Source organism: Cupressus sempervirens, chromosome 4 (genome assembly GCF_028749045.1).
Source record: "Cupressus sempervirens isolate cs-2001-9-10 chromosome 4, ASM2874904v1, whole genome shotgun sequence".
NCBI lineage: Eukaryota > Viridiplantae > Streptophyta > Pinopsida > Cupressales > Cupressaceae > Cupressus > Cupressus sempervirens.
Window position 1 is genome coordinate 859,910,319 of NC_143121.1, and position 144,179 is coordinate 860,054,497.

At 35.3% G+C, this 144,179-nt stretch overlaps 1 protein-coding gene across 1 annotated transcript; it reads left to right on the forward strand.

Moving 5' to 3' along the window:
- Window positions 1–6,186: 6,186 nt before the first annotated feature.
- On the forward strand, window positions 6,187–69,683 carry LOC149564137 (reactive oxygen species modulator-like protein). The gene is made up of 4 exons (XM_089827211.1): window positions 6,187–6,433; window positions 7,797–7,834; window positions 33,943–34,059; window positions 69,278–69,683. The coding sequence occupies exons 1-3, from the start codon at window positions 6,361–6,363 to the stop codon at window positions 34,054–34,056; spliced, it is 225 nt and encodes a 74-aa protein (XP_089683337.1). The 5' UTR covers window positions 6,187–6,360; the 3' UTR covers window positions 34,057–34,059; window positions 69,278–69,683.
- Window positions 69,684–144,179: the final 74,496 nt, after the last annotated feature.

Below are 144,179 nucleotides of genomic sequence, written 5' to 3' on the forward strand. Positions count from 1 at the left end.
ACCCTTGTTAATGAGCTTGTAAAGGGAAGGAGATAGAGGATCTCCTTGTCTAATACCTCTAGAAGTTTCAAAAAAACCTTCAGGAGTTCCATTAATAAGCACTAAAATTTTAGTAGTCGATATGAACTTAAAAAATGAGGTTAATCCATTGATGAGAGAAACCGAAGTCTTCTAGGATCTTACATAGGAACTGCTAATCAACCATATCATAAGGTTTTTGTATATCTAGTTTCATGAACATGCATGCTTCTTTGTTCTTGTAGGCATAATGAATTGTTTCTTGGATAGTGAGAATTCTATCAAGAATGGATCTACTTGGAACAAATCTTGTTTGCTCCTTAGATATGATTTTTGGAAGGATACCCTTTAATCTATTTGCTAAAATCTTAGAAATTTTTTTGTAAATAGTATTACATAATGCGATAGGTATGAAGTCTCTTGGAGTCTCAGGCTCCGCCTTTTTGGGAATTAGAGTGAGAAAGGAATAGTTGATTTCAGATAGTCAAGCTCCACCATTCGTTGAAGCTTCAATAGCTTTCCAGAGGTCTAGACCAATAACATCCCAACATTTATGGAAAAGGAAGGCCTGGAAACCATCTGGTCCTAGAGATTTATTAGGGTTCTATAAGAATTTGGCTTAGGCCAGAATTCACCCAAGAACTAAAGAACTCAACACAAGCACACAATAGACCAAAATAGAAAAAGTATGATCAGAATGACGATATTCATTCAATAACTGATTGAGAGTACACTAGGAGTGCCTGAATACAAAGGCCTCAGGAGAGCTTCTAGAATGCATAGAAGTCAACATGATGATATGTCATACAACCAGGCACATGTCCACTAGATATGGGTTATCCTCCATTAAGCATGGGATTAAGTGTGATGATGTGAGGATAAGCCTACAATGGTGTAGCACGCAAATCAGTGATGTAGACAACATGTGCTAAATGAGGAGTGTTGATAACTGTGTTGTCATCATGACAACTCAGTGAATGATGCATACTCCTGTGTTGTAGACACCATGTGCATAATTAGAGTTGCGTAACTCAATGATAGTACACAAACTCCTAAGTGTCTCACCTAAAATAATAATAAAATAATGCAAAATGATTAAATAATGCATTAACCTAAGTAAAACTTAAGTAAGTGTAATAAGTAAATACTTATGTACACCAACAGGTTCATATTAAAGACTATCGGCCTGACCTCTTCCAAAGTAATAGGTTTATTTAAAACCTTATTATCTTCGGTTGTGACAATTTTGGGGATGACTTTGAGCAAATTAGCTTGAGCTCCTCTGTTTGACCCCTCAAAGTTATTTAATATTTTCTGAAAATGATCCACAAAAATTTCCACAATTTCACTTGGTTTGTCAGTTGAGACGCCCAGATGATTTTTAAAACTGAAAATTTTACTCTTAGTTATGTTATAGAGTGGAATTGTGGAAAAAATTTGTATTTTGATCCCCCTCATCGAGCCATCTTTCTCTTGATTTTTGTCTCCAAAAAAATTCCTCTTTGGATAATACATCCTCTTGTTTAGCAAGTAATTCTTTTTCTAACAAATATCTATAATTATTCATACCTTTCTTAATTACTTCTAAATTCAAATCCTTTAGACTCTCTTCAATATTGTTTTTTTCTTTAAAAATGTTATTGAAGTGATCCTTATTCCATTTGAGAATTTGCTCCTTGAGCATGTTCATTTTAGAAACAAAAATAAACATCTTGGAACCCTCAAAATTACCTTGCATCCACCATTCTTTGATATTTCCCATAAAGCTGGGCTCTAGAAACCACTTTTTTCACATTTAAATGGGTTCCTAGCAGGTTTATGGGGTTCTGAAAATTCTAATCTAACTAGGTAGTGATTAGACCCAACAATCAGTAGAATGGAAGATTGGATATTCAAGTTGTTTATATCCAAATATCCTTTAATTAGAAACCTATCTAATTTTTTAGCAATATAAGCAAAATCCTTCCGTCTATTATTCCATGTGAAATTCCCATTAATGAGTGGAATGCCAATCATGTTATGGACATCACACCATTCTTTAAAATCTTTAGATGATTGGGAGATTTGTTTAATACCACCTACTTTTTCATTTAAATTAATAATAGTATTAAAATCTCCCCCTACTAAGATCAGATTATCCTTATAATCGCTCATAACTACACTAATTTCTTCCCAAACTAATTTTTTCCCCCAAATTACTTATTGGGTCGTAGACATTAATTAGAATAAACTTCAAGTTAGAATTTAAGCTCTAGACAGTGTCACTAATCCAATTATTATTTATGTTAAAAATGTTTAAGGATACCTTCCTAGGATTCCAAATGAAACCTATACCCCCTCAAGCACCTAATGACTCTTGGAGGGCGAAATTCCAAATACCCAACTTTTTACCTAATTTAATTCCTTCTAGCTTATTTAATTTTGCTTCCTGTAATAAAATGATTTCAGAATCAAATGATTTAAGGTTTTGTTTTAATAATATTTTTCTGCTAGGGGCATTTAAACCCCTAGCATTCCATGTAGTAATCTTCTTGAATCCTTAGGAAGGCACTTCTCCTTCCCGTTGTTAAGTAATTGATCTATCTTTTGTTGTTCTCTGTTGAGACCATCTTCTTCCCTGAGTTCCTTCAAAGATTTTCTTCCTCTTTTACCTTTCACTTTGTTACACTTAAGTGAGTTTAAAATTTCTTGATTCATTTGAATCCCAAGTTGTTCCAAGTTTTTTTGTGCATTTTGAGTAGCAGATAGCTTATTGCTATCTTTCCCTTTTGTATCCTCGTTTTCCAATTCTCTTAGGATTTGATTTATTAGGCTCGATTGATTACCCATTCCTGAATTTGATCCTTTTCCACTGTCCTTGCCCACAACCTTATCCGTTTGTTCTGTACATATTCCATTTCCACTTATCTGAGAATGACTCATATCTTTATCCTCATTCTCAATGTTCAATAGATCTCTTCTTAAATCTTCACATGTATAATTGTCTCCTCCTAATTTGGGTATTCTCTGGATTAATTCTTCTCTTAGAGCTTCAATAATTTTATCAGTATTCTCAAAACTGAACACTTTAACTAATTCCTTAGTTAAAAGATCAAGGCTCTCTTCTTCTGATTTTAATATGCTCATGTTCTCGAATTCTTTTTCCCATATATTATCCTTATTTAAGAAATCATGAAGTTCCTTTGAGAGAGGTATTTATGTTCTCTTTAAACCACTATTCTTCTTCTTTTGAATACTGCCTGGGGTGAATGGTGAACTAATTGGAGCTAATGGAGTTTGCCAAAATTTGAATAACCTGTTAGAAACCTCTTTGATGGGTGTTACTATTTTGTCCTCTGTTACATGCAACTGTTGTTGTTCAAATTCAGACTCTTTCACTGGGATTTTTGATTCCTCTTCACCTTCTGCATTCAATTCAAATAAAAGTGAGTTCTCTACATCTTCTAAACTGCCTTTTACAATGGTAGATGATGCCTATGTTTGCTGTATTGCTAAGATATCTTTGTCTTTGACTTCTTCAAATGTTAAACTTAAATTTTTGTCCGTATTGACTTTGTTGTAATTTATATTTTGCCCCTGATACTTAGTGTCAATGGAGGTAGACTTTTCCTTTCCCATATCTTTGTATGTCCCCTATCCATCAAAGTGCTATGACCTTGTACCCCCATTGATCTCCATACCTTTTCCTTCTACTGCCTTCTTACTCTGTCCTTTATTGCTATTTGAAGATCTTTGTTTTTCTTTGTTGTGCCTCTATTTTCCTGTTGAATTATGTTCTTGAATAAATCCTGGGCTCTTCTTATGATCAACCATGATAATTGACTTAAGCTTTGGTCTTACTACTGATGTATCCACTTTCTCTCTATTATCTAACGATTCTCAATCTTCTTATGAGAGGGTGTAGGGGTTTTCTGATCAGGAAACATTTGGCATATCCTCTTTTTCCTAATTCTTATCATAGGGAACATACTCTTGAAATCCGACATAAGTGGTAACTTCTTGAATTTGATCTTTCTATTATCATTTAATCTTATAATTTTTGATATTTTATCATCAAATGTATGCAAATTTAGATCATACGAAGCCCTGTTTGTGATTACTTTGCTTTGCATACAAGCAGGTTGATTAATCTTAGTTTTGATGAGCATTTTCACATTGTTACAGTACTAAAAGGAAGAGTCTATACCTATTAGTTCACCCATAGCAGATCCTAATGATCTAAGAATCTCTAATTGAAGCAGCTCTGGGGGCAGAGATTGTATGCTAAACCAAGTTGGTAACATAATATCTAAAACTTCTTCTCTAGAATCTAGGATCCATTCTACAAATTTAACAACGTAACCTTTGAAAAAACACTCAAAAGCAAAAAGAAAATATTTTTTAACATCTTCATCCATACAATGCAAATAAAGAATTCTGTCTTAAAAGTGAGAGATACTTACCTGCTCTTCGCAATTTTCTTCTAGCCAATTAGAAAGTTTGGGAAAATCTTTTTTTGGGCCATTCCAAAAAGCGAAGACTCTGACCTTTTGACATTCGAGCCATTTGTCTTCACATTCCTTATTGTTGATAATAATATTATCTTCCGGAATTGATGAAGCCAGAAAACCAGGATGCCTACTAGGTTTGGATGAGTCAAGAAAGTTCTCAATCATAGGTCTACGATGGGGGGAATATATGAACTAGGAGATACGCCTATGAATGTTGGATAAGAGATCCCTAGCCTATTGACATGGAACTGATCTGCCGATTCAGACATACATGTCCCTATTGGTTTATGGGATACATCGAAATAGTTAGAATGAGCGTACTTGATGAGATTAAAGGCCCTAATCTGGTTGTCCAGACTATCAGTAGTAAAAATAATCGGATGAGATCTGAGAAACCCCATCAAACCTGAAGAATTGTGAGGAGATTTAAACTTGGAACATCTAAGCTTAGGCTGATTGTTCATTTACCTACTTGATTCCTCCTGCGGCAAGATAGTAGCTTCATGGTGACTAGGATAACCCTGGTTTTCCTTCTCCTCAAATTTCTCCAAAATGGTGTATTTATTCGTTGTTTTGATCGCATATTCTGATCTCACTGTGGCAGGGAGACATTGTGGTTTGACTTGGCTCTTTGTATTTGTTCTTGGATTGCTGTTTGTCCATAGCTGTGAATTAGGTTTTTTAGTCCTATTTAAAAAAATGATCGACTGCCCTACTTTTTTCACATCTCTGTAGAAATTCGACATTTTTTATTTTTTGCATTATCATAATTAATATCTGTGTCTTCTATTACTATTAATACTTTAAACTTATTTCTTTAACAAATTTTTGAATTGATAGTTGTACAATATGTAGAATATGAAGATGAAAGTTGTATATCATTAAAATTGGTGCATTGAATTATTTTGTTGTAGAAATTACAACATTTAGGTCTCCATTGTAAGTTCTATGTAAAATCAAATGCATACAAAAAAGAATGTGATGTTAGTGTAGAAGTTGCGTCTTCTACGAAAGGGTAATGAGAGAAAAATGAACATCAAAGCACATTTTTGTTTGGAATTTGTCTGATTTATTTAAAAAAAATGATACTTGAGATAAATACCAAAATTAAAGATAAAATACAATTATCAAATTGATAAATATAGGAAGTTGCTTTCAATGATAAGTTCTATCTTTCATAATAGCTTTAAACTTGAATATTTCACATTGTCAAATAGATCATTGAACCAACAAAGACCACTTTTAAACAATTTTAAAAGGAAAAATCAAATATCACTTATATATTTTTAATTTAAGTACATGATAATAAAAACTATTAGATAACAAAAACATACACTGTAGCTCTTGCCTTACAACTCAACAACTCTCAATTAAGACTGAAGTAGAGAGCGCATTGAACCTTAGTTGTAGACAAGGCAAGAAGCCCCACCATTTCACCAAAAGGACAAGCCTAATAAAAACATAAGACTGAAGTAGAGAGCGCCTTGAACCTTAGTTGTAGGCAAGGCAAGAAGCCCCACCATTTCACCAAAAGGACAAGCCTAACAAAAACATACTTTGTTACACAATCTAATTCAGATACAAAATTTGATAATAGATTAAAAATAAATAAATTTTTAACCTGTAAAACAGTTAAAAAGTTTTAGGACTTGGACCGTTTAATCGTGAGATTTATGGGGTGATTTAATTTTTCCATACCATAGTTTAATTGGTTCTGCTTGCTTTCGGAGGAGAATAAGAAAGGATATAGATCGGAAGTTTTCTCTGGAATAAACCCTACTGCTTTAAATAGAAGGGTTTTAGGCCGTTAACGTTTTCCTTTTCTTCTCAATTTGCTTGGTCTGAAATTGCAATGGCGAGAGATAGCTGCCTGGCTAGAGTCGCAACAGGTGTAGCAGTAGGAGGTGCTGTGGGCGGCGCTATCGGTAATTAATATTTATTGATTGCACATATAATTTCAATATTGCGAGGGGGTATTTTCTGTTAATGGATAGAATTTGTATACTATTGCACTTCTTGTAGAACCCTACGACGTTTATAGAAAATCGTTTTCGAATCAAAAACTTAATTTTTAAATTTCTGTATGGAAACCGAATGTTTGATTTTGCAAATCAAACAAGCTTTTTATTTCTTGTTTAACCTGCGGCATTCTGTGGAAGGCAAACATAAACAGATTACATCTATTAACATTAAACAAATCCCTTTTCCTTGAAATACCTACGTCTTTTATCTTATTCGTGCAGTGTTTCTAGTGCCCTACTTCTCAAATGGAGAGGGTTAATAATGACTGACTTTATCTCTAAGAATGTTAGTGCTCGGGTGATGCACAGCGTGAGAGGCAAATACATCTCTATCTCTCACCGCAACCAAAGAATGGTTTCTACATTTATTTGCCGTATGTTTTGCATCACCATTTTCTTTATCTATTTTTATAGATTTGAAGCTTATGGATATTTAACTGAAACATATTCTGGGTCACATTCTTGCTCTCTTCCTGATTTCATGGCTTGACTGCAATTTACATTTTTTGAATATTTACTTTTTAACCAAAATGGCTACCATGTTATATACGACTACACATGTATCTAAATGTGACTACACATGTATCTAAATGTACTTTGTGTGTGCCTGCATATACGTATACACATATCCGTGGCAGCAGACGTATGCAGATGTTTATGTGGGTAGATATGTATGTATTTCTAATTTTCTATATTAACACGAAGTCCTCTGAATTAGAAAAGAAATGTTTTTCAATCTCTAATTTTGATCAATTTATATGTATGTTCGATGTTTATGTGTATATTTGAAGTATTTGGTATATACATGTACAACTCATATTAATTTATAATTTATATGCACGCACATATGAGCATGTAGACGTGTATATGCATGTCTGTATATGTGTTTCTGTCGGCAGAAGATATTCAAGTTTAATAACATTACATATTATTCACATACACAATCAAATTATATTATATGCTTCTATTGCCCCCATAATTTTTTCAATACTTCTCAGGATTTGGGATATGCACTTTATAACTATTTTACACGTCGTTTTTTTGTCCTATTTCTGATTTCATACAAGCAAACATAATTTATGATTTGTTTGAGCATGTATATATTAAATATATATAATATACTGTGTTTTCTTGGCTTGAATGTAATTCTTCTTTATTAGAACCCTCATATTTATGTTGTGGCTTTTGTTTGTAGATTTCCAATTAACTCAGGTTCTGTCTGTTGGAAGAAATTTAAATAACGAGGTTAATGGATTTTTGTTTACAGGTACTGTGTATGGGACATTTGAGGCATTCAAATACAAGGTGCTGTCTTTGGCTTTGTTCTATGCCTTAGTTCTACTTGATTAAGCTTATAATATTGTGACGAGCTTTGCATGTTTTTACATGCTTCATACAACCTCTTTTGTCTTTTCTAAATAGTTAAAATTGAATTAGCTTAGGAGATGAATTTCTTAGTAACATGCATTCTGTTGGAAATCTTTAAGAGACAAAGCGGATAGAGCTTGGGGTCAAGGAGCAGGGCACCCACCATCTAGCCCAAACTTGGGAATATGAGACCACAATTTATTTCCTCTAACCAAACTTCAGGAATCCTCCAAATGCTTAAAAGACTGCATTGAAGCTATAGGGCAATAATTAGGCCCTAACTATGCTGGTTTTTGTTTCAATTAGTTGAGTGTATAGTGTCAATTCTGCTTGATAAAGCTTGTAATATTAAGAAGAGTTTTGCTTTTTGGTATACCTTATATGTCTTCTTTGGTCTTTCAAAATTATTTTAAAATTGTATTAGCTTATGTGATAAATAAACTTACTTTTAGATAGAAAAATGAAACATTTTTTCAAGTAAACATTCATTTCGTGGCAAAGTTATAAGAGACGAAGTGTATGCCAGTCTATGTAAATAGGTAATCACTTATTTATTAGTCAATCATATTTCCCTTTTACATTATCACACTCAAGCTAAACTTAGCAGTTGTTTCCCCTATTTAGGTCATGTTGTCTCATAACATAGGATGAGGGTTGTTGTCATTATCTAACTTAATCCTCACTTGGGGATTGATTTTTACTTTTATAAGCATTCATTTGTACATTCTAATCAATTTAGATTTCATAATTCAGATTCATTTCAACATGAGATGTTTTTCTGGATCAATTAATTACCCAAGGCTGTGTAGTACACAATCATGGCTTTTTCTCTCCCAATATGATAAGCATTTTGGTTGCAACTGATTCTTAAGAGCTGTGGCTTCAACATCAATTCCATCATCCTCTTCATTTTGATAGCTCTAGGGACAATCCAAATGTTGAAAACAAGTTGAAGATTGTTTGGGTTTCTTAGGTTTTAATAGTTCCTTGGGAGTACCAAAAGATGACTTGCCTGCAATCCCTTTGAAATGGCTAATTAACTTATTGTTTTTGGTTCTCATTTCCAGGAAATAATGATCATACCTAGTTAGTATTAATTACATCTAATCTATTTCCCGCATAACTTTCGAGAGACAAGAATACATAAATGCATATGGCACTTAAAATGCTAGTTATGAAAAAATTTATAAGACTATTAAGAAGTAAGATATCAAAATAACAAATACCAAATTCTAAATAGTAAATACTTTAACATTGAACAATGAACAACGAAGTTTTGAATATCGGATTATTAATTAAAAATAATATTGAATACTAATTAAAATTTTAAATTGTTGAATTGACAAATGGAAAATTTCTATTATATCACTAATATCATAAAAATGATCACAATGAGTAGCATGATATTAGAACAAGTACCAAATGTCAAAATATAGTGAAGGGAGGCCTCTAATCAATCCTCTTGAGGTCGGGCCTTAAGGCAAAGTTCTCATCACTAGAACTACTAGACTCCTCATGGTCAAGATTCGCTAAAGGAACACCAACAAGCCCTACATTTGAAGCAACTGCATCCTCATTCGCATCAATCTATGATGGTTCCTTTGGCTCTACATCCCATCATGCTCTTGAGCTCTTCTTGTACGCACATGTCTTGTAGTTAGCCATACACAAAGCACTATGTACAACCACTAGCTTCTCTGCTCTCTTAGAGGTAAAGTCTGTTTGTCTCAAGAGAGGGAATGAAGTTATAAGTAGACCAATTCCTCTTAGAAGTTGAAGAATGAGAAACTTGAGATAGCAAATGAATGATTAGTGTGGTAGTTAGTGATTTCATTCCATGAGAAGTCTACCACAAAAAAGGGTCCTCATGTGCCATAGGTCTAATATTTGCCTTTGTTGCTAAGAATAGCAAATGTTGTCCATACAGTGCAAATCTTGCTAGCAATTTCAGCATCATACATCATATCAATGCACCTGAGTGTTGAGGTTGTCCATTTGTGTTGAATAAGAGGCTGTCCATCTATGTTGAATAATATGTTGTATGTGCTCATTGTAGAATGCTAAATTGAGGTCCTCTTGCATAACTTGTTAGAAAGTAAAGTCCACACACACAACTGAGGGTGGGGGGTGAATCAATTGTGACCAAATTAAACTTAGTCTAACTTATTAAATCCAACTTCAATAACCAAAATAATGAAGCATATCAAGAGATAAACCATGCACAATGACACAATGATTTGTTAACTAGGGAAACCCTTGATCAAAGGGAAAACCCCGGTGGGGATGGTATCAACAAGATAGTGTACTAATATAAATGTTCCCTGTGAAAGGATGTGACTCTTTTAGGAGCCAATTACAATGCAATCAGTATAATGGTCTTGGTTAAAGGACAAATTCCTGTTAGGAGACCTTAAACCCTTGTTAAAAGGTTTAAACTCTGTTAAAGACTGATAGGAAGACAACTGAACTTACCGTCCAAATTAATTCAATCAACAATGAAGAGTAGATCTTCAGGATAACATATCCAATATACTGAATTGACTAATACTGCAACTCAATTGCCCATACAGTTCCTTTGAAGCTCAAAACTATGCATAAACATCAACCAACTATATCTTTGCTATGCTCTGCTCCGATCAAACTCGCATCCTCTGACCACATACATTACATACGTGATTCACATTAAATCCAAGGAAAACATCTTTCCTTTATACCCTATCCAAATAACTAATTAGGTCAGCTTGTTAAGGCTTTCCCCAAATACAATTGACTACATAGAACTACATTAAGGCATACAAGCCTTCTAGAGAGTCATTACAAGTATTACAAAAATGTTTCCATGCACTACAATACAATTAACACTTTATCCAATAATGGTCAACATGTTACACTAACATAATTAACTAGCAGTGAAACATATCACACGTTTTGCTTTTGTGACCTCACTGAAATGATATCCAAGATTTGCTATCACGAGCATAGCATTGCGAACATGTCTTCAACCATGATCCAAACTCGCTTACCTTAGTTTTACCTTGCTAATAAGATATAGCCAATTTACTAGCAACTATCTTTGTAAATATTTCCTACATACTGGTCTGCTACAAGTCCTCACTAAATGAACTATAACTCATCCCATACTCAATAGAAACATAAGTAAACATAGATGTAGCATCTATACTCATTCATGAACATAATCTTAAGCTTGCATAGCTTAACCTATTTTGTGCCAACTTTGCAGACCTCATAATCCTCTGCAATCTACATAATCTTTGTTTGTCACGAACTCAAGAATATATGTTGACATCAAGGACAAAACCTGTCATGAATACAACTTATAACTAGCATATACAAGTGCCAACCAGACTTGTATTCTAGCACAACTACCCTTAGTTGGTCAAGCATAGAATCAATGCATTTATACACCTCTCCAATGGTAGGTGCATTCCCATCCCCATATTTGATGACTTGGAAAATTGGAGAGATGATAGAGACTATGAATTTTGTATCACTCCAAAATGCATCACTGTTCACTATCTCTTTCACCCTCCTCCCTTGCTTTGTCTTGGCCTCATCCCATCGATTCCACTCTTGCGTCACAACCATGAGTTTTGGTGGCTCTTGCAACTCAACCATTCTCTCCAAGAAAATGAAACAAGATGCATATTTGGTCTCAACTAGTTTCAATAACTCCTTCACGAATCTTCTGAAGGGTGCATGTAGATAAATATTTGCACATCTCTTGCTTTGTTGACCATTCATCTAATCCAAGCAATCTACCCCATATCCTCGAGTGCATTGTTTATGGCGTGCACACAACGTGGAGTCTACCAAATATGTTTGTATGCTGCATCAATAAGCTTTCATGCAGATCTGCACACTTGTGCTGCCTTTGTCACTACTTGCCCACATTTTTTGGTCCAATCTCCTTAGTAGCTGTCCAAAGGACTAGAAACTAAAAATCAACATCTTTTTGATGCCGTGAATAATCAATTGTATTGAGAAAGAGTGGGCCCTCTAAGCATGTAAATATGACATTAATGAGGGATGATGCCTAATGCCCGTCCACCCATCCATAAGTATGCTACATCGAGACTCCGCTCTCTAACATGCCCTCATCGTCTCCATCAATGCATTGATCTTGGCATAGTTGTTATCCAAGATCGTGATCCTCAATTTGTGCTCACTTGGTGGCATATTTGATGCTCCTTGCCATAGTTGGCATAATCACTGAGAAATTGGTGAGTTTCTACTAATTGCTGAGTTTTTGGGACTGGTGAGTTTTTCCTAGATTTAATTGCGAGTCGGCTAGAGAAAAAATCGCTGAGTTTTTGCAAAAAATCGGTGAGTTTTTCAAAAAAACCTCTTTTTTTTTTAAATATATTTTTTTGTTAAAAACAAAAGGCAAAAAGAGTATATATATTATGTAAAATAGAGAATTATAGTATGCTAGTAGAGCTGGGAAGAGGAAGATGTGATTGTAATGATGTATTTACTTCTAGTTTGACACAAACTATTTACTATTATGCTTCCTGCCATCAACATTTGGCATGAGAATGCGATTTTGTACCCACTATGCATATATATATATAAACTCTGCTTGTTTGTTTTGTTTTCTCTTTAATTAACTCATTAGATGCATCTTCTCATTGAACTTTGCAAAAAAATGTATTTTGAATTTAATTTTAGCGTTTTTTTAGGTTCCTGGCCGAGTTTTTATCGAATAAACTTTTAGGGAGCTTTGCGAGTTGTTGCCGAGTCTGAGTTTCCTACTATGCTCCTCGCTTTTTTACCTTCAACATCATCTTATATAGTAAGGAGATTGAGCTACATGAATTGGGATGCCATTGGCAAAGAACTTGTTAATGAAATCATCTATCTGTTTCTTGGGCTTACTTTGCATGTTGCGTTTAACCCTATTGTGATTCAGCCACAACAATATGAGTGGATGATGGACTCGAGGCTGATCCTAACAATGCAATGTATGAGTAGAAAAATGTGTCTACCCCTGAATCTGCTGTATAGTTTGAATATGTTGCCTATTAGATAAGGTAGTAGGCATTGCAAATGTAATGTCATTTGGAACACCCCAAGGCTTGTTGAATTCAATTCTATAATGCTGATTTTTAGGCAGCTTTAAATATTTACATGGTTCCACCTTTTCTTGATCAAAAGAGGAAGTATTTCAATCTTGACTCTTGAGGGCAACATGGAGAATCACAATGATTGTTCGTTTTGTCCTCAAGATTCAACATATTGCCTAATTTAGAAAATGAAACAACAAAAAATGAAATAATATTGAAATTTGAAAGAACACTGAACAAAAATAATTACAATTATAATTAGAATTTACAAATTAAAATAAAAAAGAAAAGAAAATTAGTTAAAAGCCCTATCTTGTGCCTGAAAAATCTCTTCAACAAGCTGAAATATCTTCCTCCTCTTCTTCTTGCTCCCAGTTACTCTTATTTTAATTGTAAGCATTCCTTTCACTCCAATCCCTCTTTTCTCAGCTCTTCACTATTCTTCTTCTTGCTCTAGAAAAATGGTTAGAAATGATTGTGAATCAAAATAAAGCTTGAAGGGTCTTTTTTATTCTTGGAAGGCCTTAGATGGGGCCCTACATCCACGTAGATTTTGAATGGAACCAAAAAAGAAATAAAAATAACTAAAAAATAAAATTCAAGGCAAAAAGTGTTTGTTGACTAGGGACACCTAGATGTCCTTGAAACGCTCAAGCATCCTCCTTGACATCTTGGACCACTGAGAAGTCCTTGCGGGGATCGACAATTGATAGGGGGTACAATTGAGGACTTGGGGACAACATCCCTATGTCTCAAGGACATTCTTGTTCTAGGAATACTAGGATTTTGTGGTATGTGTAGCCATGTAACACCATTCAAAACCTTAGCTTAGGCCAACAAGAGTCATTTTCGCATTTGAGGGTTCAAGTGTCCCGTCCATATAGTCTCAGCTTTAAGCATTCATACTTCTGGAAGTTTGAACTCATTGTTTCGAACCTTGATTACCAAAGTCATCCTATAGGAGGTTAAAACTATTTGTGCACGATGATGATATTGATCCTTGCTAAGAAGAAGACCAAGGCAGAACTAAATTTTTAGAAGATGCCCATTAGAATGAAATATGTGTACCAATGAAAGCTCCATATCTTTATGTTGGAGTGGGCCATGTAGAATACAATTGCCACAGAGGTTGGAAACACAAACATTAGAGCTATCAAGGCTACAACAAAGAGCCATCCTTAGGTTCCTTCTTATACAAGGAACTTCAAGTGTCCAACTTGCTCTAAATGGTAATCTTCCCACAGGCCGTTTAATCTTTGGATCTAGTTCTCACATTGGCTAACCATTACTTTGAGGCTACTCAAAACTACAGAGATACAAGGGGTGGCACATTATAGATTTGACCTCTAATGCAATCCATATAATCCTCTGTTTTCAAGACGAGATCAATAGTCGTGTGATCAATAGGGAGGTTGTTGCACGATACATGAACAACAAGGTGGCATATAAGCTGCACTTCAACGATTTCTAGCTCACACAGGGTAGGAAAGATAAAGCAAAGTTTGTAGATACCATCTCCAAGATTGAATTCTAGCCCTTTATCTAGGGCATAATCACTCTATTGAGTTGGGTCTTAGGGATGGAAGATTCCAAGCACTATTACCGTTGGATGTATTATTGCACAACTACCATCATTGGGGGGAAAGAGTTCTTTGGCTAGGCACATATCATATTAGATTGCATTCACGACCAACTAATGCAAGTAAGGAATACCCACAAGTTTTACATGAGTTCCTATGTTATATGGCTTGTGACAAGGTTGAAGACATGACTCTTTGGCTTGGAAACGCAGGGAAAGATGGGTGAACAAGTAGGAGACACCCTCCTAATCATAGTTGTCAACTTCTAGTGCATTAACGACACATTTTTCTTTGATACAATTAGCTGTTTGACTAGAGTTGTCAAATTTTGACTCTCCCAGGTGCTAGTTTGTCTAGTTTGAAACACACACATATACTAGATTAAGTGGCTTCACAAGCAAGCCCTTCCTTCTTCCCTCACACAGTAGTGACTAAATTAATTTTTTGGAGTTTTGTAGGTAGGTCCTGGAGCCACAAGCTCTTATGATGGCTAAGCACGAGCTTGGAGTGGGCTTCCCTTTTAGATTGGGGCATTCTAAGTTTCCAATCTCAGTGACCGCCGAGTATGTGACTTTGAATTGCAAAGCATAAGCTTGTAGGAGTATGGGTATAAAGAGAGCCTTATAACCCACAAAAGATGATAAAGAAGATATTTCCAAGGTTATGGGTATAAAAGAGAGCCTTATAACCCACAAAAGATGATAAAGAAGATATTTCCAAGGTTATGGGTATAAAAGAGAGCCTTATAACCCACAAAAGATGATAATGAAGATATTTCCAAGCTTCTCCTTGAACCACAAGCTTGTTATTGAGGTCTTTTGGGTGGGATCATAGGATAATTTTGACCAGAGGTGGTAGAATTATTGTAGAATGATGACATCCAAAATAGTTCATTTGGTCTTCGGATGGATGTTCCAAAAGCCTTCTTTGATGAGGGTGAGAATCTAGACCACACATTCCTTGAAGATAATATGGATCATTGTTCCCTATCCCCAATCAACTGGAATAAGTTGAAGGATTTGGACATGGAGGTCATCTCTCCAAATGTCATCGAGTGGAGTCATAGCTATGTTGACCTCCACACCCAAAAGATGTACAAAAGGTCAAGGCTAGAAGAAAAGAGCCAACAAAGAGCTATGAGAGGAAGAAAGATAAGGGAGGAAAGAAAGTTAGTTGCTTATCTAAAAGGTAAGTGGATTCCCTTGAAAAAGCTCCTTTTTAGCAAAAGTTTGATGAAAAAAATGCAGTAGTGCCAAAGGCTAGCCTCCACGATGAAGCAAGGAGTCACTTATGGGCTTCGGTGGAGCCATAGGCATCCATGACACCCTCTCAAATGGCTTTAGGAACAGGTGCTCCAAGGGAGCAGATAACAAGAGAGCAAGTCGTGACACTTTAGTGTCGGTTGGGGAAGGGTCCTCCTTACGACTTGCCCAAGTATCGGTCATAGTGGCTAATGAGAATGGGGAGATAGTGTTTGGTGATGATGTTCCCTTCATTCCTTCCCCTATTACAATCTCCGTGTAAGATGGGCTCCCATCCTTACACAAGGTAACATTCTAGACCTCATGGAACACATCCCCTTCTCAGAGACATTGACTTCTCCGTCCTTGGCCACAAGTCCCGTCTATAAAGGAGCCAATTTTTTAGAGCAAATAAGGGAGTATGAGGGAATCGCCTCCATGGAGGTTGAGGACCTAAATATGGTCTTGATTTTGGAAGATCAGTATTGCTCTCCTTTAGGAAGGAGAAGCGGAAAGGTGAAAACATGAGGAGGAGAAGAAATGAAAAGAACTACACCACTCTTACACAACTTGGGTACAAGTAGAAAACAATGCTTGAAAAAGTCGCAATAAAGGGAACGAGTGGAGGCAAGAAAGGTGCACTTCCTTGAGGAGGAGAAGAAGCAAAAGGAACAAGAAACCCTCTAGAAATCTTAAAAGGAAAGCGTGGAAAGGAAGAGACAAGAAAAATTCTTCCAAAGAAGATTGTAGAGGATGGAGAAGATCTCATGAAGAGATTGGAAGAGCTTTGTAAACAATAGGAGGAAGAAGCACAAGAGTATAAAGAGGAGCTGGCTAGGGCTCACGTGGAGGTGCATGCCACAGTGGACAACATCATTCAACCATCTTTGAGCTCAACATCCTTTCTTCACCAATCCCCTCTTCTGTAGTACATACTACCATACATCAGAGACTCTTGGGACCGTTGCTTCTTGGTCAATAAGAGTACCAATAGGGACAATAACTACCTCCGAAGAGACTTTGGAAATTAAGCTCAACACTTCAACCTGTTAGAACGGTTGGAAGCTGATTGCTGTAGGAGGTAATGGTTGAGCTCACTTCTCCCCGGAAGGAAAAGAAGGCAAAAACAATATATTCTACAAGCTGGAATGCCCTAGGGATGATCTTTATAGAGGTTGCCGTCCCACTTCGAGATTGAGTCCGAGCTGAAGTCACTCCGGTCTTCTGAGTATCCCAAACTCCCTTGGGATAATAGAGTAAATGGGAGAAACATGGCTCCCTTAATGCCGCTACCAACATCATACGATAGAGAGTGGAGGAGCATAGAACAAAACATGAGCTCCAGGGCAAAATAGCCTACTGTGAAGAATTTATTCGTGGGTGGGCCACTACTCTCCTCTCCCTTGGTCCTAGTGTGTCGGCTGTAGCTTTCATTTCTAAAGAGGACATGGTTAACTTGTAGATAATGAAGAGAAAGGCCCTTATAATAGATCAGTGGATCTTTGAGCAAGTTGAGAAGATCCAATGCTTCTTCTCCTAGTCACTAAGTTTCAATGTTCCATAGGGATGCGCTCCCTCCCCCCCACAATTAAAAATAAATCTGAGTTTTTGAGATGAGGGGCATTTCATGAACTGGGATTCCTGGAAAACGTTTTTCAGCTGTCCCCCCACTTCTGCTCCATTTCCTTGACGTTTCCAAGATGTTTCCTTTTTTTGGCAATGGGAGATGTTTAGAAGTCTGCGAGATACCCAGTAGTCCTTTGACATTGAAGAAACTTCTAGACGTCTCGCTGGACGTTCTTCGAAAAAGATAAAAATAAAATAAAATAATGAACTTCAATTCGATTATTTAAGTATATAATTTTAATCCTAAGTGCTTTACTTTTAAAGTTTAAAGATAATAAATATTAAAATATTAAAAACTAAAGCCTAAAAAAAAGTCTATAGGCTCAGTAACATTTTAATTCTTAAAAGGCGTAGCCCCAAAATGCACAACAGACCAGATGGATATATTTTCATTGCAAATGCCGCAAAACCTTAAATGCATGAGAAATTTCTCAAAGATTTCATCTCCATTGGCAGTCTAATTTGAGTTTAACCCAGTAACTGTTATTTCAAGGATAAGGCATTGAATTTTCTGATTTTTAAGGGTTTTCTATTTAACTTTTATTTTTACCTTTCCTGCAGTCTTTCAGATTCAAACTTCAGACTTCAGCGTTTTAGAGTTAACTTTCAGAGGTAACTTTATTGAGAATTTTAAAGTTTTTGAAGATAACTGTGTAACCATTTGAGCACAACTTTTCCTCTGATTGAGTGGCTGCCTTTTGTGTGTCTGCAATCATGATCTTTTGTTGGCTGCAAAGTGTGGTTGCGTGACCCAGTATTGAGCATTTAAGTCATCAATTATTGTTTTGAGGGTGAGACTAACCTAGTGATTAGCTATCACATGATGGTACAGACTCATTTCTATGAAAACATTTCTACAAGCAACAAACAAAGTTGCCATTACATGGAAAATTATACCCTGTTGACAATTTCATAGTTTGGATCAATGAAGTGCTCTTTAAAATTACCAGAGTTGCATCATTCTTTGTCTGCATGGACTGTAGTTTTGGAATGCAGGGCCTCATACTTCTGAAACTTCCATTCAATTTAGTTACAATGGGCACAACTCTGAAATAAGGATAAAATAAACAAGCCAATTTTGGCTATGGGTAGTTCTATTCAATGATCAATCTATTCACTGTTTTTTTCAGAAATTTTGTGTAACATTTATGGGCCTCAGTTGCTGTAAGTGGAAATTGTTTTCAGATCTATTTAAATTCTCGAGTCCAGTGGGACTTTGCTCCTGTTTCCCATTTGCTTCTATCAAGGTAACATCTGCCTGTGTGGTCTGAACCTAGTAATTTTATATTTGAAACATGAGGATTTAATAATTTTATGGAACACGTTCGCTTCAAAATGTGACTTTTTAATTTTTTTTTAGCTTTTGTCATGCAAATTTGATCTATGTATGCTGCTTGAAGTCTGTTAACTCTATCTAGACCTACTCCAGCCACTATGCCATATATGATATGTCCAATTATTAAGTTAATGAGAGGGTTATTTGTTTACTTTTTATTGCAGGCTGTAGCATCATTATGATTGCCACCATGAACATTGTCGATTGTAACTTTGAATCTTGATAAACATTGGATTGCGATTAATATGACTGTGAAATGAAAAAAATTAAAATTTGGAAAATTTTAGTTGCAATGTCTATATTTGATATTCATATTTTGAGATTTCTATTTTTACATTTGTCATTTGAATACTACTACTAGACTCTTGTTATTATATTATACAACTTTTATCTTTTTAAAACTAATTGTAATTACTAATTTTTAAATTGCTAATAGTAATACTTTATGTATTATCATTAGAAAAGCACCACTTCCCCACTGCTCCCGACGTTTGAAAACTTAGATTTCTAGTACCCTCATCCTCAAAACACCTCTCCCTGTCTCCCAAGGAGTCATCCCCGCCCTGTGGAGCACTATTAAATTTGTTCTTGATACCATTGGAGTAGAAAGGGAAATCCAAGTGAATGCAAGTTCTTGGGATGCAGATGTGGCCAAGTACAAGGAACAAAGTAGGGGCTGGAGCAGATAAATTGCCTAGGTAGAGATGGTTTAATTGCTGTGCACTTTGGCGACAAGGGTAAAGGTTTTGTGGATACAAGTCTTTGGAAGCTCCAGTTCAAAATAATTATCACTGAGCTTTATTAGAAGATTGTGGTGGCACACGCTCTTGTGGTGTAGAAGCAGACCCTAGGCTTTGCCGCTTTTGTATATCATACGGTGGACACCCATCTTGACAATATTGTGGGCCAAAATATTTTGGACTCTTTCTTGTTGAAGTTTGAGGAAAAGATGGAGTGCATTTAATTAATTCTTTTCAGTTTCTTAGGTGGAGGAAACAACAAAGAAGATGAAGGCTTGCACAATCAAATATAAAGATGCATTACAAGATTTTTGATTTTGGATTGAATCGGTGGACCTCCCAAAGGAGGAGTCTTTAAAGACTTGCCTTAGAAATTTTAGAACGTACAAGATGACTGCCTCATGGTGGTTGGCCCTTGAATTCTTTCATCCATTCCTTATTTGTTTTGTTTGAGTCCAAAGGTATTTTGGGACCATCTTTCCAAGTGTCACGTCTGAGCTGACCTACCACAACAAACATCTCGCCACCCGTATCTAAAACACTCCAAAGTACATGTGTGACTTTCAACTGCAAGGGTACAATACAATTGTCAATTGAAAGTGATTGGTAAAAGGTTCTCCACAGGTTCTATCTACCTATTTATAGAGCATCATTCTTACATTGAAGACAAGGAACATGTACTTGAAATAATGACATATCATCGATCCAACATTGAAGGAAACGATATGGGATCTAAGAGAAGTACAAGGTACATAAGATGACTTGCATGCCAACTTCTTCCTTTGCCTTTGGATTAAAACTTTGTAATTCTCTTCTCTTTTTCTTTCTCATTCTTCTTGGGATTTGAAATGCAGGGAATCGTTCCTTATACATGTAATTGTTTAAGCCATTGTTATGGTCCACAAAGTTGATGATTTTGAGGCACCTTAAGCAAATAATAGGCTAGTTTTATTAACTCTTGCATTTCCCTACTTATTGTTAGCTTGAATCTTTACTCCCTTTTAGATGTATATGAAGAACTAGTGATTGTTGGTATTCTGTTGATCATCAATGTAGAGAATACAACACTTAGTTTCCATGAATGTGTTTGTTTGTCAATGAGTGATATCTCTTTCATTTCATATTTTCCAAGAATGTTCTAAGTTATTTGTGTTATTATACTTAATGGATATATTGTGGAATCAATCTTGTTTCTTTAACATATAATGATTGATAATCATGTATGTTAATGGAAAATTTGTTACACTTTTCTTGGATTTAGTTTGATGATTTGTTATGGTTAAGAGGTAAATGTTATTGTTTCAGCTCTAACCTTGCATTCCCATTTTCAAACTGTCAGCCCCTTGAACAAGTAGCTACGTGTTCACTAGTCTATCCAACGTTGTGTTCATTTGATATCTAGGTGCTTGGGAGGATAAGTGATCTCACTACCTGCCCCTCTTTCAGAAGTTTGTTGGCAACACCCCGCTCATCTTTTGTCGGCCCTTGTCTACAAGCCTCGTCAACAATACCTTGGGTAAAAAAAATTAGAGAATGTCCAACCTTCAAAAGCATCCATACTCCATAGTTTCTATTCAACCACAATGCAATACAAAGCACTTATAGAGCTACAACAAACACTTCTAAAACCTGTTGGTGTAATTAAATATTCACTAATTACACTTAAGTTTACTTAAGATAATTGATTTGCATATTAGTTGTCATGTAGATACATAGGAGTTTGCACTTCATTTTAGCACATGGTGTTGGAGAAATACACTTGAGGTAGAGTTAGTTGTCATCCGACTCATCCCATACCTCTTTTTGTGTGAGATCCACCTTTAGTGCTCTTATTACATTATCATCCTGTCATTGTTGCACGTTGCACATACTATGTTGTACAATGGAGGACCACTTTTGATGGACAGGTGATTCCACTTCGTGTGATTGATAGATTCTCATGCATATCTCCTAGTTATCATGCATTGCCTATATATTCAGGCACATCTACTTTGTATTCTATTGATTTGACTTCCATTATCCTTTGATCAAATTTTGAGTCAATCATTTGATCATATCATTTTGTCTCTTATTTGTGCTATGAATTAAGCTTCTAGATCTTGGCATTTTCATTCTTTTCCTTAGGTAAATTCTTACGTGGTATTAGAGCCACAGGAGTGTCGTTGGTTGGCCATTGGAGAGCTATTTGCTTCAATTTTGGAGGGTCACAATTTAGATCAGGAGGATCAACAATTATTGGGAGTGTCTAGAGCAAGATTTGAAGTCACTATTGTGTCCAGGTGGCCGTTTTGGAGAATTGTGACTATAAATTTGGCTATATTAGGAAAAATCAAATGTTGGGCAATTTTATTTTGCAAATCAGCCCGAACTGCAATTTGATTGCTCCATCCAATTGAAGCTTTGAGTGTATTTGTCCAGAGTCTCCATCAACTAAATGCCCAATATGACCTCCATGTCATCCAAATCTACAATTAAGAAGTCACTTGTTACCGTGTTTTTCCCCATGGTAATGCTCAGTTATGGAACTAGATTTTTATAAGACAAAAGGTTTCCTCTTGCCACCTTGACTTCAAACGTTTGGTGTGCCTCCGTGTGCAAGTCCCTCAGTTCACAAGTGATGAGTTAATGAACTTGAGTGTGGCTCCATTGTTGAGCATGACCATGACTTGCCACCCCTAGAGAGTACCCTGTATACAGAATGTCGTACATGTCAGGGTACTGATAAGTGCAGTAATGGTGTCTCCTCGTCGTACCAACGTAGCAATCCTCTCCACACAATTTATGTTAACTTCCTTGGAGGCTTGCTGACCTTCAGCCTCAAGTTCCTCATGCTACTCCTCGTCGTCAGACATCACCTCAATGTAATGGATTTTTACTTTACCTAGGCATGGATGCCCTGGTTTCCTTGGCTCCTTACAGTTAAAACCTAGTTTTCTTCTCCTGAGCTCCTGACGGGTGGCTTCATCCAATGATGGCTTCTTTCGTTGGGGATTGTTGTGCCTTTCCTTTGGAGCAAGGGACAGCTTGGGATGTTAATAATTCTTGGAGGAAGAGCGGGAGGATGCTGCCATGTTATGTGTGTTCTTAATTGCTTTGGTGAGGGTGATAAGATTGAATCCTTTCACCCAACCTTTCAGAGGTTCCATTAGTCCATCCATGAATAACACAATTCAATGCCTCTCTGAGATGTATGTTACTACTATGTAAAGCCTTTGAAACTTTGCAATATAAACTGTTGACTGACCTTGTTTGCTTTAGCTGTGCTAACTCCTTGAAATTAAGTTGTGGATCTTTTCCATTGAAGCGGTCTACTCTCAATGAACTTAGCTTAAGAGTTAATTTGATCATGGTCAACTCGTACATGACTCCTTTCAAATGAAGCATGAGAAATTTAATTGCTTTGTCCTCAGTCATTCTGTTGAGTTGGAAATATGTGTTTGCCTTTAGTACCTAGACCCGTGCATATATTGTTTTCGATCCATCAAAGGATGAAAAGCTCACCTTGCTTACCTTCCGTTTGAGGTCATCATTATAATAACTATGATCGTTGTTGCTTGAATATCTCATAAATATGGATAATCTCCAAAAAATATGTCTCCTTTGAGACTCACATTCCTCTAGTCTTGCATTAGTTGCTCCTGCATTTCTTGGAAGGTGTGCTCACGCTCCCTTCGAGGTGCTTCGACTCTAGATGAAAATCTCAGCATTGATGGTCGAGTATGAATGAGGACTTACTCTCCCTGGCACCGAGTTTATCAGTGTTCCCATTATGTTCTCCATTTGTCTTTCCTTCGACTAATTTTCGTAATGTCTCTCCTCCATGGGTTGTGTGCGTTCTTATCCTCTCATCTGTGTGTTGTTGAGTTGGGCTCGACTTCTAGTGAGCTCCTTAACAGTGCCATGATAGCCTTGATAGGATCTTGTGGTTCTGCCATTATATCAACATTTTTTTGGAATAAACTTGCATTCACTTCCCACATGCTAGCAGAATTACTAGCTTTGATACCACTGCAATGAAATGACTGACTGTACCTTATTTTTGATGTGTTTTGTTTCTGTTTGAGGTCTGTATGGTAGGGGCAGCTAGTGTACTTGTCAAAACAGTGTGTGCACGACTACAATTGGCGCCTGTACTGTAGAGACTGAGGCATTACAATGCTTGGATGGGTATATGCTTAACATAGGTTGGATGTTGAGGGTGGTCTAGGCCGTATGGTGCGTAGGAGGCTGGTCGTACAATATCTCTGTGCAGATTGTACGATCTAGGGAGGCCCTATGCTCTATAAGATGCAGACAGGTTGTCGATGATGTGTTGCTCCACCAAGGTGATGATATCATACGGGGGATTGCTTTGGAGTATCGATTAATGCAAGTACTTCATATTACTAATGGAGTTGTCTTGTTATTCCACAAACACACAATCAACTGAATATGTATACACAACAATCAATATATCAAACACAGATCTGGATTATGCCACGAAGATGTATTAATGCCAGAGACGAATAAATCTCTGACAGGTATACAATGATAGTGCTTTAGATTTGCCAGATAGGAAACAAAGCAAAGCATGGTAGAAGAGGGGGAGGGAGGAATCCCACCGAAACTGTGTTAGCCAAATAGGGAAGATATTTCAGTTTCTAAATGTTGAAACGAGAACTCCAAATGGAATTCTCAATATGATAAAAAATTTAAGTTACATGAGAAGTACTTTCTATACGTTGGTTATAAATGCCCCTATAGAGTATAACTTCCAAGGGTGTACAACAAGTACCGATACGATAACACCTACACCTATGACAAAATGAAAATGGGCCTGAGATATTCGTAAATCAATTGGGACCCCAAATACAAAATATCACCATCTTATCTTATTTAATAGCGAGGACATTACATTCCCCAATATTAATCTAATACAATATTAGATTCCAATGTGACAACCTCATTAAAAATAATCCCAATGTTACAATACAATATATTAAGTAATCCCAAAAATGCTCACATCTAGATGCACGTCCATCTAGGTGCTCCTTGGTGCAAGATACATAATAATGAAATATAACATTACAAATATTTTGCCAACACTCATTCTTCATTTCATTCTCAAATGAGATTTGCAGCTGAGACAAAAGGCAGCAAATTTCATGTCTCAGCTGCAAATCTCATTTGAGTATTTTGGAGGTACATTTGATGCATGCACAGACAAATGCAGTTTTAGTGTTATATCAAGTTGCTTTCTTAGCCAAACTTGTAGAGAACTTTCACTAACCTTACTAAGAAAAACTGGATGTAATGTGCCCATTGTTATGAGATTACTTCCTTTACTATTTTAGTTTTCACTATTATGCAAGCTGCTGCAGTATGCTTGAATTTGAAACCATCTTTTGCAGTTGAATGGGATGTTTTCATAATATAACTTGTTTCTGGATCAAATTCTCCACTTTTAACCTTAAGTTGTATGGAAGGCCTTTTAAAATATCTAACTTTACCTGCAGTCTTGCAAAAGTGGAGCAGAAGAGATTATATGTATTTAGTTCCAAAGCCAATTATTTCTTTGACATGTTTCCAGTCCCCTAAAAAGACATCTACTCAAAATTCTAGATCAAGAAATGGAGCATAACCCCATACCGACAGTAGAAAAAAATAATTTGCCATAAAATTAAATGTTAGAAGCGAAGTTTTAACTAGTTGCTGCCAAAGAAATGTTCTATGATTCACCCAACAAGTGTGTTAGGGTTTTCAGCTGCATGGGTGGGAAAGGCCATTCTGAAAACTCTTTATTTGATTTCATGTTTTTTTTAACAACTAGCCATGACTCTAATGACATTTTTGTTGCAAGACTTAGCACACAAACACCTTCAAGCATTTTGCTAGTAGGGGGATAGATTCATCACTCACAATTTCTCATTCTCTAGCCTCTAATAAGCTGTTTGAAGCATGCATTGTCTTATAAGTGACCTTTGTCATAGAGTTCTAACTTACAAATGTGGGATTAATACAATTATACCCTACTTACATATTTTGGTAAAGTAAGTGATGACTTTCATATTTTTAAAAAGTTTTTGTTGCATTAGTTGTGAAGTTTTTGAGTAACCTTAAAATGTCTTCAATCATTAATCTTCAATATTTTTCCTCATTTAGCACACAAGCACCTTTTGAGATTTATTAGTCAGGGGGAATTGATAAATAATTTACTTCTTAGGATTTTCAACTTTAGTCTCTTTCTCCAATTGCAAAGTAGTTTGGAGATGTTTTAGAAATCTCTTTCTGTTAGAATTGTTTTAATACCATGTTAGAGTTTTAGGGGACTCTACAACAGCCCCAAGATCAAATGAAAGACCAAGATAACTTCCACAAGAGAATGACAAGATAATTGCATTAAGATGCAAAAATGATATTATTGACAATGGACATCAATTGTATTACAATACCATAACTGATGGACTGAATTGATTCAACTAGAATGATTTACAATGTAGATTTGCTCGCTCATATAGGCAAGACAATAAGAGACTATGATAAGGACAAGTTATCACCTACACCAGGTGGACTCACATGTCTACCAAAGGTGGATCATCCTCCATTATGCAATGAAGTATGTGCAACAGGTTGAGGATGACAATGTGATAACTGCACTAAAGGTGGATCTCACACATAAAGTGGAATGTGATAACCACTATCACCACCTAAAGTGAAATTTCTCCTACATTTGCAAATACAGGTGCAAACTCCTAGGTGTGTCATATTGAGCTACTATGCAATGCATTATCCTAAGTACGGTTAAGTGTAATTAATGAATATTTAATTGCATGAACACCCCCCCTTAAGTACAACTTAAAGGAGTACACTTAAATTCATAAAGCAAGATGGGTCTCGACTACTAGGCCATGTCCCCTCCAAAAAGAGATATGAAAACCATAGATGAACTATTGGTAGAGTAGTCTCAGAGTTACAAAAATTGGTTGAGTTTTCCAGCTTGACGAGTTTTTATGAATTTTACTAGCACCAAAAACTTGTGGAATTTTTTGGCAAGAACTCGTTAATTACTGAGTTTTTGTTAAAAATCTGGTCGTAGTTTTATAATAGTAATTGAAGGCAAAAAACGACCCAAATCAGTATTAGTTTCATTTCTCATTTCTTCACTTGTATTTTTTTGAGAGGGGAAAAGTCTTCCAAACACTTGCAAACTGATTTCAATTGATTTGAAGCAGACTTGAGGTGGGTTCGAAGCACATTTGCAACAAGTTTTGAGCTGAGTTTTTAAAGAGGATGACATCAATGATTTGAAGAGGTGGGCTATGGAGGAAGGCATGGATTTGGTTTCACGTTGGATGACATTGAGTTGAATGTGTAGTCACTGCTAGTGCTAGGAGAAGCTAGAGGTAGAGCTATATCTAGGATTGAGGACAAGCCACAAACTGCATTAGACATACTGAGCAAGAAGGCAATCATGGCCAGTGCAGACTTCTAAGATTAGACCCTCTAGTTCTACCTCTCCCTTAGTTTTTATTAAAACTGAGAAGAGGAACATGTAATTAGAATGATGCGTTTACTTTAAGTTTTACATATTTTATTTACTATTTTGCTTCCAGCCATGAGTCTTCCTCTGGAGAATGCGATTTTGTACCCACTTTGTATTTAAATATATCTAGACTAAGCTTGTTTGTTTTGTGTTCTCATTTATTGATTCTTTGGATGTATCTTCTCGTTGAATTTTGCGAAAAAATGCATTTCTAATTAAATTTAAGCAATTTTTTAAGTTGTTGAGTTTTTGCTGAAAACTAGCTGAGTTTTCACCGAATTGATTATTCAAACCTTAGCAAGTTTTTGGCTTTTGTGAGTTTTCCATGGATTGAGGTCTCAAAACCCCCAAGGATTGCATACATCATGTATATACAGGCAATTATCCCTCCATAGGAAGGAAAGGAGAAAATTGAGCCCTACATAATGGACAGTGTCTTGCAAAAATGGTAAGTGTTTGTAGATAAAACATATCTTCCAATGCCTACAAACAACAATTCTCCCCTTGGGAAGTAGATAGACCAAATATAAGTGTAGGAGTGCTGCCCTTTCTAGAGAGGAATTAGGAAGTGGAGTTCAAATAAAGTATGATGATGGTGTCTCTGAAATCTACTTACATGTTGCCATGTCCTTGGGTGATGAAGATGCCATGAAGCAATTGGGAACATTCCCAATCATAATAGGTCACATGTAAGGAATCAATGGAAATTGATTTTGAACAAGCTCCAAAGACAAGGATGAAGTGACAACATTGTTCCCAGATTTTGTTTCATCTCTTCCTATTCTTGCTTTTGGCGTTGTGCACTCTACCTTTGTGTGAGCCTTTCCTCATGGGCTTCTTGGAGGGAGCACCTCCCTATTGGGTGCCCTTAAATACTTGCATACACAAGTCATAGGGATATACGTCCATCCAGGCCATATGGGAAGACTTGCATAGTTTGTACGATGTTTCTAACATGTTGTCCTCTGTTGTTGTTGTGAATGTTGGACTCTGAGGTCTCCTTAGTTCAAATGTTGAACAACTACAGTTAAAAATGCCAATATTTTAGAAATCAAAACGAACAATTTGTGCTTGTTAGTTTGTAGGATCAAACTAAGAAGCAAGTTGAATCCTGGGTCTCCATGTGCAGCGATAGTGGTCCCCCTTTTGTTGGCATGGAAGAACTTGTCCAATCCAAACTCACTAAGGAACACACAAGGAGATTCTGCGATCTCGACCTTAAGGTGCGAGGCCTTCCACTGGTCTCTTTGGAGTCCCTAGTTACTGGCTCAACATTTATCTACAATTATCTTAGTGTCACTAGCATCATTCTAGACAGGGCTTGATTGGATACAACTTTTTTTCTCTTTGTCGTTGGTCATTTGTTTGCTCTTAGGGCTAGACAAAAGCTTTTCCTTTTGCAACAAAGGTTTTTATGGATAAGGATCTTACCAAAATACAAGTGGCCGAACTCAAACACTCTAGGGAGCTCGTGGCAAGAATGAGGCAAAATAGCGAATGAGTGGTCATTCAAAGCCTCAAGGCTTTCATCAAGGATTCCTTTCCTAGGTGGGAATCCAAACACCTTGCGATTGCATGTTGAGTTCTCTTAGAGTTAACTGTTGGAATGGGAGTGTGTCTTTTTGGTCATCTTCAGCGCTGCTTTTGGACGCCTTGGGGTCTTTCGATCTCCTTTTTCTCTCTTAAGACTCATGAGAGTCTTGTTCGTCTTGACCTAGGCATTGCATGCTTTTCACTTTTGGATGTAAGACTAGGAGTTTGGGTGGGGTTTGTGGTTTTGGTGTGTTCACTTGCCTTGTTGACAAATCATCTTTGCATCATGATTTCGATTGTTTTCTCAAATGCCTTTGTGATATTCATATAGGTCCAGTCATGCAACTCTTTTCCTATGTTACAAACACCTTCATTAGAGTGTTTTATTTCCCGCCGACATCTTCCTTCAATACTATCTACAATGGACATAATGGTGAGCTCTACACTGATCTTTTACGATATTATTTCTCAAATTTTAGTAGTTAGAGACATTCACATTCTTGGTGATTTCAATGCCAGGACCTAGGCTGTTTAGAAACCCTTTCATGATAGGGTTATGGACTTTTTATGCATTGACAACTTTGATCTAGCTTCTTTAGGGCTTCATAGACCTTCTAATAACGCCTCTAGACCCTTCTCCAGATATGGTAGACTTCTTCATTTTTGTGACTCTTTGTATCTCGTAATCTCGAATGGGTTAACTTGCTTCCTGGGTTCCCACTACTTTACTTGTAGGGTTCATGGTGGTGGGGCCAGTGTGGTTGATTATGTGTTCTCTAGCCGATCATTCCTTCATTTCCTTTGTTATTTCTCTCGCCACCCCTCCCTTCTTCATTTCTCTTGCTAGTCTCCCTCCCCTTTACGATATTCCAATTGAGGACTGAGGATCCAAACCTCTTCTCCCACCACCTTAGACTTCTTCTCGCTCTCGTCTCCCACTTCTCCTCTTTAAGTTGTTCTGCCTCCATGTTTGACTACTCTCCACCTTTCTCTTGGATGCTGCTCTTCCATCCTTCTCCCACCCCCTGTCCTTCCCCTCTAGGATGAGGAACACTTTCCCTATAAACAAATAATATGATGATGGTTGCAAACTCCCCCATCAAACTATACGTTCTGCTTTTACTTGTCAATTTGACTGGGATTTCTTACACCATCTCCTCTATTGCAAGAAGTGCCTCTTTATTTCAATGGAGTATTCTTCGTGCCTCCCTCATCCACTCCCCCAAGTATTTTTGGTTCACTCTTCTATCCCGATGCCCCCCCCCACCCCCCTGCGGTGGATTAGCCACCTAGTTTTCCACACCTTATAGTTTTATGATATTCCTTGCCAACCCTCCCCATGCAAGTCACCCTCGATTCCTAGAATCATGAACAAAGACAAAGTGACTGATGAGGTTGTAGGCTGACTTCTTCAAGCATAGTCTCCCTGTCCTGGGTTCATACTTACCAAATCTCTTCAATTAGGCGGTTTATATGGTTCCCCCCCTCTTGGTACATTACATTATCCACTTGATCCACAAAGTATGTTTGAACTTGAATCTAAACAACTACAAGACCATTATCATTGGCCACACTTTTTCCAAGATGTATGCTACTATTCTTCACTCTACTCTTTAGAGAGCAGGACTAGTGTTATCATTCATTCTAGGGGGCAAGCTGACTTTAGTCCAGATTATCAGACCATGGACCATGTCCTTGTGTTGTAGGCTTTTATTACTACTTCGTGAATTTTCACGAAGCCTTTGATTTTGTCCCAAGGTAACCCTCTTTTAAAGGCTTTGGGATATCAATATCTTTGAGATCCTTCTGACTCCTATTATGAGGTTGCACAAGAGGGTTCTTGGCCATCTTAGAACTCCTTGCGGGCTTTTCAACTTCATTAGGAGTACTATTGGGGTCAACTAGGGCTGCCACATCTGCCTTACCTTGTTTGGCATTTAGATTGATGGGTTGGAGGGCTTCTTTTAGGAGCACTCTCTTGCAGGTGATGGTTGCTTCCTCCAGTAGGTTTTCATCTCTATTTTACGCTTTGCAGATGTTCTTTTGGTTTCCTTTCCTAATAGCTCGTAGAGACAATTGGATAGCATTGCCTCTTTCAATTACTATGGGGAAAACGAAGGTTATGGTTTTTAGTGGGTTCAAAACTTCTCATCGCCACTTCTTTAAGGGCAACAAAGTGGAGATTGCATCTTCCTACACTTATTTGGGGGTCTAGATTCTAACTTGCAATAGTATGAGACCCACTCTCCAGCGACAAATCAAAAAGGGGTATGGTTTTCTGGCTCTTCTTGAGAGACAATGCTTTCGACACCTCTTCTATTTGACCACTTTCAAGATGACCCTCGTGGACACTCTTATCGGACCTATAATTCTCTATAGTTGTATTGTTTGGTGGGCTTCCCTATTGGGGTCTAGTTGGGCCTTTGTGGAGTGCGTTCAAACTCTTCTACTTTAGCGCATCATCAGGTGCAAGCAATCCATTCCTCACAGTATCATCCTTGTAGAGTTCAATTGTCACCCCTTCTGGCTTGAGGCCATCCTTGATCTGATTTGGTTTTTGCATTGCTTTCATGTTTTTGCCGACTCTTGCTAGGGGAGTCAAAGATACTGCCTTGCCTATTAGACCTTGGAGTTGATTGCCTCAATCTCCTTTGGTCAAGCTTGCGGGTGGTTCAATGAGGCCTTGACCCTTGTTGGGTCTATTGGGATTTAGATTGATCATCTACCCTCCTTTCAATACTCTATGGATGCTTCTTTCCTTAGACGTGCTAATCAAGTGCATTAGGATAAACATTTGCAGGAAAATACCTCCACACTATTTATGGCTTTCTATGCCGTCTACTTGGTTGAGATGAAGGATGGGCCCATTGTTCGTCCTTCTTACTTATCCCACCATTTTTCCCATTACCTGAGGATACCTTGGGGTTTCTTTTGGGTGAGTCGAAGGAACACTTCATTTTCATTGCCCTATCTATTATGAGCTTCGTGGGAGATTTTATTGCCTTTTTAGGGACATGTAGGACATTTCCATCTTTTTAAGATTCATAGATCAGAGGTGCCTTGTCCTTTATCTTGAGGAGGTCACTGGGGTTCAGGACAATGCTTTCAGCATCGGCCTCTTGGGCACCCACAGTCTTCTCAGCTTATCACCTCCTCCTTCACGGGGCTCCCTTTGACATGTTGTATGAAATGGTACTTGGCCCCCCTTCCAGTCATTCTACATCTGTGAGGCCTCAGAGGGACTCGTTTCAGCATGGGGCTGCTTCTTCCAGGACCTCTCAGAGGCAACATGGTGCTTCTGCCTCTCCACAACTTACCTTTTGTTCAAAAGTTCTTCTCAGCGACTTAGGTTGCTTAGGGGGGTGGGGTTTCTCTTTTGGACCCCTTTCCCCTGGTTCTGGTTTTGTCGGTCTTTTTGTTTCCTGTTGCTTCGGTGTTGGTTTTCTTTGGGTACTGTTTGGTGCCCTTGCTGTGGGTTAGACCCTTGTGTTTTGTTCGAGAGTCTCTTTGATCCCTTTTGTGGTCATTTCTTGGACATTATCTGATCTATACTTTTACAAATTTGTCCCTAATAGAAGATTTGAGTCTGCTGGTGTTGTTGGGGAGTCAAATCCTTGAGGATCCTAAAAACAAACGACTAAATTAATAACTAAGGCTTCTGACATATATAGAGAACACTTGTTACCGTGAAAAATTGCTTGACACAAGGTTGTTTTGCAGATTTTTGACGGTTTTTTTGCACGTGTTGTGGCTGTTTGGTTTGTGGCATGGTGGTTCCATTTGTGGCTTTGGGTTTTGTTTATGGTTCAGCAGTTTTACATGTGGCACAATGGTTTTGTCCTGACACCTGTGGGAGTTTTGCCCCATTATTGATAAGAGTTGGAGAAAGAATTGAAGAATTCTAGCTGGTTGTGGGAGCAGAATTATTGTACAGTTGCCGAGTGAGTATTTTGAAAAGCAGTAAGAAGATTTCTGTGATATGGCCTGGCTGAGTTCTTCGGAAGGGGAACCTGAGTGTTTTGCTTCTTCCCGCAAGTTTTTCTCACAATGACATTTCCAGGTTTGGTGTTGTTATCATGTTTGTTACATGCAAGAACTTTATATTTTACTCTAGTAACTTTACGAACACAGTTTCAAGCACTGAACTGGATTCCAATCTGTCAATTTGAAGCTCATATTTAAGCAGGAGAGTATATCATGTCTAAATTTTTAGAAAATATAAGAATCTTCTGAGGTTACAAATCAGAGTTGGGGTAAATGAAATGTCAGTAAACGAGATGGGAAATAACATTTTTCTGTAGGTTCATCAATAATTATGAGTCATGACCAAGCAATGGCAAATCTCGTGGGAACAAGCCAAATGCTGATACTAATATATCTATTAATGACTCATGTTTTAAAGCTGATTTTAAAGAGGTGGGTTATGTTCTTAACCTAATGCCACTATAACTTATGGAGACTATATGAGACTTTTTTTGATGTCACATCAATATTGACAGCATAAGTATGATCTTTTTTGCGGAGTTTACAGATGATGTTACAAAAATTGAAAATATCAATGATGTTTTTGAGAAGCTTGCCCAATGTGCAGTTTCTTGTTTTTATTTTACTGGGAGGAACCACTCACCATAGTAATCTTGCACTCTGGATGAAAAAGGAGATTAGTAGATCTCGTGGCAGTCTATTGACTTTTGAGATGAAACTGGTTTGGGAATTCTCTTCAGGTATGCATTACCTTATTAGTGCATACTGAAACACGTGGAAGTGATTCTGGTGGTTAGAAAATTTTATTACTTCTTATTTCGTTACCTAATCATCAAATACATTTTTGTTATTTAGCCTTGGTTGCCTTAGTTTTAAGATATTTTTTGATTCTTCCTTTACACGTTTTTATAAAAATTCCTCTATTCAAGGTGCAGTGACTTTTCTTTAAGACATCAGTATAATTCACTAATTGTGTGTTAATTATCGCTTAGGAATCATGTGGACTGGAGATGGAATTTGTGAACTGTCATTCAGTGTTTTACCAAATTTTACCATCAATATGTGAATCATGAAAGTTGATTTCTTTCTTTAATTAGAACCCAATTTCTTATTCCGGTTGGAAACAGAAGTTGAGTTATCATTATGTGACAAAAATTGACATTGTGGGTCATGTCAAAGGCAGTTGACGGTGTGCTATTGACATTGATCATTGAAATTTAGGATGCTGGCTTTTGCAGCTTATGGAATGATTTTTTCAGCCATCAAGCAATTGAGATAATTTTGCTGTTAAATTTAATTTAAATTGTTAACACATGCTTATTCTGTAACACCAATAATCATCCTTAAATTGTGACTGTTTGTACAGCTGCAAGCATCTTGAATCCTTCGTTTACTGCAGATTCCTGGAGCCATGAAGATTAGGTATATTGGGAAGACAACTGTTGGCTGTGCTGCAATTTTTGGCCTTTTTCTAGGATCTGGGAGTCTCTTACACTGTGGGAAATCATATTAAATGGTGAGTTCTTTCTTAAATGCTCAATCTGATGGATGCGTGGAACAGATGCTTAATACAAGAGCTTGCTAGCATTGTTGTCTAGATCAGATCAAGCCTACGAAAGTTGCATCTTTGTATAAAATAATCATAGATTTAGTAGTACCATAAATATGATACATTCTAATCAAGTGAACTGGGCAAGTCTTGGTATTGTAGAAGTGTTTTAGGAGGTCACAGAGACTCGGTTGTAGTAAAATATCTATCCAGTCTGAACTTTTTGATTATGAAAGGTTCTTATGATTTTATCCCATACTCATTCGTTTACACCAATAATACAATGCATTGTTATCGAGAGAGCCGGGCAAGTCTTGGTATTGTAGAAGTGTTTAATGAGATTCAAAAGACTTGAACAATGTCAGTGTGGTAAAACATTTTTTTAGTCTGAACTTCTTGTTTGTGAAAGGTTCTTTTCATTTTATCCCATACACTTATTATATGCAATCTTAGCCATCAGTAACTGGATTCAGTAAATTGCTCCGTGACCCAAGGATGAGTTCAGACATGTGCCTAAGACTTTAATGAAAGTTGAATTCTGTATTTGGATCTTACCCAAGACATCACTAAAAGACTTCGGATTATTCGTCCATGTTAATATTTCCTAATGGCTACAAAGGTTATATTATCTGATTTATTACTATAGAATAAATCAGATTTCCAGTTTCCCCTGTAGTTATGTAGTAATTTGAACTGTACTACTGCAGAGTTCACGTTATTCAGAGCTCTTTTCTTCCATTTGTTAATTTGCAAATGAATTATATCTTAATGTTGACTCAGCAGCCATGCAGATTAGTACTCATGAATGACGTAATGTATTTCAAAAGGTAAATTTATTTTTGTGCAATTTCAAATTTAGTTTTTTTTCAGGTTGCTTTGGCTTCAGCTAGGGAACATGGCTTTCTCCTGTTTGAGAAATGAAATGATTAAACTCTTAAGTCTATTATCAAAATTTGTAGAGCTCGTGGCACTATTTTAAACAAATAAAATATGTTTGGTCACATATAGATAGAAAAATGTGAAATCTCAATTAAATCCTTTTTGAATTATCAGATTGTATAGTGTGCAACTAAAATAAAAGTACTGAGGAGTTTTATAACCATTTATATCGTCCCGCACAATTCAGAGGTTGTCAATCTTCTTTGATCATGTTTTGAAGTCAGGTATGTAATTGAAAATGGAAATCAGAATTTTAATCAGTCTCAATATTATTAATTCACCCAAACGATATGATGCATCAAGCTTTCAATTTTTATGGGATTGCTATAATAACAATTTTCTTTCCTGAACTTAAGTCTTATATTGAATCTGGAACTGGTAGGAGTTTCAAATATTTAATTTGGTCTCAGCACTTCATTTTATGCCTTTCTAGGATATGCTGAATGCAATCCTCTCGACACTGATCTCAATAGGATCTATGACAACAATTGTCATAGTGAATTCAATTATCGACAATTCTTCATGAAGCAATTTTAAGTTATAGGATTTGGTCTAAACAATTTACAAATGCAATGTGTACACAAATTGAAAAGTTAAAACACACAATTTATATGTTCGTTTACCTATGTGGAGACTTTACATGACTTTTTAAAGAGAATCAATATTATCTGTCTGCAAGCACCGGGAACTAACTTCTTAGCAGCCTTTTGACTTGAAAACGTACAGAAGAAAATTGAATAGAGTCTTTAAGTTCTAAGATCATTTTTACTTTGTAATTATGTATCTTGATCTACTCCTGTCTCTATGTTGGCTAGTAAAAAAGGATTGTGCTTGCAGTCTTTGCAGGGTAAGGGGCAATAGTGGAGCTAAAAAATGTTAAACTTGAATGACCAACAAAGTAACAGCTGCTTGTGCAACATGTGCAAACTGTTACAGTGTGGGTTGCGGTTTCAGGCCAAAAATGAGGTGAACAACATTAGAATTTAAAAACTGCCTTTTTAATACCTCAACTATACTAACTAAGGGTCTATCACCCATCCTGTAATGTAAAAAAGGTACATTTAGCTATTTCAGACTTGGTCAGGTTAAGAGATCTGCAAATATTGGGAACTAAATTGTATATGCATGTCACCACTTTCTTATGGCATCTCATCAGATCTGCAGTATAATAGCAATTTCCATTCATCAATCGATTTTTCTTTTCATGCACAGCCTAGAGACATTGTCAGAATTTAGGTTAATATATGTGGGAGTTGACTAGTGTAATGGCCTCTCCTAAAATTAAAACATGATTAACCCATTGCCTGTCGTTTTCCCACAGGTCCTAGCATTTGACCATTTAGGGAATGGGTTTTGTTCTGAATTGATAATGAACTGAAACATAATTAACTCCATGAGAGTGAAGAAGATGGATTATCAATCTTAAGGGGGTACATTGAACATTGAAGATCATCCATTAATGAGGTTCATGGTAATGCACAGTGGCAGTCTTCTTGTTGCCTCCAAATTGTCACATAAATGTTATGTTTGTCAGTTTATGGTTGATGGGTTAATTTGTTTAGAATGGACTTTTCTAAAATTCATGATCAATTATCCAATATAAAAAATGATTCCCTGCCCAAGGTATGACTCACTGTCGAAGAAAATGACGGGATGTTATCAAAGATGCAGTAATTTGCATAATTAGTCTGCAGATAAGAAACCACCAAAGAAGAATAAATTGAATAGTGAGCCAAAGGAAGGATTGATCCATATTATGAAATTATAATTATTATTTTTACCTTCAATGATACTGGGAGAGTTCTGACTGCTGGTTGAAGATCCTATGTTCAGGAGATCGAGTGAGCTGAATAAGATGATCATTGAATATGTTTAATATTGAATTATTACATGAATTGTGGTTGAATAACCTGAGGAGGAAACTCCTTAAGGTCTGAAAACAGAGGATGAAAACCACTGTTACACTGGCGTGGGGGTGCGGGGGGACGTCGATGTAAAGTTCTGCAAATTCTAAATAATCAGATCTGAGATAATACCTTTATATGCTTGCTGTTCTGATCTTCCTTCTTGTCTGACCTTGAAATGAGATGACAATATTAATTGTCCTTCTGAAATATATATTTATCACAGCAAGTATTCGATTTGTGGCAGAGTTGCTTAAAGGAGCAGACTTGGTGTTCTATTGTGTGCTTTTTAACTACAACCACACCCTCGTCATATACCATAACCAAAGTGCATGTCCCTTAAAGGGACATGACCCTATCTAGGTCGCCTCACAATGCCTTCTCATAATCGGCGCCTAGAAGGGGATTTAGTTTAACACACAAACATAACTAATGTAGTTGATGTTAATGCTAACATATAGTCATCACCAAAGATTGCCGATCACGCCTAACCAAGGGGCAATGTATTAATAGCCTTCAAAATGGTATCATATGAAAGATGAGGATTGTGCGATCTGCACAGTCAGACCAGTATGAGGGTCAAAGTTATAGTTTTAACACTCCCTTTTAACTTGATAATCATACTGAGAGATAACATATCTAGCATCATCAATTACGATGAATAAGCATAGAATGATACTCTATATCTATTTGAATCTTCTTCTTAGCATGTGGTATTATTGAACACGTGATCCTATGTCATATTATTAAATATGTGATATGATATATCACTTATATTAGTGATAACAGTATTGCAACGAATACAATAAATAGGATAACATCCAGTGAATAATTAAATTCTTCATTTATCCAAGTTGCGACTCATAGGTATTGGCATTCCTATATCAGAACATGATCCTGAGTTAAGATCTACCAGAATATAGGATAAACTCTGGAGAATAATAAAATTCTTCCTTTATGCAAATTGTGACTTATAGGCATAACAATGTCTACATCACAATGTGATGTTGAACTCATCTAGATCTGACAGTAGATCTCTACTGTTTAGCACATTATCTAAGAGATCGTCATCTCTCATAATGTCTTTTTATACAAGTGTTCATTATCTCAGAGATCGTCACCTCTTAGATAATGAATACAAATGGTGGAGCCCATAACAGTCAATAGCCTGACAATAAAATTATTTTATTAATAATTTAAACAATACAAATGTATTACAATTCAACCATACCAAGTCTTTTCCTGAAGTGATGTATCATCACTCGATAGAGAGGCTTGGCAAAATTATCTGCTGTTTGATCTACAATGCAAATGTATTCTAATTTTACAGAATTCTTGTCTACCATATTTCTTACATAATGGTAAGGGATTTTGATATGCTTGGATCTGACATGAAAAGTTGGATTCACAGAAAGCTTGATTGAACTCTGATTATCACAATAAATAGTCGTAGGACTCATGGCTTGACCAAATAATCCCACAAGTAACTTTCTAAGCCAAATTGCTTCCCGAGAAGCCATCGCTACTACAATGTATTCGGCTTCTATGGAACTTTGTGCTACTGAAGACTGCTTTTTGCATATCCAAGATATCATTGTTGAGCCTAAATTGAAACAACATCCTAAAGTGCTTTTCCTGTTAGTAACACTTCCAGCCCAATCTGAGTCTGTGTATCCATGTAGGTCCAATGCAACTTTCTCATACTTGAGCCCAAGGTTAAGAGTGCCTTATAAGTATCTTATGATGTGTTTGACTGCAACTAGGTGAATCTCCTTTGACTCACACATAAACTGACTTAATGCATTAACAACATAGCAAATATCAGGTCTTGTATTTACCAAGTACATAAGGGACCCAATCATTTGTCTATAAAGAGTAGAATCTATGGAAGGTGATTTTGTTGCTACTTCTTTCAATTTATGTAAATTAGTCTCCATGGGAGAAGATATAGGCCTGTAGTTCCACATTCCAAATCTTTTCAAGATGTCTAATGTATACTTTTCCTTGATTAAGTATGATGCTGTCAGAATTTTGCCAAACTTCCAGTCTTAGGAAGTAATGTAGGAGTCCTAAATCTTTCATCTCAAATTCTTTGATTAGATCTTTTTTGCATTGATCTACGAGATGATCATCACTTATTATTAGTAAATTAGCAACATACAGTATCAGAATTACCATATCATCTTTATCCTTTTTATAATATAGATTTGGATCAGTTGCATTCTTGGAGAATCCTAAGCTGGTGAGATACTTATCAATTCTTGCATACCATGCCCTTGGAGACTGTTTAAGCCCATAGAGGGCTTTATTGAGCCTGCAAACAAAATTTTTAGGGTTACGAGTTTCAGATCCTTTAGGTTGCTCCAAATATACCTCTTCTGTAATCTTCCATTCAGAAATGTTGTTTTTACATCCATTTGATGTACTTTTCATCCCTTCGATGCTGCAATAGCTAGGAATGCTCTTACAAAGGTGTATCTAGCAGTAGGAGCAAAGGTTTCTTCATAATCAATCCCTTCTTTCCGAGAGAATCCTTTGGCTACGAATCTGGCTTTATATTTTCAAATGCTACCATCAGTAGCATACTTGATTTTAAATATCCACTTGGAAGAAAGAACAAATTTTCCCATTCATGTTTGCTACATAAGTAGAAAATCTATTAGGTCTTTTGCTTCCTTTGAATATTCTAGATGGTGTAGTGAAGTCTTGTGCTTCCTCTACTATCTTAATGGCCCAAAGTGGTCTTTTATTAGAATTTTGGGTTTCTTCAAGATTGAGGTTTTGAATTTCATCTTCAATTTCTTCAATGTTCTCCCTCTGAGACTCAGATTCAGTATTTCCTTCAGAACTAGGTAAGGGGGAGGGTTCTTCAGAACTTAGAGCTCTTTTGAATGCTAAATCTTCTTCAAATATTACATCCCTACTAAGTTCAATATTTTCCTGAGGAGGTATGAAAATCCTATATGCTTTAGATGTTTCACTATACCCAACAAAAATACCTTTCCTCCCGGAGGGTTTTAACTTAGTTCTCTTTTCTTTTGGAACATTTATATATATTGGACACCCAAGAATCCTAAGATGACTTATATTAGGTTTAACCTTAGTAAAGACTTCTTCAGGAGTTTTATCTCTAAGGTAGGAGTGAGGACTTATGTTTTGAATATAGACAACAATACAAGAGGCTTCTGCCCAAAGATAATATTCTAGATTTTGATTAAATATCATAACTCTTGCAACTTCTATAATTGTCCTATTCTTCCTTTCTACTATCCCGTTTTGTTGTGGGTTATAAGGAATGATATATTCCCTCTTAATTCCTATTTCTTTACAAAACTCTTTAAACAAATTTGAGGTACATTCCCCTCCATTATTAGTCCTAAGAGTTTTAATTTTATGTCCTGATAAGTTTTCACTTAAGGTTTTAAAATCTTTAAATCTCTTAAGGATTTCTTTGATTTTGTACATTTTAAGAAGTAAATACAAGTTTTTCTAGAGAAGTCATCTATAAAAAGTATATAGTACCAGAATCCTCCAAGAAAAGGAACAGACATGGGTCCACATAAATCTGAGCGAATTAATTCCAAAACATTGCTAGTTTTCCTAGTGTTATCATGAAATGGACTTTTGGTGTTCTTACCCAGAGTGCATCCTTTGCATATGCTTGAATGATCTTTATTTAATTTAGGTAAACCAGTAACCATATCCTCCATACTCGATAAGGTTTTGAAGTTTAGATGTCCTAACCTTCTGTGCCATATTTCATTTATATCAGCAACTTCATGAATTAAGGCTTGAACAGTTCGACTAGGTTTTGAATTTAATTCATACAAATACCCCTTTCTTTGACCAATCAATTTTGTTTTCTTAAATGAGGAGTTCTTAGCCCAGGACATTACTTTACCGTCTATGAATGCAACATTATGTCCATCTTCAAGTGCTGTTACTGAGATTAGATTCTTTTTTATTCCTGGTACATAGAGTACTCCTTTGAGAAGAAGAGAACTACCCGACTTTAATTCCTTTGACGAAATTGGCCAAATTATCACCAATGGTGACTTCGGCATTAATTTTTTCTGATATAGAGTATAGTGCTTCTCTGTATCCTGTAATATGTCGAGACGATCCACTATCAATCACCCATGCCTTACTTGAGACTTTATTAGATAGTGCTGAATACAATACACGATTCTCAAGATCATAGTTATCTTCTTTCCTAGTAATATTTGTACAGTTTACTTGCTGTTTAGAATTCTCAGGGCAATTAGATCTGTAGTGTCCAAACTTTTCGCATTTGAAGCATTTTATTTTGGATAGACTTTTCTTAGGTTTGTCATTCTTTTGATTACCTTTCTTCTTCTTCAAGTGCTTCTTCTTACCTTTATAGGAATTTGTGTTGAGAACATGAAGTTCTTTGTCTTCAGTTTTCAACTTTTCCCTTTTCTTAAATTTTCTGGATTCTTCCTAAAGACGATCTCCCTTAAGTCTATTGAAGTCAGGAAGATTGTCTCTATCACTTACTCCTTCTGCAAATGTTTCCCATGAATCTGGTAATCCATTTATAGCCATCAGTGTTAATTCTTTGTCATCAATTATGGTTCCTATACTTGCAAGTTCATCTCTTAGATTGGCAACCCTCAGGAAGTAAGAATTCATCGATTCTCCGTTCTTTATCTGTATATGATTTAGTTGCCTTTTTGGTGCGAGCACTCTAGTTGCACTGTTAACCTCATATGCGTTCAATAATGCATTCATCATATTGAATGCTACTTGATGTTTCGTTAGCATGGGTACTATTTCATTTTTTACTCAATGATCTAGATGGCTTTCCTGTTTCCTTTACTCCAGGTTTTATTAGGTTCAACAACAGGTTGTTTGGATGCCGAGTCAAAAAACTGCTTTACATCATTTTCTTTAAGAATCATCATGATTCTGAATTTCCAAGTATTGAAGTGTTTTTTCCCATCAAACCTGTCCTCGGGTCTGATTGTGTATGTCATTGAATATAGGAGAATGATGCTAGATATACTAAGTCTGATTGTTTAATTTGCAGAGCCTAGGTTCGACTACCAGAGCTCTGATACCATGTAAAGTTCTGCAAATTCTAAATAATCAGATCTGAGATAATACATTTATATGCTTGCCGTTCCGATCTTCCTTCTTGTCTGACCTTGAAATGAGATGACAATATTAATTGCCCTTCTGAAATATATATCTATCATAGCAAGTATTCGATTTGTGACAGAGTTGCTTAAAGGAGCAGATTTGGTGTTCTATTGTGTGCTCTTTAACTACAACCACACCCTCCTCATATACCATAATCAAAGGGCATGTCCCTTAAAGGGACATGACCCTATCTAGGTCGGCCCACAATGCCTTCTCATAATCGACGCCTAGAAGGAGATTTAGTTTAACACACAAACATAACTAATTTAGTTGATGTTAATGCTAACATAAAGTCATCACCAAAGATTGTCGATCATGCCTAACCAAGGGGCAATGCATTAATAGCCTTCAAAACAGTATTATATGAAAGATGAGGATTGTGCGATCTACACAGTCAGACTAGTACGAGGATCGAAGTTATAGTTTTAACTGTGGAGACAAGTTTCGGGTGCAAGAAAAAAAGGGCCTCAATTTGAGGATGGCGGGGGTGTGGAGGCGGGGGGAGGTTGCATAGTATACATATATGACTAAAAATGCTAATTATAAAATGATACTTCAATATAACATACCAAATGTAGTTGAATATAGAAAATTGAAATGTGATTCACGAACCATAAGTTCAAACTTGAAACTTAAAACTTCATAACCATTACCAATGACCATTGAACTTAGTAAAATTATAAATACTAAAACTTTAAACATAATAATGATAATGATAAATGAAAAATATAAACCATACATAGTACGGTGGACCATGTAAGTCAACCATTGACTATCAAATTATCAAATGACAAAGATGAAAGATTCAAAATCCATTGTTCAAGTATGAATAAAAAAAGTTCCCATGCTTAAAAAAAACAATAAAAAATAAAAGCAAAAAAGTCTTGTTTTTTTATTTTCATGCAACACGCTGGCCACACCCCTGGTGCACCCCGGGAGCACCCCGCGCACAACCCTGCATTCCCACACCCCAGACGCACCCGCATCCCCATGTCCCACCCGGGTGCTCCGACCGGTGTGGCAGCGTTTTGGCCACAGTGGGGGTACTCGGGTGTGTGAAGTACTTGCATCAGGGACGTATGCGCACCCAGTGTGTGGGTTTTTGACTCGGGTGCGTGCACCCGGGGTTACATTGATGAAAACCCTCTAATTTTTATTGTTGAATCAGCGGACAAGAACCTTTTCAAGCAGACCAGAAGACATTTCAGAGGCATCTATAAAGGTTACAAATATTCAAAGAAAAGTAAACATGATATGACAAATGGCATCAGAGTTGAATCTTGCCATCCAGTGAAAGATAAGTCAACAATCAAATGTTAACAGTTTGGGATATTAGTGAAGAGATGAATGCTGATGAAGACAAACAGAATGATACAATATAGAAATGTTGACCCAGATGCTCTACATGTTGAAGATTGTAGATGCAATAGAGATCTTGATCGCTGATTTTCTGAAATAAAAATATGACCGTTATGGTTATCTTCAGTTGAAGAAGATATTTATGATAATATTTGAAATAATATTATATGAAGAGACGTGTCATGCATCATGCATTTGGAAATACGAAATGACTGGTTTTTGGAAAATGAAGAGATATTCGGTTGTGATGTGAAGAGTCTCTCAATTCTATATATATGATTACTTTGTGTGACAGATATATCAAGTGGAAAGAATTGTACTAGAACATTTCTATTTATCAGTAAAAGAGTTATTTTTCTGGTGTGGCTGGGTTTTTCCCAGGATAAATGTCTTGCATATTTTGTTGTTCTTATTGCTGTTTATGTTTTATATTTGGGCAAAACATTAACACTACATAGTGCAGAATAAAACATTTTACAAATACAGCAAGAAATCAGAATAGTGAGGCAAGCACTTAAGGACCAACAATAGCAAGCACTGCCGATAGTAGTTTAGTAGTTTTGATTTGTGTTGTGGATAGTAGTTTTGATTTTTGTTGAGTTCAATAGAAAGAAGTAATATTAATGTGAAGTGTTGTTTAACAACTAAAACAAATGTTACAGATTTTTTGGGAAAAAAATAGATTTTTTTAGAATTTCTCATTAACTTGAAGGTACCAAATATTGAGGATAGATTTATTTAATGAAAAAATAGATGTTTCAAGAATTTTGAATTAATGGCAACCACCAACTTAAGTCCGATATTTCCAAAAGTTTATAAAAAAAGTCTAAAGTTGAGGAATAAATATTACTTTTTATGAAAAAAATAGATTTCTCCAGAATTCTACGTTAATTGCAACCACCAACTAAAGTTAGATATTTCCAAAAGTTTATAGAAAAAACTCTAAAGTTGAGGAATAAATATTATAGTTTTTAAGTTATGAAAATATTGAGAACTATTCAACCCATGACTGTTCATTGTACGAACCAATAAGAAGAGAAATAAAAGCTTTTTAATAAATTGTATTTAAACATTAAAAATTAGAAACATTATAAATGCACAGACATTTGTAAACATTCTATGATTTGATTGGTCAAAAGAAGAAAGAAAATAACATTCATGAATGCTATAGTATCCTGCCTATTGCCTATGGCAGGAACTAAAAATCAGAATAATTACACTCAGAGACCAATTGTTTAGTTGGTATGACTGATGTTTATTTGTAGAAAAGAAGTAAAGCCTGAGCCAAAGGTCACCAAGATGAGAATACATATCTAGATTTTTTTGACACCATGAAATAAAACCAAGCCTTGGAACCAATAACAGATACACCAAAGACAAAATAACTAGAGGAAAATATGTAGACCATAAACCAAAAGTAGAAGCCAAAAGTAGAAGGGTTAAGACCAAAACCACTAAAAGCTGGGAGGGACAGGTCCCTAAGTGAGAACAAAAAAAATCTGCCATACAAGCTGAAGGAGAATTCGGAGGAAAGTGATGATGACACACTGCCATTGAAGATATAACATAGCTGTGCTTGAAAATGTATCTTTGCTTGAAACAAAACTTGAAATGCAATCGGTAATCGTGATACAAATAAAGAAGATTGCTGCTACTGAGTGAGAGGGATAGTGATGGGGGTGCTGAAGATGCAGTTAATGTTGTCAATGTACAAGGTGTTACAGAAGCAAAAAGTCAACAATTGGGAGATTTCCAACTAGATAGTATTTGTATTTCAAGAAACAAGACTTATCTGCACACAATAGTCCATAGTGATGATAAAACTGGTGGGGAAATTGTAGTCTTGAGAGAAGATGATGATGCATTTGATCGTAGTTCTAGTCCACAAGAGTGTGTATGAATTTAAACAAAATCAGTTTCTAGTTAAAGCGGTTTTAATTCCTGCTACTTTGCATGTAAAAGAAACTTGTTTGACACAATCCCATTGTTACGAAAATCAATAGAACGCAAAATAATTCTATTAGATTTGATGATTATATGGAATTTGGAGGGAAGATAAAAATATGCATATCAACTACTCTAAAAATGGTGAATTAATAATATAAATAAACTAATCTAAATTAAGTCAGTAATGAAGTCAAAAAGTTTCCTAAAATAATACAACATGAGAGAGCCTAGATTAAGCTTTGTGATTTGTGTGGGAGATGAACAATCATCCGTCATTGCTGATCTACCTTGACTCATGCTTTGGCCTCGTGCTATTCTTGGTGCCCCATGTCTCCCTTGGGTGCCAATTGTTAGGAATAACAATCCTCACAATACAAGTGGTTGGGGGGATCAGGGGAGGAGTGAATTAGTTGTGTGCTATATTCACAAACTTTATACTCTTCAATCAAATCACATATGAAAGATATGACAGTGCACAACAAGATGAACAAGATATAAGCCAACACCATATGGCACAAAATTTTTGTTCTCAAGGAAAACCCTATTAAGGGAAAAACCCTGGTGGGGATGATACCCACAAGATCATGCACTAATATGAAACTGTCCTTGGTAGGAGGCCTGACCCTGTTAGGAGTCAATAGAATGCATTTAGTACATCAGTCCTAAAGGACAAAAATCCCTGTTATAAGGTTCACAACTGTGTTAGGCAGTTGATAGAAACAAAATGGCTCACTGCCTGAGCACACTGCTCGAAGGGTGAAGGTTAAATCCACCTTTAAGAGGACTCTATTGTCGAAAAGAGGAGATAAATCCACTTATGATGAACTAACTGATGACAACTCAATTACCTTCACAGTTCCAACGAAGTACTGAAGGAATGATCACAGATTCCACTCATACCTCTATTAAAGCATCTAACAACCTTTGACTCTGCTATGATATCCAACATCAAGACTCACATTCACATTCACACACATTCCTTACCATTCAACAAAGGAATTACTTTCCTTTATACAAGTTACAAACAAGCAATTAGGTCAGCCTGTTAGGACTTCCCCAATGCACAAATAATTACTCTAACCAATGCTAAGGTACACATGGTACATCTTACATGTATATTACAATTACCACAATTCATAATCAGTGCTTGCCAATCCTTAATACACATTACACCATCCAGTCGACTCCCTAAATCAATTATCTAAATTCCAGATGCCAACGACCAAGACAACATGAACCAAATGAACCATAAATCTCAAAGCATGCACTAAACCAAGTCTTCTACCATGCCTTATGCTCACATCAACAGAGATAATCATAGTCTGTCTATCTCATCTCAGAAACTTATGGACACATGTCGAGATCAATGACGAAACATGCATGTCAACACCTTTTATAGTAACAATTCCAATCAATAATCTCCAACGTCATCCAACATCAACAATCTCCCTCATCATCCCACATCAATTCTCAGTTTAGATTGGGGAAGGCTCTGTGGATTTTTTATTGGTTTTTGTGCTTATTTGGTTATGTTCTCGCTTTCTATTTTGATTTTAAACATTTGAATTGATAGTTGTTTTGCTTGACCACTTGTGTGCTTGGCTGTATTTTCATACAATTTCCAAAGGAGGTGAGTCCTCGTTCTTGAGTGTATTGTCATTGATGTCCTCGTATAAATTTTAGAGTTGAGCTGTTAACAAGCTTGAGCTGCTTGTCAGCTGCTTGCTTGGCTAGTTGAGCTACCTGTTTGTCTACGTGATCTTCTTGCCTGTCTACCTGAACAACTTTATTATGCCACATGTCTTCATAGTCCAATATATGCAAGTCTATGTGGAAGCCATTCACTTTTAGCACGGGACAAATGTTTGGAAAATAGACATGAACAGTGTTTTTTGCAGTAGAACCAAATGAAAACGGTGATAGGTAAGGCAAGGACAAGCAATGCAGAAGTGAGAAATGTTATTTTTCAGTAATGCAGGCACAAATGCAAAACATTATCTCAGAAGGGGACTGTTACACTCACATGTACAAACCCTTTTCAATAAAACAAAAGGGAGAAGGTGCAATTGCAGTTAGAACCATAGTTATAGGACTCTTTGAGTCTGTAATGGGCACCCCTGAATGTCCCAAAAAACTAAACCAAATTGCTGAAAGGAATTATGTCAAACAGTTTGCATTCAACCTCTTATTTCTCCGTTTAATGTTTTAAACCCCTTATAACTCCGAAAATCAAACGTTTATTTGTTTGTTGTGTTTTGTGCATGAAATTGTTATCATACAACATAAACAAGAAAGAAACTACAATAATATGCAAAGCGGAAATGAACTGCTGCCAATAAAATGTTATTTTCAGAATTCATAAAACCAAATACATGGCAGATTTATCAACTCACTAATTACTTCAACATTATTGACATAATACTCTAGCCCATGCTTTCGAACTTGCTGCTACAGGGCCGCATGAATAGTGCCGCATGAACAGTGCTGCTACAGTACTTTGTCCTTCAATCAGTCCACTACCTTCGTAATATCATTCCCTCAAAGCAGCATAAGCGTCGGACAAGTAGTGAAGAAGATATGAGCAAAATACCAAATTTGCCTGTAGCTGGAAATGCAACTAAACTGCCTGATAATGAAGCCGATAACAAAGAATTCCAAAGGCCAAACCCCAAGGGAATGATGTCTAGAATGTTACAAGAGAGGATAAACGTCCTCAAACGCCAAAAACGGAGCTGCAACTCACACACCAATTTCTTCTCATATTCAACCTGTCTAATGAAGCCACAAATGCTTCTTTTTATTCTATTTCCAAGGGTCTACTCAACTCATATGGACAATGTGGGATAAAAGATGTGTAATATATAAAACATATATTAAAATACCCCTTATGTCTCCCTTGGGTACACATCCCATAAAATTACAATTAAATTAGACGTTACTTTAATAAAACTTCAGGCATTATAATGTATTAGCAATCGGACTTCGAATAATGCGAGTGATAGCTCATCGGAAAGCTCTCACCGAGGAGTATCAAATCCAATCACCAAAATTGACCTGCATTGTGTCCTGCCGACCTACTAAAAATAGTAAATATGCTTGAAACTGAGTAAATCAACTTCGTTTTGGCCCAAACTGGAAATGACTAGGCCAAAACACTCCAGGATCCCATTAAACCCTTCGTTAGCCTTCGGGACCATGTAGAACAAGGCTAACGCACACACACTTGGTCAACTGCTAAAATGGGGACATTACAGTCCGCCCCCCTTGAAATTGCTTGTCCTCAAGCAATCTCAGTCCAGCCTGCTGAATAACTTGCTCACTCTCCCATGTAGAATCTTCCTCCGACAGTTCTTTCCATCTAACCAAATACTCCTTCACTATCTTGTTTCTAAGCTTCCTCTCTCTGGTGTCCAGAATAGCTTCGGGTACTAACACAAGCTTCCCCTCCTCATCCAAAGGGGGTAAATTTGCAGAAGGCACTACTCTCTGACCAATGGCTTTTTTAAGCCTAGACACATAAAACACATTGTGCACTCGATTGCCCTCTGGAAGCTCAAGCTCATAAGCGACTTTGCCCACTTTGCGAATCACCTTGTAGGGACTATAAAATCTAGGTTTCAACTTTTCAGCTCCGCTCTTCTTGAGCGATGGCTATCTATATGGTTGTAGCCTCAAGTAAACCATATCCCCTACCTCAAAGCTACGCTCTATTCGGTGCTGATCAGCATACAATTTTTGTTGATTCTGGGCCTGTTGTATATTCTCTTTGAGCACTTTCAGGATGTCCTGACTATCTTGCAATAAGTTTTTGGCTTTGGGCACTCTGCTGTCCCCCAAAACTAAATCCATGAAGCTAGGTGCTTCATAACCATAGAGTGCCATGAAAGGAGTCATCTTGATGGACATATGATAAGTGGTGTTATAACAATACTCTCTCATATGCAACCATCTGATCCAAGCCTTTTGTTGTGCAGTTACATAGTTCCTCAAATATCCTTCCACCCATTTATTCACAATCTCTGTTAGCCCATCTGTTTGCGGATGATAACTAGTGCTAGGTGTAAGATCTGTACCACACAACCTAAACAACTCTTGCCAAAAAAACTCATAAACTTACTATCCCGGTCGCTGACAATGAATCTGGGTGTAACGCCCTGCTCGGGAACCCAAGAGAATTAAACCTAAGATGTTACAATGTTTATTGAACTATTTTTTTTTGAAGTTTAAACAACATCAAGATAACATTAATGCGGAAGCAATATGAACATACACATCAAATACACATATGCAAGTATAGATACAGTTTCAATTTCTCAAGAGTCCCTTTACGTTGAGTCACATTTAATGTTTTTAAATTAATTAGTTTGAGTTCCAAGTACAATGTCTCATGATCATAAAGAAATAATAGATACATAATCGCATAAGCAAAGCATAAGTATAAACAATACAATGAAAGTACATCCAATCAATAACATCCACTGCACATGTTGCAGGGTATGTGAGAAAAGATACAATACATTAGAATACATGATAACATATATACATCATCTGAAAAGAAGTCTTTGAGATAAGAAATAAGAATGATAAAGGTACATCTTCTGCAACGAACATCCAACAGCTAGCAATGTGAAGGGAGACCCAAATGGTAAGAAGGCACTACCTCCCGACCGCGTGGTTACCTAGTTATGCTTCCACTCCCACCGTGCAGGGAAGATAATGAACGATCCACATACGGTAAAACAAACATAAAACATTCCTAGGCAAGTACCCCTAATAGCCAAAACTACTTCAAAGGTAACACATACTACTCAAGAAGATAAAATAATCCAGAAGGAAAGAACACTCAATCCAGTACTGACACCACATAACCAAACATCATACACGAACCAAGTATAAACCAAATACCAAGATCATAAGATAAAGTCAACGAAAGATAATCATCTCAAGTCAAAAGGCACATGTCAAAAGTACATCATCCATGAATCACCAATCATCATCAACGAAAGTAAATAACCATAATAAACACATCCGACAATAGATACACCACCAACAATAAGTACACCATCAAAGATACACAAAATCTACAGAGGAGACTCAGGCTACACACTAGGGAGTGTCATCACATGGCTGCTTGAGTTACCCTGGACTGATCTCTTAAGAGACCTCGGACCCTCAAGCGTTGAGTTACCCTGGACTGGTTACTCTGAACCCCGGACCCTCAACATCACACATATGGAAACTAGAAAGCCCTCTCAAGAAGACGAGGCACTCATCTCATTCCCATCCTTAGTCTATACAAGCACTAAAGGCATGGGTAGATCAAAATCTCTAACTTATCTTTTTAGTGTGTTTCCCCCCATAAATTTTAGTTACTAGATTATCACTTATTACATAACTTGCATAGGTTACCCTGGTATTGACCACTTTGGGTCCCAGACCCCTACTGCAAGCCAGTCCCAAAGTCATGTACCTAGACAACCTCTCCTAGGCACATAAAACATTGTTCTGTCCCATATCACAATACTCATAAAGATCAACTCGGTTCCTTAACAGGGAACCTGATAATAAGATGGATCAAACTAAATCCAAGTACTCATAAATGCTCCACAAAACAAATCTCATAAGTATAATCTCAATCTGAATCACAAGACACATCACGACATCCAGTCACATAAATGGTATAACATAAATCTTACAACCCCTGGTGTACTCCCTAGACTGGTCGACAACTAATCAACACCAACATCTCAAAGCATAGGAAGTACAAGTAAAACAGTCCAACTCATAGTTTAGTTTGATTTGAAAATACACAACTGGGTTAAAGGTAAAGTTTCAGTTTACGTTTCAATATACATTTCCAAGTGATAAGTCTTTGCAATTAATCCTTACCATTAACCAATTGCTATATTTAAATAATTACGCAGGGAGTAATCATTTATTTAAATTATTAAAATAATAATCATTGATATAATACTACATTATCAACTTCATTGATAACAATAATGAAGTAACTCTATATTTCTTAAACAACATTAATCATTAATTAAATTCAATTTAAACCAATTTTAATTAAATTAATTAATAATCATACGAGAAATAACTATATTACCAAAACAATAATAATCTCAACAATAACATTAATTTCGAATCAGCTCCATTAATAATCTAAATTCTATATGTAATTATAATTCTTAATAATCATTTTATAAATTAAACTACTTAATAATAGATACACCACCAACAATAAGTACACCACCAGAGATACACAAATCTACAGAGGAGACTCAGCTACATACTAGGGAGTGTCATCACATGGCTGCTTGAGTTACCCTGGACTGATCTCTTAATAGACCCCGGACCCTCAAGCGTTGAGTTACCCTGGACTGGTTACTCTGAACCCCGGACCCTCAACATCACACATGTGGAAGCTAGAAGCCCTCTCATAAAGACGAGGCACCCATCTCATTCCCATCCTTAGTCTATACAAGCACTCAAGGCATGGGTGGATCAAATATCTCTAACTTATCTTTTTAAGTGTGTTTTTCCCCCAAAAGTTTTAATTACTAGATTATCACTTATTACATAACTTGCATTAGGTTACCCTGCTACTGACCACTTTGGGTCCCGGACCCCTATGCAAGCCACTCCCAAGTCACATACCTAGACAACCTCTCCTAAGCACATAAAAACACAGTTGTGTCCCATACCACAACACCCATAAAGATCAAACTCGATTCCTTAACAGGCAACCTGAAAATAAGATGGTTCTTCCATCCGAGTACATATAAAAGCTCCACAAGGTAAATCTCATAATTATAATCTCAATTTGAATCACAAAACACATCATGACATCTAGCCACGTAAATGGTATAAAAGAAATCCCACAAGCCTCTGGTGTACATTCTATTAAGCCATCTAACCAACTCGAACCATTTACAAAACAAAACCACGAGGCAATAAACAAACACAAAGAATACAATGCCCAACCACATGTTTTCGACAATTTAATTTCAAGGTTTAGCTAAGCCATCAAACATGGTTCTTCATAAATTGATAAAACAATAATATTTTACATAAGAAACTTCTTGTTTATAAATTCATACGTGCAATTATATAAATAACTCGATTTAAAAAAATAAAATATCTAATAATTATTATTAATCATAATTATTAATTTAATAAATATAAATCAACTTAAGACTCATGTCTTAAATTTCTAATTGACTAAATATAAATAAATTATATTTTAATCGAATCCTAAATTAAAAATTCATTACTTTCTAACAATTTAAAAAAAAGTATTAATTTTATACATACATACATATATATATATATATATATATATATATATATATATATATATATATATATATAATAACTAAACTTATTTATAAATTAGATATTAATATTTTAGAATACCATTTATATATATAAAAAGAATAACTTACTTATAACTAAGTAAGTACATAAGCAAATAAATACTTTCCTAAGCTCACGTGCCCTGCCTACATGCCTAAACATTAACTCTCCCTTTCTAAACAAAAGAAACTTTATTAAAAGTTAATAATGATAAAAGTTGAATACGGGTAAAACTTTTAAAAGAAATATTCAAACTTTGAAAAGCGATTTAAAATCGCTGCCTTATCAAAGGTCGTGTGGCTGTACATTTAAAAAGTGCCCCCATCATCACAGGCAGGTACGCTGCGTTCCCTCCAGTTGCATGGGGAGAGCCGCCAAAAGGTAAGTGAGATAATTTTATTAGTTTAATTTAATTTTTTTTTAATTTTTAAAACCCTATTCAAATCAAATTCTAATTTCTTCAATCTACGAAACTAGAGTTTTCTTATTGCTTTTCTAATCCCTACGTACACAAAAGATATAGACACACACCCAGTAAATTTACAACATTAAATGTTCAAAGTTTTATCACAGAGAATTTATGATTCTACTATCCACAAGCACAAAGAAGACAAGAACGAAAGTTGCATAACTCAATTACTGATCAAAACACAAGACCCTACCTGTATCGATGCTAACCTCTAACAACTAGATGCAAATTCCTACCGCAAGCAAAACCTTTCAAGCCACGTAAAATTCTCTTCTTTCCAAAACCTTCGAGTTGCTCTCCATCAACCTGTGTGTGCCTTGAAAAATCTGTGTCTGAAAAACTCTCTCTCTAATAATGACCCCAAAACCCTCTAATATAGAATCTAATTACCCCTTAGGGTTTCTGTCACCACAACTCTAAAATAATAATTATTTAATTTAATTAATTCATTCATGCACAATTAATTTTCTTTTTTAATTAAGATATTCTTTTATTATTCCTTTCATGCACGTTAAGTGAATCATTAAATTACTTTATTTAACTATCCACTTGACTTCACTTTAAATTAATTTATTAACTTTAATCTCATGTGCACATTATTAAATTATCTTTATTCAAGTTCACATGTTTTTTTATCTTTTAATTAATCTCTTATATTTTAAACTCATTCATGCGAACTTAAATATTTTCATTGATAACTAGTGCTAGGTGTAAGATCTGTACCACACAACCTAAACAACTCTTGCCCAAAAGCACTCATAAACTTACTATCCCGGTCGCTGACAATGAATCTGGGCAGCCCATGTAACCTGAATATCTCTCTAAAGAAAAGATCTGCCACCTGTGCTGCTGTGTAAGTGGACGGAATAGCAAAGAAGTGAGTAAACTTTGTCAAGCGGTCCACCACCACATAGATGCAATCCCTTCCCTGCACTCGTAGTAAACCAGTGATGAAGTCCATCGAAATACTTTCCCATTTCCTATCAGGAATGGGCAAGGGTTGTAATAAACCTGCAGGAAATGTGTGCTCTCCCTTATTCTGTTGACAAACCACACACTCCCTGACATACCTCTGAACATCATCCTTGAGCCCTTTCCATGAAAATCGCTCTCGGATCTGCCTGTAGGTCTTGAAGACCCCCGGAGGTCCAGCTGTGGGTGCATCATGAAATGCCTTTAGTGTCGCCTCTCTCAAATGTGATGACGGAATCAAATAAACCCTGTCTTGAACTCTGATCAATCCATCTATCACCTCATAGCGATCATCCTGTATGGTACCTGAAATCAATCCAGAAGCCCAAGCATCTTCGACATACTCTGCTATAATCCGATCTCTCCAATCTCATGAAATCTCTGCCAGAGCACATAAGTGAGGTCTCCGAGATAAGGCATTAGCCACCACATTTTTCTTACCTTTGACAAACTCTATGTCAAAGTCATAAGCCTGCAATTTAGTCACCCATTTTTGTTGCCAGTCATTGAGATCATGCTGGCTCATGAAGTATTTAATACTGTTGTGATCAGTCTTGATCACAAAACGTCCACCTACCAAATATGATCGAAATTTGGCCAATGCATACATTATGGCCAACATCTCCCGGTCATAGACAGAATAACTCTTCTCAACTCCTCGGAGCTTCCTACTCTCGAATGCAATGGGATGCTTCTCCTGCATCAATACTACTCCAATCCCATCACCTGATGCATCACAATGAAGCTCAAAAGGCTTCGTGAAATCCAGTAGAGCTAGAACTGGACATGAAGACATTACCTGCTTGAAATGCTCAAAACACCTTTGTGCTGCCCCTGTCCACACGAAGGCTCCTTTCCTGGTAAGATCTGTCAAGGGTGTAGCAATCTGTGAGAATCCCTTAACAAACCTCCTATAAAAATCACATAAACCAAAGAATCCCTTAAGCTGTATAAGGTTTGTGGGAGTAGGCCACTCTACAATAGCTCTAATCTTTTCGGGATCAACTCGAATGCCATCTGCACTAATGATATGCCCAAGGTAAAGGAGCTCAGTCATGCCAAACTCACATTTAGATTCCTTGGCATACAATGACTCTCTCTCCAGAATAGATAACACCTCCTCCAGATGATGTAAGTGCTCCTCCCAGGTCTTACTGAAGACCAAGATGTCATCAAAGAAGATCAAGACAAATCTCCTCAGCTGCTACCTGAATACTTGGTTCATACAACTCTGAAATGTAGCGGGTGCATTGGTTAGACCAAATGGCATAACCATGAACTCAAAGTGGCCATAGTGACATCGAAAGGCTGTTTTCTCAATGTCCTTTGCTCTCATCCTGATTTGATGGTATCCGGATTGCAAATCAATTTTGGTGAAGAAGCATGCCCCATGCAACTCATCAATCAGCTCATCAATCCTAGGAATGGGATACCTGTTTTTAATTGTTTTCTTATTCAGTGCCCTGTAATCGATGCACATGCACATCGTCCCATCCTTCTTTACCAATACTATTGCTGAAGCAAAGGGGCTCTTACTAGGCCTGATATGCCCCATCTCCAACAAATCCTTAATCGCCTTCTCTATCTCATCCTTGTGTTTCTTAGGATGACGATAGGGAGTAATCATAACTGGTTTGGCTCCCTCCTCGAGCTCAATAACATGTTCCATCCCTCTGTCAGGAGGAACCCCATGAGGAATATCGCTAAATACTTTAGCGTGTCTATCAAGTATCTTCTGGATATCTGGTGGATGACTCTTTTCTTGTGGCTCTGGTGAAGTTGGCATAATGTAGCACTCTGCCGCCCACTCTATGTCATCATGACGAAAAAGTCTCTGCATTCTCCTCAAGGACACTACTCTGCAACCTCCATTTGAAAGTCCTTTAAGTACCACAGTTCCGCCCTCATGCTGGAATCTCATCTCCAATTTCGCTAGGTTGAGTGTGAACTCAACTAGTGAAGCCATCCATGTCATGCCGAGGATGACATCATAATCTCCCATGTCCACAACATAGAACTCATCCTCCAACTCGTAGCCATCTCCAAACCTAATGCGAAGATTAGATATCTTCCGAGTGCATAATAATTTATCACTGTTAGCCACCATGACTCTAAACCCATCATGCTCCTCTGTCTGTAACCCTCTCCTGGCTACCAACTGTGCATCTATGAAGTTATGTGTAGCCCCAATGTCAATAAGAGATATCACTTTCTGCCCCTGGATAGTACCCCTGACCTTAAATGTGATTGCCTTTTGGGCCCTTGTCAAGCGTGCCAACGATCTATCATCCTTAGGAATGCTGCTCTCCTCTATAGTGTTACCCTCATTTGAATCGGAGTGCTGATCCTCCCCCTCTGACTCTGACTCTTCTGCTGAAAAATACTCCATTTGATTTGCCTTAGCCTTGAGAGAACATTTATGAGATAAGTCCCAAGGCTCTCTACAATGGAAGCACAGCTTCTTTCGAAGTTCATTCAAGGTTTCATTGTCTAGTCCTTTTGATCCTTCTTTGGGTTTGCTATACTCTTTCTGAAACAATTTTTTGTCTTTGTCCTTGCGGTAGGAAGAATCTGTTGAATGGTTTTTTCCTTTGTATATCGAAGGGGCTAAATCTCATGCCTTTTTAGTTGCTTCAGCTAAGGTGAGTGGATCATGTCCCTTCACCCAACCTCGTAATGGATCAGCAAGACCATCACAAAATAACACCACCAATCTCCTAGGAGAGATATCAGTAACAAGTACAGACAAGCGTTGAAACTCGGCAATGTAAGCATCCACAGAACCTGACTGTTTTAACTGTGCTAGCTCCTTGAAATGTAACTCGGGATCCCTAGTCTCAAATCTCTCAATCAATGTTTCAGTGAATTCCTCATAGGATGTAATCTAATTATGCCCCAAAGTCACCATGCCATGATGCCACCATTCATGTGCAACGCCATCCAAGTGCATAGCCGCATATTTGATAGCCTCCTCCTCAGACATAGGATTTAGCTGCAAGTATGTATCTACCTCCTGCACCCAAGCTCGTGCAGTCATCTTCCTTGAAGCATCATAATAAGGTAAAGAAAGTTTTCCAACTTTATTTCTCAGCTCAAAGTTTTGATTCCTCCCTCCTGCTCTAGGCATGTGTCTCATCCTCAAGTCCATATAATCTCTGAGGGAAATATCCGCCTGAAACTCCGGGCCACTAGCCTCCCAGTCCCTCCTGAACTGATCCTGTAACTCGGTAATCTACGGTAGAAGAGGTCTCGAGCTCGCAATTTGCGTTGGGCGTGCAACGTGTCTAAAGTTATCAGCCTCATTCTGATTGTTGCCGTGTCCATTATTACCATTAATGTTATTCTCAGGACCATTGTTGTTGCCTTGGCCTCCATGGTTATTGTTTCCCCCATTGTTATTGTTTCCCTCATTGTTATTGTTTCTGTTGTTGGCATCACCTGGATTAATATTGACACCCATTTGTCTAGCCATGAGCTGCAACATCATGTCCATTCGCCTATTCTGCTCCTGCTGCATACACTGCCCTTGCTCTAATATATCTAGTAACTGTCTGAACATTACCTCCCCCTGATCTGGACCGGCATTCCCGCCTCCGCCTAATCCTCTATTCCTGTCATCTTGATCACCCATATTGTTGTCCTGATCAAAGAATAGCTCCTCTGTGTCTGTATGGCTGGATTCAATGTCCACCTGCACGGATGTACTAGACTGTTTGCTTTGCAACTCTGAAATCCTATTTTGTCTTGCTCTGGTATCACAGAAATTATAAGACCCCTGTCGCATGCTCAAACATAAATGCTTAGCCTGTGTTTTATTTATTTATTTCTGATTTTAGTGTTTTGACATTTCGTCAAACACTTTTCCCTCTATCCGGCAGTTCCAAATTCCCTATAAGACCTCCACAGGACGGTAGGACTTATAGCTCTGATACCACTGTAATGGGCATCCCTGAATGTCCCAAAAAACTAAACCAAATTGCTGAAAGGAATGATGTCAAACAGTTTGCATTCAACCTCTTATTTCTCCGTTTAATGTTTTAAACCCCTTATAACTCCAGAAATCAAACATTTATTTGTTTGTTGTGTTTTGTGCATGGAATTGGTATCATACAACATAAACAAGAAAGAAACTACAATAATATGCAAAGTGGAAATGAACTGCTGCCAATAAAATGTTATTTTCAGAATTCATAAAACCAAATACATCGCAGATTTATCAACTCACTAATTACTTCAGCATTATTGACATAATACTCCAGCCCATGCTTTTGAACTTGCTGCTACAGTGCCGTGTGAATAGTGCCGCATGAATAGTGCTGCTACAGTATTTGGTCCTTCAATCAGTCCACTACCTTCGTAATATCATTCCCTCAAAGCAGCATAAGCGTCGGACAAGTAGTGAAGAAGATATGAGCAAAATACCAAATTTGCCTGTAGCTGGAAATGCAACTAAACTGCCTGATAATGAAGCCGATAACAAAGAATTCCAAAGGCCAAACCCCAAGGGAATGACGTCTAGAATGTTACAAGAGAGGATAAACGTCCTCAAATGCCAAGAACGGAGCTGCAACTCACACACCAATTTCTTCTCATATTCAACTTGTCTAATGAAGCCACAAATGCTTCCTTTTATTCTATTTCCAAGGGTTCGTTCAACTCATATGGGCAATGTGGGATAAAAGATGTGTAATATATAAAACATATATTAAAATACCCCTTATGTCTCCCTTGGGTACCCATCTCCATAAAATAAATATTAAAGTAACACTTTAATATTTTACAATTAAATTAGACGTTACTTTAATAAAACTTCAGGCATTAAAATGTATTAGCAATCGGACTTCGAATAATGCGAGTGATAGCTCATCGGAAAGCTCTCACCAAGGAGTATCAAATCCAATCACCAAAATTGACCTGCACTGTGTCCTGCCGACTTACTAAAAATAGTATGCTTGAAACTGAGTAAATCAACTTCGTTTTGGCTCAAACTGGAAATGACTAGGCCAAAACACTCCAGGATCCCATTAAACCCTTCGTTAGCCCTCGGGACTATGTAGAACAAGGCTAACGCGCACACACTTGGTCAACTGCTAAAATGGGAACATTACAGAGTCCTAGTAGGACTTTGCCAATGTAGAGCCAAGTTAGCTCTCCCAGGTTTTTCTGGCCTAGAACCTTTACTCAGCTGAGTTAAGACCAAGTTGGGGCCGACTCATTGAGTCTTGAACTAAGGACTCGGCCATGATAGACAGTCATCTAAAGTGAAAGTAAAACATTCATTCATTCATTTTATTTGAAGTGCATTTCTTTATTTTTTGGAGAAAATTTGAAGAGATGTGTTCCATTTTTTGTTGTTGTTTCCTAAATGTTTTACATTTATATTTCCATTTTCTTTAAATTTGTTTAAAGTTTTTTTCCATTTTATGTTGATGAAAAACTTGAAAAGTAAGACGCCCTAGTATTTTATGTTCTTTATTTTAGATTTGTTTATTTTAATTTATTTAGAATGTGTACCATTTGTAGATGCTTATTTTTTAATTTATGATATATTGCAGCAGCAACATAATGTCTGAGGCTAGGAGTAGTTTATTTAAGCCTTAGTATAACCCAAATGCAGACCTTGCTAGAGTCTAAAGTGATAAGGCTTGTAAACATGCCATCCTTGGATAAAAAAAGAGAGTTATATGTTGGCATTCTAGTAAGTATAGTGGGGGAGGTATTAATTGATTGAAATATCACTTTGCACATATATTAGAGCATGATGCTAAATCATGTGAAGTAGCACCCTAAATGTTATATGTGAAAGGCAAGTTCATTTAGAGAAATTTGGAGAGAAAAAAGAATTAAAAGAGAAACATATGGAAGATACGACAAACTTTGGTCGAGAGGCCTCTTCAAATCTTCATTTTGCATTACCTCTATCTATTAGCGGTATTGCGAGTGTGTGAGCATTGGGCCTCAAATTCGTAAGAAGAAATCCACTTTAGACTTTTTTTTTTCCATGCTCGACTGTGAGTGTGCATCCATCACTTGAGAGCATGAATTGGAATAAGAAGCATGAGATTGGAAAAATGACACTTGGTGATTTTGTTTTTTAAAAATAACTCTCCATTTTATTTAAAAAGATACTTAGCTTTTTGAGCTTTTTATCCTAATTTTCTTGCATTTCAGATTCAAGAGTATGTCACATTGATTATCTTACGTTTTAAAGTTGAAAGTAAAACTTAATAGTATACTTATTTCATTTATTTAATTTGTTTTAGGTCTCCTTATTGGCTAATTGCCATAGATGATGTTACTGTTTATGGTCTAGGGTTCAAAGCCCCTAATAATGACGAGCCAAAAGGTCTAATTTTGACCCAAAAGGTGGCTGATGTCAAAATCACAATTATTGAGCAGCGTGAGGTATGGATGAGGAAGGGTTGCACCATCGTGAGTGATGGTTGGATTGATAGAAGTAGAACACTATTGAATTTCCTTGTCTCATCAAGTAATTGTATAATTTGTACTTACTACTTCGTAAACTATATTCACTATATTCAAGAATCAATTTTGATTTAGTGATTAAGTTTTTAAGTTTCGATTGTACTAAATTGCTGTATTTTTTCTCTGGTTCTATAGTGTTTTTGAAATCAATAGATGCAAGAAAAACAAAAAAGCTGAGTATCTTTGTGAGGTATTGGAGGAAGTGTTGAAGGAGGTGGGTGAGGAGAATGTGTTAAAGATAGTGTAACAAATTATGTTGTTGCGGGTAAAACTTCTTGTGGAAAGGCACCCTACTTTGTTTTGGACCCTTCGTTTTTCTCATTGCATTAATCTCATGTTGGAGGATCTTGGCAAATTTCTTTGGATAAAAACATGAGCAAAGAGTGCAATGAGTATTTGTAAAATCTTATATAATTATACCTTGGTTGTCAACCCAATGAGGAATTTCACAAATAAGAAAGAATAGGTTTGTCCAAGGGTCACCTGATTTGCAACAAATTTAATCACATTGCAATCCTTGCTTCAGTCCAAGGCCGGTGTGAAATGCATGTTTGTAAGTGAAGAGTGGGTCAAATCATCATCTGCGAAGACCAATGTAGGGATTGAGACGTTTGAGTTGGCTTCTCATGAGAGTCTCTTTTGGCAACCAGCCAAGGAGATTGTGCTGATATTCATTGTTCATTTTAGAAGTAAAACTTAAAATTTAAAGCTTAATGTTTCAACTTTCACAATGATTGTTGTTCATGGAGCCTCTTATTGTTTTCCTACGAATTGCTGATGGAGAGAAGCTTGTAGTGGGATACATTTATGAGGGCATGGACATGGTGAAAGAGCCCATTAGATCTTTTAATGTAAGGAATTAGGCTAAATATGGCCCCATATGGTATGCCATTGATCAATAATGGCACAATTTGCTTTGCAGGCCTATTCATGCAGCTGCCCACTACCTTAATTTGACATTCCAATTTTATCCAGGTTTCAAGGATGATGATGTGTCGAGTGCACTCTATGATGTGTTGGAGCAAAAATGTAGTTCGGGAGAGAAATCTGTAGGAATTTACAAGGATATTTATTCTCATAAAACTTATGCAAGAAAATTGGGCACTACAATGCTGGGTAAAAGTCTGTGATTCTAATTCTAATACCATTTTATGTTGATTTATAAATTTTCTTGTTTCAGATGCATGATGGGAGATGTTGGTACTTCGGTGCCAAATCTACAAAGGATTGTAGTTTGTATCTTGAGCCAGCCGTGTAGTGCTTTAGGATGTGAGCATAACTGGAGTGTGTTCAAGCATATATAGTCGAAAAAGTGCAATAAGATGGGAGTGAAAATGGCGAATGACCTCGTGTTTGTTCATAACAACCTTACCCTTTGTCACAACCAAATCTTGGGCATTGATACATCTCTTATCATTTTAGAGGAGGTGGATCCATAGGTAGAGTAGAACATTAAGGTTGATGATTCTATCTTTAGTGATGGAGACTTTGAATGGGTTGATCAGGTGGATCAAGAGGCAGAGCTAGTAGTGATGACAAGGAGGAGGCTAAAGCACAAGGAGACCCTTTGGAGGACCCTTAGGCTGAGAGTGAGGGATTTGAGGATGATGAAGATGAGGATGCTACTAAGGCTGAGCCTTGGACATAGTGAGAGATGGTTGCAGTATCTCTATCTTAGATGTACACATAGGAAGGTTGAGGGGTTGATTGGTCCTTGATATAGGCTACTTGGAGCCTTAGCCTTCTAGGCTCTCGCTTTTATTTTGATATATGTCTTGAACTTTTGATTCCATGGATTTCATATGCCATGAATATTTCAGCTAATGGTTCCGTCATTACCTTGGAAGATTTCAGCCAATGGTTTATAAGAGATTTGATAGGAAGAATCGTGAGACTTGTTTCAAGGAATTAGCAGAGTTGAAGCAGGAAGGAGAGGTGGAAGGCTATGTAGCAGAACTCCAGAGGTTCATAGTAATGATTTCTGACGTGTTAGAGAAAAGGCTCGTAGTTTTCTTTGTGCGAGGCCTAGGTGAAACCCTCAGAGCGTCAGTAAGAGCATTCAATCCAAGTTGTTTGCAAGAAGTCACCAAAAAGGCTTTAAGTTTGAAGATTCAGTGACCAAGGAAAGTTTGAGCTCCAAGCGAGCATTTCCTGTACTACAAAAAATTCCTTTGGAGGACATCATACCTCTTAAGTGGAATCTGGTGGAGATGTCTAAAAGCGAGTTGTGGAGGAAAAACCAATGTTTCTCATGCAGGGAATCATGACAACCAGGTCATAGGTGTTTGGGAACAGAACAAAGTCATTATAATATTATATAGATGTAGTCTCCGATGAGGATATTGAAGGTACAATGTGGGAAACTGTACATGCAAGTTTGAAGTTGCTGGAGAACAAGTAACATCTGGGATGGGTGGATTATGGTGTTTCTTTTGGTAATTTTTCTTCTGAGCCAAAATGTAAAGAATGAGTGTAAATATGAGATGAATAAGAAGTTCCGTGCTGTGTATTTTTTCTGAATTCGCTGACAGTGAAATGCGCATTCTGGAATGAAAGCTCCGGTTTTCTCAAGTGAGTAAGACGATACCCCTTGACACTAGTTTAGTTTGGTATTCTGTTGAGGCTGGTCTTTTGTCATTCATGTGCAAGAGTGGTGGAAGGGAGCAGTTGCAGCTCTGTATTGTTTTTTTATAGTTTGATACTGATTGGTTTGGCTAGATATCACTCCATGATAAGTATACAGCTCAGGTCCAAAATATTGCAAGTGCAGGTCACATAAGACACACACACAGTGCAGTTAGCGTTGCCTTCTACATTGGGTCTTAGGATTGGTGGTGTGACTATGAGATATGGCAGATGGTATTGGTTGCTGTCTTCCAAGGTTAACCTGGTAATATTGCTATCCCTGCATATTAGGGAGCTGGCTGAAGCATGATTCTGCATGATATTGTTTATGATAATCAAATATGGTTCCAATCTGAATGTTAAACATTTCTGAGTTATCTGCAGACTGGAATTGGCATGCAAGATTAACTTTGCTTCTGAGCATTCCTGATGGCTGAGCATATTGATATGAGTTTGTTTATTTGTTTAGTTTGCGAACTAATATATGCTGGTGCTATATATCAGAAAATATGATTCAGATTCCCTATCAATTCCTAAAATGTCTGAAGCTGTTCAAGGCTCAAACTATGAAGAGAAACATAACTTTCCCATCAAATTGTAAGTTGAGGGCAGAGATTCTGAGAACTAGAAGACTTTTCCCTGACATTGAATCCATAGAGGTCAATGAAATGAAAGCCAGGGATGAGTTTGAGTTAGATGTTTAGACAAGGGCTAGAAATGACATTAAAGAAGTTTAATGTACCAAGAGAAATACACACTAACAATAATGAACACCCGATCATGGTTGGTTACAAGAAAGACGGTAAACCAAGAGCTGAAATTAATATTAAGATGATGGGTTAAATGAGAGTTTTAAAAATGAAGACAAAGCACTTGGCCAAGGTGCAAAAACACAACCTTGATCTGTTTCTGCTGGTTTATGTGGCACTGATTCACAGGAACCAGGAGACCAATTTCCAGATGTTGCATTGAATATCATTGACAAATCGGTGGGGTTTAATGCAAATTGGATTTCCCTAAGACCTAGTACCTCAAAAATTGGGGACATTTACTTTGCTATGGACCTCACAATATTTGGGAAGGTCAGATGGTGATGCTCACTCCTTAAATTAAAAAGGTGTTGGGAACTTAGCATTTAGGGAATGAGATTTGATTCTATTTGATCATGATCTGAAACCTATTCAACTCCATGAGGAAAATGGATTAACAGTTTTAAAGGTGACATTGAAGAACACATAAATATAATAAGGTTCATGGTAATGGGCCTCAAGGGTCTTTTTATTGCCTCCGAATTATCACATTTTCTATCAGCTTGGGGTTGATGGGTTAATTCATTTTATGTGGACATCTCTACATGTCACAATCATTTAAATGCACTATTAAAATGGTTCCTTGCCAAAGGCATAATGGTCCATTGTCCTAGGAAACCCTGAGAGATCATCAAAGACACAGTAATTTGCAAAGGCCATCTGCAGATAAGGAAAAGCTGCCGAAGAAGAATAAAGGGACTTACGGGTGCCAAAGGAAGGATTTAATTAATATTATGAAATTATATTTTAGAGTTTGTTGCTTAGGGCATTGGGAGAGTTGTTAATGTTGGTCGAAGATCCTATATATAAGAGATCAAGTAATTTGCAAAGGCAGTCTGCAGATAAGGAGAAGCCACTGAAGAAGAATAAAGGGAACTACGGGTGCCAAAGGAATGATTATTACAAAAATATATTTTAAAGTTTGTTTCTTGGGGCATTGAGAGAGTTGTGACTGTTAGTTGAAGATCCTATATATAAGAGATCAAGTGAGGGGAAGAAGATGATCATTAAGTACATTTAATTTTGACTTATTACTCCTTGTGGAGCATGGATCATTGTTTAGAAACTCGAGGATGAAATCCCTCAAGGTCTGAAATTAGAGGATCCCCCCCCAACCATTCACGTGATTATTGGAAAATAACTAAATTTAAAACAAAGTAGACATCTCTATGTGTCATATAAAGTAGGGGTGTTAGTTTAGTAGTGTATTGAGAATTAGAGAGAGGAGTCATCTCCTTCTTTCTTTAACTGGCTGAGAAAAAATGTAAATAAATTAATAAAATTGCATTTTCATGCAACTTGAGTGTTAATTACAAGTTTATAAAATTGAATTAGTTTAACTGATATCTTCCTCAAACATATCTTCAATTGAGTCCAATTAACAAGATAAAGGAGATTAACTGATCTAGCTAACTCAAAACCGTAACCCACTTAACCATTCAATTATTTTAGTTTAACTCCCTCTAATTATTACTTAAATAATTATTAAATTAAAATTCAATATTTTAATTTATTTCAAAAGTGTGTAAATGAGATTTATTTATTTGATTCTATTATACAATTTTAATATTTTATTTTTATTTGATTATTTAAAGTTGATTAAATAATACATACCCTTAGCTTATAATTTATAATTCAATTATTGATTTATTTCCTAGTTAAACAAGAGACACAATGTGTCAAAATTCCTGTCAATAATTGCAAAAGAAGGAAAATAAAGATTTATAGATAGAAAGGAAGGATAGAAAGAGAGCTGAAAGAGAGTGATATGTTATTATAAGGAAATTAAAGGTAGAATGATAGAGAGAGTTGAAGGGAATTTAAAAAATATTAATAATTATATTATTTTAAGAAATATATAAATAACAATAGAAATTATATTATATGAATGAACTACTCATTTCTACCAATTCAATTATAAGTTGAAATATTTAATTAAAAAAAATAAATTGTTGATTACTTGATTCAAACTACCAAAATATCTAGTAAGTTTGAGAGGTAGTATTAGTTTTACAATTTGTAAAATGGTATTAAAATTTTTTTTTAGAGCAAGATTGTAAAACAGTAGTCAGTAAAACATAGTGTAAACTTAAAGAAATAGCATTTTACAATTGGCAAAAATAAACATCAATGTAAAATTGATAAATATATTTAAAATAAGAAATATAAAACATTTAATTCTATATGTGAACTTGGTAAGAAAAACTTAATTGTGATAATTAATACTGATTAGACATTCATTTTTGTTAGAAGTGGTGTGAGGTGGAAGATAAAAATATTCTTTTTTGAAAATCTAATCAACTTGTCACAAATGTGGAAAAGATAAAGTTGTAATTAATGCATTCGTTAATGCATGATAGAGGAGTTAGAAAATATTTGTATTTTTGTTGAAGAAAATTGAATTTCCTCCCTACCAAAAATAGTATGGTCCAATAGAGTGCATGAAAAATGTGATTTATAAAATAATGTAAAATAAGAATAAGATGTAAACATTTGAAGTTTCTTATAATATTTTGAATCCTATTAGTTGATTGGTCAATTGAATTAAAAAATTGAATTGAATGAAAGCAATAGTATCTTGCCTTTGGCAGTAACTAATAAAAGGGTTTTAATATACCTAGTAAAGGGGTAATGGCAACAATGACCCACATGTAACCAATGAATAGTTATTACTAATCAACATGCAATGCATTAGGTGCTGTCACACACACTTCAGACCCTAGTTACATTTTCACAAGCAAATGTGACGAGAGAACTATATAGCTGCAGCTATCGAATACTCTAAATCAATTGCAAACCATTATGGATAATACCACTATAAAGATGTATGTTTGCATGCCCTTTTTACACTTTTAAGATACATCCGTTCATTTACTGTTTAGAATTGCACCCATTGATGCTCTAGAACAACTCACAAACTTAATTATGGTTTTGTGACCAACACTTTGAATGAACAATTGAACTGACTGATTTTTATAGATTTGTTGTTGCATTATATCCAGCAGTCAAGGAGCCTTGAGATGATAAGAATATTAAGGATGTGAAGAAAGCCTTTGCACCAAATTCATAGCTGTCAATTGTTTGACATTCATGTTCAAAATTATATGATAAACCTTTGGGAAATGCTTAAATTTGTGTGGGAAGCAATGCTAATCTGCCCAGACGGGCACATGCCTCCTGCATTAATGGCTTCTCTGGCTTTGGTGTGTAATGGCATTGGAGATCCAGACAATACATTATAGATGTGAGGATAGATGGCATGAAGAGAGGGGGTCACAAAAGCCATTGACCACATTAAATGCAACATGGGTTGATTTTTTTTTTTGTTCTCAGGTTTGCATTTCCATGATTAAAGTTTAAACAATGAATTTTATGCAAAATCTGATTGGTAGCCACAAAGCTTCATTGGATTGATTTTAGGTTTTCATGTTGTTTCTTCTCCATCGTTGCAAACAAACAAAAATCTATGTGCTTTTGGAGAATTAGTAGTTTTTTTGTGAGGGAAATCCCTAAACAAAAAATAATGATGTTAGCTCTAGTCAGAAAGTGTTTTTTAAAGTGATCATGGAGTTAGGTGTAGTCAGATAGTGAGAAAGCCGAGAGTTTCAAACTTGTCTATGTTAATGGTTGGCGGTACCCCTGTGACAAGTATTTTGGGAAAGGGAAGTTTGACGGACTGATAAGAGTAAAGGGAATCAGACTGAGGCGGGTGCTACAACAGGAGAGGAAGGTTGATAGGGACATAGGGAAGCGAGGGTGGGTGGATAGAATGCCTGGCAAGGAAACTTCGATAACTTTGACATTTTGCTTAGGATTAAGACATTTTATCCTTTAGCACAAACACTTGACATCATCTAGGAATCTTGGTAATTACAACACATTATAGGCACATGAGGAATGACAGAAGATCACAAATAGGTTAATTTAAAAACTCAGGAGGTACACAAAATTTCTTAGGTCAAACTATTGGGTCAAAATAGAGTTAAACACACTACTTTTGACATTGACGGGTTGAGTCTCAACATGGGTGATATCCAAGCCATCATATCTTTAATGTGATTATTATTTGCAATTTAAAGAGTAGTAGATGATGGGGGATGACTGGGCATCGCCAACAAATACAATAAAAAGGGGATGTCTCTGTCTGTCTTTTGTACCCAAAACATCCTAGTGTCTAGGATTCACAGCTTGGGCTCATGGACCCTTGTGGAATAGTGAAATCATCTCCGTAAATGTGGATTTTAAATCTTGATACAACTTCATTATTGCAAGTTCAAGATTTTCATTGTTGAATAATGTTCCAATGTATGGAGCAATCAACAACGAGAGTATGGAAGTGGTATCAATAGGCCCATACCTTGTTAATGCATTGTTGGTTCTTTTCTATCATTGTTTAAACTTTTATGTGCCCAGCATCATATGTTGTCATGTGTGGCACAGGCATCTATTTGATGCAATACACACTTATGGTTCCCTTGAGGATACTTTGATAGTATATTAGTGAACTACTTTCATGTGGCTATAAAAGTATATTGGGCACTGAAAATACAAAACATAACAGAGAACACTAATTTTACACCAACCACTAAATGAGAGTGTGAAGCTCTTCTCGTGAAACTTCTTGATCGAAAATGAAATGTTTTGAGAATTATCCTCACCTACCATCTTATCAGTGCAGAATTCTGTATATTCTTCCTTAATTATACATTTGGATTTATTATCAGAATCTAGTAGCAAATGGACGACTCTGTTATTAGCTTTAGAGTTGGAAGGGATCATTGCAAATTAACACAGGAAGTATTATTGGCCTATAAGAACATAATACACCGAGCAGTCACTAGGGACAGTTTACATGAAAATATTCTCGAGTAAATGATGTTTTCCTTTTGTTTTATCCTCTATTATTACAAGCTTGCTTCATATACTGTTGCAACTTACCGGTCAAAAATATTTGTTAACAGAGAATCCTGCAAGCACCAAATTGAGAAAAACTGTTGCCTTATCTTAAATAGTATTATTGATTTCTATACATATTTCGTACGGTTAAAGTACACTTTTTATACCAGCAAATTGTTCTTGACCTTTGACAGATTTTTTTATAGCATAATTTTATCATGACATCTTATATTTGTATATGTTTTTTTACTGTGCAGTGATAGATGTTCGTAGCTTTGTGTGACACATAATTGAAGCTAAAGTCGGGGCATCCAATTCTTTGCCTTTTTTATTTATTTGCGTCTTAAGGATTATAAGTAAATACACAGGTGGATTTTTACTGTATGCTCACCTAAAGGGTATTTGAAGAGAGTGAAAAAGCTTTTCTTGTTGTACTGATGCAGTTTTTCTTATTTTAATGACTTGAGTTCGTCTTGTCAGTGATAGTTCTCACCTTCTGTTTATATGAAGAGAATACAGAATCGATTGATATAATAATAATCCAGTTCTCTATTTTCATGCCTGGAGTTTGGCTGGGCAGTGTTACTTACCCGAATGTTTTCTGTAAGAAAGACTTCTGTAGTTCATTGGTATTTTGAAGGATTAAGCTTCAGATCAGGAGAAGATGCATTTGCCCTTGGTTCTAGCAGTCAAACGATTCCTTTTCTTCCCATGAGGTCTTAGCTATGTGTTTCTGGTTCTCTCTGTCTCGTTTTAAATCTGAGCATGTCTATTTGAAAGGAAAAACCCATGAGATCTTAGCTATGTGTTTCTGGTTCTCTCTGTCTCGTTTTAAATCTGAGCATGTATATTGGAAAGGAAAAGGTGCAGATTATTTGATAATGTTCACACAGTATTTAGAAATTTGCTTACTAGTATTGGCTCAATTAAGGTTTTGGATCCGACAACTTGTTTGGAACCCATTATAGCCAGTAAGTACCCTAACCAGTTCCATAAATGATGAGCTAGCTAACTAATTATACTATTTTAATATTTTAAAAATTAATTATTTTAATAATAATAAATGACACCAGAACTTAAAATTTTATTATTTTAATAATAATAAATGACATGAGAACTTAACCCTTTGATATTTAGTTGTTTACTTTTTGTAGTTCTTTTTTCCCTCCAACTTGGTACTTTGCTTGATGGGACAAAGGAAGGGGTAGGATCCTAGATCTTAGACATGCAATTATGTTGTAGTTGTTGGACTGATAATTGTGAAGCTAAAAAAAAGAGTATTGGGCAAGCTTAGAGGTTGTGTAGAACATATGTGCTCTACGAAAGGCTTGCACTTTGTTTAGGGACTATTGAACTCAATTGTTAAATATATAGATTTGCCTAATTTTGCCCATTACTTATCTTCTTTGTTCAAAATTGCTTAAATGTTGTTCCTGTTTAACCTTTATGTTCCTTTCAATTGTCATTAGTTGTGAAAATCCAAAAAATGTTGCAAGTTTGGGAAGGAATTTGTTGTTTAAAAAGAAGTTTTAGTGAAGATTAGTAGACTTTTAAACTTCTTTTTGATTGTCTACTCAACAATTTGCATAGAGGACATTATTTGTTTATTAGGTCTTTTTCTCCCTTTGTTTCCTTGGAATCTAGATGGACATTGAAACTGTTGCATCTTTGTCCATGTTTTACTATATTGTCCTATTTCATCTATTCTGATTTCAAGTTTCATGTGTTTTGTGTACTTGTGTGATTTGTGTGCACTTCTTATTCCCTTCTCTTGACCTTTGTTTATTTTCTTGCTCTCAACCCTCACAACTCTTATTTCCTTCCCCATTTCTCCTTTGCTAACTTGGAAAGTTCTACTATAATTCAATTTCCAATATCCATCTCTAGGCCTCATTTCTCCATTCATTTCTTGAATTCCTTCTAGTTCACTTTTTATGAAATCATATTACACTCGTAAAATCTTCTAGACCTCCAAATTTAGTTTCCCTTTTGTTGAATTTTCTTGATTTATTTCTATGAATTTTATGCATTTGTAAAGTTTTGATGGACTTAGACTGACATCCTATAATTTGACCTTTTTTGTTTTATACTTTTTACTTCTGCTTCAATGCCCTTATCTTAATTGTTTTGCTAGATGCTTCCATGTACTCTTCTACAAAGTTTATATGGACTTGTTGACTTCATTCCCATGTCAATTCATTGTCTCTAGTATTGAGACAAAACCCTTAAGAGTAGTGTCTTGAAGGACAAAGTAATGTTGAACCAAAGCCCTAGACCACCAAGGTCTTTTCTTTGATTTTTGTACTTTCGTAGGACAATGCGCAACAATATGTTGAGTCTCGGAGCAGACCCTACAACGGAAAGAAATTCCTTAAGTCTAAAGTCTGAATCCAAGAACCGTTAGCAATCTTAAGTTTGATATTCTCAAGTAGGCCCTTCGACGCATCAACCACCACAAGGATGCGTGCATGAGTAGTATGCAAGATATCAAATGATTTAGAATCCACCATTTGGAAGTCACCAATGGCATCTCCTGTAGCTTCAAGGATCGAATCCAACCAAAGGTGAAGGGGAAGATTTGGGAGCCTAACCCAAAGAAGCATATGAGAAAAAGATTTCGATGCAGGATCGAAACTCTCGTGCTAGGGTTTGGCCAATAGAGGGGTAACGATCCTCTCCGTTGGAGTGACTACACAAAATAGACCTCTTGTCCCCTCTTGTCATCAGCAACATCAAATTTTACTATGAAAAAACCCTAGCCATAGGGTAAATCTAGACAAATTCATAAATCAACGAGTCCCAGTGCTGAGAAGTTTGAGCATGAAGAGCCTGTAGGGAAGGCTAGAAGCCATGAAATCTAAAAATAATGACCGTACTAGAGAAGTCCTCAATCGTGTGAGCAATTTCTTCGGCTATAATGTCCTCCAAAACCAACAAGATAGAATTGCTAATCAAGACGGGATTCACAACCGAGGAAAAAATCAGACGATCCATGGATGGAATCCCCAATCCATGGACATCAGCTTTGAAAGCTGCCACATCCGCAAAAGAGGCAACTTTGCCGCCAGCAACAGAAGCAGGCCTAAACCTCGAACAACCAGCAAAAGAAGTAGGTCGAGCAAACGCGAGCATAACAGCCGCAGCGTCCACCGAGGAAACAATGCGGGGAGGAGCCATGGACAGAATGCAGAGCGCAGAGCAGGAGTCTATGCGAGAATCTACACAATCAGAGTTATGCTTGCACAAGTATGGCAAAGCTTTCTTATATACAACAAAAGATGTTACAAATGATGAGAATATATAAATAAGGATAAAGATAATTGATTCGACTTTATATAGGCAACCTGTTTTAAAGTTTTAAAATGCAATAAAATATTTGACCTCATGCCTGTGCACTCATTTTATGGTGGCAATTGAAATCAAAATAAAAGCATTTTTTAGGGTAACCTTACAACATCTTGGTGCCCATTATTTAAGAGGGAAAATTTAAACAAATTAAAATGCTAATATGCATGGGTTGACCTGCTTTGAGGGGTTGCAACTTTTGAAGTGGAAAGGCATGTTCAAGGGGTATAAATAGATGTTTGTTGAGGCTCATTTTTAATATCATTCCTATTTTAAGAGTGGACCTACACCAAAAGAAGATCAAATTAATAAGTAATCATACATACTAGATAAGATAAGATAAATCTATTAATGTCCAACTAAAGACCACCAAGGGTCTAAGGGATTGAGAGCATACAACCAAAGAAGCAGTAGACAACAAGACACCAAACAGTGTTTGGGAAAGAGCAAGCGAGAAACAAAAGAAACAAAGCAACAAAGGAGCCAACAAGGAGGCAAGAACTAGGGATCCTTTATCCGTTGAAAGAAATCCAACACCGAATGAGATGGATTTGGGCAGAAAGGAACTCTGGTTTGTCGCTATGAGTTATTGGAGTGGTGTCGTTGAAGAGTAAGACTAGTAGTAGTATAAAACCTGGTGCGGGGTCTCATTGATCTAGAGTGGCCAACCATGGGGTATTGGAGGCTTTGGAGGTCCCCTTCATCCCCCACATTAGAGACAAGGGGAAGAAGAAGGTGGTGATAAGGGGCTGATCTGAGGCCTTCTGGGGGGGTCAAGCATTGTAATGTGTGGTCCTAAAAATCCATCACCTCCCTGAGATAGAGCACCAAACACCTTTGATCCGTGTACATAAAGAAAGCCGTGAGGGAACTACTCTCTGAAAAGCTAATAGAATCTCCCTCCGATCTCATAGTAGGACGGGCAACGAAAGATAAAATGGGTCTCAGTCTTAGCCTTAGACAAGGAGCACAAGCGATAGATCCGGTCCTCTTTACCCATATGATGATCAGTCTAGATTCGTAATGGATCCGTAATCGGTGGGAGCCAACTCTGAAAGATCCAAGGGAGATGCACAAGGCATGACACCAATGCCATGACAAGTAGCTAGGTTGTGTAATAATCCCATCAGTGATAACCAAGAAATGCTCAGCATAAAAGGCCATCTTAGGACGTAACCCCCTAACTGGTTACTCCACCTTGTAGTGATATACTTTCTGTAAATGTCTTTCGACATGCCCATTCAACTCTTGTTGTGATGGGAGGCGATGAGCAGGAGCATCCAATGAAATCTGGGAGGGAGGGAGGTGGTCAATATGAATCTTATTGAGCTTAACAAAGAGGTCACTTGAGCGTACCAACATTGACCTTTCGGGGAGGGATATGAGGCGACAATGACAACAAAGGAGCAATAGGCCAAGTAAACATCTCTGTGATGACCATCTTTGAAATCTGCAAAGCCACGAAGTTGGTGAAGAAACCAAACTAGATAAAAAATGACACCCAGTCTGAAAGGATGAGCCTCAAATTCTGCCATAATAATGTCATGGGGGGTGAATCTATGGCATCTAATAATGCATTGGAGAAGTAGAGCAAATTCATGAAATAAAATCAATTTTTTTTAAAAGTAGAGCTAAGGTGAATATTTGTCGAGGTATTTTTCAGATTTGAGAGAATTCATTGATGATCTTATTTTTGATTTCAGAGCAAGTTTTAAGGTACATCTTAATGACATTGTCACTAGATTTTGATGATCGTCAAGAGTAGATAGAAAAAAATTGCCATTACATTGCATTTCAAAGGTTGGTGCCTTGTACTATGCAAGAATGGGAGTTTGGAGCTTCTCACTCTATAGATGGTGTCTATTGCTAAGTTGGTACTTAGTGGAAGGATTGGTGTCTCTTGTGAGTTGGTGCATACAAAGTTTGTAAGAAGATTTGTATATAAAGTAATATTTTGTCATTTTTTCTTTCGTGAGAGTTTTCGTGTAAAATTGTATGTGCATCTTGTGTTATTGATTTCTAGATCTAACTTGTGATTATTGCTTTGTAATTGCTAAAGTTTAATAAGTGAAACCTATTTTATACAAATTCACACCCCTACCCATAGTATGTGTGCATTTCCTCAATTTGTATAAGAGAATGCTCTTCCTATGGAATAAAAACTAGTGGGTTAAATTGATGCAATTTGACCTCAATTGTACTAGCATTATGGTCACTTGCGAAGATTAATTAATTCAAAGAGTTAAAGCTAACTATGAATGCAAAACAATTAAAACAAAAAAAAAAGACTACATGAGAAATGAAATGATAAAAATAGTGATATAGTGATATCACAATTTGACTTGCTGTGGAAATTATTTCCTACTTATCATATGATAAAAATAGTTAGCGTACAAAAAATCAAAGAGCAGTTATTTAAGACCAAGTGATAGGCTTCGATAGCTCATCATCTTAGATGCCTATGCAAGTTTAGGACCACAACACTGATTCATGATGCTAGTACAATGTGTGTGCATCTTATATATACAAAAATGAAATAAGATACAAGAAAACAACACACCAATGATTTGAAAGAACCTATACTAAGACAAAGGCATAAGAAAGGAAACCTCACAACTTGCTTTAAATAAAGATATCAAAATACCACTCTTCACTTCTTCAATCTGCACACAAGAAGTGAAGAAAAGTGTTAGGTTGTTTGTTCATGAGGTTTACTAAAGTTATAGACCCCTTTAGGTGTTTACACCTGCTCAAACAACCAAGATACGATGTTATAATAAATGAAAATTTGATAAAATAGGTAATGGTTGTAGACAAACAATTAAGAATTATTGATACGTTTAAAATAAAATAAAATAAGTCCAAGAGATAAGATCGCTCTTGTTTGAAGCCATGAAGCCATAACTTGGTGGATTGAAGGCGAGAACAATGTTGAATGCAAAAGAGACGGTGGAGCCAATAAAACAAGATTACTAAAAGGGTGTGGAGCTGTTGAGAGGTTGCGAAACTAATTTGAAGGATCAAGAGAACTAAGAGAGACCAAGGAGTTTCTAATAAGTGTTGGAAGACCAAATTGAAGGTATGACAACTTAGGAAGTATCTCAATGTTGGCAACCTGCTATATGTGAAACTACATTGCTTGAAACAACGTGTGACATCCCAACAGATACCTTCAATCTACAAATCTGCAGGATGTGTACTTCACATAAACATCTTAGTGGCAAGCATGGGTCTAGAATAACATAATCCACATGGTTGAGGACTCAAACAAAAGGATTTGACAAGACAAGTGCAATGAGATGCAAGCTTAGATAGAAATTTCATTTTGGTTGATAAAATGAAGAATTACAGAAGGTGCAATTTACAATATTACACCTCCCTAAAAACTTAACTACTTGAAGGGAGATATTCTAGAATACACACGACCATGCAAGAATCATATAGTTTCTCTCTAAATTGGGAACCTCTATTTGATGGGACAAATTATGCCTTCTAGAGTATAATGATGAAGATATGTTCAAATTTACTATAATATGACATTTCAAAATATGTTGGAAGAGGCTATTCACCACATATTACTAGCCTAATGAATCAATCCAAAAAAAGAGAAAGGGAGAGAATAATGCCAAAGCCTAGAATGCAATATTATGCCATCTAGTCAAATATGAATTTGTACTAGTCATGCATTACAAATCATAAAAGGATATTTTGGACAAGTTGAAGCATATTTATGTAAGGAAATGATAAAGTAAAGACATAAAATTATAGGCTCATTGACAATGATTTCAAAGCCTCAAAATTAAATTAAATAATTACATAGTTGGATATATGCTTCATGTTGATGAGATTGCTAACATAGAAAAGAGTCTTGGTAAAACAATTGAGGAACATGGGCATTCAAAAGATACTAAGACCTTTACCATATATATTTGATGCAACATCAAAGGTCATGTAGGATGGTTGTAAGTGAGAAAGACAGTGGAAGAGGCTAATGGCTGAATGACTATGATTTCTTTTATTATATATTTGATGAAGGGCTGCTTTGATACCACTGATGAAGGGCCACGACACCCTTACCAACTCATAACCAAAGACATAACAATATGGAGATAAAGAGAAGACAAAATGCTTTACAAATCATACATTAATATTTAACATTTCTTACATATTCTCTAGGATGAGAGAACTAACTTCTTACAATATGAGAAAGTTTCCAACTTGAGAACTTACAATGAAAGAGCTTCAAACAAAGAACTTCCACACTAAGAGCTTGTACACCAATAAATTGCACACTAGGAGCTTACACACCAAGAGCTTGCACGCTAAGATCTTACACACTAAGATCTTTCACCTCAAGAGCTTGCTTTCAAATGCTCATATTCCTTGCTTATATAGATATTTAGCACCCAAGATAGTACAAACACAACCAATGTGAGATAAAAGATAGATGCAACTACTTTTTGACAAATATTGAATGCCCACCTAATTACAAACAAGCACCACCATGTAGATCAATTAGAAAATTACATTGTCTTTGTGGGCTAATGAGAAAACAAGAAGTTAGACTTAACCACAAGATAAGCTTTAACTACTTAGCTACAAAGATTAAATGCATGATGCATATTAAAATATTTTAAAGAATTTTCCGCAGACTTCTTAAATGCCACCTATGCACCTCGATAAATAAAATGAAAATTTTAATTTTTTTTCCCCCCTTTTTATGCCACCTATGCATCTTAATAAATGAAATGGCCTTTTTCTTTCTTTTTCTTTTCTTTTTTAATTTCTTCTTCCATTTTCGTCACTCTCTTTTCTTCACATTTTTTTCTTGATGCAAGATGCTCCTGCATTAGACACCTGAGGTAGGAAACATTTTGTGATTGGATTCACAAAATGAAGTATTCACCATTGATATTTTTTTATTCTTTCCTTCTAGCTGGAACAATTATCAACTGTCGATAGTATTGCTTCTCTACTATTAACTTCCTCCATGTGCAAGTCTCATTCTCCTCCAATCTTGTGTGGTTTAATGTACTTATAATAAACTATTCAACTCATACAAATATTTCTTTGCATACAACACAATATCTTCATGTAAACTATTAGCAGTATCTTTTAAATCCATTTCAAATTCAGCACCCCCTTATTCGTGAAAAAATACCTTTGTTACTTTGTTCACTTCTTTCATATCTTCAACAAGGCATGTGACTGCTTCACTTCTTTGACCTCTGACCAAGGTATTTCACTGTGCCTCTACTGCTGCAATCTTCATTAATGAATAATCTTCATCAACTTTAGGTTCACGAATCTCTTCATATCCATTCTCTTGCTCTTCTTTAGTATCACATGCATGACATTCCACTATATCTTAATTCTTTCCCACACCCAAAGAATTATCATCATCCTCCTCATGACACGATCTTCTCTTTCATAGCTTTGATTATATTTCATTCACTTTCTTCTTCAAATCTAGCATTTTGACACTTAATTTCCTCTTGCTCTCTCTAATTCTCTCAAGTTCAGGAACTCTAAGGATCCATCCAATCACAAAAGTCACTTTCTTTCATTTCTCCATACTCAATTCCTCATAAAAAAAACTTCACCCAACCTAAGTTCTTGGTGTAAACTGCCTCGCAACTGACAATATGAGGCAGGGGCATCCTGGGTTTAAGGGAGATCTTTCATCACCCAACAATATTTCTATTTCTAATTTTATGTTTTTAGTAAGAGCTATTCCAGTGTAGAGATGTTATTCGTGGAAGCTTGCTAATTTGAGTAAGTTGGTCTTATGAGCTCAAATTGTTCCAATTTCATATGCGAAATTTCATCATAGATATATCAGCTTGCTAGACAAGTTTCATTGCCATATCATTTGTATTAGTGCAGTTATTGCATATTCTCGGTATGAATTTTGGCTATCCAAACCTCAAACTTAGTGATGAAGGCCTAAAGAGCTCTAAAATGAGGTCAAACCTCTGCTAATGGATGCTTGCACAATACACTTTTCTAGAATAGAAGCTTCCATTTTCAAAAAGGGGTTATAATAGCCAATTAGGTCAACGGTTTGTTAGTTACGACCTCTACAAGTGGGTCATCCAAAAATGTAATTGGTAAATTGCCTTGGGTGTAATAAAATAACATAATATGAGGTTGGTTGATCTCAAGATTTAGGGTTTAATGTCTATAACCTTTTGGGCGATGGAAAATGTTAGAAATGTTTTAGAATAACTGGGGGGGGGGGGGGGGGGGGGGGCGCGCTTGTCCCTTTGGTGAAATGGTGGGGCTTCTTGCTTGTACAACCTACAACCAAGGTTAAGTCCCCACAGAGCCATTCTCTATTGTGGATCTTAATTGAGAATGTTTTTCCATTGACCCTTGGTGAAATAGTTGGGCTTCTTGCCTGTAGTGCTTACAACCAAGGGTTAATTTATAAAGGATTAGCACCAACTGCCCTTGCTGCCCTCGTTGTCGATGCCCTAGTCGTGGTTGTCACTATTGTTGCCCTGGCTATGGTAGTTGGTTGGCTCCCGCAACCCTTGTCGTGGCCTCTGGCTCATTTTTGCATGTCCTTCTTTGGTCAGAGATTGATAGCTGACGCTAGTCTCTGGTCTATTGCATGCTCTTTGCTCGTGATCTTGTTTGCTTGGGAGCTTTGTGCCTCTCTCCGTTGGTTGTAGGTAGTTGCTCGTTTGCAGGTTCAGGGTGTGGGAGTGCTATGCCTCCTATCACTGTTGCTGGTTCTAGGTCAGCTTCTGCTATGCCTTTTAGGGGTAGATCTGCCTCTTATGCCGATGTGGCTGCATTTGAGGCGGGTCTTCATGGTGCTCGACCAGTTCAATCTGGGCCTTCCCATCCCCGTGAAATTTCCCCTGTATGTGTTTCAAACCCTATAAGGGTACTCTTGGACTCTGAAATAGTCGATAATATTTTAGGTACGACAGATGAGCTCTTTTCTTTTGCTGCTATCTTTAGATTTCGGGGTTTCTGGCCCTCTCTTTCTAATCTTCATGCTTGGATTTCTAAGCATTGGGAGCCTATTTTAGATAGTGAGGTCCACATCTTTCTGGTGGCTAAAGGTTTTTTCATAGTAAAGTTTAATTCTGTTAAAGACAGGAAGACTATTTTGTGCAATAACAGTTTTTCATGGGAGGACAGATTTCCTCTTATGGCCAAACTATGGTATATGAATTTTGATCTGCTAACTGAATCCTTTAACAAGGTTCCTATCTGGGTCCGGATACCAAATCTCCCGATGCATCTCTAGCTGGATTCAGTTTATGAAGCTATTGGGGCTGCCATTGGTGATTTTTTATATGTGGACTCAGACATTTCGGATATCCTTCATTCGACATATGCTCGATTTCTTGTAGAGATGGATATTTCTAAGGGCCTTCTTGAGAAGGTTCGTTTGGATTCTTCGAGGGGCTCTTGGACCCTAATATTGGACTATGAAGGTATCCCTTTTTGCTTTAGAAAATATCGTATGACTGGTCACATTGTTGCTCGCTGTGCTGTTGTGAAGACTAAATCTAGGCGACCACCTTCTTGGTGGTTAGGGGCCTCTTTTGAACACTACACGGTGGTTAAGTCTAGTGATGTGCCTCTGGAATCAACGATTGTATTTGTGGATGTTTCCTTTGTTGATGATCTTTTGGTGCCGGTGTTAGAGGAGGTTCATGTTCCTTCTCCTGCCCCAATATTGGATGTTCCTCCTGGTCCTGTTGGGGGCCATGACCCTTTTCCCTATCTTGGCCCTACCCCTGTCCTTCCTCTTGGTTCTGTGGGGGGCCAGTTGGCAACAAGCTCTTCTAAGAACACTGTTGGTATTTCGAACTCCCCTGGGCTTCATTGTTCAGTTTCATCTGGGGATTAGATTGCTGAGGCAGCAAAGGTGGAGGATGGTTGGATTGCGGTAAAAAGAAAGAACACTAGACCATCTGCTCCTCCTTTAGAAATGAACCTCGGATCGTGTAGAGGTGGCTCTAAATCAAAGGGCAAATCGTGATATATCGGGCTATGTCCCCTTGCTGGATCTTTACTTTTGGTTGGTGATAGGCTTTTTGTCTCCTTGGTTACCCTTTGTTCGGGGCGTGACCAGTCCTGCTTTTGTTTGTAGTATCTTTGTATCTGAATTTATTGAAAATCTTTAGTCTTGTATAGGGTTTCAGTCACCTTTCAAAATTTGTTTATCTTAATAAATAAAAAATTGAGGAGGGGGGAGGTGAATCAGTTATTCAAAGTCTGAATGTCCAATTAAAACTTTTTCACTAAGTGTAGTGAACCCATTCAACCATTCATTCATCCAAGCTCAAAACATTCCTATTCAATAAGTTATTGTAAATCAACATGCAATCATAACACATGAAAAGTTCAATACATAACACAGTGATTTACGTGGAAACCTAATTTGGGAAAAACCACTAGTAACATGCTACTCAATTCTCAATCTTCTAAAGTGAAGCCCTGTGAAAGGCCTGCCCTGTTAAAGGCTACAACACATTGTTAAATGTGACCTGGTTAAAGGATTTAACCACCTTGTTAGAAGTGGGCCTAGTTAGAAGAATTTAGAACATTCACTTGGAATGTCACCCTGTTAAAGCATTTACATATGGCTATTAAACCAACCTAAGTCCATAGGATTTAACCCTAACTGATACAATTGCTAGAGAGTAACAATAAGGAATTTTGACCTGATTACAATTCACAACTTAACTTGCAGATCTCAGATCACTCTTCAACTCTTCACATTGCCTGGCTTTTAGTCTCTACAGCTCTGACAGCTTGCCCTCCTTTCAAGCTTTGTCTCCTTGAGTCTTCATGCTCAATGTACTAGTGCAATCATCTCTCTCTCTCTCTCTCTCTCTCTCTCTCTCTCTCTCTCTCTCTCTCTCTCTCTCTCTCTCTCTCTCTCTCTCTCTCTCTCTCTCTTTGACCACTTATAGAAGTAGTCTCTGTGCTCTGTTCTTCCTTCTCCTAGATGTCTTCTCCTTAACACCCTTCAACCACTTCGCAATTTGGCACTCCAACTACTCTTGCTTTTTGACCTGTGACTCCTTAAATAGAAGTCTGGAATTTCTTTTCCCGCTCGATTCTTTCGTCCTTTGATTTTGGTTCGAATGGATTAGGTAGGATTCATTGAATCTATCCCACATTTTGTTCCTTCTAGAAACATCTTGAAGAATCCTCTTGAATTCGCTCAAAAATGGTTTACATAGAATTTTGTGCCATTAGCTCATCATCCTTATCCTCCAACTAGTTCACAAAATTCTAGGTAACAACTCTGTCAGCTTAGATTTGGAAAATCTTCGACTTTTAAAATAATGTAACAACTCGATATTATTGAAATTTTGGTGCTCGAAAAAAACTGTGTTACTCGGCATCAACTATGTTTTACTGATTCTCAACACCTACTGTGGATTCACTCAACATCCACTAAGTTTTTCTTTTTGCTCGGCTCCTTCTATATCACTCGACACTTGAACTTGACTCGGCACTTGAACTTCACTCGGTACCTGAAGTTTACTCGACACACACTTGGTTTTGCATTTGCTCAATGCCAACTAAAAATTTGCTCGGCTTGAACTAGCTTGCTTGACACTCACTAATGAACTTAGTTCAAGCTTTGCAATCAACCTTGTTCCAACTTACACTTCTAGTGTTTCTAAGTGTGACCAACCTCTGTATCTTTGAGTATGTTATCAATACATCATTTGACCATTGTCTTAACTGATCCTTGCACTTCATTACAATATCATAACTCAACCTTTCCTTAGGTGCTCTTATTACATCTTGTTGATTAAATCCTCTTCATCAATCAACTAAGTGATAGTACTTGGATCTTATAAGCAATTATCATTCCTACAAATAGCAGGTTTGACATCAATGACAAAACAATAATTGAAAAAATTCTTTATCATCTTCAACAATAATCTTTTCAAATTTTCAACAATCTCCCTTTTTGGCATTGCTGACAAACCAAACTGATCAACCATCAGACCAAACTATTCAACCTTGTTATCAAAAATTCTAACTAGGTTAGAATAGTAGGTCAAATGCCAAAAAGAAAGTTGGATTACACAATTTCTTCTTCTCTTGATCTACTATCCCGATTTCTTTACTTTCCCCTCTTAGCTGCTGTATCCTTACACTTTGTTTTTGTACTGCTCTTGTCTTCCTTTACATTATTTCTCCCTCTGTCTATTTGATCATGTAGATTTGACCAGTTTCTTACTATTTCTCTTCTCTTCTCAAATGCTGTTTGATCAGTTTTTGCATATCTCTCCATCTTTCTCTGGATTTGATAATCTCTGTCTTCTTTGGATTTGATCAATTTGTTGACAATCTCCCTCTTTGACAAATATGCCAAAGACATATTATCTCAACATCTTATCATGCAAGTGTAGCATATTCTAAAACTTCCAATTTCTCTCTCTGTTACCTTGCTTGTGACTGATTTAGTAGCTTCTGCACTTTGATTACTTCAGGCATGAACCTTAAAGTATCCTCTACATCAATGTGTAATATTTCAACAATCAACTCATTTGATGCAATGCAGTCTTGCTTTTGCTTCAAGTAGCCTTGGCTAGGGATATTACCCCTAACTTACCCCTAAGATACTCAAAAGCATCTTTAGCTAGCGCTTTTGTGAAGATGTCAGCAATTTGTTCCTTTGAGCTAACATTTTCCATCTTCACTTGCTTATCTTCCACCAATTCTCTTACATAGTGATACTTAATTGCAATGTGCTTGGTTTTGGCATGCATTATAGGGTTCTTTGAGATGTTTATGGCACTTGTATTATCACAATAAAGTATTACAGGCTCATTTACCTCTTCTTTCATACCTTGCAACAAATGTTTGATCCATACAATACTAGTACAATTGATACCAGCTGCAACATATTCAACTTCTTCTGTGGATTGTGAGGTACAAGTTTTCTTTTTGCTGGTCTAGGTGATCAACCTTCTACCTAAGAAAAGTGCTCCTCCACTGGTGCTTTTTCTGTTATCAATATTTTCTCCCCAATCTGTATCAGTGTAGGCTCTTAGCTCAAACTTTTCACTCCTCTTGTAGTACAAACCAAAGTCATCAGTTCCTTTTAGGTACCTCGGTATTCTCTTTACTGCCATCAGATGATTTTCTCTTGGATTTGCAAAAAATATTGCCACTATTCCAACTGCTAATGCAATGTCTGGTCTACTATGTACAACATACTGCAACTTTCCAATCATTGATCTGTACATTGTTTGATTCACTTCAACTGACTCATCATTCTTGGATAACTTATGTCCAGTTACCATTAGTGTGCTGACTGGTTTTGAGTCTTCTAATCCAAATGTCTTGAGTATCTCCTTGATGTATTTGGATTGAGTTACAAATATGCCATACTTCAGTTGATAAACTTGCAATCCAACAAATAATTTGATTTCTCCAAACATTGACATTTCAAACTCATGCTTCATTTGATCAGCAAAATCTTTGCATAGAACATCTTTTCCTTCAAATATTATATCATCAACAAAGATTTTAGATATCAAAATATCTTTACCTTATTTTGCCTTGATTTACAGGTTGCTATTGTCATCTGTTTTTTCAAATCCAATCTTCACAAGATATTTGTCCAGTCTCTCATACCATGCTCTAGATGCTTGCTTCAAACCATAGAGTGCCTTATGTAGTTTGCAGTCCATATCCTTGTTATTTTCATCAACAAATCCCTCTAGTTGTTCTATGTAGACTTCCTCTTCTAGTATATCATTCAAAAAAGTAGACTTCACATCCATTTGGTAGACTTTGAAACCTTTGTATGCAACATATGCAAGTAGTGTTCTTACTCCTTCCATTCTTGTAACAGGGGCAAATGTTTCTCCATAATCCAATCATTCTTCTTGTGCATAACCTTTGCAGATTAGTTTGGCTTTGTTTCTAGTTATTTCACCATTCTCATCAAGTTTGTTCCTAAACACCCATTTTGTACCAATTACATTTTTATCAGCTAGTCTAGGAACTAGGGTCCAGGTTTTGTTCTTTTCAATCTAATTTATATCCTCTTTCATAGCTTTATATCAGTCATCATCTTGTGCATCTTTCACTATTTTAGGCTCAATCTTGCTCAGTAGACATGATTCATTCCTTAGTCTATTCCTTGTCATAGGTTTGGCATCCTTGTCACCAATGATTTGTTCTACAGGGTGATGTCTTCCACATATCTAGATAGTCTTGGTTCTATCCTTCTTTCCATGTTTGGTCTTTTAGCTTTAGTCATTTTGCTCTTCTCCATCTAGTATTTCATCATCTCTTTCATGTGTACTGACTTCAGAGTCAGAATGTGCAATTTTTTCATTCTGTAACTCGACTTTTGAATGCAACTCGACATTCACTGGTTGTGACTCGGCTGCTACTAAAATTTGTTGCTGATTTCCAACTTGATTGGCAACATCATATTCAACAGTCATTCCTTCATAGAACTATACAAAGGATCTATAATCTTCGAATTTCTTGGATTCATAAACTTGGACTTCTGCATGCTCATCAAAATTTACATTTGCACTCTGCACAATCTTGTTAGTGTTGGTATTCAAACACTTATATGCCTTACTTCTAGTGGAGTATCCAAGGAATATGCCTTCATCACTCAGCATTTACAACAAAATACTTTGAAATGCTTTACATTAGGTGAGTGACCATACCATAATTCAAAAGGTGTTGCATTTGTTCCTTTCTTGACTTGAACTCTATTCAGGGTGTAAACAACAGTACTTAAAGCTTCTCTCCAGTACTTTAGAGCAACATCTTTCTCTATCATCAATGTTCTTGCACAATCTATTACTGATCTATTCCTTCTTTCAACAATACCATTTTGCGGTGGAGTCCTTGGTGCTGATGTTTGTCTCTTTATTCCTTTATTATTGCAGAATATCTCAAATTGTTTTGATGTAAACTCAACTCATCTATCTGATCTTAGGCACTTTAGACTCTTTTCTATTTCCTTCTCAACTCTGGCCAAATAACATTTAAACATTTGAAATGCATCATATTTTTATTTCAAAAACATGGCAATCATCATCCTGGAATAATCATCTACAAATAGCATTATGTATCTGTCTCCTAGGTAGCTTTGTACTTTTATTGGTCCACATAAGTTTGTATGGACTAATTCAAGTAGTTCTTTGGAATTGTAGTTTTGCTTTTGAAACTAGATTTAATCATCTTTCCTAATTGACATTGTTTGCACATTGTGTTTTTAGGTTTCTTCAGTTTAGGCACACCTCTGACTTTCTTATTTTTCCTGATTCTAATTAAATTGTCAAAGTTAACATGACATAATCTTTTATGCCATAACCACACATTATCAAGTCTAACAACAAGACAAGTTGCATCATCCATATCTAGATAAAACAAGTTACTCCTAGTTTGTTCACCTTTTCCTATCAGATTTCCATAAGTGTCATAGATTTTGGCAGTTTTATTTCCAAATTCTACTTTGTAACCTACATTGCCTAACTGTGATACACTCAACAAATTGTATTTCAATCCTTCAACATAGTATACATTATCACATGAAATTTTCTCTATAAGTTTAATAGAACCTTTCCCTTTAATTTGGCATGAAGCATCATTTCCAAATCTAACACTATTTCCATCATATTGAGTAAAGGTAATAAACTTACTTTTGTCTCTTGTCATGTGATGTGAGCATCTACTATCTATGATCCACTTGTCAGTTTTGTTCACACAAGTCACCAGTGCTGTTGCTTCATCTTCATCTGATTCATCCTTCATGACCACATAGACTACTTCATCATCATTCTCATCAGAATCTTCTTCAATAATGTAGAATCTTTTGCCTTTGTCCTTGTAATCTCTACTATCATCTTCTCTCTTGTTTTTGTACTTGTTTCCTTCTTTGTAGTTTTTCTTCTGTGTACACCTTGTAGCGATATGACCTACTTCATTGCAATTGAAATAAATAATTGGGAGCTTACCTTTGAATTTACCTTTGCCTCTATGGAATCTTCTAGCGAATAGTGCTTCCAATTGTTCCACATCTTCCTCATCTGTGTTGCTATCACTGGATGCATGTTTTCCTTTTCTACTATTCTTCTTTGATTTCACCTCCTCAATGTCTTTCAATGTTAGCTTGGCCTTGAAAGCAGATTCAAGATTCTCAGGTCTATAGTTATCAAAGTTGGACAATTCAAATGCTGTGAGTCTTCCTACAATTCCTTCAAAGGTTAGTGTGTTTCCTTGTACACACCTTAGCTCTTGGATGGCTGAAACTCTAATAGCATAGATAGGGGAGCAAGGTTCTCAAGTATTTTCTATTGACAGTCTCTTCTTCCAATTGACCACCCAAACTTCTTATTGCACTTACTAATTTTTTCATTTTGGAACCATATTGAGCAACATTTTCACCTTCCTCCATTTTCATATCATCAAAATTTCCTCTGAAGATTTCTCTCTTTGCTCTCTAAACATTTTGATCTCCTGCATAGATATCTGTTAGGGCTTTCCACATTTTAAATGTAGTGTCACATCCTGTGATGCCATCAAATTTAGCATAACTAAGTGTAGATGCAATCTCCAACATTGCTTGATTATGCTCCTTCCTTTTATTCAGATCATTTGTAGAGAGGGGTCCAACTGGGTCTACATGCTCCACTCCAATTGAGGTTTTTGCATAATCACCTATTGATCCAAGGTGCAATTTCATTAGACTCTACCATGCAACAAAGTTGTCTTTGTTGAACTTGAGAACTTCTCTCTTGGACATCTTGATCTTCCTGCTTCTAGTACCTTGAAACTAAATCGACAGATGACTCTGATACCAATTGTTAGAAATGTTTTAGAATAACTGAGAGGGAGGGTGAATCAATTATTCAAGGTCCAAATGTCCAATTAAATTTTTTTCACTAAGTGTAGTGATCCCATTCAACCATTCATTCATCCAAGCTTAAAACATTCCTATTCAACAAGTTACTGTAAATCAAGATGCAAGCATAACACACGGAAAGTTCAACACATAACACAGTGATTTACGTAGAAACCCAATTTGGGAAAAACCACCAGTAACATGCTACTCAATTATCACTCTTCTAAAGTGATGCCCTGTGAAAGGCCTGCCCTATTAAAGGCTACAACACACTGTTAAATGTGACCTAGTTAAAGGATTTAACCACCTTGTTAGAAGTGGGCCTGGTTAGAGGACTTTGTAACATTCACTTGAATGTCGTCCTGTTAAAAGATTTATATATGGATATTAAACCAACCTAAGTCCATAGGATTTAACCCTAACTAATATAATTGCTAGAGTAACAAAGGGATTTTTATTTGATTACAATTCACAACTTAACTTCCAGATCTCAGATCACTCTTCAGCTCTTCACATTGCTTGGCTTTCAATCTCTACAACTCTGACAGCTTGCCCTCCTTTCAAGCTTTGTCTCTTTGAGTCTTTATGCTTAATGTACCAGTAGAATCATCTCTCTCTCTCTCTCTCCCTCTTTGTGACCACTTATAGAAGTAGAGTCTCTGTGCTCTATTCTTCCTTCTCCTAGATGTCTTCTCCTTGACACCCTTCAACCACTTCACAATTTGGCACTCCAGCAACTCTTGCTTCTTGGCCTATGACTCATTAAATAGAAGTTTGGAATTTTTTTTCTTGCTCGATTCTTTCCTCCTTTGATTTTGGTTCAAATGGATTAGGTAGGATTCATTGAATCTAACCCATATTTTGTTCCTTCTAGAAACATCTTGAAGAATCCTCTTGAATTTTTTCAAAAATAGTTTACATAGAATTTTGTGCCACCAGCTCATCATCCTTATCCTCCAACTAGTTCACAAAATTTTAGGTAGCAACTCTGTCAGCTCAGATTTGGTGAATCTTTGACTTTTAAAATAATGCAACAGCTCGACACTATTGAAATTCTAGTGCTCGACACATATTGTGTTACTTGGCATCAACTATATTTTACTGATGCTCAACACCTACTATGGATTCACTCGAAATCCACTAAGTTCTCCTATTTTCTTGACTCTTTCTACATCACTCGACACTTGAACTTCACTCGGCACCTAAAGTTTACTCGACACACACTTGGTTTTGCATTTTTTTGGCTCCAACTAAAAATTTTCTTAGCTTGAACTAGCTTGCTCGACACTCACTAATGAACTTAGTTCAAGCTCTGCAATCAACCTTATTCCAACTTACACTTCTAGTGTTTCTAAGTGTGGCTAACCTCTATATCTTTGAGTATGTTATCAATACATCATTTGACCATTGCCTTAATTGATCCTTGCATTTCATTACAATATCATAAATCAACCTTTCCTTATGTGCTCTTATTACATCTTGTCGATTAAATCCTCTTAATCAATCAACTAAGTGATAGTACTTGGATCTTATAAGAAATTGTCATTCCTACAAATATCAGGTTTGACATCAGTGACAAAACAATGATTGTATACATTCTTTATTAGTCAACTTCTTTCTTTGCAACAATCTCCCTCTTTGATCTTCAAAAATAATCTTTTCAATCAGATTTCCACCAAAAAATTCCTATATAAGGAAGGTTTGTAGGTTGTCTAGGGAAATTTTGGGTGACAGTCGGAGCTCTGTCTTACAGATTGTTGGGAGGAAGGTGCCCATGGGTTTTTATATTGTAATTCTAATTTCTATAATTCCACACTTGTGGAGATAATAAGAAGTTCACATTGTGTTATCTCAAATTGTTTTTATTTCTATATTGTTGCATTTTTGTTGTATTAAGGGGAGCACTGTTCATCAAGTGGTGTCAAAGCATGAGTTCATAAGTGTGTAGACATATCACTAATTGTGAGACAATTTGCACCAAGATTGCAGTTTAGGTTGAGTGTATAGATAGATCACCAATTTTGAGGTAGTTTTCATTAGGGTTTCAATGAAAGCATGAAAATGCCTCCATGAAGAGAGTGTCATGGAAGATTATGAGGTGTTACTCCTGAGGGTTTTATAGCCCTCTAGAGACAAATGCAAACATTAGAATAAAAATGCACAGATGAATAAATCTTATTGCAAGAGATGAAAGTGAGAATGAAGGAGAAGAAGAAAATGCTAAAGAAGAGGAAATTCTAAACCTAGAAGAAGAAAGACGTTTTAGGGCGATTTCCAAGATTGAAAAAAAACCTAAGTTTGAGGTTCCCACATTTTCAAGAAACCTTAATATGGGCGAATTGATCGATTGGATCAATGAATGAGAAGAATACTTTGAGTGTGAAGATATTAAAGATCTAGATAGTCATACAAATATTTGGTGGTAGAAGATTCAGTGGCAGAAGATTCAATTGGAGTGGAATAAAAGAGGAAATGATAAAATCACCTGATGGGATTGGATGATAGCTAAATTGAAGTGACAATTCATTCCTGTTGATTATGAGTTTGATCTGTTGAAGAAAATGCAAGGGTTGAAGCAAGCATGGATATCTATTTAGGAGTATAAAGAAGAGTTCTACTAAGTTCTCATTAGAATAGGCCATGTGGAAGATAACAAGGAGAAAGTTACACGTTACCTTAATGGGTTGAGGCCAACCATTTAATAGGATCTGAGTATGGTTCGAATGAACATTATTAAGGAGGGATACAAGTTTTCCCTAAGAGTAGAAGAGAAGTTAAACAAGAAGTTTAAGAGCCAAAAAAGAAGAGGAGGTCGTGGTGGAAGATCTTATGGGCCAAAATGACATTCAAATAAAGGAGGATGAGGTCAATAGTAGAAGTTAGAACTAAATGAGGAACAATTCTAATTGTTTTCATGATTAGAATAACAAAGGTTAGAGATGAATAAGAAGAGGTCAAGGATTTGGTAGAGGAGGTTTTCGTGGAATCTATTTTCTTTGTGGAGAAGAAGGGCATAGGGCATTTGAGTATCCCTAATGACAAGGAAGGAAAGATAGGATAAATGAAGCCCATGCTAGAGTTGTGCATGTTGATGAAGATGCCAAATCATCACATTTTGAATATGCTAAAAGAGGAGAAGTCTTAGTTAACAAAAGTGTCCTTCTGAGTGGTGAGAATGAACCATATCACAGGAAGAGATATTTTCACACAAGGTGCGAGTGTGAAGATAAGTGTTGTGATGTGATCATTTATAGAGAAATAACTTATAATCTGGTTTGAGAAAAGATGGTCACAGAGTTAAATCTTAAGATGTAGAAATACCCACATCCATATCATATTTATTGGGTGCAAGTTGACCACAAGGTCATGGTCAATGAACATTGCTCAATGAAGCTAAAGATTGGAAGCTACCAAGATGAGGTGCTATGTGATATCCTACCTATGGAAATATGTTATGTGTTGTTGGAAGTCCATGGCATTTTTACATGCACGTTGTACATGACGGTCATGCGAATACCTACATACTGACAAAGGATGGAGTGAAACATAAGCTAAAGCCATTAAAGGACACAAATAAAAAGGTACATAGTGATGTTAGAGTATGTTTTGTTGATGGAAAGAAGTTCCTAGAGGGTTTGAGGCATGAGCATTTGTGTTTTTCTATAATTTCAAATGATGGTAAAGAAGTAGAAGAAGCACTTGTAGGAGTTTTAGATTTGTTAGAAGAATTTCTAGATATTGTATCTGATAATGTCCCTAATGGATTACCATGAGTAAGGAAGATCAATCACCAAATGGACTTGATTCCAAGAGCTAGTCTTTTAAAGAAGGTAACACACATAATGACACTAGAAACAAGTGAAGAGTTGAACATACAAGTGCATGAGTTTTTGCAGAAGGTATTGATTCAAGAGATTTCGAGTCCATGTATTGTAATAGCAGTATAAGCACAAAATAAGAATAGATAATGGAGGATTTTTTTTATATTCTTAGGCTATCAAAAAGATCAAAATCAAGTACAAATTTCTATTATTGCAGATGGATGATAATGTGAACTATTTGAGCGGAGCTGTGTATTTAAAAAAGATAGATCTAAAGAGTGGGTAGTATCATATTTGGATCAGAGAAGAAGATGAATGGAAGAATTCCTTCAAGACAACGAAAGGATTGTATGAGTGGTTAGTCATGCCTTTGGGGTTGGCCAATGTACCGAGAACTCTCATGCAACTCATGAATGAGGTACTGAAGGAATTTTTGGGTAAGTTTTTCATTGTTTACCTAGATGATATCTTGAAATAAAGTAAGACACTGGAGGAGTATATAATGCATATTCATAAGGTGTTTGAGAATTTAAGGAAGAAAAGTTGCTAATAAGTTTGAAGAAGTGTACCTTTATGAAGGAGTTGGTGTACCTGAGATTTTTAGTTTCAATAGAAAGTGTAAAAATAAACCCTAAGAAAGTGTAAGGCTATCCTCGAATGACCTACTCCAAGGAGTGCAACAAAAGTAAAATCTTTTCATGGACTCAATAGTTTTTACAAAAAAATATAAGAGGTTTTAGCAATATTTGTGGACTTTTGACTGAAATAATGAGAGGAGATAGGAAAGAATTTAAGTGGATTGTAGGTATAGATAAGAGTTTTAATCTATTGAAACAAAAAGTTATAGAGCAACCTCTTTTAGCACTTGCATATTTTAGTAAGGTGTTTCAAGTTGACTATGATGCTAGTGGTACTACAATGTGGGCTGTTTGGAGCCAAGAAGGTAGACATGTTGTTTAGTTCAGTGAGAAATTGAATGATGCCAAAATAAAGTATTCTATTTATGATTAGGAATTTTATACTATAGTTCAGGCATTAAAGAAGTGGAGAGACTATCTTATTCCTAAGGAGCTTTTTTTGTATACTAATTATCAAGCTTTACAATGTTTAAATTGTCAAGAGAAATTTAGCCAAAGGCATTGAAGTGGGTTAAGTTTTAGTAGAGTTATACATTTTTTTTGAAACACATCAGTGGGAAGTCTAAGAGAGTTGTAAATGCTCTTAGTAGAAGAAATTTTTTGATGACACAAATGTAGATTGAGGTGGTTGGGTTCAAGGAACTCAAGAATTTGTACCTAGAGGATCTCGATTTTGGTGAGGCTTGGAAAGCTTGTACACAACCTATTACACTTAACATGACAAAGTGGTTGGATTTCATAATTTAGGATGCTATATCGTTCAATGGAAGTTGGCTATGCTTTCCAAGAAGTTATATGAGAGAGAATCTCACCAAGGAAAAACGTAGTGGAGGATTCGTTGGGCATTTGGTAGAGATAAAAACATTGCTTTGGTTGCTGAGAATTATTACTAGTCACAATTATAGAAACATATTAAGAAGTTTTTATAGAGTTGAAACATATGTTAGATGGATAAATGAGTAAATAAAATTATAGGGTTGTAACAACCATTACCTATACCAGAGAATTATTCCTACTTGAGACGTGGTAGGGCAACTTATCAAATTACCCTGGGTGTTTGATGGAAGAGCATCTTGGGTGTAAGGGCAATCTTGTATCACCCAAAAATGTTTTTGTTTATAGTGTTGCATTTTTAATAAGGGCTATTCTAGTGTAGAGTTGTTATTTGTGTTATTGCTGATTTTCATTATGAATTGACTATCCAAACTTTAGGCTCAATGATGAAAGCCTAAATGACTTTGAAACAAGATAAAGCCTCGATCAATGGATGCTTACACAATTAATCAATGCAAAAAAAAATCCCATTTCAAAAAAAGCTTATAATAACCAATCAAGTCAACATTTTGTTAGTTATGGTCTCCAAAAAAGGGCCATTTGAAAATATCATTTGTAAATTATCTTGAGCCAATTCTATGTAATATAGTATAACAAAATAAAATAATATGTGGTTGGTTGGCCTCAAGAATTAGAGCTTAGTGTCTAGATCTTTATTGGGCAGTGAAAAATGCCTATATAAGGAAGGCCCGTAGGTTGTCTAGGGTAGTTCTAGGTGATAGTCGTAACTTTTTGTTACATACTATTGTAAGGAAGGAACTCATGTTGGTTTGCATATTGTAATTCTTAATTCTGTAATTCTACACTTATGGAGGTAGCACTAGTAAATTTGGACTCAATTTTTGACAAATTTTGGTTAAAATTCTGACCCAGGTTGGTTAAAATTTTGACCAAGCAGTTCATGGTAATTTTTCTCGTCGAAATTAAAATTTTGACCAATACATTCATTGAATTTTTAAAAATTTTTGCTAGCTGTGATTTGTCATTGTTGGTCGAAATTTCCACCAATGTTTGGTCGATTTTTTTTAGAATTGGTGGAAATTTCGACCAATCTCTTGCTAGAAAACTATCAAGAATTGGTCAAAATTTCCATTAATGTTTGGTCAATTTTTTTAATAATAACTAAAAATTTTGACCAATTCTTGGTAGAAAACTATCAAGAATTGGTCGAACTTTCCACCAATGTTTGGTCAACATTGTGGTTGTAACGGCTGTGGAGAGGGAACTTCTTCATTGTCTGCTTCATCATTGATTAACTTGCACCATAGACCGATGGTCTTCAACTTTGTTGTGGGCTCCTATCCCCTATGTGAGTGCTGATGTAGAAGTTGAAGTGGAAAAAATAAGTGAAAGCGTGTTGAATAAGGTTTCTAATCTTGACTTGGTCAACATTGTTGATCTAAGGGCTATGGACTACGAAATTTTTCAATGTCTAATTAGGGGTAGCATTGCATCCTCTTTAACTGTCACATGTAGAGCCCCTAAGAGGAAATAGGTTGTTGGTTACTTCTTTTGGCCAGATTTCCATATGCATCTTTTATTTGTTGTAGGAGCCGTCTCCCATTGGTATTATCTCTATATTGGCCAGATTTCCATTGCATATTTTATGACAAAAAAAATAAAATCATCCCAGCCTGATAATGATTTTACACTTTTAAGATCAAACAAAATCCATTTCATGGGTAGATTTGTTAAATGATGCACATAAAAGCTCATCATACAAGTTGAGCTAAGGAAGGTCTAGATGATCTTTGTCATCATTATGGCTATGATGCCATTATTGATTATGAGGAGTATCATCAAAAATGCTAGCAACAACATATGAACATGGGTGTTGGCTATTAAAAGTTAAGGCCACAAGGGGCACACATTCAATAGAAATATTAAGCTTCCTTAAAAAGAAGAGAATTTTGAAAGGTTCCCTCAGCCTTAACATTGGGTTTTTAAAATGGTACCCAAAATCTTCCATAAGAGCAGTGTCACCCCCAAAGTTTAACTGCTCCCTCTATGTGAACCTCCTTTTCACCTCAATATAAAAGAGCCCACCTCTTTAGGAATAGAAATAGAAGGGATTGGAAGAAGGGGGCATTTCAAACTTCCAAGCCTTACTCTAGCAGCTGTAGCAAGAAGACCACTTACAAGCATCCTCTTGCATAGAGCAAATCTCCACCTCCATCGGGAAAATGTTGTCCTATAATTGTTTCTTAAGTTTTTGGTATTTTAGTGTTACAAGTTGTCAAGGTGCATGCTAAGGGAGTAAAAAAAAATCCTCGATCTAATTAAAAAACCATGTCATAGACATTCATTATATTCTATCACCCTTTTCCACATGATGTCTGCTCTGCAATCCTAACCTTTGGCACTATAATTAGACAACCATAAATTAAATGTACGAGTTGGAACAATGCAGGCCTAAATAAATGCTTTGCTATCTCAATTTACAACAATCTTGGTGATGCCATTATGTTTCACACATGCGATTTTTCCAATAGCTTAGTTTCCATAGCTAAAATCATATATAATAAACAATAAACAATAAAAAAAAATAGAAATAATACTTCTTATCATACAAAATATAATGATGTAACAATATTTTTAAATTGGGACATATAACCTAGATGTAAATGTATTGAGTCTTTCAATTTAAAAAAGACTTTGGAATTTATAGAAAACCATATATATGTTGTTCTCATCTGTATATGTATTTCACATAGGCATATATGATACCAATATTGTCATTAACCTTTCCAGTTACATCCCTCAGTTTAAATAGAAGCCAACTCTAACATTGGGGCCGCATGTTAAATGTTTAGGATTTACTATTGAAGAACTTTATCCCCGCAAAAATGGAGGCACTACAATTTTCTAGGCTTTATACATTACTGCAATAATCTGTGCCAGCTTGGATGTGAAATTGGTCTAGGAAACAAAATGGTAAAAGTAGCTGTCATTAGTTATGAATGAAATGAACAGACAATAAAAGGCCTATTCTATCATATATGTGTTTGTATAAGATTCCTGTCTAGAATTGAACCAAAATATACACAACTTCTTGCCAGGATATTTTGTAAAACACTTAAGTTGTTGCAGTAGTTTGCGACAACCTCTCTAAAAAAATGCTCAAGCAACAAACCAAACACTCAAGACAATAAATTGTATTCCTCTTCTCAAGCCCAAAGGCCTGGATACAATTTTATGGAAGATGCATTATTTTGTAAACCACATCAGTCTCAATTAAAGCATTTTCTGATACAATCATCAACAATGATCTGTTTTTTTTTTTATTTGATACCATTAAGTAATAATGAAAAACACTTAGCAAACTATCCCTCCTACTCCAGGTTATAGGACAAGTCATCTAGAACCAATATTAAGAAAATATTTAAGCGTCAAAGATCCCTTGAATTGTAACATTACAGAAGTAACTATGCTGTCATGACTTTTTGATGCATATAGTGAAAAGGAATGTGCATTAAGAGTTTATAATAGAATGTTAGCCACTAATACTACACCTATCATGTCCCCTTCTGTTATCTAAGACAAGGATGACACTTAGCCTATTTTACACCTCGATAGGCTTAAGTTAGTATACAAGGGATGCCATGACGGTGGAAATATTAATATAATTCATATGTTATTGATTACATTGGTTGCCTGCATTAAAATCTTCAATTTGGCATTGGTAGAACTGATAATGAAATAAAGAACTATTGGAACTCTCATTTGAGCAAGAAACTCCACCACAATTCCATCCTTCACACAACCCACCATTACAAGACACAACCCACCATCATAGAGATCAACACCTTAAAGCCCTTCAATGGACTATTAGAATGTGGTAAAATGGGGGACTATGTGGTGGAAAATACACAATGGGAAAACTCATCTCCTTGTGTAGGAAAGTTCACAAATACTAATGTGTTCAATGAGAGTAGCAATACTGTGGATTCTGTAATCACTTAACAATTTTCAAATGAAAGAAATTTTCTAAATAGAAGTGGAGACACAATAAACTACTAGACAACTGGTAATACAAATGATATAACCCGGGTTCTTCATTTTGTAGTAGATGAAAGCATTGCATACTCTTCACAATGCCAAATTGAAGATTTTAATGCAGGTAACCAATGTAATCAACTCTATAATGCACATGTTCAATGTCAAATTTAATTTCAGAAACAACATGTTGGAATTTTGATCGAATAGCTTCATTTAGTCCTGAAGCATCTGTGTCTCCAGTAGGTTGATCACTTTGAAAAGATTGAAAATGAATTGCAGTGACCTTTAAGTCAGAATCCATTTAAAGGGAGGAAGGAGGCAAATACCAGATTAAATGATGAAGACTTAAATGCATAAAAAATAGCATATGTACTATTTGTTAATTTGGATATAACACACTTCAAACATGCTAACAAGAGTGAGCACTATTTTGAGCTATGATATTTCTCAATTATGGTAGAAAAAATAAACCTTTGTTTGTTCACAAATAGATTTGATTGTCTTCTCTTCCACACAAACCTCTGGATGCATCAATGACTTTTCATTATCAGACAGCGATGACACAAAATTTTGTTAAAAAAAATCAGATTGCACACAGCTATTAAATGTTAAGAACTTTCAGTGATGCAAAAATATTTGAAGAAAGTTGAAAGCAAATTCAATATTTCAAAGAATAGAAAAGCTAATATGAAATTGGATATTATAGTAGAAAGCAAACAAAATATCCATAATATTTACCAGTATTTAAAGTTTATACAGAGCCACAACTACCATGAGTTGGTAACAAAAAATTTGGGTACAATTTTTACTAGCATTACTACTTTAGATACATACATAAGATATTTTAGGAGATTCTATGGACTTCAGAGAACAAAAAATTGAATGCTCCACTTTTGATGAAAAAAATGACTTTACATGTTGTACAAGAATTATGTGTTGGATGTTTCTACAGATGGTAAAGTAAATGTTCCATTTTAAATTTCCTTGCAGAAAAAGTTAACTAAAAAATCTTTTATTTTCTTACTATGTAGAGCAATTGATATCAAGGAATTACAGAATAGCCATCCAAGGATTGTGAACCACTTTGTTGATTTGAGCATCTCTGTATCCCCTGCTGCAGGTGGACTTGATCTCTGGCAAGTTTATTTTGACTGTATCTTTTATTTTCCAGAATACCAATATTTTTTACTTGGCCTAGCCCCATCCTATTAGATGCTTGATCCATGTCACTTTATCAGTAATAAATAAGAATAGCATGTGTATTAAAGATAAATCACTTGAGCTAGAAACTATATCCATCTTTATGAATCTAAAATATGACATAGCAAAAAGTGGAACAATTCTGATGGAGAAATATTATGAATGAGCCAACTTCACCATCAAATGCCTGAATAACAATCAAACTATACCTCAGATTCATAATATTTGCAACAAGATAGAGATCTTCCTCTTCGTTCACTATCTACATTAGCCATTTGATTAGATGTATTTTGAGGATTAATGGAATGGTTTTGAGACACTGAATGTCCTCTCGTCTACCCACGTACAACCTTAGATTGATAATTATTGACATCATTAGGTCTAATATGAGACAATTATCGCCCTCTTCTATCACTTGAGTCCACCTTTCTTTTTTCTATGAGTCTGGAGGCTTCTTCTAGTACTGTGGATCCTCTAAAAAGGGGATTAACTATCCCATTTCCAAAATCCATTTGGCCATTCAGAAACATGTATGCTAATGATGAAGATTGAGAACATTTATTTGAAGCGTCATTTCTCCTTGATCTCTTGCAAGCTCCATTTTGAGAGGAATTTGATTTTCCTTTGTTTGTTGCGACTGCACTCTTGTCTCATGACCCAATCAAGGATCTTTTATAAGTTGATTTAACGCTGCCACAACCATCACTAGTTTGAGCACATGCCAACCTAATTGAAAAGAAACAACACATATAATATCAACTTACACATAAAATTTGGTAATTCCTCGAAAAGGAGAATAACTAGAATAATAAAACAAGTATAGGTCCATTTATCTAGGGTAGTGGATCTTAAAATAAATGCTTCTGCAATCCACCACTCAATAAAGCCTAATCAGAATTTCAATAAATATCTAAATAATGGGTCTATTTCTTCTGTAAATGTAATACTTCAGGTTGGACAAGTAAGATGGAAATTTTATACCAATAGCTTTGTATCAAATTAATTTTAAACTACCCTCTAAATGTAAAATATGGAGAAAAAAAATCACAAAATAAGCATGGCTCAGTTAGATTAAATCATGATCCTGCACCACCATAACATTATGGTTTCTTAAAGAAAATATAACTAATATTGCTCACACTGATCCTGTAGTTCACTCTCTTTCTTGGAGAAAAGCTCTTAATATCAACTAGAAACTGACCAACTTCAATTGATCTGTCATTAACATAAATTTTTCACTGCTAATTCACTAGTACAAATTTTAAACTTATGGAAGTCTGATTTATGATTTTTTCTTAGTGCCATCTAAGGTCTTTTCTTAAAACGACATTAACTTGACTTACAATTGTGAAGATAAGTGCCATAGTTTTTGTAATATTGCAAAAAGTGAAATGAACTCATGCCATAGTCTCTTCGTGCAATCTTTACAAAGCAAATCACTCCATGCAATTTTTACAAACCAATTCACTGCAAAGATATTTATAGTAACATTGTGGAGCTTGAAAGCACTTCCACAATACTCTACCATACTTGTCTTGCTTTGCAACTTGCTTCTTACTCAATTGCACAAACAAGATACAACTCCCAAACTCTGGAATTACATGACTTAGATGGTCCTCAAGGCATGCATACCAAATATAAAAATTTGTATAGAACAAGATCCTAATAACACAAAAATTTGAACAAAATCCCAAAAAGATTGATTTTCCATGAATTTGCTCAAATCTGTCAAATGTGGATTGTGTTCAGCTACCCTTCTAGCTCTATTTGGACCATATAGGTTATTCTTATGCCAAACATGCTTGATAATTTTAGTTGAAACCAAATATATTGGATAGGGACTATTTTAAGTTGCTTATGGTTCCACAGTATCTTGGATTACCCTTAAACCCTTTGCATTTGCCTCATTCATGTGTTGGACCTATGATCAATTAATATCACAATATTTTGATTAGAGAAGAGAAGCTCGAATCACATTCTATGGTCTACCATCACAATGATGATTCAAATAATTTCAAAATAAAAAATGATATCATATTCAAGCCACATTATTCATCATCAAATTCATAGTATATTGGTGGTAGCATTTCTGATGATACTCCTCATAATCAATAATGACATCATAGCCATAATGATGACAAATATCATCTAGACCTTCCTCGACTCAATTTGTATGATGAGCTTCTATGTGCATTATTTAACAAATCTACCCATGAAATGGGTGCTGTTTGATCTTAAAAGTGTGAAATAATTATCAAGCTGGAATGATATTCTTTTTTGTCATAAAAGATGTAATAGAAATCTAGCCAATATAGAGATAATACCAATAGGAGATGTCCATATGGCTAGATTTCCATAGGTTGTAGGAGGAAAGATGCTTGAAATTCATTGTTGCTAACCACAACTCTGTTAAAGTGAACATCATGGGAGATGTCCCAAAACCCTCCTCCTCCTCCTCCATAGGCACCTTCTTCTGATGCTTCCGCACAAAAAATCCCTGCCAAAAAGAGAGAAAAGGTAAGAGTTCTTGCCAGAGGAAGTAAAATTAGAAGGCACATGATGGATTGATGGCTTCTCCTTTGCTTAGTTTTGGCCCTGTCTTGTAACTCAGAAGAAGAAGCAAGAATTAAAGCTTGGGTAAAACTCTAGAGTGCCAAAGATGGATCTAAATCAAGCAAACTTGAGGTAAAATTGTGCATTCTTTTTTAATTCATTTATATTACTCAAACTGTGAGCATTAGTTTTTCATGGTTGGCATAGCTTTAAGCGTATGTGTCCACTTCCATGAACATAACAATGACTACCTATTCAAATGTGCATCGATGACATAGTAGATGGAATCAAGAATAAAAGCATCATACTCTATTATGTTCTCATTGTAGATTTATTAAAATGTAATGCTTTTACGCTTGTCAACAACAAGTGAAAGGAAAATGCTTTTTAAGTATCATCAAATCATGCAATGCTTCTAGGAAAGTCTACTAGTATTCCTTAATTATTAGAAGTTCATAAGAAACAAATGAGAAATCAAAATCACAAAGGAGAAATGCAAAAATCAACTGCTTTATAGCATTTGAATCCCAATCCAATCTACACTCCCCTTCATCCCATGCCTTCCAAAAATCAATTGCTATATTGCATTTGAAATCCAATCCAATCTGCACTCCCCTTCATCCCATACCTTGACCACACAATGTTAAGTGTCTCTCAATTGTCCCAACCAATCCATGTAGGTTTCGATTCATTACAAACTCATTAAAGGCCTTAAATCAATTTTCCCTCATAATCTTGAACTAGTCATTAGATTTCTAAAATTTGAATTTCTAACTCTTATTTAATTGCTTTTACAAGCATTCTAAAAAACCAAACTTTGGACTATGACTGGTTTTGGATCCGTCTATCATATCAAATGATTTATAAGCCTATAATAATCAAATTATTCTAGTTTTCTTCTAACCTTATAAAAAATAACTAACAAATTTACTGTAAAAAATGTGTTGGTGATGATAAAAAATTGCAAACAACTTTTCAACCTTGTCAATTCATTGTGACTAAACAGTTAAAACTTAACAGGATAACTACCCAAATTTGGATCTATGATACTCCACTTTATGTGGAAAACATTTTAATGATAACCTCTAACATATCACATATTTTAAGTGTACGAAGGCAACAAGATAGATCCAGTTCAACATTGGTTTCAATTGACAACAAATATTAGGAAAATAAAAAGCAATTCAACTCTCTTGGACCATAGCTGGACTAGCAGTAGGCAGAGGAGAACATGAACATGTTTGTTTGTGATTCACCCTACATAAATAAGAACATTTTAATTAGAGAAGAAACAAAATTATTTCATAGGATATCATCTAAGAAACTATGTAATCTTAGAGAACATTGGGTAAAAGCATGCATACAAACAACTTCTAGATTGCTTGCTCAAATGCATTGTATACATCACAATATTATCAATGCAATATCATATTTTCTATTTTGATTAAGTCAAAAACAACAGACTACATCTCAGTTTCATTTTTCTTGAGTATCTACCAACATTCATGATTAAAACTCAGGTTTCCATGTATCCTTCAATTGAGCTCTACATTACTCTCATTCTAAGGTGCAATTTCCTCAATGCATGAAAAAATAAATTAAGGCATGTGTCATAGAGGTCCACTTTCAAACCTCCAATATGAAATTGTAATATATTTGTAAAGATATCAATAAACACAAATGTGACGGAAAAAAGTTCTTGGCACATTTGAGTTCTTTAAGAAGTCAGGAAAGAAGTTAAGTGTATTGTGTGTGTGCTTTTAGCTTTCCCTTTGACACAAACTCTGCAATTTAATTCATAGTAGCATTGCACCTTTGCCACTAGATATCTTCAAGAAAAAATCTTTACTCTTCTCTTCTCCCATTACAAGGAAAAATTAATAACACCAACCCTACTTAGGCTTTGCAACAATCAAATAGATAAATATATGCATCTATAATTGCAAAATTGGGACTCAATAAAAACATCCTACAATATCTTTAAACAAGGTTTAAAAGCATATATTATATGCAACATATACTAGCATTATCCCAGCCAAACACAAATGAACATATGCTTTCATTGAAGATGGCATCATTATGGAAATGAAATTCACTTATCAGTATGTACACCATGCAAAAAGCATCCGTATAGAATCAGAAGCTTAGACAATTAAGTATGAAGAACAACTGACCTAAAAACCATAGGGCAGTAATCTTTCCATCTAAACTCAATGGATTGATGAGGAGGAGTAAATTTAGATATGTCTGGAGGGAATTACATCCATATTTGAGTTTTGGGGCCAAAATCATCAAGGGAAATTTCATGGGTTGGTTCGGGTGTTAGCCTCCTTACAATATACCTGCACATGCACACAATGTCAAAAGAAAATATGCATAGATGCTTTTTTGGAGGACGTTAAACTTGCCTGTTATGTTAGCAATTACTTAAGCAAAAAGTTTCATTTTTAAAATTAATGTCCATCCTTCAATCTCACCAGATCAACAATTTAATATTAAAAACTAAATTTAAGGTTTAATCTAGGTAGCACAAGAATGTGACAAGATTTTTCCTCGATCCTTGCAAACTTCTCTCGTCCAGCCTGTAGGCAGACCTAGACACAAAATGAGCTCCTTGTGAACACCCACAACATCCAGAGCATCTTGCCCGTGGAATCACGATCATCAGTAATTGCATCACGATATGCTATGAAGGAATTCAAGTGTAGAGATTCTAAATGTTTTAGAAAAATTCAAGGAAACCCTTACACCATGCTCCAACTCTAGCTCCTTCAATTGAAAATGATTTTTGATTTTTAAGTTAAGCCCGTGTTGGTCAAAATTTTGACCAACATAGGCTTAGATTTAAGAAAAATGAAAATTTTCCTTCTACAATCCGACCAACCTAAACCTTTTTAATTGATGGTCAAAAATTTTGGTAGAAAAATGAGGTCAAATGTAGTAGTGGAACATATTTCTATATCATGGGGATAGTTTGAGAATGAAAGGAATTGTTAAAAGATAAGTGCAGTTATCTAAATTTTTATTTTGTATTGGTTAGAGCATTTCTAACCAGGCTATATCAAAAGGTGATACAAATTTGAAGTCCTAGATTCAAACATATCACATCATTTTAAAGACATTTCTCTATAATCATCAATTTAGATGTCACCTATTGTCAATTTGGATTTCCTTTATAAGAAAGTTTTCATTTTCAAACACAAATGCATAAATGACATATAAACATCTTTTTTGGTCTTTTTAGTGGTCACAATAGGGTTGAAAGGTCAAAAAACACTTTAAAAAGTCTAAAAAAAGTTTTGATACCAAATTCAGCCTAGGACTAGACAACAAATTCTTCAAAATTTGTTGAACATTTTCCCTGCATTTTGCTGAAAAAATTTGCAGCTCTGCAAGAGAATTTGACAAGGACTAAACTGCATACAAAATTGAACCAGACTTTGAGGGTTGCTAGAAAGAATTTGGTAACTTAGCATTTAAGTAATAAAGAAAACTTCATTCATGTTACCTTTTGACACATGATGCATTCTTTTATGTGCTTTGCTGAAATGATGATGTGTGATTTCCTTCAAGTATGAGGCATAAATGAACAACACAATGTAGAAGTAGAATTTGTGCTAGATAAAATGCAACATGGTGCTTCATCTTATTTGAAAGCCTTTTCAAAGAGATCTTTAGGTATTATCAAAATGAATATTTTGACCATTTTAAGGTCTATTTCTTCTCCTTTTTAAATGTAATTTGAAACTGGCAGCATAGAAGTTTGATCACTAGTTTCCAACTTGAATATTGGTCTTTCTAGTTTGTATTTTATATCATTTACTGTTTGTTTCATTTTGATAAATTTTATCTAAATCAAGGAATAAAGGTTTAGAAAGACACCTTCACACTGTGGACTGCTTGTATCAGTTTGGTTTTAGGAGCTTGCTTGAGGCCTTGCCAATATCCACGAGTATGGATCTTTAAGGGTTTCATATGGGAAACATTAAATCCTTAAATATTCTTTTGGGAAAAATGGTAATGCGGACATTTTTGATTTTGGGCTTGCTCTCCATGTAAATTCTTCTCAGGTATCAACTAGATTGATATGATACAAGTCAACTGAGTAGAACACTTATTTGACAACACAAATAATGTACGAAGGTAGAGCAACAAATAGACAAGAACAAACTCTCTAACTATTACATTCAATATACTCAAGAATAACGAGACAGTTCATTATATTTCATAATCATAATCAAAGATACTATACACCGAAATACAAATCAATTAAAAAACTCTAAACCTAAAGATCTAAAAGCACAAATATATGCAAACTTTGCACATTATATACCATTGAAGGAAATATCGAGGTCATGCAGACTTTGCACATTATATATGAAATATTTTTTGCTTACAGGGACTTCGATCTGGACTAGCATCTTCGTCACTTCGATAGTCCTAGCTCGATCTTGACTCAGAAATGAAACTATGGGGAGTACTCCTATGTGGTTAAACTAGTACAATAATGTAATGATGGGTAATGGTGCTATTGATCTCGATATGGAAGGGCCCTCAGACCATACCCAATGTGTGAATGAAGCCCTTGCATGAATACAAAGCTTTAGTAATATAATGCGACATAGCATTATAAAAGTTTTTCTTTTTTTGATATAACATAATGCAATTTTTTTGAAGTTGGTCAAAATGAAAACATAAGTTGGTCAAAATTTTGACCAAAGCAGGCATAGGATTTTTATTTTTGACCAATGCGGGAATGAAACAAAAAAGAAGAAGGAATCATAGCTTTGGTCAAAAATTTTGGTAGAAAAACAAGTGCAAATGTACTAGTGTAGTATGAAGCCCATATTTTGTTCTCTCAAATTGCTATTATTTCTATATTTTTGTTGTGTGTTTGTGGTATTAAGGGAAGCACCCTTTATCACAATCTATGTACACACTCAGAAATTCCTACTTTAATAGCACTTTAGGAAGGGCTACTATGATACCATTGATAAAGGGCCACACCATCCTTACCAACTCATAACCAAAGACATAATAATATGGAGATAAAGAGAAGACAACATTCTTTATAAGACTACTGAAACCTTGGTTTTCGACATTTAATTCGACTACTGAAACCTTTAATAACGTTCCTCTTTGGGTGAGGTTACTGAATCTTCCCCTTCATTTCTGGTAGGATTCAGTCTTGGAGGCCATAGGGGATGCTCTTGAGGATTTCATATTGGTTGATTCAATTTCTTCCAATGTCCATAGGACAACATATGCTCGCATCCTGGTGGAGATGCCATAAGACTGGCCATCTTGCTACGAGTTGCTCCTCTGACAAGGCTAGATCGAAGAATTCTCCTTCTTAGTGGTTGGGGGTTTTGGATGATCACTATACGGTTCATAAGGTTTCTACAGAGGTGGATGGCTCGGATAGCTCTTTGCATATTGATCTCTCTTTGACCGAGGATTTCATTGCTATTTCTGGTGATTTAAAGGTTGTCTCTACAATAGTTTTGAATCAGAATGTTGTTGCTAAATTGTCGCCTGCTATTGTCTCTATGATGGTTTCGAATCAGAATGTTGTTTCTGACTCGCTACCTGCTGTTGTCTCTGTTGATTCGACTACTGTCCCTTTGATGGCTCTAGATCATACTGTTGTTGTTGTCCCTTTTTTTGTTGTTGACTCTATCAATGAGGGGTTGTTGGGGGTCAGTTGGGACTGGCAAAAGTCTGCTGGAAAGGTAGAGGATGGTTGGACACTAGTCAAAGGAAAAAAAGGCAAATCCTCTGTTCCTTCTTTTGATATGTCTTTACGCTCTCAAAAGAATAGACCAAAATGTAAATCTTGATGGTCTATTACTTCTTGGGTTGTTTTCCCTCTTGTTGGGAACTTTGGTGTGTCCCTCTGTTTTACCGAGTGGTTTTCCACAGTTGTATTTTGATCCTCATTTCTATATCTTTACGCTCTCAAAAGACTGGACCAAAATGTAAATTTTGATGGTCTATTACTTCTTGGGCTGTTTGCCCTCTTGTTGGGAACTTTGGTGTGTCCCTCTATTTTGCCAGGTGGTTTTCCACGGTTGTATTTTGATCCTCATTGTTATATCTTTTTGGCCTTTTGTTAAAAGGTTTTAGGTCCTTTCAAAACCTATTTTTACTTAATCAAAACATGCTTTATAAATCATACATTAATACTTGAAATTCTTTACAAATTCTCTTAAGATTAGAGAACTCCTACTTCTTAGTATATGAGAGTGAGAGAGTTTCAAACTAAGGGCTTCCACACTGAGAGCTTGCAAACCAAAATATTACACATCATGAACTTGCATTACAAGAGCTTACACATAAAGAACTTACACACTAGGATCTTACACACTAAGCTCTTTCACCTCAAGAACTTTATTACAAATGTTTTTTTTTTGAGGACCTCTGCAAATGTAATAGTACTGCCATTTATTTTTGGTATGTATTTTTCGAATGGCAATGATCTCTTATTTAAATTGATAATAAGCCATAAAGACATGTCTTTTGAACATTAATCTGATAATTAATATAATACAAATTTAATCATAGTTATAAATAAATAAATAAATAAATAAATCTTATGTATGATGTACACACACACACACACACACACACACACACACACACACACACACACACACACACACACACACACATATATATATATAATATATCTCTTATATAATTATATATAGGTTTATTTGAAAGAAGCTACCAAACATCAAAACCTCCTCTTAGCTAGGGAGGATAAACACAATACATACATTACACCATTGACAATATTAGGAATGAATTTTTTAAAGAATATCTTTGATCAAAAGATATCCACCATTTTGATAGCACATTTGATATCATGAATAATGGTCTTCTAGAATATCAACACATGATATTCACTAAGTACTCAAAAGTTTTTAAAATCACACCTGATACCATAAGTATTGGTCTTCCACAATATCAACATTCGACAAATAAGGTTTTGATATCACATTTGATATCATGATTATTGGTCTCTTAGAATACATGATATTCAACAATTACCCAACAATGTTTGATATCACATTTGATATCATGAGTATTGGTCTCGTAGAATATCAATGATATTCACCAAATACTCTTTGAGTAATAACCTCTAAAACATCAAGTTGCACAATATTCACCAAGTACTTTGTGTAATCTCCCTCTACAACATCAATTTGCATAACAATCACCATATACTCAAAAAAATGTTTATAAGGTATGTGCACACACATTCTCATAATGCTTACCATACAAACATCCACCATGCAAAGTATAATCTATCATGATCGACATAGATATTGTAAGATATCCATCATAATAAAAAAACAAGTTATTGTAAGATCGTCACCTTTCAATAACTTTTCCAAATACAAGTGACACCATTTGGAAGTAGTCACTTCCTCATGATGTACACAGGAAGTAGGGCCATTAAAATCACATAGTCACGAGGTATATTCATGAATCATGGGCTTCTTGGCTGCTACAATTTATTGAATAATTGGAAATACATGTCAACATGGTTTAATCCCCTCTGAATCAATATGAAAGATATCACCAAAGGTTGACTAAATCATATCTTCAATTTATTCCCTCGCTTTCAAGGTTGCTTTAATAAAATATCAGGCTCCCTCTGAATCTCAATCTCCTTATTTTCCTGTAAGAAAATTCTTGGAAAGATCAAAGAAAATAATTCTTATAGTAATACAAATTACCTTTAATCACATATATGAGATTACCCATTAATCCAATCACGAAGGTCAAATGGAGATCTTAACATTTCACATAACTTTTGATATAGACTTTTTAAATCTCCATAGCACTGGTCTCATATACCAACATGATAGGATCAATGTTTCATCATATAAAGCTATATATGATTATATTACATAAATAATCAATAGTTCCTCATATAATATTATATTTTCTATCACATACATAAAATGAACAATAATCAACTGTTGTTTAATTTATTAAAAATCACATTAAATTGTAGAAACTTATATTTAAATTCATTGTCACATTAAAATAAGGAAACTTAAATGTATGAATTATATTGGGGTTAGATGCACTTCACCTGCGGTTATTAATCTTGTTTCTTTGGTAATATCTCTCTTAATAGTCCCTTACGTGAACTTTTCAGCCGATGTGGATGGTTTGTATCTATACAAATTTAATAGGGTTCAGACCTTATGTTTCTCCCATGAATAACCCTATCCAAATTTAATAGGGGTCAGACCTTATGCTTCTCCCATGAATAACACTATCCAAATTTAATAAGGGTCAGACCTTATGCTTCTTCCATGAATAACCCTATCCAATCGCAACTTAGTAAGCGGTCAAGTATAGGAAAGCATCTAACCTTTTTTTTCATGAACTCTTTGTGCCTGCAAAGAAAACATTCATGCAGATCCATGATATGTCTCTTTATTTGACTTTTCCTTTGATAATCGTGCACAGCCATCAATGGATTATGCAAGGTGGCGTCGGTTTGAGGCCTTGCCATGTAATTTGGGTTGGTCAGTTCACTACGATATCCTTTCTTAGTAATGTGGGACCCTGACATTCTTTGTATTGTCTGCAAGCGATTGAATTTCTATTCTGAATTGGCTGTCTTGTATGCACACTTTGCTAGACATTCCACACGTTGTGTTCTTTGGTAACTGTGTTATTTGCATAGGTCCCAATTCAATCCAAAATATTTTTATATTGGCAGCTTTGAGGGATGAATCCGATACTTTATCTACTTCAATAGCCCCCATGCTTGGATTTCTCTTCTACAACTTTGCCATAAAACAGGAAGAGTGTTCCGCTTCTCTTCCCACCAATTGAACTACGATAACCAAAAACTTAAGGAAAATATACGTGCAAAGCCCATGGAGCCTTAGAGAGTGATGATACACAAGAGAGTGGATTTAAGGCATTACTAAAAGGATTGATGATTATATGTGAACTCGAAGGCTCTGCCCAACCTCCATAATATATCTTGAAGAACAATGTCATTGACAACAAGAGGACACTTCTGTAGATCCCTACAATATAGCTTGCCACTGGAATCAAAACTTTCATTCTTGACACTTCAATTTAATTATTCACCAACAATCGTAGTATCCATAAATAAGCTACTAAATTGCTTTCTTTTTGACACTTTGTCATATACGTCAATGAGATGACGATTCCGCATTTTGCAGGCATATCTGAACTGATCATGGTGTTTCATCATAGCACATATCTTTTAGGCTGACGAACTGTCAAAGATTTTAGTGTTATTCTTTCTTCCATTTGCAGTCCAACTTTGATACCATGTTTTTTTAATGAGAAATATTGCAAATGTAATAGATCTGCCATTTATTTTTGGTAAGGGTTTTCTAAATGGAAATGACCTTTTATTTAAATTGAGAATAAGTCATGAAGAGACATATCCCATGAATGTTAATTCGATAGTTAATGTAATAAAATTTAAATAGATATATAAATTTCTCTCATATAATCATATATGAGATATAATTCTATTGTTATATAGATCAATTAGAAAATTAGACTCAACCACTAGATAAGGTGCAGTTACCTAGCTACAAATATTAAATGCATGATATAAATAAAATATTTCAAGGAACTTTCCACAAACTTCTAAAGTGCCACCTATGCACCTTGATAAATGAATTGGCATTTTTTTTTTCAATTTTTTTTCTTTTTATTGCCACATATGGACATTGATAAATAAAATGACCCTTTTCTTTATTTATTTTTCTTTTTTATTTATTTATTTTTCCATTTTGTCACTTTCTCTCTCCTCTACATTTTATTTTCATCAATATCAAACATTTATTTACATACCCAAACATTTGCTAACTATTTGCACCTATTCTTTTTTGATGCTTAAGGTTGTACTAGTACCCAACAATAGAGTGCATGAGGATATTTGTAGACATGACCCTAGGACTAGATTCATAAAACTTAACAAAATTCTTGATTACAAACGTGATAAAAAGATTGATCCTTGACATTCTTCCAAAAACTCCTCAATTCTTGTTAGTGAAGTATTCACTACATTTTGAAGGAGAAAAATCCTTTCTTCATCAAATAGTGTCATGATATTTATAGATTTATGGGTTTGCAAAAGATGATGAAATTTTATTTGTTTACTTCATAATAAAGTCTCATCTAAGTATTATATTAGTTTCTGTGTACTCACTCACCAAGGAAGAACACAAAGAACTGAACTCTCCTAGATTCACAAGGATGTTATAGGTTCTTTGTGTACTAGTTTGAATAGTGTCTTGTGCCTAATCTTTTTACAATGATCTTTTTTTGGGTCTAATATATGAACAAAAGGATATGGAATTTACCAAGGCTCATTCTGGATCATGTATCTATTATAGCATAGAATCATTGGAATGATCCTTTTAATTTTAGGTTTATACACTATTAGGTAGATGTATCCCCTTTCATGAAATCTATCTCATTCATATAATTCATTCTTAGCTAAAACTTGTGGATTTTGATTCTCTTAGACTTATGAAATACCTCTAAAACCTAATCTAATAAAACAAAACAAAACAACACATGAAAGTGAACTTTTCTTTAATTGTAAAATTTAAAATCATCTTTGGAGTCCTAATCCTTAAAGCTTTAAATACTAGTATATATCTAGAGTTAATAGAAACTTTGTAGTCCCCATCCTTAAGGCTTTAGACACTAGCACCTACCTAGGGACATATAATTAAGATTATCAAACCAAAAATATTTACAACTGAAATTTTCAAAACCCTATGGTATGAAAATATAATGCCTCATTTAATATTCCATGATACTTTGTGATTAAATATATTTTAAGATCCTAAATAAATAAAATTAATTCTCACACTATGGTTTGAAATAAATAAATTATCCATTTTGAACAAAGTAAGAAAACATAACAAAATTGTAAATAAACTCAGCATTCAAAAAAGTATAAGCCTACTCCAAATTGCAAAAGGAAAAAAAAGACAAATTAACAAGAGACAATTTCACCAAAAATCTATGCTTCTTTCCATTCAAAAATATTTGAAAGATCCTACAAAATATTTATGATATGATTTGTGTAATACATATTCAAAACAAAGAAAAACTGTCTACTTTACTCCAAAGACTAGAAAAAAATAAAGCTTGGAACCTAAAACTCTAAGATATGGAACTATGGATTCACTTTTATATGAAAAAGGGACCAACTATTAAAATAATTTTAGAGTAAATGAGAGGGGGAAGTGGGGGAGGGGGAGGGTGAATTAGTTATCCCTAGGTCCAGATGTTGCAAACAAACTTTTAACCACTTTTAACAACTTGAATTAATTCATTAGTCCACTCGATCTCTATATAAGCTTAACAGTAACATAAACTTGAAACTCACTATCCCAATAGTAACCTACTTGCAGATTGTAAAGCATAAGAAATAAAATACATCAAATACCATTCACACAAGTATGCCACCAGGATTTAACATGGAAACCCAATTTAGAAAAAAGTACTAGTAACATGCTACTAAATTTTCAATCTTCTAAAGTAAGATCGGTTAAGAGCTACCCCTGTTAAAGATTATGATACAAACTATTAGGTGTGACCCTATTAAAGGATTTAATCACCCTATTAGGAGTGATCTGGTTAAAGGGCTTAAAAAAATCCCATTAAAATGTCACCTTGATTAAAAGATTTACAAATGATTGTTATGTCAACCTTGATTAAAGAATTTTAATTGATACAATGCTTATATAGTAACAACAAGTTGATCTGATTCATACAAATCACTTTGAAAATATAGATCATAATGTAGCTCATCTGCTGATTAACTAACTAGCTTCCATTAATATCTCCATTACTGATTTGATTGGAAACCCTTCAAATAATCACACTTCACCTCTGCTAAACTCTTCATAGCCTTCTGCTCAAGTTCACCGATCAACATAATCAATAACTACTTCACCTTTCTAGGTTACTCTTATGCCTCCTTAAATAGGTAGATTTGATCTTTAACCACTTAAACTTCATCATTGATCTTAGGGCTAGATTAGAAACATCAAATCATTCCATCATTCCATCATTCCATTTCCTTCTTCTCCTTCTAGATACTTCTCAACACTTCTTTTTGAAAACATGCCTAGGAATACTTAAACACAATTTTATCTTGTATTAAATGCTCCACCTTATCAATACTTATTCTTCACATGCTAAATGACCATTCCAAAAATTCAACTATCTTAGCTAGGAATCTAAATGCCTTCATAAACTATCAAATGGCGACACTTAGTCAATACTGTGTTCCTCAACTTTGGTCATCATTAGACAACTTAATCAATACTAACTATTTTTCTCGACATACTCTTTCTTTTCTGATACTTGGTTGTCACTACATTTACTCAAATTCTACTGTCACTTGGTTGACACTATCACAACTCATCTTCAACTATAAGTTCCTTAATCTTCTTCTCTATTTCTCAGTTTAGCCTATACAATTGGTCTTTATTGATCATTTATACTAGGCTTCAATTAAGCTATCTTTTCCACTTAGTGTAATCATTTAAAAAACACATTATCTTGCCAACGTGCCAACTAATTAAGTGCCTATTGTAGTTCCACATAACTCAACCTTTCCACTAGGTCTTCTTGTTATCTCTTATGTTCAAATCCTCTTCATCAATCAAATGACATGACAATCTACTTAGGTAGAAATTACATCACCAATAAGGTTTGACATCAATGAAAACATAGCAATTGTTCCAATTGTAGTTTCTAACAATATCCCTCTTTGGCATTGATGGCAACACCTCAAGTTACCACGCAACCCAAAAAGTTATTCCAGTATCCACTAGATTTTATCCTTTCAACTCCCTCTATTTCGTGTAATAGCTTTGCATTAATATCCTTGGTTTCATTCTGATTCTCATCTCTATAGCTTTGATATGTAATACCTCGAGATACCAATTGGAGAAATAAATCAGGATACTAATTGTATAAACAATTGTAACATCTCCCTCTATCATATCATAACATCATCTCTCTTGTTCATATTATTCCTCTTTCATATATAACTTCTCCCTTTACTAATGCTTCCCATGGTAACTACATAAACTCTCCCTCTTGAAAACAATGCCAAAGACACCTTTACATATCTCATACATATTTATCATGTAGATAAATCCATGCCATCTCCTTGAACTCGATTCTCCCTTTGTCATCTTACTTATTATTGGTTCAACATCCTCTTCACAACTTTAGGTAGCTCCTAAAGTGTAACCTTTTGCATCAAGTTATATTCTAATCAAAACATTTGGTAGAATGCTCCATCTCTATCTTAGCTAGAGAATCACCCCTAGTCTACATCTTAGACATTCATGCGTATCAACTATCTATTCCTTTGTATTCACATACTCTAATCTCACTTCTTTGTCTTTTACCAACTCTCTCAAGTAATGATATTTGATAACAATGTGCTTGTTCTTAGTGTGCATCAAAAGATTCTTGGATATGATTATAGAACTTGTACTATCATAGAATATAACAATAGGTTCAGTGATCTCTTCTATTTCCTTAGGTAAATCTTTTGTGAAAATATCAACTATCTATTCCTTTGTATTCACATACTCTAATCTCACTTCTTTGTCTTTTACCAACTCTCTCAAGTAATGATATTTGATAACAATAAGCTTGGTCTTAGTGTGCATCACAAGATTCTTGGATATGTTTATAGAACTTGTGTTATCATAGAATATAACAATAGGTTCAGTGATCTCTTCTATTATTCCTTTCAACAATTGCTTGATCCACACTATGTTAGAACAATTAACTACTACTACTACATATTTAGAAATTTTCTATAGATTGAGAATTTAGTCCTATTTCTTGCTTCTCCATGAAACTGATATCTTTCCTATAAAGAAAGATCCACCACTTGTGCTCTTTTTGTCATCAACATTTCTAGCCCATTCTGCATCAGTATACATTGTCAGTTTAAACTTGTCATTTTTCTTGTAATACAATCCATAGTCCTCTATTCCTTTCAGGTATCCCAATATGAATTTTACAACCATCATCCAATTCTCCTTAGGATTTGTAGAGAATATAGTAAAAATCCCAACAACTAATGTAATATCTGGTCTATTGTGAACAACATATTGCATGTTTCCTATCATTGGTCTATACAAGCTTTGATTCACATCTGTGGGTATCATCACTCTTTGAAATCTTATGTCTAGTAGTCATAGGTGTAATCACTGGTCTTAATTCTTTCATTCCAAAGGTCTTCAATATCTACTTAATGTACTTGGATTGTGTAACATATATACCCCTCTTCATTTGATACACTTGCAAACCAACAAAGATTTTGATCTCTCCAAATATAGACATCTTAAACTCTTTCTTTATTTCATTAGCAAATTATTTACAAAATGAATTTTGTCCTCCAAATATGATATCATCTAGAAATATCTTAACTAATAGTATCCCTTTTCTAGATTGAGTCTTCAAGTAAAGATTACCATTATCATTTGTCCTTGCAAAACCAATCTTTACCAAATATGTGTGCAACCTTTCATACCATGCTCTAGGGTCTTGTTTCAATCCGTATAGTGCTTTGTATAGCTTACATACCATATTCATCTTTCTTGGATCAAAAAATTCTTTAGGTTGTTCAATATAGACTTCTTCCTTGAATATTCCATTTAGAAATGTAGATTTTACATCCATTTGATACACTTTGAATCCTTTGTAAGAAACATATGCAAACATAGTTCTCACTCCTTCTAACCTTGCAAATGGGGCAAATATCTTCCCATAGTCAATTCCTTCTTTTTATGCATATCCCTTATAAACTAGTCTTTATTTCTTATGACTTCACCTTTCTCATTAAACTTGTTTCTAAATACCCACTTTGTACCAATAACATTCTTGTCCTTTGGTCTAGGTACCAATTTCCAAGTCTTGTTCTTCTCTATTTTTCTCAATTTCTTCATTCATGGCTGTAATCCAATCTTAATTCTCAAGTGCATCCTTGAATGATCTAGGCTCATATTCACACAATAAGCATGTATCACTCCTCAGTCTTTTTCTAGTCATAATTCTTGAATCTTTGTTCCCAATAATTTGATCTGGTGTATGATTTCTTCTCACATACTTTCCTAAGGTAGGCTTTGGTATGCTTGCTTCTTGTTGTTTCTCTTTAGGTTCATCTTGTAGATTCACTTCTGGTAGCACTACTTATATATCAGATTCTTCTTCTAGTTGTTTAACATTTACTTCTTGATGCTCAGATCTAATTGCTTGATGCTTGACAATCTTCTAGTGTGACTCGATATTTACTGATTGTTTCTTCTTGACAACTTTCTTTTCAAGCTCATGTAGGGTACTAGGATCTCCTTCATATACATACACAAAATTCTTGTAGTCTTCAAGTTCCTTTTTGCATTCAATTTCATTTTTCTCTACATATTCATCAAATCTAATGTTTGCACTTTCTACAACTTTGTTAGTGTTAGTATTCAAACACTTATATGATTTTATTTTAATGAAGTATCCTAGAAATATGCCTTCATCACTTTTAGAATAAATTTTTCCATTTCTATTGTCTTTCAGTATATAACATTTTCTTCAAAGTACGTTGAAATACTTCACATTAGGTGCATGTCCATACCATAATTCAAAAGGTGTAAGATTTATACCTTTCTTGACTTGTACTTGGCTCAAAGTATAAACAAATGCACTTATAGTTTCTCTCCAGTATTTTTGTGAAATATTCTTCTCCATCATTAATGTCCTAACACAATCCATGATTAATCTATTCCTCCTTTAACTATATCATTCTATGGAGGAATCCTTGGTGCTGACATATATCTCTTGATTCCTCTATCATTATAGAATATGTTGAATTTGTTAGATAAAAATTCACCTCCTCTATCAGATCTCTGACACTTTAAGGTTTTACCTATTTCCATTTCAAGTCTAGCCAAATACCACTTAAACAATTGAAATACATCTAGATTTTTCTTTAAAAAACATTACAATCATCATTCTAGAGTAATCATCAACAAATAGAATAAAATACTTGTTACCACAATAGCTTTTCACTCCAATAGGTCCACAAAGGTTAGTATGAACCAACTCCAATATATCATTAGATGAATAGGTCTTTCTCTTGAAACTAGACTTTGTTATTTTACCCAATTGACATTGCTTACACATTGCATTATTAGGTTTTCTCAATCTTGGTAATCCTCTTACTCTTTTCATCTTACTAATGCTTGTAATATTATCAAGGATGACATAGTGTATAAACAAGCATGTATCATTAGATAGGTCTATGTAGAACAAGCTACTTCTTGTTTGATCTCCACTTCCAATAAGTTCTCTTGAACCATTATAGATCTTAGCTTTCTTATGTTGAAACTCAAATCTATAACCTAAACTGTTCAACTATGCAACACTCAACAAATTTTAATTCAGTCCTTCAACCCAAAAAACATTATCACATTTGATCTTATTAGTCAATCTTATTGATCCTTTACATTTCACAAGACATGGTGCATCATTACCAAAGTTAACACAACTTCCTTTATATTGTTTTACAGTTTCCAACTTATTTTTATCACTAGTCATGTGGTGTGGGAAACCACTATCAATTATCCATCTATTATCTTTAATCACATACAAAATAAGTGCAATTTTCTCATCTTCACCAGAATCATCTTTTATTGCAACATAAACATATTCTTCATCATGATTATCGAAATCACTATTAGTTTCTTATTTAGCAATGTAACAAGATTTCTTACCTTTTCCCTTGTATTCATTGTATCCTTTGCTATCTCTTCCATATCTTCTTCCTCATTACTATCTGTCTTTCTTTTCATCCTTGTCATCTCTATCAAGAGATCTTGTATTAATATGACCAACTTTATTACATGAAAAATATATTATAGGAAGTTTATTTTTGAAATTTCTTTTTCCTTTTGGTAACCTTCTAGCCATTAATGCTTCAATATCCTCAAGATCATCATCAAATGATTCACTTTTACTATCCTCATACTTTCCTTTCTTCTTCTTAGACTTATGTAGAACTAATTGAGACTTGAAAGAAGATTCAATAGTAGGGGTAGTAAAATTATCAAAATTTGACAATTCAAAAGCAATAAGTTTCCCAACAAGACTATCCAAGGTCAGATCATTACAGGGAATACATCTTGATTCTTGTATTTTAGAAGCTATAATAGTATAAATAAGGAGTAGGGTTTTTCATACCTTGTTGGATAAAATTTTATCACTATTTTTTTCTTCAACTCCTCTAATTGCATTCGTCACTTCTTTGATTCACCTAGAGTATTGTGAAATGTTTTCACCTTCTTTCATATTCATATCATCAAATTTGCCTCTCAAGCTCTTTGACTTAGCTCTTTGTACTCTAATCTCCACAATGGATCTTTTCTAGTTTATCCTATATTTTCTTTGCAGTAGTGCATTCCTTTATATTATCGAACTATGAGTAACTTAGTGTAGATGCAATCCCCAACATTGCATGATTGTGTTCTTGTTTTTCCTTTCTCTGGTAGGCTATCATGGGTGATAGTATTGATATGTAGTTATGCTTTAGGTAGTCTACTAATGAGTCTCCAATTCAAGCAATTTGTAACTTCATCAAACTTTTCCATGTAGGGAAGTTCCCCTTGTTCAACTTGGGTACCTCCTTTATAAAGATCTTGATCTTTAGCTTTAATTCCCTTCAAAATTTCCTTACAACAATGAATAACTCTGATACCAATTGTTAGAATGATTTTAGAATTTTTTTTTTTTTTTGGGGGGGGTGGTGTGTGTGAATTAGTTATCCTCAAGTCTAGATGTTCCAAATAAAATTTTAATCACAGTTAACAACTCATATTAATTCATTAGTTCACTCAGTCTCTATATGAGCTTAACAGTAACACAAAATTGCACTTCATTTTCCAAATAGTAACCTACTTGTAGAATGTAAACCAATAAGCAATAAAAAAATTAAATATCATTTACACAAGTATGACACTAGGATTTAATGTGGAAACCCAATTTGGGAAAAACTACTAGTAATATGCTACCAATTTTTCACTCTTCTAAAGTGATCTTAGTTAAGAGATAACCCTATCAAAGGTTACAATAAACACTGTTAGGTGTACCCTATTAAAGGATTTAATCACCCTATTAGGAGTGACCTAGTTAAAGGGCTTAAGAACATCCCATTAGAATGCCACCTTGATTAAAGGATTTAAAAATGTCTGTTAGGTCAACCTTGATTAAAGGATTTAAAAATGACTATTAGGTCAACATTGATTAAAGAATTTTAACTGATACAATGGTTAGAAAGTAATAACAAGTTGATCTAATATATACAACTCACTTTGTAAATATAGATCACAATGTAGCTCATCTATTGATCTACTTACTAGCATCCATTAATATATCCATTACTAATTTACTTGGAAACTCTTCAACCAATCACACTTCACCTCTTCTCAACTCTTCACAGCCTTATTAGATTTCCACAGTCCATTAGAAATATAATTTTTACTTTTGTATTTGATTGTGTTTTTTTTTTGGCATCAACGTTTCAGATCACACTTTGTAATCCATCATCAGGATGGGAGAATACTATTCCATTCTAGCATTCTCCCATCCTCATGATGGATCATAGAGTGTGATCCAAAACGTTGATGCAAAAAAATCAAACACAATCAAATCCAGAAGAAAAAATTATATATCTTCATAGCCTTCTGTTCAAGTTTTTCAATCAACAAAATCAACTACTTCACCCTTCTAGGTTACCCTTATGCTTCCTTAAATAGGTAGCTTTGATATTTTTACTCTTAAACATCACCATTGATCTCTAGGCTATGTTAGATTCATCAAATCCTTCCATCATTTCATTTCTTTCTTCTCCTTTTAGATACTTCTTAAAACTTAATTTTGAATCCATGCCTAGGAAAGCTCAAACATAGTTTATCTTTCATTAAATGGTCCAAGTCATCAATAATTATCCTTCATACACTTTGAACAATATGAAAATTCAACTATGTCAACTGGGAATTTTAATTCCTTCACAAACTATCAAATGTTGACACTTAGTCAATATTGTGTTCCTCGGATTGGTCATCACTAGATAACTCTATCAACTTTAAGTGTATTTCTCAAAATACTTTATCTTTTGTGATACTCGGTCGACACTATATTTACTCATATTTTATTGCCACTTGGTTGACACTAGCACAACTCAACTTCAACAACAAATTTCTTAATCTTCTTCTCTGTTGCTCGATTGAGCCTATGAATTTGATCTTCCATTGATCATTTCTACTAGGTTTCAATTCAACTATCTTCTTCACTTAGTGTAATGATTTAAAGAACACATTATCTTTCAAATCTGCCGACTAATCAAGTGCCCATTGTGATTCCACATAACTCAAGCTTTCCACTAGGTCTTCTTATTATCTCTTCTATTCAAATCCTCTTCATCAATCAAATGATATGTCACTCTGCTCTAGTAGAAACCATCTCACCAGTAAAGTTTGACATCAATGGCAATATAAAATTGTTCCAATTGTAGTTTCCAACAACAACGAGCTTCCAATCAAGACCCTACAATTTTGAATTCAAAGAAAAATTAGTCCTAATTATCAAGAATATTAATTTTACATAATATTTGGAAACACACAAAAAAGAGAGAAATTTTTTACTAAAGAGATGTTACTGACATAATTCTTCTTTGAGTTAATTGCTAACTTTGTGGAGGCACAATTTGAGGCTAGATGTCACTTCAAGGGAAACCTTATTTGCTATATCACTTGAAAAATTATCATCAACTAATGGAATAGAATTATTCTTTTAGTTCATCCTTATAGGCTCAAGCTATGGCTATCATCGCGACAATAATTCTTTAATAGGCCATGTAACTTGAAAAATATTCTCCAATTAATTCATATAATTTCTATACTTAGAATTAAGGATTAACTTTTCTCCCATTTGAAGAATTCCACATTTGTACCTAAAGGCAGTTAATTCATTAGTCAACTTCTTCTTAATTAAATAATTTTACAATTTGGTCAAGAATAACTACTTTTTTTGAATTAGTTTTAATTACTTAATATATATTTTCATGCTCTAAATTTTTCACTACCAAGTCACGATAGACTGTGTGTATTTTATGAGTACTATACTTGACACCCTATGACCAATTATTTATTCAAAAATTGAATGTAAAGCACTAACCTTTAATTTTTTTTAATCCAAGATTCTTTTTTAAAGTTTTAATGTTAGAAGTTAAAGCCTCTTTATGAAAAATGAACTGGAAGTAAATGATTCCTCAATCATTAGGAAAATTCTCATGTTCAGGACGTCAATTTCCTTTTTCAAGTTTTAATTTTTAACATTTAGCTGTGTATATTTTAATGAATGCAATGATTAAGAGAGATAGTCTATTAAGGAAATTGGCCTTTATTAAGGATATGCATTATAAAGAGTCCAAACTAGTAGTTGAGGGCCCTATTTTTTCAAGAATCTAGGAAATTTAAAAACCTAAAGCCTAAATGAATCCAAACCAAAACCCAAACCCTATGAATCAAAAGTTCAAGTCTAATTTTGATAAGGGAAAGAAAAAGGTTACTGGTGTTAGAATCAATGAACCAAAAGATCTAGGTCATTCACTACAAGGTTGATACCATGTTGAAATTTAACTAGAAAATGAAAGAAAGGAGAGTTAAGCCCTTATTAATGAATTGGAGAAGGATGAGGTGGAGGCTTCCATGACAATGCCATGGAAGAAATGAAATGAAAAATTAGTTTCCCAAAGTAGTCTACGATAATCAACCCTTTTTCCAATGTACCTCCATCTGGCTCTTACGTTTATCTAGTTCAATCCATAAAGTAAAAAAAATATTGGCACTACTCCTACCTCATATGCCTAAAACTTGCAAGGTATCAATGCTAATATAAATGTAAAAATAGGCCAAGAACCCAAAACTACATCTACATATGTAGGTCAAACACAAGGTTCTAGTAGACAAAAACATCAAAAGATTTCTAGAACAATCACTAGTGGCTAGGATACTAGAGGAAAAATTCAAAGAATACCTATCCAATTAGATATAAATAGGAAACTATTCTTTGATGGGACCTATGGTTAACCTAACCTAGTCCCGATTTAATTGAGGGATAAGATCATGTTAGCACATGTATATTATGTCTTTTTTTTCTTCTAAGGGTATTGTTAATTCATGAAATCCATGTTCATAAATAATAAAGGGTTTATTGAAATGTAAGTAATGTATAATTTTTTTTAACATAATCCCTTTTCATTAATTAACCCCAAATTTGGGTCTCATATAGTTCTTTTGGTTGATTAAATCCTATGTCTTTTTAGCAAGTCTTGGTATGTACTTAAGAAACTTGACATCTAAAGATGAATAAACCACCTTGTACCTATGAAACACAATAAAATATCTCAAACCACTTTGTATCAAGTTCTTATTGGTTCAAGTGGATTTGGTGGGGTTCAAAGGCATTCAACATGGTGATAATTACTAGCCCACCAAGTAATTTTATCACTTGTACACATGGATAGAGATTTAAGATCCCAAGTATGCAAGGGAGAATCTAAACTCCCATGAACCACTTTGAACCAAGATTCTTAAAGGTTCAAGGAGGTTCAAGAAAGTTCTCAGTGGTCCATGATGTAAAAGACAAGTAATATGTTTCATCAAGTTTTGATTTCACTGAGATGTGTTTCATAATTCATAGAACGATTAAAATTAGTTGAGATGATAGTATTATAATAATCATGATTTGAAAAGGTGGTGGATAAGACATGATGATTAATAATTGAAATGCCATTAAAATATGAAATTAGAGTCTTTCAACACAAATGAGAGATACAATAATGAATAGTAAGATTTCTTCTATTATAATTATTTAGAAAAGTTAATGTTAGAAATTATTAATAGTTTTTAGTTTCAAGAATGAAGGTGCAAAGGTAAAAAAACCTATGTGCAAATTTTTTTCAAGTGTCCTTAGCTTCAAGATGATTTCTTCTATCCCTTTTTGTGTCTATGATTTTGGATTTTTTTTTTTGTTATTGTAGAAAGGGGTTTTTGTCTGGTTGTAGTAGATTTAGTATATCATGAAGTTGACATTCCATTTGTTTGGAAACATCACTAGTTTGTTCTATAATTTCAAAATAATAAGTGGCATAGACCTCATGGGATACAATTTAGTGGAGTTCAAGGAGAGGTTGATAACTTAGGAAGATAAACCTTTCATAGTATAAATAACAAAAAATGTCTTAGTGGAAGCCATCACTTTTCTCCCTTCCATTTTGAGCCCAAAGTTGGTTTGAACAAGAATGCGTAAAAAATATGATGCTAAACACCAATATATTAGAAATAATGATGGTGAGATTTAATTTTTGGTGGATAGAGAGATCATCAGTTCCATGTTTAAAATGCTAGAGAGGTTCTATTTAGATCTCACTTGGAACATTGACAAACACTAAAGTGATATTTCTAGAAATTGGTTGAATTTATAAAGGAGTGGTTCTCAGGTTCTCAGTTTCCTAAGAATCTTATGAGGGATCATATGAAACCTTATATGAAATATTTGATAGTTCTGTTACACTGTGTTAAGGGTGCTTCACATGCCTCCTATTTTCCAAATTGATTTATTTCTTCATCCAAATTATTCAAGAGGGAGAATAATATTTGGATTGGGGAGACATGATAGCAGAGGCCACGAGGGTATTAGGATTAACCTCAAACAAAAATAATAGTTACATGCAAATATAATTAATATAAAAAAAAATAGATTGCACATAAGAGAACACAAGAAACCAAGATTTAATGTGGTTCACCCAATCCCTAGGCTACATCCACCAACAAGTCCAATTTTATTATTATCTAGTGATTAAAACTTCATTACAGTCCGTAATCCCTTATAGCTCAATATTGCCATAAGAACCAAATTTTGCATCACACATTATGAAAATCCCTAACCCTAAACCTTTTTAAGTTTTTATACAATCTTTTTTCTACTTACAAAATTAGGGCTAAAATAATAGGAAAATAGTAGCTGACACATTTTACAATATAAGGTTATTTTTGGCAAAAAACCCTCGTGGGGGTGTTGCCCCTCGACTCCACCCTGTTCTGCAATAGGAAGCACACTTGGGGTAGGACCTGGCAGCACTTGGGGTAGGATCTCGCAGGGGTGCTGCCCCTTGACCCCTTCTTGGGGGTGCCCCCAAACCCCTATAGAAATAATATGGTGAGAAAACTATGCCGAATAAACTTCCAAGTCTGATTAGGCTCCAGTAAGTTACCTCCCACTTCAAGATTGATCATAGCAGTGCCAAACATGTAGCTCCCAGTGGAATATCAAACCAACCTAGACTCTATTGTTATTTTATTTTGTTCAATCTAGAAGACCAACTGAAGCTGAAGAGGAGTTCAACTTCTCCCTTGTTACTACCTTGGTAAACATATCTATTGGATTATCATCTGTATGTATCTGTTCTAGCTTTAACTGTCCATCATCCAAAAATAACCAAATGAAATGGTATCGAGTCACCCATGACATCATAAAATCCATCTCTTAAATGAAGATCCTCTAGGTCTACACATGCACAACTCCAAATGCAAATCTTCAAAAGATCTCACTTATAAGGAAACTTGCCACAAAGAATATAACCATTTCCACATAACCCATAATAGATCTGAAATAAATATGTAATTGAAATGCACTTGCAAGAGAATAGAAAACATACCCACAAAAATGTGACACAAGATATCTCCATGTATTATTCAGCAAAAATACCATTGCAATACAACCATGGAAGCCTTCATAGCCATAGCCACAACCGAGCAATCCATGTGGACAAGCATGAATCCACACATCCCATTGCATGCTTCCAACCTTTCACAAATGCTCCCTTGGCTAACCCGTCAAGCCTTCTCCTGCTTGACTATTTCCCTTTTTGCCTTCTATCTTGTCTCTACAACTACCCTTGTGACTGCTTATATAGTAGCAAGTCCCACAAAACCACCAAGTGGTATTACATAAACCATGTGCTGCCTAACCCGTTGACCCCACATTTAATATTGAACATTAATTCTTTTCCCCAATATTAAATAATTACATAAGATATTATCACAATGTTACAATACAACTCATCAAGTATATACCATGGGAATCTTTACATGTTGCACATCCATTTAGGTGCAACATTACATAACAAAATAAAATAATAAAATATAACAATACTATGCAACGTGTGCAACACCCATTATCTCAACAAAGGGAACAATTGAAGATGATTCACCTTAGTGCTAAATATTTTTATATGACTTTATGTCCCACATATTGTCTTACTTGTACTAAAGAATTGGTTGGAATCCTACACAAACCCTAGAAAAATAAAATTACCATTTCTAAAATTATCCCATGACACAAGGAAACAAAGTGTTTGAAGATTATAGAAGGGTACATGATATGTTCACTAAAAGATTGTATTTTGAATTGGTGGGAACTCCAAATAAGAGGATGATAGATGAAGCCCAAAAAATGGTTGGTGTATATGAATGTTACTATGTACAATACCCCTAGTTTACTTACATTCAAGTGTAAGAATTTAAAGATGAACATGTAGAGGTACCAAGGTACTCTTTTGACTATTTTATATTAGCTAACTAATGTTGATAACTATCCTAGGTAATGAGAAAGTTTTTGTTGAAAGGAGAGTGGGAAAGTATGCTCCCTTTTACATTGAGTATATTTTCTTGTAAATATTTAGCAGACACAATCAACATAAGTTATATCCATGTTGATTTGAATTTAAATATTACCATGCTAGACAAGGGTTCAATAATAATTTTTTTGACAAGAGAACCTTAAAATTGAAAAACTAGTTCCTGCTTATACCCCTCCTAGATATTTCTAAGAGGATAACCTTGATGAATTAGACGTAAGAAAAAGAAACTAGAGAAGACTCCAATTACCATAAGTTCTAACTTTAAAACAAGATATGAGAATATAAGGAGTAATAAATGATAATTCAATATTGCCAACTTAGGATATGAAGATGTACAAAGGCAATCTTTCGTTGGAGTTGAATAGTATGAAGGGGAAGACGATGTATATTTATATATATATATATACATATACATATATATATATATACACATAGATATGTATATATATATAGATATATATATATATATACATATATATATACACACATAGATATGTATATATATATATATACATATATATATATGTATAGATATATACACATATATGTATATATATATATATATATGTATAGATATATATATACATATATATACATATATATATATATGTATAGATATATACATATATGTATATATCTATACATATATATATATATATATATATATATATATATATATATCTATACATACATACATATATATATATATATATATATATATATATATATCTATACATACATACATATATATATATATATATATATATATATATATATATATATATATATATATATATATATATATATATATATATATATATATATATATATATATATATATATATATATACAAGGAATCTTCATGTAATCCAAAGGACTGAGAAATAGTTGAGTGAAAGGAAGGAAATGATACCCCAAATCATGCAAGAATAAACTTCTAAAAAGGTCTAAAATAATTACTCCAATTCATGTTTCTGATGACTTTGTTTCAATTTATGATGCAAGTAAAACTAGGCCCAATACCAACAAGTATAACCCTAAAAAACTTCTACAAAACCTATCAAAGTGTTTCATGAAGTACACATGACTAAGTCCAAGACTAAATCCAAAAATAATAAAATAATAACCAATAATGAGGTCATTAATGTCATGATGTAGGAAAATCTTGCATCTTAAAATAAAAGGGGACATGATATTTTTATCTAAAACAAAGGAGACAAAAAAAATTGTAGGAGAGAGAAAGTGATGAAAATTGGAAGAAAAAAAGAGCATCTTGCATCAGAAAATAAAAGGGGGCATTATATATTTATTAAAAAAAAAGGAGACAAAAAATGGAAGAAATAATAATAATAAAAAGAATAAATACTTTCTTTTAATAATAAATTTAACTTGTGGCTTGTGGATTTATTTGATGTGAGGGTTTATTTAATGTAACTTGCTAGGCCAAATTGGGGCTTGGTTTGGCATACATAGAGGGTCTTATCTTCTCATTAAATTCATTTATTTAGCATGAAGGAAGTCAGCTAGAGAGAGGAGCAATTGAGAAAAGCAAAGTTTGTGAGCATATCTAGTAGCTTTGGCTTGGGAAACGAGAAGGTTGCTTGGTGGCTTGCGATCACAAGTTTATATAATTCTTGGGGGTTTTATACCAAATACAGATCTAGGATAGCTAGGATTTGAATCTTACAAGATTCTGTAGAATTAATATTGTAATTGCTTATGTATTTGGCCGTAACCTAGAAGGATTTACATTTGAGCATATTGGATGTAAATTTTATGATTCTATTATGAGAGTTAGCATTATTTGGATGTAAATCTCCTTGAACTATTTTTATTCTTCTATGTGGTTATTTGCTGGGGGCTAGGACATCTCCTTTGGGGATTCTCCCACCTTTTACTGCTTCAAGTGGTATCAAAGCATTTTTTTTTGAGTGTGTAGATAGAACGTCAAAGTTGAGGCAATTTGCACCAGGACTTGGGGTGAAGATTATCAAAGCAGAGTTTGATCTTGTGGTGGATTGTTCCTTCTAGATTCTTAGTTATCTTTGTTGTGCAATGGATGATCATGGTTCTAATTTACAATTATAAAGGCCTTGTAGATGGATCTTGATATGAAGAGATGGTTGTAAAGATGACATTTTGATCTTGTTGAGTGAGGGTTGGATCTAGTTGGAGATTTGTTGTAGAGGGTTTGTGAAGATCTTGGAAGATATCTTTGAGAAGATTGGATGCTAGGGTGATTGAAAATATTTGTGATGTAGTGGAGAAGAAGATTTTAGAGACATCTACTTGGGTGGAAGCTAGTTTGACTGATCAAGTTAAGGAAGGGATAGTTGAGTATCATAGATATTTTTAGAGCTAGAGGCTACCAATATAGAAGCAAGTTGTCTAGCTAGTTAGAAGACTTGTTTGAGAGACAAGAGGGCATGACAAGGTTGAGGTGGAAGTTGGTTTTGTTGATCATTTTGAGGAGTTTGATGCAAATCATGTAGATAAATTTGTGGTTATTTCTGAAGAAGTCCCTAACCTTGCTGACATTGGACAAGATATTTATTTTCATGATCAATTAGATAGACTTGACATGAAAATTGAAAAACATCTTATAGTGGATGATGAGATTTTTGATTGTGAGAATTCACATATGGATATTTCTACTAATGTAGAGTTGGATTTTTTTGGTGTAGATTCACTAGTTTCTAATGTGGATGAGGATTTACATGTTTCTCTGATTATGGATTTGAGCTTACATGTTGTTAATTTGGTTTGGGAGTTACCTTATGTTGCTGACATGTATTTCATGTTTGAGGATATTGTTGTTGGTGGTTGTGATCAATTGTACAGATTGTTGGTGAAGCATTATGTTCAGTTTGTTCCTAGGAGTTAGCTTTTTGATTGAGTTGCTAAGATTCTTTTGATTTTGATGTTTGAGTGGATGAAACCAAGATGGTTGATGTGCAGATTTGTTCTTTTGTCTAGGATGGATTGGAAACCTTTGGTGAAGATGAAGTTGGTTTGGAGACATTTCTTTTGGCATCAAAGAATGAGACATGCTTTTCTATTTACCTGGGGAGTCTAATGCGGGAGCATCTTGCATCTAAAAATAAAAGGGGCATGATACATTTATTAAAAAAAAGGAGGAGAGATAAAGTGACAACAATTGGAAGAAAAAAAAGAAAAAAAAAAGAACAAAATAATAAATGTAACTTGTGGATTGTTGATTTATTTAATGCGAGGGTTTATTTAATATAACTTGCATGACCAACTTGTGTCTTGGTTTTGTAGACACCCAAAAATTGGCAAAGGCTTGAAACAACACAAATTTTGATCAAACAATGCAAATTAAGAACACAATCAGATAACAAATGAAAACAACAAACTTTCAAATCAATGGTAACATCAAGTCATTAATCAATCAAGTCACCTATCAAATCAAAAAGGACCTATAACACTTTAAAAAGAGGAAAAAAAATTCATAAAATCATAAAATGAAATAAAAAAGGAAAAAAGAAAAGACAAAAGTTGAAAATAAATAGAAAATTTAATAAATAAATAAAAGTCATTTGTCCTCACAAAAGTGAAAATCCTCCTTTTCACATTTAAAAGAATTGAAAAATTCTCTTTTATCCTCACAAACTAAGTCTATTGGATTCTTCCTCTTGGTGCCTTATGAGATATTTATCATTTCACCATTACCCCCTATTCAAAAGTAAAATCCTGCTCCTTACCCCAACCCCCTTTTGAAATCCTATAAATAGGAGGGAAACTCAAGAGCAAAAGGACCCAAGTTTTAGGCATTTGCACTTTAGGCACATTTAGAGTTATCATCTTTTTTAGCATTGTTATTATAGAAAATTCATGTCATTATGATATCATTTTAGTATTATTTTAGCATAATTTAATATCATTTAGGCCTATACATGCACATGATTCTAGAATTCTAGTGTTATTATCTTCACATAATCTGCATTTTCATATAAATATAACATAGATTTTGATAGATCTTTATTCACAACATACTCCTATTCTAGAACTGTCACTAAGATGCTAGTCTAAGAGAAATCTTATTAGTTGTAGTTAGGGAAATATGGGATGTTCCTGGAGTCTTTGTTTAATAGTGATTTCTTGGGTCTAGTTTAGATCATTGTTATTTCAATTGCACTTTGCTCCAAGGTCTCATGAAGACATGATTTCATCGTGTAAAAATTGGTGTCCACCGTGGGGCTTCATCTAAAGCCTCTTTGTTCTTTAAGTGCTCTTTCTAATCTTCTAACTTTCTTGTAGATCTATGTTTTTATTTGGTTTCTTGTGTAGATCTGACTTGTTGCAAGTTTTACAATGTTTGAGAAGACCCATAACAACAATAGTGAACTTTTGAAGACATTCCTGACTAACAAACACTAGATCTAAGACTTCTCTAACAATTTGATGCTTTGAACACTATTTTAATGCTTCCACATTATCTTTTAATGCATTTAAAATGTTCTATAATGCATTTGGAGTGTTCTATAACATATCTGCTCTCTTTTACAACACATTTTCTAGATTATGTAGCTCATTTGCATGTTTAAATTGTGCATTTGCATGTTATTATAGTGCATTTACACATTTGTGTAACATATATGCCATTTTCTATAGCACATCTGATCAAAGTTATAAACCACCATATCTAACTTGTAGATCTGATTGCTAGCTATTTACATATCTCTTTTGGACTAATAGGAACTTGCAGGTCACAATAACTTACAAGAAGGAATGAAGACACTTAGAAATGTGCCTAGCCTTTGCTAGCATTGAATCAGGTAGGCCTAAACCCTTTTCAATTAGATTGTGGTATTTCCAAATTTATAACCTAGTTTAAGAAGAAAGCTGGGTTTCATTGATCTACTCAGAAGTAGGCCTATGCTCTCAATTCATTGTGCTAATCAAAATGCCAAACCTGTTGTAATGGTTAGTAGCAATCAAGCTAGGAATGAAAAAACACATAGAATTAAATATGAGCCTCGTCTTCTGTAGGTAAAGGCTTGTAATTGGACATTATTTGTTTATCGTGTTTGGGAGATCAAAATAGTAGGGATGTTCTCACTCTTTTAGAGTGATAAAACTCCTATTGTGGTAACACAACACATGCCCCATTCCTAGTTAGGAATGGGGACCCCCTACTTTTTTTGAACTCCCAAACTCATGGTTCAAGATCCAAGAAAGTATTAGAGTCAAAATGTTAGATTAGAAAAAAAACAAAAAAATCAAAAAATTAGAAAAACACAAAAAAATTTTAAAATTGAAAAAATATATAAAAAATTATAAAATGTAACATCAAAAAATAATAATCTCTCAAACAAATCACATTGGCAAAGCGTGTATGTGACCCGCAAGTCTAAATTGCATACCTGGGTGCGCTATGAACCCATAGGTGCATAGGGGTTATAAAAACCCCCCATGCCTTTCTCTCCCCATATCATTTGTGAACACTTGTTTTCATTTGTAATTTTGTTCCACGCATTGCAAGGTAAAACCCTATGCGTGTCTCTTCCTTAAAATCATGCCCACAATGCAACACTTGCTTGCATACATGACCTCACAATGTGTAGTGCGTAGTGCCTGCTTGTGAGCCGCATGGCAATGTTTGACGACTCCCACTACCACACTTGTGCTGCAATGCTTGTGTGTGCACACATCCAAGAAACATAGCGCACAGTGCCTGTGCACACACTGAGCAATGACATTCGACAACTTGTGCACCATGCCATGCCAAGCATGCTGTGCAAATTGCTTCATGTGATGTCACACCCATGCATGCTACCCGTGTTGTGTTGCACTACACTGCCCGCATGGAGCGCGCTTCCATTCATGTTGTGCTACATTTCTTCATACCACTGGGCTGCCTTGGCAAATACAACCACGTGTTCAAAACTCACACCATGGAAAATGGCACCGCATGCTTTCAAAACCACATACACACTACACAACAGTCCATCATGCCGTCGCATGTAGTGTGTGCCCGTGCGTGGCCACCTTCAAACCCACGTCGCACAAACCCTAATCATGCACACTTTCTTGCACCATGAATGCATGTGCGTTCATTCTTTTTACCCCATTTAATTTAAAAAAAAAAAAAAAAAATAAAAAATTCAAAAAAAAGAAAAAAAAGAAAAAAAAGAAAAAAAAGATAAAAAGAGAAAAAATAGTAATAATAGAGATAAAATAAACCAAAGGGACATTTTTTAAAAATCCAACGCTCATTTAGACATTAATTAAACATTTTCTTTTGCAATTAGTTTTTATCTATCAACTGACTAATGTTTTTGTCATGACGTGTAGGTGATCAAATGGTGTCCACATCCAAAGTACCACCAAAGCCATCATATTCAAGTTCCAAGCCGTGTCCTCGAAGTTGAGATTCCATGATGATTATGCAAAAATCTAGGATATTGACCTAAGACACATTGATTTGGGAGAATTCCTAAGAATCTGTAACAAGCCCATCGAGAGGTCAACTTTGGTCTTCTCATTGATCTGTTCTAGCTTAGTAAATGTAGCCTCACATCCCATATCAGTGCAGTTAGTAGAATTAATCATGGCCCTGGAACAACATTTTTGCCCTAAAGAAAGGGTCATTAAGAATGTCACAGGAGAAGTTGTGTTGGATCTATAACCCAAAAACATTAAGAGGGTCTTCCATCTCCCAAGAGCAGACTAGTTCATTAGACTCTCATATGAAGCAGTTGAGAGATGGTACAAGGAACACTAGCAGGAAGCGATTGACATCATTCAATCCTCTTACCTCATTGAGAAGCCTCCTTGGAGAAGGATAATAGGAAAAGTTGATATGACTCGGGGATACATGAAGAAAAACATTGGGTACTCTATCATTCTCTTGAGCAGAGTTATGGGTTTACCCACAATAGGCCACCTCAACACTTTCATGGTTAACTTCATTGAGACCATCAGATAGGCAAAGATACCACTAGACTAGGCTACTACACTAAGTGAAAAATTTTGTGAGAAATTGAGGATGGTGAAGGACACGAAGAAATTTTACATGACTTCCTACATAGTATACCTACTTGCAGCAATGGCAAAAAACTATCTCAGTTTGTATAAGAGAGATAGTATGTAGGATCCCAATGCCTGGCTATACATAGTCTATCCTTAGTTGGTGAAGAACAAGCTCTTAGCATAGAGTAAAGAGTACAAAATTGTGAATGATGCATTCATTTTTGTGATCATCTAATTCATTGAGGGAGACTATGGGAAGAGGTTATCTGATGAAGTCAAAGCACAGATTAAAGTTCTCAGAGCCTACTTCATCTAGTTCAAAATGTTCACATATCTACGTGTAGTTGGTGCCTCCATAAATCCTAAGAAGCTCTTGAGATACCCAAGTGACAAACTGGTGCTATTGGAGATTGCATAACAAATTTAGTCAGCCTATCAGAAGATAAATAGACAAAAGAGACCTTGCTGGGCATGGCCATTGGTCATTGGACCATATCAGGTGAAACAGAACCAGGATATTTCATCCTTCAAGTGGGATTAGGAGAAATATCCCCTTGAAGAATAAAACTCTCCCTAGCCCAATTTTGATAATGTCAAGAGAGTGGAGAGTTTGGTAGGAAAATACTTTCACCATGAGGATGTTGTTGAAGATGACTAGATGAATGCCACAAATGACTATGATGTCTATATAAGGGATTATTGTAGGATGACTTTGTATCTAGTAGAGAAGGCTCTCTAGTTTAACATACCAAAGGAGATAAGGCAATAGGATTCTAAGGAGTTACTGGACCCTCTATTCAATGCTAAACAAATTGGTGAAAGACCCATTATGAATGCTAAGGTTGACAGGTAGGAGGCCGATGATATTAATCATCAAGCAAGGCATGTCATCAGAATGACAAAGGATTAGATCAAGAAACCTATTCCACTTGATCCAATTCCTGATACAATGATCTTCCATGCACATGCCTACCCAGAAAGAGGTAGAGGAAAGAAAGTAACAATTCCTACCTTCGCAGCCCAGTCTCCTATTAGGCCAGAGACAATATACCAGCTCGATCACCCGGTTTGATATTATCACCCTCCTAAAAGGAAGGGAAAGAATAAAATAAAGAGGACCTTCCCTCAGAGGATTCAAGCAAAACAAGCTGTAGAACAAGCACCTCCCCAATAGTAAGAATAGAGTGCACAAGGGTTTGATGATAATGGAGCTACTCAAGTCCAAGATGAACCTCAGTTTCCTCCCATTGTACTTAGCCAACTAGAAGAGGGGGAGATTATACAAGTCTCCATTCCTCCTACACAAGAAGGGCTAGCTTCTCCTTCTACCTCTAAGAAAAAAAAGAAGAAGATTAAGATTCAGATGAAAAAGAGGCAAAGGTTCAACAAAATATTGGTGCCTTCTCCATCTATTCTTGAAATGATCCTAGAAGAGGATGAAGGGGAGGAAGAAGAAGAATCAGAAGAGGAAGAGGAACAAGTGTCCCTACAGTGAAGAACTTGGCTAGCAATAGCCGCAGAATTACAATGGAGAAAGAGTGCCACGGGTATCTTTCCATCCACCCAAGCATAACCCTTAGAACTCTCTTCCTCAAAGGATGAAGTACAATAATGGCTAGATGAGAAAAGTGAAGAGGGCGATGATGTTTTCTCAATGTCATATTTTGATTTCATGCTTGTAGGTACAAAGTTGATTGGAGACAAGATTAGGGACACCCCTATAGGTGAACCTCAATAGGAAGACTAGACGCAAATGCCACCAAATACACAAGGTCCTAATCTTACTCCTCCATCTCCACCATGAGTTATTGTGGTAGAATAGGGCTTGGTGACTCCTCTACCTTAGAGTTTAGAAGAAGAGCAGGTTTAGAAGGAACCATCATTAGAGGGGTGACCAGAACAAATGGATACAAATGAAGTATCAAAGGAGGGACAAATGGTGGAATATTTTCAACCACCTTCCCAAGACACTAAGGTGTAAGCTACAAGACCCACAGAGATTGAAGCTATAGAAGGGGAGTCCTCATAATAGGAGATGATTCCAAGCAAAAGTGACAAGGGAAAGGAAGTTACTGAGCATACCCCTTCATCATCAAGAGCTAGGTCCTCAATAGGACACATCCCTAGATGGATTCAAAAGGAAATAATGAGGAGTACTAAGCCTCAATTTCATGCTTCAGAGGATGACATTTGTGACATAGCAGAGATCCTAAATAAACTTGAGTCCCCATCACATGAGGTAGGGCCATTGACATTTGTCACAAGCACATGGAACCATGAATTATTTACCCAAGTGGCTCTCCCTCATGAAGGCATAGATGTAGAAGGCCTTAGCCTTGATGATTATGAATTGAAGGATGTTATGCTGGGAAGGCGTACATAGGATTCAACCTAACTGATGATGACCATGGGAGTTAAAGAGGTCCTCAGGCATATGGAGCAAGAAGAGGCTAAACTCCAAACACTTTGAAGGCATGTTGAAATCCTAAAAGGATATCTAGCAAAAGTTATTGGTCCTATGGATCTTGAACACCCTAAGCATACTCTGAATACCATACTTAGAGAAGGGGGAGGTATACAATTAAACCCATTTTTGAGAGCTTATCAAGAGTAGAGAGAAAGCCTTGAAGATAAAGGTGTTATGATAATCACAGGGAATTTGAAGTTACTGCATGCTATGCAAGAGAATGTGAATAAGATCGTAGTAATTTTGAAGTAGGACTTTAGTATTATGGATGAAGTACATGCCTGGAGTAAGGATTTGCAAACTCTACAAGCCATAAAGGGGCAAAGGTATCACATTTTGATCGATGCATATATAGGAGAAGAGCTAGATATGATTGATGATTGGATAGAAAAGATAGTAGATAACAATAAGGTAATGCGAAACATTACACGAGGAGATTCATTGGCTCAAGGACCAAGCTTGAGAGTGAATTTTGGAAGTAGAGAAAATGTATCGTGATGCATGCTTGGACATTTTTGAGGATGAGGAATGAGAGAAGCTATTTCCATTTGAGGTAGTAGTAGAGAATTTTAAGAAGACCTTTGAGGAGGCATCCAGTGATGAAGATATCCAACAAGCTTTCAGGATAGAAGAAGCACTGTTAGAATTGGATACCAAACTGGTGGATTTTGCTGATACCCAATTTGAGATAGACAATTATAGATAGAAGGTAAAAAATAAGTATGATACTTTAGATCTTCTATATGTGGCTAAGATTACTGAGATGATAGAGAAATTCAAGGGCAAACATCCAAACATAGCTTTGGGATGAAGAAGAACAAAACCCAGATGTTAGAATTTCAATTTTGACACACAGTAAAATTTTGAGATTTTGACCCAATCGAGGTCCACAGCTCTGCAGCTCCACAATTTAGAGGAGCACCAATAGTTAACTGCTTGTTCCAAAAATAGTGCTTTCCATGCATCAAGAATACATTCTAGTGGTAGTTTAACTTTGACACATGCTTAGTGAAGGACCAGCTTCTAATTTTGGCACCTCCAAACACTCCTACTTCAATTGAAGGCTTCCTCCTATTTCTTCTCTCATAATTTCTTTGTTTCTAACATGTAAAGGGCTCATGCATCCAATTAATGAATAAAATATGGATGGAGTCCCTCTAAGCACTAGATTAATCATTAAATTGTATATATTTAGTTTGTTTTATTATTTAAAAGCATTTTATTGCATGAAGAATATCTCTGACTCTCAACAAAAATTGAGGAGACAATTTCTTATAAATACCCCATTGTAATATGTAATAAAGGTCGCCATTATTATGCAATAAAATTATGCTTTTGGTGCTCGCATTTGGAGTGTAGTTATTCTTGCCTGAATATGTCATATTTTTGTGAATTTTATTCATGAGATTGTGATTGAGCCAAAGGTTCATTGCGTTGTTTTTGGTTGTACGATCTTTTAGTGATGGTGTTTGCTACAGATTTACAAATTTCGCTGACATATTGAGCTCAAGAAGAGATCATCAAATTGTGTCTACATAACTTTTGTCTCACATGAGTGCACTTTTCATGGCCTTGTGATTTGATGAAAGGTGAAATATCATACGATTGTTAAAGTTTCTCACCAACAATTACATCAGTGGATTCTAGGAAGTGCTGCTCTTGTTTTCATTTATTTTCTACCGATTTCTTTAAAAGTTTAACTTGTAATGTGTTGTTTTCTATAGCTTTTGTCTGTTAGGTTTTCAATTTCATTCTATTTTAATTTCATGTTATTTTCTTTGCTATCCCCTTGTTAGAATAGGAACTCATATTAGTTGCACTGTTAGATTGCATTCATTGAAAAATAGAAAATACAAAAACATTGTTCTTTTTTGTATGTTATTTTGAAATAGAAAAAATATTTTACTTCATTCTGAGATCAAATAGAACTAGCAAAGACCTCATAAAAACTCACATTTATCTTCAACTGAGTAGATTTTGGTACGTCACAAGAAAAATATGAAACCTTGGAGTTGATCCCAAAAGATTAGCTTTTCAAGAGAGGAATTGCATGAAGGATTCCTGTCGTTGGCCTCATGTAGAATGACCACCCAACAAAAGTGGTGCTAGAAGGAGGGCCTGAATTTACACTCCCAAAAAATAATTTTTTTCCAAGGTTTTAGAATTTTATACCTCTACTATAGTTTGCACTTCGCACAAGTTTAGAATTTTTTTTGAGTTTTTAAAAAATTCAAGTGCGTAGGTTCGCAGGTCTATAGGTCCCCAACTACGTAGGTACATAGGTACATAAAATTTTGTGGTGCACCTAAATTGTGAGAAAGTGTGCTTTTGTAGAGGTGTTCTTTTCTAAAATTGATGCAAACTGGAGGATATTGATCCAAAATCTCCATTTTAGTGAGCATTAAGGTCTACGCCAAGTGCACACAAGTTTCTTGAGCTTACCAACTTCTACAAACCACGTAGTGACAGAGGAATGCCCTAAATTCAACCACTTCCATTCAAACTTTCATCATCTTCTTCTACTCCACCACCTATTCAACCATCGAGTGGACCTCCACATACTCCAATAGTTCCTCCATTATTCCCATGACCTTTAGGTCCACCAAATCCTCCAATGGCATTTTTCGCAAATGCTGTGGACTCACCCATCAACTTGAGAGGAGCACTTCATGATCTCCCCAAGAATCTTGAAAAGTTTTTCCTGAAGTTCATTTATGGAGAAACACGAACTGCTAAAGATCATGTTAAAGTTTTCAAGGAAATTTGTAACCAAAAGAAAATTGCTAATGTCAATAGGCCTTTTTGCTAGTATTCTATGTTAATGTATATATTTTTATAAAGGAGTTACTTTTTTCTCCAAAGAGATTAAATTGGAACTAGAGAAAGATGGATAACCTAGTTTAGTTGTGGAGCACTAACATGACATGGGAAGTCATAGATCCTAGTTTTTAAAGATTTGATAGATATTTTGCTTCAAGACTTAGATTGCTGTTGAGAGGGGATAGCCCTAGAATACCCCAGCCCTTATTAGAATTGATTAGGCCTAAGGATCATGCCAAGGGGCTATTGGTTAGTCATAATTGGGGGATATCATCCCATATCTTGTTTCCTCTATTTTTAGAGTTTATGGTTTCTTGGGAAAACCCCATGTGCTACCCTACCAAGTGCCTTTGAAGGTAGGAATTGTAGAATTGTTATGGTAGATTGGGACAATTGATGAAAGGGATTTACTAGGTAAATGTAAAGGTACATTCTTCCATGTTGTTACTATTGTGCGTGAGTTTGTGTTTATTAAGAAGGGATGGAGGAGTTTGGAAAAAATTCTAGATAGATATCAAATGGCCCAATCCCATGCCTATTATATTGATCTAAAGGGATTCTATGACCTCCTCAAGGAAAGAAGTAAGGCAAAGACTGACATAAAAATTGTATACTTCCCTTAGGATATAATTAGAAACATGTTTTCATTGCAAGAGTAGGAGGCTAGGAGAGAAAAGTGGATAGTTTACATCAAATATTTGGATTTCATGAATGCTTTTGAGCCTAAGTATGATCCTTTGGTAGATAAGAAATATTGGTAGGCCAAAATGGATATGTAGATGAACAACTTTCCTAGAATAATGAAAACTTTAAATGAGAAGGACATCTTGGTAAGAGCACATCTAGATAGAGTTGTTGAAGTGGAAAGAAGATTAAGTAGCATAATGGTTGTGACTCTAGGTTAGTATACATTACAGAGGAAGGTTGGATATATTGTGCCTCAGAATGTGTAGCATGTCCCTCCTTACAAGAGGCTGAGATCAAAGAGACCATTTGATGTAAGTGCTTCCAAGAAATAGAGGTTAGAACAAGGATCATCCCCTCAAGTGGGAGAGTACTCACCATCCTAGACTTTGCTCAGAATAGATGTTGTGACATCTCTGAGAGAATAGCTAAGGCAAATTAGAGGGGAAGGAGACATAATTTTTAAAACTATTGATATTGAAGGAGGAGTGCCTAAGGAGCCTCCTATGCCATCCTTTGACCTTACTGTTGCTGATTATAGAGGTAGGGAGATAGATTAAATAATTGCACAAGAATCTTAGAAGTTTATAGATGATGACAAATTTGTAAAGTACAGGGCCTTTGAAAAATTCTTGTGGAGAAGAAATATTGGCAATTTTGAGGCAAAATGCAAAACAATAAAAGTAGAACAACCAAATAAGTTGGAATTTCAAATCAAGGAAGAAGTTAAGGCTAATTTTTATTAGATGAATTTGCATAATTGAACCCTGAGTGGGGAAGAGAATTATTGAAAGAGTCAGGTGTTTTGATATTATCTGAGTGGGACATAGCTAATGCTATGATTTTTTGACTCTATTAGAAAAGAAAAAGATGTCCAGTATAAGATTGAAGAGAAAATCCTACAAGCACATAGAGGAGTGAAATACAATAATGATCACCAAGCTTTGGTAATTTGGTATATTGAGAAGAGAGATAAAACTAGGGTACAAGAAATTTTAAATGTTGAGCATATAGGCACTCTTATATTCTATAGAGCCGATGAAGTTAACAATAAAGAGATAAGTAAAATGACTCAAGAAATGGTGAATTTTGTGACAGTGGTTGCTAGAAAAGAGAAAAGTAGATTCCTAGAGCTCAATGACAAGTTTGAAGAAATACTAAAGGCATATGAGGAAAGAGGGAAGATGATACAACTATTGGAGAATCAAGTATCCTAGATTGATAAGTAGTTAGGAAAAAGGAAAGTGAGAGAATCTAGCAGGCCTAGGATTGTTTATCCTCACCCCCCAGTTGAACCATTCATGTCTACTCCAATTCTAGAGCTTCTTGACACTCCACAAAGGCATAAATTTTATATTGTAGAGGATTTTGAAGAAGAAAAGAATAAGCTATGGGAATTGCAGATTGAGTTGAATAATCAATATGAAGAAAAACTTAGAAAAAAAATCTTATACTTAGTAGATAAGATTGACTGGCCAACATTCTATGACCAATTGGTGGGGATCCTAGATATGTGGAATGAGATAAGAAGAGATGAAGACACCCTGAAGCCCATTGTGCAAAAATGGAGTGAAAGAGATAAAGATACTACTCTTAGGTGTATTTTTGTCATCCATCTATCTTGTGAACAAATAGAGAAGACTTTTGATATAACCAACAATATGACTAAATTTGATGAGAAAAAGGTTGTTCAAAAGAGAATAATGATTTGCCTTTCTAAATATATGGGAGAGAAATTTGATCTTTTTCCTGGTACACTCAAAAAGATTGATAAAAGAAAAGAAAAGGAAGAGTGGGGAAAAGAATTGGATCATTTACTATGCTCCAAAATGAATGAAGTCATCAATGAAAAGGGACATGTGTTGTGGGAAATGACCAATGAAGACTTTGTAAAAGTACAACTATTCTATAATGCCATTAGAATTTTTTTTGTTGAAATAGACAAAATAATAGGCTTTGTAATTAAAAAGCAACGTGAAATCTTAAAATTTGATTGGCTTGATGATACTATTTTTAACAAATGGAGGGAAGATTTTGTGTCTTCAATAAAAATGTAAACAAAAGAAGATAGTGTGTGCCAGGAAGAGGATCAAACAAATGATACATTAATAGAAGAAGACAAAATAGAGCAACCAATTACAATTGCTAGCATAGAAGTCCAAACTAATGATGTGGAAATTGAGGACATAGATATAAATGTTGTTTTAATAATGCATGATGATGAAAATGGATATCCTAGAGTTAAATTGAATTTTCATGAATCAAAGCTAGACACATCATTAACAAACCTAATGGTTACATATCCCGAGGAGTTAGAATAGTAGAAGAGCCAATCATGAAATTTATAGCATTTGAAAGTGTAACAAAAAATAGGCCCACCAAAAGGAATGTTATAATGTAAAGTTTTTTTTATCATACAAAAATTTGTCTTTTATGACAGCAAAAAATATAAATAGCTTTTGTCTAAAGGATAGCTATTAATTTTCTATACCTAAAGCTTGTTGCATCTCACACTATATAAGTGAGATCCAAGGGCTAGAGAAAAGGTCCGAGTGTTGACATTAAGTCAAGCTTGTTATTAGTGACACCACTTATTTAGATTCTGTATGGTTATTGAGCTCATCAAATAGTCTACAATGTTTTCCATGTAATTTAGTAGCCACCAAGCTTTACAATTCTTACCGAGTAGTTCAGTGGTTACCAAGCTTTGTAGTTTCTACCAAGCTATTAGATCATGTGAACTGAAGTCAATGTTAACTAAATAATGAGATGATTAGTGTTTACCAAGTATATTCATGGTAAATGAGTAATTTAGTTTCTACCAAGTTACACAGTATTTGCTGAGTCACTAGTGTAGACCAAGTTCGAGACTACTTCGAGATGATTAGTATGGACCAATTTTCTACTTCTACCAAATGCATGAAAATTTTGAGTAATGATAGTGGACTCCATGTATCAAAAATTCACCAAGTCAGTCTTCACAACCTGAGTGTCTTCATTTGGGCCAACTTTGTAATATTGATGTTAACTTATATATTGGCCGACTTTTTAATTTTAGAAATTGGATTGATATATATGTAATGTATTGTATTATATCCACACACATATAGATAGATGCATGGATGCATGAATGAAAAGTAAGAGTGAAGAATATAATAAGCATACAAATGTGAATCAACAACAAAGTGTATTGTAAGGCCATATCAAAGGAGCAAAGAGTCATATCTATCACATAAAGGTGATAAGTACTTCAAAGAATCTCTATCAAAAAATTAGTTGTAAGTTAGAGATCCACTATTTCATTCTAATAGGTGAACTAGTCCAAAATCCTCTAATAAGGTAAACTTAATAGTCTTTTGTCAAATCTCTTTACCGAGTGCATACTTCATTGTATGTTTGTAAAACCTCTAACAAGGTGGACCTAGTAGTCCTAATTGCTCCTAAAAGGGTACATCATCAAAATGATCATTGTAAGCCTTAATAGGCCAACTTTATGCTGCAATATTAAAATTTTGTGGGCATCATCCCCACCCCAATTTTATTTTCCATTTGCAAGGTTTTTGGGTCACTAAATTATTGTGTTCATGTGCCATGAATGTTTATGTTTTCAATTTCTCATGCATGCAGTTAGATGTAATTTATTGAATTAAATGATTACTAGATTATTGCAATTAAGATTTGAATAGGATAACATTTTATGGTTACTACTTCACCCCTCCCCTCTAGTAACCTAGCATAGTCTTGAATATTTCCAACAATTGGTATCAGAGCATTGTGGTTCTCAAGATAAAGCTTGATAGCTTGAGGAAAGATCAAGGACAATGGAGATATTTAGACTTGATAAAACAATTGACAATGAAAAGCTAGATCTAGAAATGGCCATTGCACAACTCAAGAAAGCTATGGAGAAACTTTTAGAATCCCTAAAAAGAAGGAAGGAACTTGCAAATCAAATGAATGATCACTAGTACATTGAAGAAAAGATTGAAGATCTTTTTCCTTCAAGTAGTTCAGATGAAGCAAATAATGTAATCAAAGAAATCTTAGAGAAGAATGGTTCCTTACAAGAAGAAATAAGAAAGCTCAAAAGAGAATAAGAAATTCAGTCAGTAAGGCTATGTGAAATCTTGGAGCAAAGGAACAAGATGAAAGAAGAAATAGATGGAAGAAACAATGAGATCTAGAACCAATCCCTTTAGCATGAAGATCTTATAGATCAAATCTCCAATGCAAATGAAAAAATCATGAGTCAAAGATAGATCAATGAAAGATTAAGGAATGATCTAAATTCAAAAAGACAAATCAATAAAAGAATAAGAATTGAGTTGAGATCTGAAAAGAAAATTAGTGAAAGATTGAAAAAATAACCTAAACATTGAAAAGAAAGTCAATGAGAGAATGATGAAATCACAAGCAAAAATGAATCAATTGAATCAACTAAATGAGTAGAATCTCTATAGACAAAAGGGTAAAGTAGGAATTGGATATAAAGAAGAAGGTGAATCCCCCAAAAAAGGTGCTCAAAGGAATCAAAGACCTACTTACAATCACTGTGGTAAGATAGGTCATACATCAAATAAATGTTGGAGTAATGGAAAAGAAAAAGTCAATGTTAAATGTTACAATTGCAATAAACATGGTCACAAGGCTAATTAATGTAAAGAGAAACCAAAATTTGAAGGCAAATGTCACAAGGCATCAAACTACAGATTCAAGTCATTCAATTCAACAAAGAAAATTGTGAAAGCAATATTTGGTTGGGACTATAACACCTAGTGTAGATGTCATTACTATGGAGATTATGGACACATTTTAATGAACTATATTAAATATCATACAAGGAAGAGAGGTACTACCATAAGACGTTTCACTTGTACAGTTGCTGTCATTTAGCCAAGAATTGCATGAAAACAGGTAGAATTGAAGATGAAAAGAAATAAAAAGTAGATAAAATCATAAATAAAATAAGGCAGAAATGGATTCCTAAATCCATCAAGGAAGCTAGTCCAAGAAATGATGGTCATGTCACTCAAGAAGTGGTTGACTCCACCATTTCCAACTAAGTTCTTAAGTGAGAACTGGAACTGCATTATCATGATCACATCTAAACAGTTTCAAAATTGAAAGAAAGAAAAGATCCAAATCAATATTCAAGATACAAGGTATCATAGAAGATTAGTATCAGTTATCACTGAGTAAGGTTGGGTCATGGACTCTATTGAACAAGATCAGGAGTAACTAGTCACATATGTTTGGTTATCGAGTAATAAAGAATTCATCAAGCGATCTGAATAGATAATGGATGACAACTCATTGCACATAATGATGTCATCAAAAATACTTTTGTACTGAGAATTAGTGGGAAATTGTTATCAAAAGGTAGGAAATTGAATTCATTTTTTACCAAGATCTTAAAGTGTTATTACGATCAAGCGAATTGTAGAGCGATCAAGTGAGTTTGAGTAGAATTTGCAATATTTTTTTTGAAATTTTACATAACCTATTGAGTATCCATGATAGCATCAAGTAGTAGTAGCAAGGAAAAGAAAGGGTCAAAAATGTTGGTCTGAGGAGTTGAATGGAAACCATTAGATTTAAAACTTGTACTAGCAATTGTAGAAACTCTCGATCCAAATGGAGCACAATCACAGATCCCTCCTAAGGTACTACTAATTAACAATATCCAAACTCATTTTAAGTGTGTAATTCAAGAAATTGGAACCCTAGAGATGGATGATGCCCTAGGTGAACTATGTGTGATTGGTGTTCTTAAACTTGAGCATAAGCACTTGGAAGATAAGGATTTAACCCACATTTCCCACTTGCCCCAAAGTTTCCAAATCAAATGGATCAAATACATCCTAAGTCGAGTTCATAATGGTTAGTTATGGCTTGAACAACTAGTTTTGATCATAAGAAAATGATTTATCACATGAAGACCAATCTTGAAGATGATTGAGACTATTATTAACTTAAAATATACTACATTGGTAGCATAATTTGTATATTGTACTCATCTCAAGCCGGGTAATCCTTTTGAAGTATTTCAAAAAATTTTCTCTCCAAAGCCAAAACTAATGAAACCCTAGGTAAGGTGGAGTTACAGAAGAAAACCT

Coding starts and splice junctions, on each gene's coding strand:
- LOC149564137 (XM_089827211.1), top strand. CDS start 6,361: ATGGCGAGAGATAGCTGCCTGGCTAGAGTCGCAACAGGTGTAGCAGTA. Junction 6,434..7,796: donor TGCTGTGGGCGGCGCTATCG/GTAATTAATATT, acceptor TTTTGTTTACAG/GTACTGTGTATGGGACATTT. Junction 7,835..33,942: donor TTGAGGCATTCAAATACAAG/GTGCTGTCTTTG, acceptor CGTTTACTGCAG/ATTCCTGGAGCCATGAAGAT.